The sequence below is a fragment of the Zeus faber genome (genome assembly GCF_960531495.2).
Source record: "Zeus faber genome assembly, chromosome: 6".
Lineage (NCBI taxonomy): Eukaryota > Metazoa > Chordata > Actinopteri > Zeiformes > Zeidae > Zeus > Zeus faber.
In genome coordinates this window covers 10,561,209-10,705,387 of record NC_137201.1, presented here as the reverse complement: position 1 = coordinate 10,705,387, position 144,179 = coordinate 10,561,209, and the positions used below count along the sequence as shown (strand labels likewise).

Genomic DNA, 144,179 nt, shown 5'->3' with positions numbered 1-144,179 from the left:
TCCGTTTGCTAATTCGACCTCTGACCTCGCTCCGGCTGCCGGTTGAGATGTGAGTGGTGTTCCGTGGGTGTGTGATATGGTGAACGTCAGCGGGTGTGTCAAATACTGAGTTGTGTTGGGAATCAAAAGTTCACCCATCAAAGCAAAATGAAGGGGGGGAAAAAAAAAAGGAATTTAAATTCCTTGTCCAAGATGAGCACAACAAACTGACCAAAAATAACTAAAAAAAAAAAAAAAAAAAAAAAGGCTAGATAAACAGAATAATAATTAATATTTTTTTAAATAATGTCACACATTTCTGTATTTGATAATACTAAATTAAAAAGAATCTTTCTTTTCTCCTCCTCCTTCGCTCCTCCCCTCCACTCCGTCTGATGGGACAGTCAAACACACCAATCACATGCATGCTCGCTCCTCCATCGCCGTGACAACCAGCTGCTGGACAGGCCTTCTCTCAGCACTGCTCAACATTAACCTGTGAAGAGATGAGCGGTGGTCTGAGGTGTGTGTGGGTGTGCGCGTGCATGTATGGCTTACAAGGACAACACACCTGAATACACACCAGCATTATTTGGACGTTGGGATCGCGAGGACATTGAAGTCCTCATTATCCGAAACTTCTCAAATATCTCATCACTCGATTTACTCGCGACTCAAAAACCTTTATACGGCTGTTTTAAATGTACATAATCCCAACTAATCTTGCTTTTAAGGGTTTTTCTAGATGTCCCGATAAGAACGCCTGAATGTGTGTGCGTTTCTACTTAGACCATGTAGCATCCTAGAAGGCTTCACCTTGAATTGACCCTTGTTTCATGTCATTTGATCTCACCTGGACTAGGGTTAGTGCAAAAAGTTGTCTACTCTGGCGAAGGAGCAGGACCCGGAGCGGACGCGGGCCATCAGTTGAACACACTCTGTGGCCTGGCCAAGGGCCAGCATCAGGGGTGGCTGCTTGGGGAGATTCTGGGATTCTGGAGAAAAGAAACAAAACAAAAAGTGGGGTAAGGAACAGTGTGTGTATGTACAGAAGCGTGTGATAAGAGTGTAAGGTGTATGTTTCACTATATTATACCGGTTTTCCGAATTGACGATTTATTTCCGTTTAGAAGTGCACCGGGAACATGGGTCCTCAGGTGTATTTACTGTGACCTCACATTTATACCAGTACAAGATGGTGTGTCGTGTGTGTGTGTGTGTGTGTGTGTGTTTTACTATACTTGTGAGGACCAGTCTCGAAATGTACTTTTTATTTGGCTTAAAAGTGCACCAGAAAAATGGGTCCTCACTTACCAGTTGTAATTATTCTGACCTCACTTGGATATCAGTAGAGGAGTGTGTGTGTGTGTGTGTGTGTGTGTGTGTGTGTGTGTGTGTGTGTGTGTGTGTGTGTGTGTGTGTGTGTGTGTGTGTGTGTGTGTGTGTGTGGGGCGCATACCCAGAATAGCACTGTTAAGTGCGGAGCAGAGGGATTCTCTCTGCATGGGGTCTAGCTGCTGGCCCACTGGGCAGTTCCACGGGTCTGAGTAAGCTAGCAGACTGAATGCATCCTAGAAACAACAGAAAGAGATAGATTTTGAAAAGAAAGTTGTTGTTTTTTTAAATTTAATTTTGACAGTAACAAACAAATAAAGTATTCCAGTTCCACGATGTCCCGGTCCAGAGAGCCCCTGGATCTGCTGCTTTCTGTTTGTCGCCTTCCTTGAGCGGCAGGGACAGGGCAGCCAGATGAAACCAGGCGGGCAGGGAGCCCCTCCCCACACACTGCAGCAGGCCGTGCAGGAGGTCCTCCCCCAAACAGCTCCAGGAAACGGTGGAGGAGATCGGCAGGGAGCCCCTTCACACAAGGCGCCTTGTCAGGTGGCAGCTGCCCCACTGCAGTGGTGTCCTCCAGGGTGATGAGCTCCTTCAGGGTGATGGGGGTTCAAGGTGGTGGGCTCCTTCCAGGTGATGGGGGGAGGGGTCCTCTCCCAGCTGAGGCAGCCCCTGAGCAAGCTGTGCAGTGGAAGCCTCCTTACAGCTATCTGCCCTGTAGAGGGTAGTGTGGAAAACCACCGCCAGCTGTGCCAATGTCCCATCCGGCAGATGGAGGCAGGCCTTCAACGTGCTCTAGGCCACTGTCTCTTCAGAATTCATTTAAAAAAAACGTAGTGGGGATGTGCCAAAAAGTAAAACCCAATACAGTCCATGGTTAACATTAAAAGAGCCCGCAATTTAAAAAAAAAAAACGGAAAACAAGTGAAACCGACAGATGGGGAAAAAGACAAAAAAATCACCATCACAACTTTTTGCCCATTTTTTAGGCAGTTTCGCCTACCACACGCAACCCAAGTGGTGTTTTCAGGGACCTCTGGCACAGAGACACAGACAACGGGGTTGTAGACACATCGGTTCACTGTAGAGAGTGGGCTAGGTGGAATAAGCCCAGGAGCAGATGGAGATGTGTAGTGACAAGGGCTCCTCTCCTGAGTGTGTGTGGGCATGGGGGTTTTACCTGTTGCTAGTTAGACCAACCAACGAGCAACAGGTATGCAGCCACTCTCATACTGGGCCCCCAATTACCTCGACCCAGGTCAGGTGTGGCTGCTCAAACCACACCATCCCCACACCACAGCCTAAAACATGAATGGACAACAGAAAAAAGACAGAAAAAAACAGCGAACGGCTTATTGCCTTTCAACAAAACAGAATCCACCTCAAATGAGACCTTAACACGCTTAGGCAAGTTGAAGGTCTGTTAGCGTGCTTTGAAAATCCTGCACCTGTCTGTGTGCTTGTACAGGATGTCACTGTGTGTGTGTGTGTGTGTGTGTGTGTGTGTGTGTGTGTGTTTGTGTGTGTGTGTGTGTGTGTGTGTGTGTGTGTGTGTGCGCGCACCTGCAGCATCTTCTTGTGTGTGGCGTTCTTGCCGTACTCGCGGCACAGCTGTTCGTTGAGCGCCTGCAGCTCTCTGCCGAACTGGATCATTCTCTCTGTCGCCGCCTGGTTCCCCCCGCAGAGCTGGCGGGTGCTGCCGCAGCCGTCGTCTACGAGGGAAAACATTGAGCACACGCACACAAACACAAGCAGTGAAAATTGTTTGAGTGTTGCCAAGGCAACAGCTCGACAGCGGAAAAGCATCTTTGATGGTTGACCTGTGCAAATGATTAACCATAGAGATGTGATTTGAGAAACCATGAAGAAACTTGGGACACCCGTTCCATGAAATGGTATATTCGCAAGTAATTTACGAGTAATAATAATGAAGGAAACAGTAATTCACGTGTGTACCTGTGATTCCGTTGCCCAGGCTACTGTCGTCTGTCTGGAGGATCTCTTGGTGCTTGTACGTGCCATTCATTATGCGTGTTGAAGAGCCCTCCACCACACCGTTGGTGTAGTGCTCAGCCTCGATCTCCATCTCACTGTCACTGTGCGCGCGCACACACACAAACACAAACACACACACACACACACACACACACACACACACACTTATAATCTGTGTATTACCACACTGGCCTCTAGGGTACCAAAGGGCCCCTGGACAACGCAATGAAAAAAAAAAATAATAAATAAAAAGTGCTAGAGGAGTGCTTCTGAACCTTTTCCATATCAAGGATCCTCAATTTGATACCCATTAAAAGCAACAGTATGTAACTGTTGGTATTTGGCGCCCCTACAGTTCTGAGTGCAATCACACTTTTACATCACTGTCGCAGAACTCGGCCCGGTGTCCGAAAAGAATTTATTTCGCCGGACAAATTTGAACCTTATCAGTCACGTTTCACAATAGTCTGTCTGGCAGATCGGCTCGCACATGCGAGTCAGAGTGAGACAAAGCCAGTGTCGCAATGAAAGCGAGGGCTGGCGTGCACCGGCCGAGGTGTGGTTGCCGGGCGCACCACTGGTCCGTCTCGTCTGCGCCATCGGGGAGGTGGAGTGGCTACGTTTTGTATGAGTATTAATAACGGCCTTTTTCGACTGGCAAGTTTATAATTCATATTTATTTTAAAATAAATGCTACCGGTCAAAAAAAAAACCAAAAAAACGGTATTTACCGAAGCCAAACATCAAGGAAGTGACGTAGTTCTGTAAAGTGTAACACCGATTCCTGCAGTTTCGTACCCTAACATCAAAGTTACTTAGTGCAAGAACAGGCATTCAGGGGTAGGAATGAAAGAGATGCCATTCTCCATATTATAAGTCAGTGTAGCATCAAAAGTATTTTGAAGCTTTTTTTAAGATAAAAAAAAACAAAAAACCTAATTTGATAAGATTTTGTCTCTGGGCCCCAATCTGAAAATAATTTTATTGTTGGATATGATTGAGTCCAAATTTCTGTACCTGTCTATAATGTAGTTTGGGAGATAACAGTGAAATTAGGATGAAACCTAATGGTGCTAACCTCTTGTAAATCACATAACTGAAGTTTAGTTTGCTGAGGACACCCTTGAACGACCCCTATGGGTTCCCCAGACCACACCTTGAGAACCACCAATGAATCTAGAACCTCTTTTACTCTTAATCTATCCAGTAGCCAATCATTCACATCCAGTAGATACATCCTTTCCCCCCCAAAATCTGCCAAGGTATGATTGGATCTCTGTCCCCACCTTGTTTCCTGGGTGCTGTTGGCGCTATGGGGCTGGCTTTTTGTGGAGTCGGAGCAGTTGGATTCAGAGTAGTTGACGGAGGAGGGGGAAGAGGAAGAAGAGGAGGAGCCGGAGGAGGGCACCCCGGGGTGCTTGCCCGCACCCTTGGACTTGCTGGGGGGTGTCACTCCGTTACTGCAGGTGGGGCTGTCCGCTCCTGAAGAGCGCACACGCACACACGCACGCACACACACACACTCTTTCATTTTGAGTAGTTTTATTCATTTATGATTTTCATTTATTTGTCAATAAATAAATCCATACATGTATTTGAAAAATTTCTCATTTTATTTTGCATTAATTTCTGAATTAATTTAATGTATCTATCAATGTATTACTTTATTTCATATAATAGTGAATGCCTGGTAAAGATTTGAGACTTAAGAAATTTTAATGGTACAGTTTAAAAAAAATGTCAACGATTCAGTCCTGTGTTCCACAATGGAAGCTGAAACTGCCAGATTAACCGGGTAAGGACACTATTTGTTTCTCAGTTGCAGAGCCCTGAAGCCCCGCCCCCTTTCTGTTAGTTGTTTATTCAAAGTTTATAAATGTTACACGGGTCGTGTGTCCAAATTGCACCAAATTCGACACCGCACAAAAAAAACCGTTTAAGTCTGTGATCAGAATCAGAAAAACAATGATAGAATAAAAAGTGAAGTAAAAATAAAAATAGTCAAATATATATATATATATAAAAAGCAAAGAGATATACAAAATGTGATGCTGTGTACAGAATAAATAATTGTCATGGGTATAAAATATAGATTTCAATTATTGCTATGTATTAGCCAGCTTATTACAGTATGAACAGTCATGGCGACTAGAAGATAAGTAGCAGTGGCTCCAATTTTGATATGCATCCAACAGACAGACAGAGACTGTACCTCCACTGTGCAGACGTGTGTTGGCGGCTCCGTGGCGGGGGCTAAGGCTGGGGGAGCCAGGGTAACTGTCCTGGGACTTGGGGGAGCGAATGCTAAAGCAGCGGACCTCGCTGTCAGTACCGTTCACCATCTCCACAAACTGACGACACCTGGGGGGGTGGGGGGGGGGATAGCGGCAGAGCGGACCATAAAAAGAAAATCAAACAAACAAAACAAAAAAAGCCTCTCCAAGGTGACTGCGACGCCTCAAGCTCAGTTTGCAAGGTCTCACTGAGGTCAGATTTTTATTTTGTTCTCCTCAGCTGAACCACCCAGAGCAAATTCACTCTGCAGCGTCCGCACGATCTCCACACAAAGTGAGATCTGGTGGAGGAGGAGAGGTTTCCTTTCTTCCTTTTTCTTTTTTTTAAGGAATGTGGTAGCAGTGCAGTGGTCCAAATACAGGAAAACAACAATATGACATTAGCCTCAAACGGAACCGTAAAAACGTAATGAATTGTTCCACTCCTCCAATACATCACGCCTGCATAGAATGACACAAAGAGGATATTAGCCTCGGAATGGAGAAATAAAGTCTTTTGATTATGTAATGCAGACCGTAACACAGTTTGACGTGACGTTCCTTTCGTAATCACACTCCCTCTACTTAACATTCTGCAATTTGGGGAAAAACGTCTGCATTCAACTTGGTGATATTTGACGCATTTGGAGACTCACTTCAACATGAATAGCAGGTTGGGGTTGTGTTCTAGTAAGCCGGGGTAGAGCTGCTGAGTGGCCTCTATGGCCTCGCCCACTCGTCCTGCCAGCACCAACTTCTGTATTCCTATTGGGACAAAAAAAACACCACCCATCTTCATTATTACAAGCATATATATTTATTTATCTATTTGTTTGTTTGTTTGTTTGTTTATCGAGAGCGTCCACAATTTAAAAAATTTAAAAGGGAATACTGTGGTGTCATTGTTGTTGCTCACTTTGTCTGTTTTTTATAGAGGTCTGGTCCTCTTGTATCATGGTCTCTGTGGCTCTGGCAAAGGCCGTTGCCGTGGCGCAGTACCCATGATGCACCAGGTAGCTCGACACCATACTGTGGGGGGAAAAAAAAAAAAAAAAAAAAGGTTTGAATGTTTTAATAATACTTATTGGCTTCTGCTGTGTTTTAAGCACGTGTTTACATACTGTATGTGAAAGGTAGATCAATGCAAGTGTAAAAATAAGGTCCCATACGCTTGTGTTAAGAAGCTTGTATGTCTCTGTGTGTGTATATGTGTGTTTTTAAAAAGCCTTTTGTGACACATTCTGCACCGACAATTACACGTGCTATTTCTCTAACTGGCCTGGTAGCACAGTTTGGTCATCCCCTGAGGTTCACCTTGTGTAACATGCTAATTTACCATTACCATTTAAGGAAGGATCACGCAAATAACAGGGGGAGGTTAACAAAGGCCTAGTTTATTATGCAATCTACCGTTTTTTTTTACCAACTCTCATACACATGATCATCAGTTCTGTGCTCTTCTCCACCTTTAGAAGAGCTCATTTTTACGCTGGTTGAGAGCTCCATATTGCACCAATTCCCATCACTTCAGCTTCCTAGGCTCATGACGTACTCGGGACGTTAAGTGTAAAAGCGGACCCCGGGAGGCTTACTTCTGCAGGACGGCTTGCCACTCGCCCAGCCGCTCTCCGATGGGGAAGCGTGCGATCATGCCGTGGATCTTGGCCCGCCACTCGCTCATGTAGTCCTCGATGTCGAACACGAAGGGCTGCTGGCCGAAGTTGGCGTCTACGATCTCCCCGGGGGTCTGGAGCCCCACAGTGGGGTAGAGGTTGGGCTGTGGGGCCAAGAAAATAAAACAGAAAATAGACGTTTATACCTTTTCATCAGCGCTTTTAGGCAAATTAACTGCTGTTTAGACTTAACAGTACAATATCCAAGCAGACAGGAGAGCAGGGAACTTTGCTCAATGTCACCTTTTCTGCCAGTGCCATTGGCAGCCATGAGGCAGTGTTTCCCCTGGAAATGTTCTATTAGAGGATTTTGGTGGCGTACGAAAATAGTTGACCAGACCATTTTCTTTCCAGCCGCACGGAGGCTACCGTTACACTTTCCGCAGCTCACCAAGTAGTCGCTTTCACTGTGGTATTAAAAGAAGCCTGCAGTGTTTAACTAATGGAAGTAAATAGTAAAAGGGAGCACACACCACTCTTCACTCTGATGATTCCGTTTTCGACTGCATAGAACAATGTAGTCATTGTGCTAGAAGGCATCCACTGCGGTCCGATTATTAAGCATAATAGTAATAATTAAAATAACAAATATAGCTGCAGGCAGCAATAGACGAGGTCCAGTTTAGTCGTGTTTGGTGCTCATTACAGTTTTTCCGGGTTCTCTGAAACAAAGCATAATTTTCAGAGTTTACATCGAAGGCCGCATTGGCTCCCCCGGTCTGTCGTCTCCTGGTTGCTCGTCTTGCGGAGCAACTGCTATGCGGTCTACACGGTGCAACCCTCCTGTCTTTAAAACAACGGTCCATGTTTGCCTGTAAACCACAACTTTTCATTGTTATAACTCAGGTGTTGTCTGTGGAAATGGAGCGGCACTCTCAGTGATGAACAGCTGACACTTTGGTGCTGTATCGGGCAATGACGAGGTAGTGACGCAAACGTGACCATTTGAGGCCGTGTGGGGCAACAACGTCGTGATGTAATGACGCGGTGGCGACTTTCTGTGACCATTTATAGTTTCTGGGTCCTGGTTTTCTGATACAATCCAAGTCCATGAAACGCATTATGGAATCCTTCAGTTTGTATGTTACGACTTCCTCGAATCCCGCAAAGTAAGGAGGGACACAACGAACAGCATGCCTATATTAACAAAAAGAGCAAAAGGGATAAAATGTCAAACGAAAATCCCCGCAGACATCAAGCAGGTAAGACGATACACAGGCATGTACACACGCAGAGTTTGTAACCACTACAAAGCGATGGCGTCCACGCCATGTAGCCTCGCACCAAGTGAACGGACTTCATCACGCTTCACCACCCGGCCTGAAGTTTTAAAACCTTGGCGTATCGGCGATGCACAAACATTCTGGTACTTCCGGTAAAATTGTATAGTTCTTTCACAAATTGCTGCTCCAAATGTAGATCGATATGGATGGGACTTGAACCACGAGATGTCTGAGAAGTCCTGGTTCTAACGAGGCCTCATCCATGTCCGTGGGTCCTGTGGGCTGGACCCCTAATAATAATAATAATAATAATAATAATAATAATAATAATAAAGGCAAGCAGAAATACACAGGGTCCATTATCAACACCAATTAAAAATTTTCGAGTTCCCATGGAACATAGCATCAGTTCGTTCTGTCGCTCCTCTTTACATCAGCATTATGTCTAAAACAAGGTACAATTTTCATTGGGTTTTCATTGAAGCAGCATCGGCTGACGTAATGATTTGGTGATGCAAGTTTTCCGAGTCACGGAAACACGCAGAATTACAACTACCAATTGAAACACTTGTGTGTTATGACTTTATCCTAAAAATTAGAAAGCAGCCGTCTGCCTGTAGTCCAGAGTCCTGTCTCACAGTGTCTCTGTGTAGAAAATCACTCCGTGTGGAAGTTCCCAAGTCCAAGGTGATACACAGACGCTGACTAGGGATGTAACGGTATGAAATTTTACAGTACAGTACGGTATCGACCAAAATATCGGAGTAAACAGTCCTACTTCCCACCTTTATTTTCTTTATATTCAATAAATAAATAGTTGATATCAAAAAAGAAAAACCCATGGTAAAGCCTCTGCGGCGCATCACGGGAAGGTGCTTGTCGGGACTTTCAAATTCAAATGAACATTCAGAACCACAACCTGAACATTTATATTGAATTGGATGATGATGTCACAAAGCCTCCTCGGTTTTCGAACGTTGGCGTGTCGATGAAGCACGAACCACGAGATTTTGGTCACATTTAATCTTTTTTTTTACTAAACTCTGCTCTGTATGTGGATCGATTCGGATGAAAATTGAACCATGGCATTTCTGCAATGTCCTGGTTCTAATGACACCTCAGCCGTGTCCGTACCTTTAGAGGTCGTCCTGTTCCAGACACTTTTAGCCGGAAAAATTATTAGAGTATAATAAAAATTCTAACAATAACAATAATAACAATAATAACAATAATAACAATAAAATCAATAAAAATTATTAAGGTAATAATAATAATATTAATAATAATAATAACAACAATAATAATAATAAACATCAGGGAGCTACAGATTATCCTCTTAAAACTGCTATTCTATGCTATAGCAAAGTCAACTTTGGTTACACGCATTGTTAGATAATAGTTGGAATATTGGGTTTTATAAGCAGGCTGCTCACCCTCTAGTGGCTACGGTTGGGACAACACCAAGTAGATGTTATTTACAGATTAATTTCCATCCGAAACAATATATATAACCTCTGGTTTTTCAAACAGGATAATGGACCAAATTACACAAACATTTAACAAACAAGTCAAACATTTGAGCATTTGAGGTTGGGGTGGAAGGTGGAATTGTAACACAAACCTAATGTAGCCCAACCAAGCTTTGGTTACAACAAAAACAATAAAAATAAATAAAAATGATTATATATATATATATATATATATATATATATATATATATATTTTCTTTTTAAACGGGGGAAAAAAAACAAAACAAAAAAAAAACGAATGACCCAGAAACCATTTCTTTTTTTGGTGTATCAAAGAATAATGTATAGTTAATTAAAGCCAATACTCACGGGGAGGTCTGTGAAGGCTACACCTAGAAAAACGGATGATGAAGAAAAGAAAGGGGTTACATCGTCTCATTGAGATAAACAATGACTTTGCATCTAAAATGTCGATATAGTATATATTTTAGATATAACATCATATTTTTACACATCTACGGGACAATGCGACCGACCCAGGCTGATGCCGTTTTTGGTGTAAAAGCAAGTGTTGTTGATGAGGTTGACGCAGCAGCCGATCACGTCGCCGGTGGTGAAGGTGGGGCCGTAGGGCTGACCCGTCCCGGACGAGCAGAAGGAGTGGCCGTCGTCGCCGTGGTAACCATACGAGTGCTTGTCCCATCCTAAAAAAAGAAGTAATAAAACATTAAAAAAAATAATAATAAAATAAAAACAGGGCATGGATTAGGATCAGATTAGCATTTCTTTGTTTTTCCCCACCCTGTCTCGAGCTCACCGAGATGAGAAAACGGGGCACTGCGGATCTGGAGAAAAGCCTGACTTTGGTTTTCTTTTTCGGAGGCGCAAAGGTTATTTTACTGCCTTGTGATTCAGGCCTTGTTGGGGATCATTCACCGACTTGTCCCGACAAGAGAATTGATTTGTTTTAGCGTTTACCCTTCCAGTGTCGGGTTCTCTGCTAAACACCCACATTCTTTCTTCAGCCAGTTTCACCGGGTTGAGTGCCTTGGGAAATTCAAACAGTGGCAGTGAAGGCTATGTAATTCACCAAATTTCAGTGCTGTCCTTATTTTTATTCATTAATTTTTTGCCCACAACTGATTAACACACACACACACACACACACACACACACACACACACACACACACACACACACACACACACACACACACACACACACACACACACACACACACACACACACACACACACACACACACACACACACACACACACACACACGTTTTTGGAAGAGGCAGGGATGCCTGTGAGCACAAGCCGGTGAGTCACGGCCAACCAGAGGGACTCCACCAGGAGGACATGGCAAGTGGGGAGAAGGGGAGTAGACATCATGGGCCACGTGCCGATATATCATAATACAAAAAATGTCACTTGTTACGCCTCTTTTTTCCACTTGTTTTGAATTTGAATGATTCATTTTGAGGCTCTTTATTGTTTCGTTGCATAAATGTGTTATGATGCTGGCGGCTGGCCACTGAAACGACATTGAACTCTGGGCCTTTAATGAATTGCATCGTCTTCATTGGGTGTTTATCGCCTCAAAACTAGACTGGACTAAATTATATATGTCACATTTTAATGTGTAGCACAAGTAGCTACCCACATTTTTATTAAATATTATCATATTTTTTCCATTCTCTTAATAAGGCAAATACTATGAGGTTAATACTGGATTTACCTCACACTATATGAAATATACATTCACTGAGCACTTCATTAGGAAGTAGGAATACCATATTAATACTGGGTTTGCTCTCAGAACAGCCTCAATTCTTCTTGGCATGGATTCCACAAGATGTTGGAAACATTCTGGTCCATGTTGACATGCTTGCATCAAGCAATTCCTGCAGATTTGTCAGCTGTACATTCATGCTGCGAGTCTCCTGTTCCATTCCATCCCAAAGGTGTACTATTGGATTCAGTTCCGGTGACTGGGAAGGCCATCGGAAAAAATTCCCCACACCATAACACCACCGCCACCAGCCTGGAGTGTTGACACAAGGCAGGTTGGGTTCATGGATTCATGCTGTTAGTATCTAATCCTGACCCTACCATTTGTGCACCTCAGCAGAAATTAAGATTCATCAGACCAGGCCATGTATGTTTTTCCATCTTCAACTGTCCTGTTTTGGTGAGCCTGTGCACACTGCAGCCTCAGCTTTCTGTTCTTGGCTGACACAAGTGGAACCCGACATGGTCTTCTGCTATTGTAGCCCATTTCGCCTCAAGGTTTGACGTGTTGTGCATTCTGAGATGTTTTTCTGCTCACCACAATGGTACAGAGTGGTTATCTGAGTTACCGTAGACAACGCACGAGACTCTGGCAGGCTAAATCTTCTGAGACGGACAAGTGACGTACAGCCACACAAGATTGAGCAAGAACAGGTCTGTGATGCCCTTAGATGTGCCGTAGCCTGTCAGCTCCAACCAGTCTGACCATTCTCCAATGACCTCTCTCTCATCAACAGGGCGTTTCCGCCGCAGAACCGCAGCTCACTGAATGTTTTTAGTTTTCTCACCATTCTGAGCAAACTCTAGAGACTGTAGTGCGTGACGGACCAGGGAGATCAGAAGTTACAGAAATACTCAAACCAGCCTGTCTGGCACCCACAATGATGCCACAGTAGAAAACACTGAGATTACATCCCCCCCCCCCCCCCCCCATTTCTGATGATTAATGTGAACATTATCTGAAGCTGCTAACAGTCTGGCCATCTGCATGATTTGGTGCATTGCACTGGTGCCACACGATTGGCTGATTAGATAATTTCATGAATAATTAAATGTACCGGTGTTCCTAATAAAGTGCTCAGTGGATGTTTATGGTGCCAGGTAAATAGCATACATAATATACTAATATATTCTTCACAAAAAGTGGACATCTGTTTTTTTCTTCATACACGGCAGATAGAAGCACTAACATTATGTTCGAGGTGAAGGTTGATATTTTATTATGAGGAACTCCACTGTATTTTTAGCTCTCCAAGTATCTCCCACTCTCAATAAGGCAAATAATACTAACACTAGTAATAATACATTAATAATAATAATTGTCCTGGCACTGCTCCGGGGCACTAACAGCCGACAGCGTGAGTTGTGCCATTGATTTTGAGGTGAGGTGAACCCCCAGCCCTGTCACACAACAATGCCACACATTGAAAGTTCAGGGCCTGGCTAGAGCCTGCTGCAGCTCTGTCGGGGTCGTTCTTCAGTCACAGCTCGGCAGACATAGCCAAAAAAAAGCAAGCGGGGTTAGTGAAAGTAGGTTGCATGTGAACCGAGATTTTAGCCAAGCATCTGTGTGTGTGTCTGTGTATGTTAGTGTGTATGCGTAATGAAGTATTAGCCTAAGCCTACATGTCGGCGTTTGTGTTTATGTTTACGCTGTTGTGTGTGTGTGTGTGTGTGTGTGTGTGTGTGTGTGTGTGTGTGTGTGTGTGTGTGTGTGTGTGTGTGTGTGTGTGTATCTTGGTGTGACCAAAAGTGTATACTCGTGTGTGTGAGTGTGTGCACGCGGAGAGGTATTAGATTAATCTGCTGACAGGGATATTGCCTCTAAAGCCAGGCTCACTGCTCCAACATGCTAATGAAATGGGAAGGCCTCCACAGCAGGATCAGACACAGAGGTCAGCATCAGAGAACAGTGTACTATTAAGGGAAACACGCTCAGTCACACACACGCGCACGTGTCTTCACACTCAAAGTCAGAGGGAAATACACAAAATGTCCCCTTTCCCCTCTAACACACACACACACACACACACACACACACACACACACACACACACACACACACACACACACACACACACACACACACACACACACACACACACACACACACACACACACACACACACACACACAGAGCTGTGGACCATCTGTTGTAAAATCCCAGCAACACAGAAATAGTTTAATAACCCATTTGTGAGCCGACCTTGAAAAAAAAAAGTATAAATAAAAGTGTCATGCAGCCACATTCCACTCCATTCCAACCTTTTGTGTGACATTCAGCACATAGGAATCAAGAAAGGAGTGGGATGAATGGTGTGTATGTGTGTGTGTCTGCGCATGTGTGTCCACAGAGGATCTACAGTGTGTGGAATTGGCTGGATGAGTCCACGGCATTCTACAGACCCTGGCCATCGGATCTATCTTAGCTAGCCAATGGAAGGGTCACAAGCTCCGCCCCCCCCCCCCAGTCCGACAAAAAGCCATTGATTGGTTGGCAGAGAGGACAGATCTGATTGGCCCAGAGCCACAACCCTCATCTCCTTCTCTAAAAATAAGTTATTCATTCAAAACCATCAGCAGAGGAGGTGTTGTGACCTTTATGTCCATATGACAGTCTCTCAAATAATGCTCAACAAAATTCCACTCCAACAGAATCTGTGAAGTGTAAGCCTGGCAGAATTATAACCATCTTACAAATAAGAAAAACCATAACAGTTTAGAATTATTTGTGTGAAATAAGTGGTAAAAAAACAACAACATTCTTTGTGCTTTTTGTACCCTTCCTGAAAGGTTGAGGTCCAGCTATGCACCTTACAGATGTACATTTTGAACAGTGTTTCCTGACAAACATGTTGCATTGTTTATCAAATTATAGGTGTGAAATCACAGGAACACTTTCGACTTTGGATTGGTGACAAGTGATTTAAAAGTGACAGCCCTGGATTTGTTCTTCTTTTGTATATTCTTTTTTTTTTTTTTTTTTTTTCTTTTTTACCAGTTTTACTCACTGTCTGATGTAACCCATCCACAGAGTTTGGTTCACACTGACATGCCTAGACATATCAACCCATGCTTTACATCCTCACGCGGTTCTCTCCACTCCCAACCACACAATCACACACATGTCGTGCACCTCTCGCCATTATTCTCCCCTTCCGAGTAGTGATGAAAAGTTTGGTTCTTTTTGGAGACTTGGATCTTAACGAGTGTAAAGAAATATTTGTTCAATTCTCAGACTCTTCGCTCGTTTGACGCAGTTGGTCAGGAGCCAGAAGCTCTGAGTTGTGACAGGCTGAACTGACTGAGTCCCAGTCAGCCCGTGTGTCTCGCGAACGAACCACTCTTTTTTTCCTGGAGTGACTCCCGAGACACTGACAAGATTTGTTCATTCCTTCCTTCCTTCCTTCAGCTCTTCCCAGAGATAAATCCATTGTATATCCCATCTGTTAACACAACCAAGCTCGTAAGTTTACATTAGCATGCTGTTATATTACAGCCTATTTAAGGGGAGCTTATATTGAGAGCTGTCCTCCAGTTACGCACAGAGCTTAACATGCTCTGAGGTCTGCAAGTATAAGAATAACACAGAGCGGTAGCTATGCCTGCGGCCGACGGCCCTCACAGAGTTTTTCCGAAACCGTCCTCTTTGCGATTACGCAGACCAAAATGAATCGTGAGGTAGTTCCACGGCAGGTTGTTTATCTTCTCACTTCGCTCCAGTTCAGAACAAATTAGGCCAGTCGCTGGCTGAGGGTCTGGATGACAGCCAGCGAGCCAGTTTGTTATTTCTGTACCCTGCTCCGGTGGCTCGGCTCCACACTGTGGAGTAGGTGTGGAATGACTCTGCGGGATTTATTTTTTTTTTCTACCCCCGTCTTGCCCGTGGCTTAATTGCTGACATGTATTCACCAAAGCATCTTTGGACGTTTTTTTTTTTTTTTTTAATCTTTGTCCCTTCTCTCAGGTACCAACCGCCCCCTCCATGTCCTGTATTACTCACCGGGCAGTCTGTTCATGTTGACTCCCTGGGCAGACAGTCCTATGCCCATGTACCTGTATGCAAACAGCATCAACAGCAGAGATTAGGAGAACAAGTTCAAAACAAGAACTTAAAAACTCTAAAACTATCAATGCAAAACATAAAATGACTCAGTATGCAGTACTAAACATGCCTGTTACCATGCATCAGTATCTTAAAGCAGTCATAATCCTAAAAGAGCACTTCAAGGTGACAGATAATTTAATAGAATGACTTAAAAAAGGTCTAAATGTATAGATAACGTTTGTCGTTTCTGTGTGACATTATCTCATTTTGGTCTTTCTGTTTGGATTTAGGCTAGCACTGAATGGCGTTCAAGAGCAAATTGGCATTAACATTTTGAATTGACACCTTTATTTAACCAGGTAGTCTCATTGAGATTCAATTTATTTTGCAAGACAGGCCTAAGAATAGAACATAGGAAAAGGACAAACATATTGCAATTGCACAATCAGTGCAAGGTCAAAAATCAGGAAACATACACACCACATTAGAAACAATTGCAGGCATCATTAAATAGAGAATATGGGAATATTATAACATACAACAGAGGTCAGAGGGTCAGCTGGGTCCAGCCGCTCACTGGAACTGGTGAAAAGTGACTAATTGATCAAGTTTTCGGATCCAGATAAATATTTAGTGCCTTTCTCAAGGGCAGATTTTGAAAAGGAACACCTGCCCATGACCACTTTTCCTGAACATGTAACCGCTACGAATGGGCAAAGACTGCTGTTCATTAACTTAGCTCTCTGCTCTGAAATGACCTCCTCTCCCCGCTACAGACTAGAAACTGGAATCATTACCGGCTACAAAGTTGTTTTGTCTGTTAAATAATGAATGGGATGGCATCCGCTTTCTGAGCCACTACAGCCGCTCAAATCAACAGCTGCAAAGCATAGCAACACTTCTTGCCAGCATGTTCCAGGTGATCAAACCAGCAAACCCCAAATTGCTGAACAACCACTGAAAATTCTGTGATAGAATTGACTGTAAATCAAGGGTATGGCTAGCCTGGTTCCACCAGTGTTTCTCGCCAGGTCTTTATAGTCCCTATCACAAGAGAGACTGGCCTTTCCCAGTGAGAAATTGATTTGAATCCATGCCTTGATTGGTCACACACACACACACACACACACACACACACACACACACACACACACACACACACACACACACACACACACACACACACACACACACACACACACACACACACACACACACACACACACACACACACACACACGTCCCAACATGCTGTCCATCTGCTCCGGGGCTTGTTCCACCTTGTCCCCTCTCTACAATAAACTGGTATGTTCTCAAGGCCATCACCTGTGCTGGAGGGCCCTGAAAAAAATCTACATCAGAAATGATCTAGGCACATCCAGTGAATATAAGAATGAGGGGGGGAAAAAAGGGGATCTCGAGTGTTTTCGACTGTGGCATGATTGTCGGTGCCAGACGGGCTGGTTTGAGCATTTCTGTAACTGCTGATCTCCTGGGATTTTCACACATATCAGTCTCTAAAGTTTACTCAGAATGGTGTGAAAATCAATAAACGTCCAGAGAGTGGCAGGCGCTCTCTGGAGCGCTCTCTGGACGTTGATGAGAGAGGTCAACGGAGAATGGCCAAACTGGTTTGAGCTGACAGAAAGACTACGGTAACTGAGATAACCACTCTGTACAAGAACACTGGAAAATCATAGCCTGGTTGATGAATCTCGATTTCTCCTGAGGCACACAGATGGCCAGAATTTGGCCGCGATAGCATGAGTCCATGGACCCAACCTGACTTGTGTCAACAGTCAGGTGTTGAGGTGTGGGGAACTTTTTCCAGTGGCCGTCCCAGTCACCGGTTGAATCCAATAATACACCTTTGGGGTTTTTGGGATGGGACGGAACGGGAGATTCGCAGCATGAATGTGCAGCTGACAATTGTGCTGGAATTGCATGACGCAATCATGTCAACATGGACCAGAATCTCAAACATCTTGTCAGTGCATGCCAAGAAGAATTTAGGCTGTTTTGAGAGCAAAGAAAGTTCCCTACCAAGTATAAGTATAGTGTCCCTAATAAAGTGCTCAGTGATTGTACGGGTACTCATCACTTAACAACCTACCTGTTTAACGACCCTTTGGACTTAGGACCAGCTCTCCGACCAGCGTACAATACCGCAGCGTCAAGCGTCTCATCACCCACAATGTGTCAGTATTGACTACACTAGCGTTTGTAATGGTCACGCCCCATTACCGTGAAATAACACGGGTCCTCGCTTAATGAACTGGTTATAGGAACGGAACACGGCCGTTAAGTGAGGAGTACCTGTATATCCGCCCAAAATAGGACTCATGTTCGGGTAAATATTCGTCACCAGCGGAGCACGCTGATAAATCAAGCTCTTTCAGAAAGCGCCTTTTCCTTTGGTAAAATCCAACAGTGCACACTTTAGTGTGAGTTTGAGTTGAGTTTTATTTATTATACATCTATTTCTGCTAAAACTGATGCTATGGCTGCATCGGCTTCGGAACCATTGTTGTTCTGAAATGCAGCGCACTCTGTTCTGCGTCATCAACTAAGCCGCCTCCTAGAACAACGGCAGCCTCCGATTGCTCAGTCACATGACTGGAGGGGCTGAGAGTAACCGGCAATGATGAACCCATGATCTCGCACTGTATGCACAATGTATGGCTTTCGTGAAGCTGGGGTATGGCAACACGCAGCAGCAATGTACTGGAATAATTTAATAAATTGGCAAACCCCCATTAATGCAGCAGGGCCATTGATGTTTAACTTTGGTGGGAACTTTAGATGGGTAGGGGAAATGGTGTAATGCTGAATTCACTGGAAGCAGTTTGAAGAGTGCAAGGCACCATAAGGATGAGCCTCCGTACAACACAGCACAAAGTGTTGTCATGCCTAGCATGAGGTCACCTACTTAGACTGCCATCTCGGAGCATACAATGGCTTGAAAGGAATTATACTCAGGGTAGGGTGATGACTAAAAAAAACTGACATCGGAAGCTGGACCGGAGACCTCATTAACTTTTCACCGCGGGTGATGGTACATTGAGAGCATTATGAAAGTAGAGCCGGCTCTCTCCAGGCAGTGCAGGTTTCTGCTTTACTGAGGGTGTTATGGTTATAAAAGAAACAATCACTCGCATATCTGGAACATTTGGACTATTTTGGAGTCCACTGACAAGAACGTTCCAGGGCCTAAGGCTGGTAACCTTAGCTAGGTAATTGGCTGGTCACTGGCCTAGCCAGGCTATCCCTTGTAAAGCCTCTAATTTCTAAGTATTATGTCCCGCCTAACGGATTCAATTTGAATGGGAAAAATCAACTGCACTCACATATATGATGAGGTATCTGATGAAGATTTATACTCACACAATTAATAGATCATAAGGCCCGTTTTGTTTCTACAGAATTGGTTGGGGATCATGAAAATACATAGAGGCACATTTGTTTGCTGACCCTAATGGACACCAGAGGAGCACCTTGAGTGGCAGGCAGATACCACCATTTTCCCCACAAGCGGCCATCAAACTGTTGAACCCCTTCCCGCCACGAGAGAGACCTCAGTGAACCCTCAACTACAATTTCTACCTCTGTTCCTTCTGCATTCTGGACTTGAGTCTTACATTTACAGACAGCTTAGTTTATAGTATGCCTTTAATGAATGCAATAAGAGCATTTATAACTTCTACTTTTTACTATATTATTACTTTTTCATTAGGGATGAACGCATATATCCTTATCTATATCTGTTCAACCAACTAAATTATCTGTACCCGTACTCATAATGGGCGGGGCTTAATCCAGAAGTGGGTGGGCCTAACAGGAAGTTATTTAGATAGTGAAATGGATATGTGTTGATCAGAAGTTGTTATATTTATTGTTTATAAACTATTATAATAATATCATAAACTATATTATAATAAAAATTACAATAAAAATTCTAAGCTATACTATAAAAACTATTTACAAAACAGCCTCAGAATTGAGCTTCAGATCAACGTTTTTGATCACAAGAGTAAGTAACTATTTACAGAACAGAAGGTTTTTTTTATAAACTTGAATGAATCAACTCCAGTGAATCAATGAACAAAAGACATGCAGTATTAAGAGTTATAAAGTAAAATGCATGAACTAGAGTTTTCATACTCAACATCACTTCATTTTTTATTGATTTTTTGTGTGATGTTTGTGTGTGTGAGATCACAGGGCTTTTTTGTTTTTACTACCTAATGTTTTGTTTTTTGGGGGCGGCAGTATTTTTTATTTCTACACAAAGTAAAACGCAATATTAATTATGTGGAGAAGGGGAGAGAGAGAAAGAGAATTTCCTTTCAACAAACCAGAATCAACCTCAAGGCACGATGGCAAGATTGTGTTGTGTCTGTGGCTCTATTCACACCTGGGATTAAGATGCGTTTTGGGTGATCCGATCACAAGTGGACAGCTCTAAGTACGTCTGTTCACACCTGGCATCAGAATGCGCCCTCCACATGACTCAAGTAACCACTTGTGATCAGAGCTCACTTCCCCCCTCTATATGCAAATCAGATTTATTTTGTTTCCTTAGTTCCTTACTGAAAATGAAAAGCGTAAACCTAACTCGGAGAATTGGACAGGAGTTTTTTCTCCTCCAGACAGCCAGTTTTCCTCAGTTTTTATTTTACATCTATTTGTTTTGGTTATTTTCTTCTTGTATGAAACAAAAATTTTAAACCCAACTAAGAGACCTTGGATCAGGACAGTGGATCGCTTAATGGAGAGAGAGCAATCTCCAGTCCACTGCCCGTCCCGGCTGTTCCCGTGTCACTGAACTGTATGGCGCAGCAGGGAACTTGAGCTGCATGTATGGTCTATCACAGAATGATGTGGACAGAGCTACCCAATGAGGATTTTCCTTTGTCACGAGTATGGACACATTTTACTCAGATGATACTCATACTTGTAAAAAGTACATTATCCGTACCAGCTCAACCGTATATTTTATATTAACTTGGATTTCTTTTGCACCTTTTTCAAACTGTGCATATTCTTAAGCAACTGTTGGCAATACCCTTAATAACAAATAAAGTACCAATGTGTTGGACAACTAGAAATCTGGTATCCACTTACCCATCACGCCCTTTGCTGACGATCTTGACCTCAAAGTAGTAGATTCCACAGGCGGCCGGAATGGGGTGTGTGGCACGTACGGACGCTGCGTCCTTGTGGTTCTTGCCATGGCCTGCCAGAGAGAGAACAACATCAACGTCGGTCAGAGTTTGATGATTTCAAGTAGCAGTTAGGTCCTCTGTTGTAATAACCAAGGTTTCTCTAAAAAAAAAAAAAAAAAGAGAAGAAGGGTTTGGGTGCCGGCTATTTAGAGAGTTGTTTTTCTCTGCTTTAGAGACTAATCCGCCGATCTAAAGAGACCGATCTGCTTTAGAGAGCAGACTTTGATGGGTACCTCTCCAGCAACAGCATTTTAAAATTCACCAACAAATGAAATTATTTCAGTGGCTGACTTGCATTAGAATCAAATCGTGGTTTTTTCACTGTCAAGTGGCAGAGAGAGTATCGAATTTTGGCTCTGGAATGAGCTGTGTATCGCAAATTAGTGTTTAAATGTACTTTAAATAGAGGAATGGGGGCAACATTGTGCATTATTTACTTAATTATTATTTTTCAACTTGTTATATAAACTGGCTTTATAAACTGGCCTAAAAAAACGCACCAAAAAACAACCGCAAAGTACCATATAAAACACTAAAGATTCAACTGATTAAGAGTAAAAAAAAAAAACTAAAAAAACAATATTGTGAATAATTAAGAAAAGGAATCGCAAAGGTAAAAATCAACGAGACTGAATTTTGAAATTGAAAAATATAACATCCAATTTGTAATTGCTGTTTTTGATCCAAATAAATAACATTAGCATTTTCCGCCGGTTTATCTGTGCAGATTAAGCTTGAGGATTTTATTTGCTTTTGAAATACATATCCTTGTGCGTTGAGGCAGGTTTCAGAGTTATACATACCATTGGCTAGAGCGATTTTGATTGACAACTTCATGACCGGAACATTTTTTTAATCCTGTTACATGCCCTGTGTCCAAATCGCCCTCTAAGCCCTCGTCCTCATGGAGTGGAGAAGCAGGCAGAATTACAGTGGGGCAAAAAAGTATTTAGTCAGCCACCAATTGTGCAAGTTCTCCCACTTAAAAAGATGAGAGAGGCCTGTAATTTTCATCATAGGTACACTCCGACTATGAGAGACAGAATGGGGGGAAAGAATCCAGGAAATCACATTGTAGGATTTTTTATGAATTAATTGGTAAATTCCTCGGTAAAATAAGTATTTGGTCACCTACAAACAAGCAAGATTTCTGGCTTTCACAGACCTGTAACTTTTTCTTTAAGAGGCTCCTCTGTCCTCCACTCATTACCTGTATTAATGGCACCTGTTTGAACTCGTTATCAGTATAAAAGACACCTGTCCACAACCTCAAACAGTCACACTCCAAACTCCACTATGGCCAAGACCAAAGAGCTGTCAAAGGACACCAGAAACAAAATTGTAGACCTGCACCAGGCTGGGAAGACTGAATCTGCAATAGGTAAGCAGCTTGTTGTAAAGAAATCAACTGTGGGAGCAATTATTAGAAAATGGAAGACATACGAGACCACTGATAATCTCCCTCGATCTGGGGCTCCACGCAAGATCTCACCCCCTGGGGTCAAAATGATCACAAGAACGGTGAGCAAACATCCCAGAACCACACGGGGGGACCTAGTGAATGACCTGCAGAGAGCTGGGACCAAAGTAACAAAGGCTACCATCAGTAACACTACGCCGCCAGGGACTCAAATCCTGCAGTGCCAGACGTGTCCCCCTGCTTAAGCCAGTACATGTCCAGGCCCGTCTGAAGTTTGCTAGAGAGCATTTGGATGATCCAGAAGAGGATTGGGAGAATGTCATATGGTCAGATGAAACCAAAATAGAACTTTTTGGTAAAAACTCAACTTGTCGTGTTTGGAGGAGAAAGAAAGCTGAGTTGCATCCAAAGAACACCATACCTACTGTGAAGCATGGGGGTGGAAACATCATGCTTTGGGGCTGTTTTTCTGCAAAGGGACCAGGACGACTGATCCGTGTAAAGGAAAGAATGAATGGGGCCATGTATCGTGAGATTTTGAGTGAAAACCTCTTTCCATCAGCAAGGGCATTGAAGATGAAACGTGGCTGATTCTTTCAGCATGACAATGATCCCAAACACACCGCCCGGGCAACGAAGGAGTGGCTTCGTAAGAAGCATTTCAAGGTCCTGGAGTGGCCTAGCCAGTCTCCATAGGAACCCCATAGAAAATCTTTGGAGGGAGTTGAAAGTCCGTGTTGCCCAGCGACAGCCCCAAAACATCACTGCTCTAGAGGAGATCTGAATGGAGGAATGGGCCAAAATACCAGCAACAGTGTGTGAAAACCTTGTGAAGACTTACAGAAAACGTTTGACCTCCGTCATTGCAAACAAAGGGTATATAACAAAGTATTGAGTTGAACTTTTGTTATTGACCAAATACTTATTTTCCACCATAATTTCCAAATAAATTATAAAAAAATCAGACAATGTGATTTTCTGGATTTTTTTTTCTCATTTTGTCTCTCATAGTTGAGTTATACCTATGATGAAAATAACAGGCCTCTCTCATCTTTTTAAGTGGGAGAACATGCACAATTGGTGGCTGACTAAATACTTTTATGCCCCACTGTATGTGGGGTTACACAGTTTTCAGAAGTAAAAAGATAGTTACTATTTCTGGACTTTCAAACATTTCTAACACTTGGGAAATAGGGCTGGGAGATTTCCAAAAGAGAAATAACAATTATATCATTATTTATATATATATTATTTACAATATTTAGTGGATCACTTGGATATTATGATCAAGAAGGTTGAGGCATTGATTAGAACAGCTAGAACAAACTATGAAGTTTGGAAAATTGCATTATTTTACTTTAATGCAGCCTTGAACACAACATTTAACTATATTGTGATATTGTGAAATCCCTGGCGATATTCTATAGACACTCACATAGCTTTACAATTAGCGAGAATAAAATCAGGTATGTATCTTAAAAATGCGACCTGCAACCGACCGCTGGGCTGGCCACTTAGTGGGGGGGGGGGGCAACATTCAAATATTATCTTTGCAGTACTTATAGACAAATTTGTTGGCACCCTCACAGCTCATTGAAACAATGCTTCATTCCTCCTGAAATGTGATGACATTAAAAGCAATTTTCCCATGTATACCTGCATGCCTTAGGTATGTCAGAGTAAAGGAAAGAAACTGAAAAGAGATAGGAGTATTGATAAAGAGAGAATTATATTCAAATTTGGCCTGGAGAGATTTGTTGGTACCCCTTAGAAAATATTATAAATAATTGGATTATAGTGATATTTCAAACTAACTGTTTTCTTTAATAGGTATCACACATGTCCTCGATCTTATAATCTTATAATACTTTTCTCCATCTTTAAATGAAGAAAAGTAGTCACTCTGCAGTTTGGTATCATTGTGTGCACCACACTGAACATGGACCAGAAAAAGCAAAGGAGATAGTTGTCTGAGGAGGTCAGAAAGAAAAGAATAGACAAGCATGTTAAAGGTAAAGGCTATAAGACCATCTCCAAGCAGCTTGATGTTCCTGTGACTACAGTTGCAAATATTATGAAGAAGTTTAAGGTCCATGGGACTTTAGCCATCCTCCCTGGACGCAGCCCCATGAGGAAAACAGACCCCAGATTGAACAGAAGGATAACGCGAATGGGGAGGAAAAGAGCCAAGGACAACTTCCAAAGAGGTACAACCTGAACTCCAAGGTCAAGGTACATCAGTGTCTGATCGCGACATCCGTCGCTTTTTGAGTGACAGTGGTCTCCATTGAAGAAGACCCAGGAGCACTCACTTTTGAAAGAAAAACATAGAAAAGCCGGACTGGAATTGGCTGAAATGCATATTGCCAAGCCACAATGCTTCTGGGAGACTGTCCTTTGGACAGATGAGTCAAAACTGGAACTTTTTGGCAAGTCACATCAGCTCTATGTTCAAAAATGAAGCTTTCAAAGAAAAGAACACTATACCTACTGTGAAACATGGCTGAGGCTCTGTTATGATTTGGGGCTGCTTTGCTGCGTCTGGCACGGGGTGCCTTCAATCTGTGCAGGGCACAATGAATTCTACGCTATCAAGGCATTCTGGAGGGAAATGTACTGCCCAGTGTCAGCAAGCTCTATCTCAGGTCATGGGTCCTCCAACAGGATAATGAGCCAAAACACACAGCTAAAAGCCGCACAAATGGATAAGAACAAAACACAAATGGATAGGCACAGACAAACCCACAAATGCATAAGAACAAATGGATAACCCATAAATGGATAAGAACAAAACATTCTGAAGTGGCCTTGTATGAGCCCTGATCTGAATCCTATCGAACATCTATGGAAAGAGCTGAAACATGCAGTCTGGCTATGGCACCCTTTACACCGGAGACAGCTGGAGCAGTTTGCTCAAGAAGAATGGGCTAAACTACCTGTTGACAGGTGCAGAAATGTCATTGAGAGCTAAGGAAATTGCTTGATTACAGTGGTTGCCTCGAAAGGTTGTGCAACAAAATATAAGGTTAAGGGTCCCATCATTTTTGTTCAGGCCATTTTAGAATATAATTGATCTCTTTAGCAATACGTTATCTCTTTTCACAGTTTCTTTGCTTTACTCTGACATACACATCTGATGACATTTTAATGTCATCACTTTTCAGGAGAAATGAAGCATTGTTTCAGTGAGCTGTAAGGGTACCCACAAATTTGTCCACGTCTGTGTACAGTATCTCTACCCACATTCATTACTGTCGGTCATTCTATATTCATACTGGTGCAAGCCCTTAGGACATGCGTGTCAGAGAGAGAAAGAAGATGCCAAGAGAACAGAACTTCTTAAGCAACAAGGCATTTGGAAACAGGGAAAAATCCAACCAACATGTTTTGAGTTTGTATGTGGCGGTGTGGGCATGCGCAAGACCCCCAGGGGCAAACTGTTGACCAGGTCAACAGTTAGCAGACCTCCCATGACCACAATTGGTCCAAATATCACATGATTGGTTGCATCACAGTTGATCAGCCAGGAGACGATAGCTCAAAGTTAATTTCTCCATTTCCTTGCATAGAGTTTATATTGATTTGTATTGGACATGCGGTATTTGGGGTGGTTCTTTTTACTAAAATGTCTTAATTTGTAGTTTACTGTCCATATCAGGGTCAAACAAAAAGAGATTGAAAAAAAGAGTTGCTGGAAAGAAGGGGAGCGCTAGAGAGGTCAACTACATAAAGCGAGCATGTTAGTGCATTGTTCAGTTGTTCAGTGTTCACAGCATCAGCCAACCCATGTGTGTTTTGTAGTCACAGGGTGGAGCTGCCACTAAATTGGCCCGTCGGTATATGAAAGCATTGCTGTGTGCAGGGGCACAACATATAGGTCTACTGTAACACTAAACGATGCAGATGGCTGTCAACATACACCTTGAGGCTGCGGCTGTGCTGTATTACACACACACACGCACGCACGAAAGAGAGAGAGAGAGAGTAGGGGGAAAGAAAGGGAAAGCGACATGATGGATGCCTGACGCCACTAACTAGGCAAATCACACTGGTCGTTGCACTCTGCACTTCATGCTAGTTTGATCTCAATTCATAACAGAATCTGACAATGCTACTGGTGCTAATGGCCGGAGGATAATAATAACAACAACAACAACAACAACATTAACAATCATACTCAATCATTTTCAATCAATTTCACATCGTTTTCCCACATTTATACAATGAAAGATTGGAAAAAGGAGGTTTTTTTTCAGTTTTTACAATGTTGAAAGGAATTGGGTTGCAGAGGAACAAATTCAGGGCAGTCATACATTTGTGACACTCTTACACTCACAACTACAGCGGCTTATATTACCGCTCTCCAATGACTGTAAACCTTCTGCAGACAAAAGGTTAGCAAGCTAGAGTGCATAGGCAGTAGGTGTGCAGTGGATCACTAAAGGACATGGACGGATCACACAAACTGATCACAAAACCCACGGTTTGGATCTTTTCACGGTTTTGAGTCATGGATAGGATCATTTTCCGAATCAGACCAACAAAATAAATAAATAAATAAATAAATAAATAAATAAATGAATGAATAACTTAAGGGACTAAGGAGGCAATATAACTTGAATTGGGGGAGGGGGGGCACCTGTGTCCTTCTCCAATGGTACCGACGATGGGCGTGCCAGTGATGGGGTGGCCACGATCGGGCCCGAGAAGAGTGTGTTTACTTTTTATTTTACATGTCCTTATGGAACGGTAAGGAACAAAACCGTGCGTAATGGGGATTCTTTTCACTGCAACTCTGCATCAAGATTTAGGGAATTATTACTCCGGCAAGTAAGACCCTTCTCTTTGAATGGGAAGTCAATCATTCGAGTCAATAGTTCTCTCAAACATATGACTCCCTTTTTATATGTAGAAGCACAAAACAGATAAGTGTTTAACAGGGCTTAATTCTGATCAAACAGACAATGCTGTCATTGAAAAACATTTTTTTCCACTTTACGATGCTTCTATGCATTACGTAGTCCGTTGGCGTCATCCATTGTGTCATCCAATGTCAACACAAGATTAAAGATTGAAGAGGTTATTTGTCACATACATATAGTACACAAGAGGTTAACAGTATGACATTCAAGACAAGTGTGAACCTGAAAGTATTGTGAATCTATTCTCTGAATGGAGAAACACTCATTCTGCTGTTTTGTGTCACAGCATGGGCCAGACTGAGCATGGAGAAAAGAAGGGAAAGCGGCGAATCCTCTGAGGTGATCAGACAGAAGAGAATAGCTAACTGCAAAACAGTTACAAGCTGATTGACACGAAGCAAAACAGTTTCAACTCCCCCCCAATAACTCAATGATGATCCATGGTAGGACGACCCCAATGCTGAGAGAGAGTCTGGAGTTTACCAAAAGACACACAAACAAGCCAAACTCCTTCTGGAAGAAGTCCTGTGGACAGATGCGAGCAAATTACAGCTTTTAGGCAACAAAAAAAATTCTATGCTTATTGAAAACAAAATGAAGCCTTCAAAGAGAAGAAACCTGTCCAAGCAGTCAAACATTGAAAAAGGTTCAATGATGTTTTTGGGTTACTGGTACTGCTGTGTGCCTTCGATCTGTGCATGGCATCATGAAATCAAAAGATTACCAAAAGGTTTTGGAGAGTTATGTTGAGTCCAGTCTCAGTGTCTTCAGGGACGGTCATGGATCTTCTAGTAAGGACGATGGCCCAAAACACACACGCACGCAGGAACGGTGTGAAACAAAAAAGCTGGACCGTTCTGAAGTTGCTATCAATCGAGTCTAAATCGAAGTCCTATTGAACACCTCTGGAAAGCTCTAGTAATAGCCGTTGTGAGAAGGCACACTTCAATTCTGAGAGAACTGGACCTGTTTGCAGAAGGTGAGCCAAACTACTAATAGAGAGGTATGGGAACTTGGCTATGGGAAGCCCTTGATTGCAGTTATTTACTCCAAAGATTGTACTATCAAATATTTCATATAGGGTGTCAATTTATTTTTGTCTTATTATTTCAAGCATGTGTCAAGTTCTGAATGAAAATCAAAGTGAGTTGTTTATGCCGAATGTCCAATTGTCCAATTTACAGATAAAAGAGTGATAAGTAAAAGGAGGGTCCAGTTAGGGCCTTGTTGTTTACGCACAAGTCACCAAATACGGATTTAATAGAAGGAAGTATAAGCTGTTTATCGTGTTTGAATCTCATTTCAGCTACAGGTACTTCTCGCTTAACCACCTATCTGTTTAACGACCGTTCGGGCTTACGACCGGCTCTCTGACCAGTCTGTATTGTACGCTGTGTACAATACCGCGGTGTCTCAGCGTCATGCATCTCATCACTCATAACCTTTATATACTACATACACTATATACACAATATACATCTCATTTCATCCCTGTTCTCAGTCTCAGTCTTGTTCCCACAGTAAAGTGAGGAGTACCTGCACTCATTTTTGCATCCCAGCTTTTCACCCATCTGCTCCAAACCCTCCTCCATTTTAAGATTTTGAATGAGAATTAACAGAAACCGTGCTCCTCAATGGTCGAAAATATTCTAAATATATTCTACACAATATTTACATATATTGTGTCAAGGCTTGTGAATTGAAGCTCTTTGGTGATTAACATCCCTAATGCGGTTCAATTGGATTTACATTGACAATGGCTCTATGTGTGTGCAGTCCTGTGCATAATCTCCTGTTCGTTTAACATTGTCTCTTTGGGTTGTGTGTCATACCCTTTAACGGTCATTTGAGTCTTTAATATTTGGAGCACTCTTGTTGAAAGTAAAGAAATGTGTGCAATGGTAGGGTGGATTCTGTACCATTGTCATCAAGACAATTTTATTAACACGTCGAGATTTATTACATTACATTGCATTGCATTTAGCAGACGCTTTTATCCAAAGCACTTACAATTATTCAAACACTGTCGGACGCAGCCATCAGGGGCAATTAGGGGTTAAGTGTCTTGCTCAAGGACACTACAGCATGCTAGCAGGAGGAGCCTGGGATTGGACCAGCAACCTTTAGATTACTAGACGACCGACTCTACCTCCTGAGCTACCATCCCCCATTTATGAAATGACCAAGTAAACACTATTGCTGCCTGAGCAGTGGCCCGCCCCGAATGCACAAGAACAAACAACTTAGCCTCCTCTAAGGCCGGACCAATCGTTCTCAAATCCCTTGTGCTCATTATCACCACTAATAAGCCAGTATATGTGAGTGTGGGTGCGTGTCGTCCAGCCTGATGGTTGGAGAAACATTCATGCTCGCTAATTTAAGCTGCTCTTCGTTGTGAAACCAACCCTCAGTGGGCCAACAGGTTCCTCTACAACCACCTAGACAGAGAGCACAAACCCTTTACACACACACACACACACACACACACACACACACACACACACACACACACACACACACACACACACACACACACACACACACACACACACACACACACACACACACACACACACACACACACACCAACTGAACAAAGATAAGTCCCTCCCATATAAATAATTGCCTAGACCTAAGCGTTGTTCACACATCCACAAAAACCGACATACACGCTCTTGGCATACATTAATAACTCAGCACACAGCTACAGGGATTGTGACACAAATGGAAAATATTTCACATCGTCACCCCACACAGAGAGAGAATATCTCCCATCATAATGCGACATGAAGACGTTCACGTTTATCGAAATTTAGGCCACCCACACCCACACACACATCCACACACACCCACGGCTCTAAGTGTCCGGAACAGAGGAACTGCTAGAGCAGCGATTCCCAACCTATGGGCCGTGGCCCATTGGTGGGTATTGCAAGTGGGCCGCCAAATCATGGGCAAAACACATCGATGCAATTGAAAAATGTAATTAAAAATGTAAATAAAAGTAATTTCATGGTATTTTTTCTTTAAAACCTTGAAAAATGCATCATCACTGATAGATAGGAACTTATGTTAGGGCTTACTACATCCAAGCCGGACCACGATCGACGTGCACCTGTAGATTTTTTAACTTGCAGTGATAATCAAAATGGATGGTTGGCTAGCATCAGGCACAGTGAAAAGGAAAGGCCGACAGGCGGGACAGTCCCACACACTGTGTTGAAAATGACAAAAAAAGATAACCCTGAAGACTATCGAGTATATATATATATATAGGTATGAACACACTGACTGACGTGCGGTCTGTATAGTGTGTGTAGCAAGTAAGGTTTTGCTCTCCTACACAGTAGACCCAGGTTCAGTTCCCCTTGTGTCAACAACCCATCCATCAGCGGCAACAGTAAGTAATCTTTTGTTCTGTATAATGTCAGAAAACTGTCTGTGACTTTGACAACCTGCTTGTTTGGTCTGACAGACAGAAAACTCCAAATATATAATTTATGATGATTTAACACAAAGAAGAACAATGGAAAAGCAAAAAAATCCCGATTTGGGCAACTGAATCTATCGATATATACTTAATAAATTACTTATGTCCTATATGATTAAAAGTGTAAATGGTGGTGAAAAAACAGAAACACCTGCTAAAAAACATTGTTATCTGCTTTACTTACCAATTCTCTCTTCCGAATAATCCAGCCACGTAACTATCCATTCATGAAATGCAGTCAATCGAATCCTCCTTATCCCAGTTATATGCACCAACTTTAAAGGTTTGTAAGAGCGCATTTACCACTGTAAGGGAAGCACAACAGGGTTTGCTTTTCTAAGTTGCGAGCGTTTTTTGTTTTTTTTCCCCAAAGTTAGCAATGCTGCATTCAAGGCCTTTCGGGAATGCTACCGCGCTGCCTTCAAGTGTCGTGAATATCAAATTTTGATAGTATTTATAATTTATAGATCAGCAATACCCGAGCACTAGTACAAATATATACAAGCTAGTGCTTTTTTATTTAAATATTATTTTATTGTTTATAGACCAGCAATACCCAAGCCAGGAGTAATGGTCTGTACCTTAGCAGCAGGCCAAAAAATGCACAGTACTTAGTTTTGTTCAATTTTAGATATTATCTGGAGTTTGTTTGTTTATTTAAATATTTATTGTTTAAATACACTTTAGAAGTACAAATGTGTAGAGTCAGTAACTGATGTTTGTAAATATTTATTGTTTATAGACCCGCCCTGAAGAGTATGTCCATCAACTTTCAAGGCGAAAGTGATCAAATTGGCAATGGTATCATCTGACTTACTTCCTGTGTTAAAATAGATTATACAGCCTATTCAAATATAGACATTCATGAAACACTGACTGCCTGAATCTATCATGGTATCCTCACAGTGATGGCCTGCTGGCAACAAACCTTTGCTCTTAAAATATCTCTAGTTTTAGTGTAACAGTAGCCAAGAGTATCCATCCATTATGCTTATAAGTGGTGGTATCGAGGGATGGTGTGTTTATATGTGTGTCCATGTGGCGAGGGTGGTGGAGTAACTGCGAGCTGGTTGTGCGTAAAAAGTCCAGGGCCATTTTTTGATCCCAATCCGTCCCTGACCTTGCACCCACCCACCACTGATGAACTGATGCCGAAACCTCATTTCTATGTTGGTAGTACATTAGTTGTTTATCATTTGTATTATATGTAAGTAATATAAGTATTGGTTAAACGTTAGTCCTTTCGTCATCTCCCTCCTTAATGATATATACCGTTGGTTTCATTTGAGGTTCACAAGCACTAAAACTCACCAGAAAGCAGGAAACAAAGTATTTGTAAATACAATTTTGGGAAACTGAAATACGTACCAAACATGACTAAATGGACCTAGTATATTGCTGCCTGCAGCTATATTTATTATATATTTAGCTGGGTTTTTTTTTTGTTGTTTTGTTTTTTTTATAAAGGGGTGGTACAGCACAACAAAGACACACAAGCTAACCTAGAAAAACACAAAATACATGCCAAAAATGGCTAAAGAGGAAGAATAAAAAAGTAAAATGGGGGCGGGGGGCATATATAGCATAATGATATGCACTTACATCACAAAGCACAAGAATAAAAAGTACCTTAGATAGTGGAACAACATTATACGCTGAATCAGTCCCTCCTGGATCTTCATTCAAATGATGAATAAAAACATAAAACCACTGTCGGAGTTGAAGATACTTGAAGAAATCCTTATTTGAGAGATGAAATTAATCTTTTAATTGTTTAAATGTTTTTAAATTATCCTGGATGTAGAGATGTGTCAAATGAACAATTTCTTAGGGCAGAAATGCGTCACTGGAAACTGAATTTGAATCATTTATATTTAACTTCGTCTAACTTGAATAATTGCATTGAAAAACTGACTTGCATAATTTGAATTTTATTTTTGGGAATTTATTCGTTTGGAACTGAGTTCCAATAACTTAAAACTGAATGTAATATTATGAAATTGAATTTATTTCCTCTGAGACTATTTGATACTCACTGAAAATTCACTCAGTTCTCACAATTCTAATTCAGTTCTTGCAATTCAATTTCAGTTTCAAGATTCAAGAGGTTTATTTACAGACACACGCATCCGTGGTCACTGAGGAAGAGCATTCAAGTGCACACACTTTCAGAACGGCTCTGTTTCCGGAGGTAAGGTTCTCATTCATTCACTCGATTGACGTTTCAGAAAAGCATAGAGTGAAACATGTTTAGGAAGTATTTCCTCACATCGTTCTAAACCATGAGTGTAATATAAGGAAAGTAATAGTCAGAAAGTCCCTGAATATTCTCTATATATTGTGAATAAACAATACGTACTTCATTCTCGGGTGGCACGACAAGGCCTCTGCCCCAACCCACAATGAGTTTTGTATATTCAACACCTGAACTCACCTCTTAATAGCGTGTGAGATTCTCACAGGCACTTAAACCTGCTCATTGTCACAGTGCAGCCAAACGTACCCAGCCACAGGGATCATATGCACCCCGGACACCACTCTGCGACACCTGACCAGCAGTCAAGGGTCAGTTAATGTTTGGGTTTCGTGTGTCCATATAAAGAGCAACCTAGTACAGGTGATTTAACTGATATCTTGACTTGTTAGCCTCCACCAGCCACGAGTAATTCAGAGCGAAACTGCATTTGCAACATGCCTGGAAGCAAAATGCAGATAATTGGCCCAACTGAGTGCAGCACAGGGTGAAAACACCATTCGATTTCAATATCAAAAGGATTTTACTCAACCCTCAACTAATTCCCCTCGTGTTTTTCATGGCATCAATCAAAAATGTACGTAATTAAATTATCATAGAAATGTCAGTAGACCAGCCAACACGAAACCAGGCAGTAAGATTCATTTGTACTTGCTAAACCAGTATCTGTAGAGAGACTCCCACGTGTATCGTTTCTGCACTCTATTTTATCAGCGCCAGTTACCCATGAAAGACTATAGCCGATATGAAATTCACCTCTACAGCAGAATGAAACCAGTGAGATTGTTTTCAAGACTAAGGACTTCCATTTTATCCATCTCTAAAGCCTGTAGACTTCCGTTCATTCAAATCACTTTAAAACAGGGATAGCAAGGCACCATGGCCTTGAACAGAAAATTGGCACACTGGTCAAAATAGCTTCCAAACCACCAGAGTGTGGAGAAATAACAGGAGATTAGAGCAACCAAGTACTATCTATCTATCTTAAAAAAGCATTTTATAAGATAAAATGTAATATCATCCAATTTCTACATATTAAGTTGATTAATTTTCTGTCAAATACCTTTCCATTTATCATAGTAATTATGCAGTGTAATTTCACCTAGATGACCTAAACACAATACCCTTAAGGTGATATGTTGATGAGGCCTTCTTCTCATGTCCAGAAAGAGCGAATAAATATCGTGCCATCTCAAAATGATTTACTTTGGTCTCAATGTTTATGGTGCTTATATACACATAGAAACAACCTCAGAGACACCTTTTTAAGTGACGTCCTTCCCATAAATCCACAGGTAAACAACTGCATCCACGAGTCATAATGCATCCTAAATTAGACAGCACCATTAAAAATCGCTAAAATGCAACAATATTTATTTGATATCTTTTGGGACCTGGAGGTCATCAATGGCATCGAATGTGCAGTCCCACGCCTAAATATAATTACTCCATGCCAATCATTCCCATTAATCTGGGCAATTATTGTGTACGTGACTTTTCAATGATTTTTTACAAAACCCACACCATCTCATCCTCTGAATTAGAAACCATTAAAATGGCCAAAACACCCAAACTGGCCCTGGGGGAGTTTCTCTGGGGAACTTTTTTTTCTCCTGTTCTTGCTATGGAGTGAAATGATCCAATGCGATTAATTTCACTCTAATATTTTAGCAATAGCATGATAATATTTTAGTCCTACCAGTCCATAGTTAGCCTTGCCTGTATATTGATGTATAAAATCTATTCTTCCAGTGCAGAACTAGCTCATCTATATTTATATTCTTATCCAGTCAATTCTAGTAACCACACTACCACTTAGCCCCTCCAGCCATGGCCTTTTACTTGAATGTTTCCTGTTCACTGAATGACATTTTCTATATTCAGTATATTTTTTATATACATAGACTATAGTTTTTAAAGACGGTTAGGTTTTTGTTTTTTTACGTCGATTGCCTGTCCAACAATGCACCAACCCTTACCGAGACCAAGGTCTTGCACATGAAAATCCACTTTGCCCAATAAACAGATTATTATTCTGATTCACATTAAGGAGCAGGCAAATATTCACATTTGCTACTGTGTTTAGAGCAATCCAAGTGAAACAACAGCCACAACAGAAAACGACAATACGCCAAAAAGCAGCCTGAAGTGGACGTCACACATAACGTTATGTCATCTTGTTCTGATTTAGGGGCCAGACACCAAAAATAAATCCAAGCCAAAGCTAGGCCTGGAAGCACGCAGTGACATTTACTGTCGCCATCCAAACAATCTGCCTGTTGTATGTGGGCCCGAGTCATTTAAAAGTTCAGATTAATCACCAGATCAATGTGGATGTATGGATCTATACACACACACACAGACACGTAAATATAGGCCAGAAGGCAGAGGCCTCGTCCCTGTGCAAACAGCTGTTCGGGCTCCACATTAGGCTCTTATGCTGTGAGCCCACACAGATCTCCTTGAAATTGGCAGTTTGGGAAGAAAATTAAAAAACAAATGAAAAAAATCTGGAATAGACTTCGCAGAACAACGAAAACGGGAGAAAACAAACAAAAACAATGTCATTTTCATTGTTTTTTTTTAATGGAAGGGGGGGGTGTCACATTTTTGTAATCCTGGAATCACATTTTGAAACGTTAGAGACATTTCTGTCGTTATAGTGCGGTGGATGGTAGGGATTCCATATTTAGTTTACCTTATCTTAGAGTATTTTTAGAACAATAACAAAGGCAACTGAGCCAGCTAGTTCAGCGAGCTAGGTTAGCTTAGCATGATGCTAACTAGCTAGCGGCTCTCTATTTTTTTGGACATGTCATTAGTTAGCTTCCTGGCAGATCAGCAGCTCTGCGTCGTTATCGCTGGCGCCGCTAACACCTCCCGAGGGGGAAAACAACTTAAAGACGCCAATGTGAAGCACACCGCCATGTAGTAAACAACACACAAAGGCCATGTTTTGAAGGTTAAATTGCGATGGACTAGTTGTAACGCGGCGGTTCCGTCAAGTTGGTTGTCACCCATTTAGGGCGATTCTGGAGCGATCGTGTCGTTCGACAGTGGGACCGGAGGGGAAGTGGAACCAGAGCGACCAGGACAAACATGTAATGATCCATATTGTGACTGTATGCGCGCCCCCCCACCCCCACCGCCCGCAATCCCACCGCAGAACCCTGACGGACCGGATCTGGTCGCAGAGCCGCCGGGGCCTGCTGACGGCGGACCGCCGCTAAAGCCGTGCTAACCTTTGTAATGCACCCGGAGGTTGTTCTGTGACAGCCCGATGTAGCTGTACTTATCCTTGGGGCTCCAGGATCGGGGTAACGGGGTCTCTTCCTCGTTGACGGCCGGGTAGAGCCGTTTCAACCGCTCGTTCAGTTCGTGCTCCTGGTAGTTAAACGCGGGATCCCCCAGCAACAGGCTTCCCGTTCCGAGGAGCTCTGCCATGTTCGCCCGACGCTGCCGAAAATGTCTTGGTTTCTCCGGGTTTATTTCTCTTTAACACCATACGCCCTGCGTCCGTCCGTGGAAGTACTGAAAGAAAACAGCAGCGGTGTGACATCCCCGGATAAACCAGCGCTGCGGCCGCGGTGGATTGTGGGAAATGTAGTGCAATCGCCACCCTGTCCGCGCGTTAGGGTCGGTGGAATAAACTACAAAACCCACACTCCGCCCTTTGTGTTGTCGCTTTTCCCACTGGCTAATGTCGATGGGAAATGAAGTTTCTATTTGTTTTAAGTCATCATTGCCCTGTGTTTATCTTATTAATTTATTATATTTTGTCGCAGTTTTCACTTTTCATCGCTTTTTGTTCTATTGCGTCCCATTTTGAAAAAAAACAAACAAACAAAAAAAACAAAAAACGATCCGATCTGTAAAAAGGGCTCCATTGAAATGCAATAACTACCAAATATGTACATTTCCAGTTTTCGTGGACAAAGCTTCAGATAATAATAAACATCCTGATGCAATTTCCATGCAATTTCAATCCGAACGTCTTTAATATTGCGCGATCCTCATTTAATCCGTTTTTTTATTATTATTATTTTTTTTTAATGTTTATATTTGTACATTTTACTTTATAGTTTGAATGACCAAATATTTATCAACTTATAATACTTAAAATGACATATAACGTTGTGTGTTATGCTAGTGCTGCTGTCTCCTCCTTCCCCGTTACCAGAGGAACCGTATTGCAATGGCCATAAACAAAGGTCTCTTTCTCACCAAATCTGGCAAGACAGAGTCTTGTGGAAACTCTAAAACGCCACAAAGCATAAGCCTGTTATTGGAAAGGGACTTTTGACCTGTAAATAAGTGCGATGCCGCGAAATAAACCCCGAAATCTGCCGCAGTTGTCGTTATCCCCGAGGGTGCAGAGGCAAGTTCTGGCTGGAATCCTTTCTAATTCTACGTTGAATACTTGAACCGAAACTTTTGAGAACGATGCAAAACTAAATCATAGTTCTTTCCAACAGTACACAGAATTACACCGAGGCTGTCCGTATTAATGAAGGACTGAGGGAAGAAAGTCCATCTGCAGCAATCAAGGTAAAGGTTGAGGGAAATTGGTATATTATGTGTGTTTGAAGTTACGTGGTATCATTATTATTACATCATTTTTATGATTTGTCTTTATTATCATTGTTATTATGATAATGATAATAATGACGATAATAATAGTAATAATACAAATAGTATTGTTATAAATGTACATGAATAACAACTATATTAGAATGTATTATACTATATGATATTGTCAATATATTTTGTCATGTCAAGGATTTCTGCTATTTCCCTCTTGCAGTAAATAAATTGTGTGTACTATAGATTATATAACATTATATTAGGGATTATTATTATATTAAATATTATCCCAGAGGAAAATTGCACCTCATCTTGTTATAAAGGGAGGAATGGATTATCATGTCCTTGGATTATCTTGACAACCGTTCACTACTTCACACTTGGCGGGTGTATTGCTGGGGACCCAAGGAGCAGTGTCGAATTTGGTGCAATTTGGACACATGACACGTGTTATATTAATAAACTTTCAGTGAACAGCGAGAGGCGGGGCTTCAGGGCTCCGCGACTGAGTCACAAAGACTGTCTTTCCCTGGTTTATGACTTTAACCGGCAGTTTCGTCTTCCATTGTGGAACACAGGACTGAATCAGAAAGTTTTGAATGGGCATGTACTATTTTTTTTTTTTAAAGAAGAGACATACATTCAAAACATATACAGATATACATATAGTAAGGACAATGAACGTTTTGGGAAATGGCTAATACAAGCACTCACCCAAAGTTGCCAAAATTAGTTGGACAAGTACTATACAAGACAAGGACAGGACTAGTAGTATGATAGGATAGTTGTAGTGATAGGAGTACTTTCAATGTGATTTTTCTACTCCATACAGAACTATGAGTACAAATGCAAATTAAAAGGCAATGCAACAGATATCATTAATATTAATGCAACATAAGCAAGGCAGGTCAAGATAGGTGAGGTTTATTTGTACAGCACATTTCAAACACAGGGGCAATCCAAAGTGCTTTACATAGAGTACACTATATGCATAGAAATAAAAAGCTAATACCAGTTTAAAAGAAAACATCACAAAATTACAAAGATAACGGGTTAAATTGCAACATAGAACTACGTAGAAACCCAGTAGGACTGCTACGAGACACTTAGGAATGAATGTCTTGAACGGACACTTTAAGATAGTAACGTTCACTGGTACTGGCAGGTTTGAACCCAAAAGCACGACAATGTTCAGTTTACTTCAGTCAACCGGGCAAGGTCAAAAACGGGAGATCAGTCACACAGGCCAACAAATCCGACAAGGGTCAGGCAGGGAATCCAGCGTCCAGAAAGCAGACAACCAGGTTCATAACAGGCAGGTCAGGAATAAACAGGACTGGACAATGCTGGAACGCTTGGTCAAACACATGAGACAATCTGGCGGTGAACAAAGGGAAGGGAACTGGTAAATAAGCTAAGCGGCTAACGAAGGAATTAGCTGCAGGTGAGGAGATGGGTGGGAATCAAGGTTAAGGGAATGATGTTACAGGAACGTTACAGAGAGTTACAGGAAACAGGTAGACGTGCATGAAAGCTCAGCATAATGCAAGAGACAATCTGGCAGAGAACAAAGGGAAATGGACTGGTATTTCTACTGAGGGACTAACGAGGTAGGCGAAGGAAACCAGGTGAAGAGAAAAGGGAGTGGGCAGATCTGAAAAGACATGGAGGTTAGTGATATGGCATGAGGAAATGACCAGATGAAAATAAAATATGAAAACAAATAAAATACTGGGAGATCAGGGAGGATTCATGACAGGCAGTGCCAGGGAGAAGGTCAATGGCTCAGTCATACAGGCGATGCTGTGGCAATGAGGTCGTCCGGGTTTTATACACAGTACCCTGGTCTAAATACTCTTTTTAGGTCAGGTAATCATTGGGGACCCCGGAAAAATCTGGAAACTCAGAGGAAACAGGCAGACTGGAGGTAGAAGACTGGGCACATTTGAAATACACAGCATGACAGTGAGCACTCCACTGCAGAATTTTTCCCGAAACCCAGTCAATATGTGGGTTATGTTTCAAAAGCCAGGGGTACCCCAAGATTACAGGCTGCTGTCGTGCATGGATAATGTGAAATTTGAGCATTTCAATGTGGTTACCTGACATGCCCACTTGGAGAATAGTCGACGACCATCGAGTGCAGTGGCGTGGATGGTCTTCACCAGAGCCTCCTGTCCAATCCCAAGCTGAGAGGCAAGAGTAATGTCCAACAGGTTGTTGTCGGCGCCAGAGTCAATGAGGACCCTGACCGTGCGGGTCTCTCCAGAACAGCGAAGTTGAGTATGAAGCAGAGGTGGAGAGGGAATTTCAAAGTTCATGGTTCAGCTTACCAGCGCTCTCTGGGTGACTGGTGAGCCATGTCTTCGCCAAACTCTTAGGACCGACTGACCCATGTTCAACTGCTGTTCACATGGACCCCTTCTCCACTTCGGCCATCAAAGTTCTCGTTTGAATATTTGCGACTACCACCAAGAAGGCAGGAAGAGGCAAAATCGCCGTCCTGGTTGCAGTGCAGACACTTGTTCTCCCATAGGCAGCCCTATCATTTCACTATGGAGAGACAGGTCTGGCTGAGCTGCATGGGCTCTGGGATGTCGCTGGGGACGCCAGAGTCCGGTTCAGAAGAAAACCCAGGAGGATGGGATGACTGGTGAAGTGGAGCCTGCGGAAGAGCTGAGAGGTTTCTCTTTCTCCTACAGTATGTTCCCGAATACGGCACTCAATGCGGATGGCTAGAGCGACAAGCGAATCAAGATCCGCTGGGAGATCTCGGGCCGCTAGTTTGTCCTTGAGGCGGTCGGAGAGTCCATTGTAGAAGGCGTCATAGAGTGTAGGAGCCTTCCAGTTGCTCTATGCTGCCATGGTATAAAACTCGAAGGAATAATCAGACACAGACATTCCACCCTGCACCAGGTTGAACAAACCTTGAGCTGCCTTTCTTCTGGGAGTAATATGATTGAAAACCTTCCGGAGATCAGCAGAGAACAACCTGACCCATGAGAAGATGGAGGATTGCTTCTCCCACTCTGCGGTTCACCAGTACTTGGCCCGGCCCGTAAGCAGCGAGAAAATATAGGCCACCCAGGCTCTCTCTGTGGGAAAATCTGAAGGGTGGAGCACAAAGCCAAGTGAACACTGCACAAGGAAAGGCCGGCAGGAACTAGTACCGCTGGAATAATGTTCTGGCGCAGGTAAGCATGCATCTGACGCTGGAGAAAATAGAACCGAAGAAGTAACCGGTCCATGATCCGAAATGGAGAGTCTCTGGAGATGTTCCTGGATGCCTTCCATCCTGCTCTCATGGCGAGCCGTCATCTCCTACTGTCCCTCCGCCATGGAGGTAAGTTTCTGGTCCTGACGCTGTATGGCACTGGCCTGTGCCAACAGCTCCTCCTGAAGTAAACCAGAGTAGGCTCTGTTCATATTGGCCAGATTATACTGGAAAGTTCACTGGAACTGGCAGGTGTGAACCCAAAAGCACCACAATGAGACCGACCAAGTTGCAAGGAGAGTTCAGCTTACTTAAGTCAATCAGGCGGGGTCAAAACTGGGGCAGGTCAGGAATAAACAGGACTGGACAATGCTGGAACGCTTGGCAAAACACAAGACAAAGTGGTGGCGAACAAAGGGAAGGGAACTGGTAAATAAGTTGAGGGACTAATGAGGATATGAACTGCCGGTGAGGAGATGGGCAGGAGACAAGGTTAAGGTTAATGATGTGACTGCATGGCAAGAGGGAGTGACAGGATCTGCAATGACAGGAGAGTTAGAGACATGGTAAAATACAAAAACCCAGATGCAATAAACTAATAGATAGGGGATTTCGTGACAATGATTGATTGTGTGATTGACCCTATGGTGCTAGGTATGGATGGGGTGCGATCATCTGTACGCAGGCCCCGGGAGGAAGCCTCGCTTCCTGAAGCAGATGGAGGAGTATGTGAAAAGAGAGTTGCAGGCCATCGACACAACGGAACCCAAAATTCAGGAGCTCAAACTCCAGGTGTTGTGGTTCAGGATCACACACACACACAAATAATTGTTATATTACGCCCAGACACACACACACACATCCACCATCCTCTCGATGTAAAACCTTTATTTAATTTGGGCTTTGTGCACAGGTGTACCGAAATGTCTTTGGCTGTTTCGTCAAGGAGTTCAAGACCTACCAACCCCTCCTTAATGACGTCAAGAAAGAATATGAAAACACTTTAGGTTTGTGGTTATTTCCAGTGAGCTTGTCGGAAAGTTTAGGTCCATCACAGTCACAGCCAGATAAACCTTCCATGGGAATAACTAACAGTAGAGTTAGAGATATACTTTTTATTGCATTTTCTAGTAATGGGGTACCATGATCCTCATGAGGAAGTTAAGAAACTATAAACGAAGCAGGTGGGTAACATGAGGGAGGTCGAACAAATGACATTAAGTGTGAAGAAGAATGAAGGAACAGAGCTGCTTAGGCCTGGTTCTCAGTACAAAAACTCTATTAAGGGTCTAGCTATCTTAAAATGTGTCTTTATTTAGTTGACTGTCAATTTATAAACCAGTCTGTGTGCCCGTTTAGCACATTTGCAGGATCAAATCCGGGAACTGGGGCCTCTACGCTCCCGCCTGTGGGCGGTAAGCGAGGAGTGTGAGAGAAAGATGCTGGCACAGAAGGAAGAGGAGCAGGCCCAGATCCGAGCCCTGGACAGGGAGAAGCAGCGGCTGATGGAGGACATGGACGCCATGAGGGAGAAGGAGAAAGACCTCCAGGCGCTGGTATTTCACCTGTACCCAGACTTTATGCTATTTTCTCTGTTCTTTCTGTCAGGTTTTACACCGTAGAATTTCCAATCCCTGATATCCTAAATGCACTTTCATATCAAATTTCATATACACTTTTGTCTACGTGAAAAACCCTCTAAAAGCATTGGGGCCGGTTGCATGAAACATCTGAACTTGTGATTTGGTCAAATTGTGGTGTTTTAAGGTTACAACTGATACACTTAACTTTTGTACGTATCACATATTTTCCTTAAAATCCCTCAGACATTTTTTTCAAGGAATTTTAAAGGAGCAATAGACAACTTTTTTGCATTAACTTATCATTATGAAGTTAATGTTGATTGCTCAGTGTAATGGCTATAGATTAATGACACCATCAGCGTGTCCCTATAAGTCCCTATAAGTCTAGCTTTCTCCGTGGCACCGGGTACGAAAACCCGGGAAAATGATGGATTTAAGGCTGTGCCTCACAGGAAGTGCGTCAACCAATGCACAACAATTAGTGGAAATGGTGCACAGTGGAGCATTTTTCTCAAGGTAAATCATAAACCCTTGAATAGAAAAACGACTCATCGAAATATAAAGATGACTCATCAAAATCGATTGAGAAATGTAAACGTTATGGAGCTTTTTATCCAGAAAACAGCAGCTCCCCGTTTATTTGTATTTGTTCACAGGGCAGTCTTTCCCATTACCATATGGCAGCGATGTTGTTTGAAGCCGAAGCAGTCAATGCGCATCTATGTACATACATCTATGATTGCACAGCTAAAATAAAAAATAAAATAAAAAAAGTAAAATTTTTACAATTTCAATTTACCTCTTCAGTGAACATGCTTATTTCTTCTCTCTTATTTACAAAGTGGTATTGATCATTTACATGGATCTTTGAGCAATCCGGTTGTCTTTCCAACAGTCGCGCAAAAGTTGTCTCGTGCCCCTTTAGCAGCAAAAGCTAAGAAAAACAATACAAAACAACTAAAGGAAACATGAGCGGCAACTGAGTCTAGGTCATGTTTGACCAATTCTGTTTTCTAGTGTAATGACACAACCAACCCTATTGACACATGTTCTGAGGAGTAGGGATTTGACCTTCAGTCAATCTTTGCTTTGACCAATAAGCTATTGTTTTTGGCTCTATAAAATTTTTAGAGCCTTGCAGGACTCACAAAGCTGTGTCATGGAGTCGCTGACAGAGCAACAAAGGTTAGAGCAATTCCCAACCTATGGGCCGGCTTGAGGGGATTGCAAGTGGGCCGCCAAATCATGGGCACAGCACAGATTTTATTGGAAAAAAAAAAAAATTACAAAAATGTTAAATGTAAAAAAAATATAATAATAATTTCATGGTATTTTTTCTTTAAACCTTCAAAAATGCATCATCACTGATAGATAGGAACTTATTGTAAGGCCTACTATGTTCATTGATCGATCGACCAAGCCGGACCACGATCAATGTCGATAGTTGGCGAGCATCAGGCACACTGAAAAGGAAAGAAGCCATTGGTACATCATCCACAAGTGATGTCCCGGCGGGACAGTCCCGCCTGTCAAACACAAAAGAAAGGTTTGGAGAAAGTATAGTGCTGAATATTTAGCATTGGGATTTTTTTGGACAGGCACGGAAGACGAACTGTTTCCACTGTGCATGGTGTGTTCCAAGATTGTTTTTCAAACAAAGCTGTGAAGCCATGTAAACAGTACATGTCCAAGCCCCTTCAATTTTTAGATAATAAACTCAAGGAGTATCAGGGTGAGAAGTCATCGAAATGTCATGTATGGGCACCGAGAACGCAAAGACAGTGGAAGAATCCTATCGAGTCGCCCGACTCATAGCCAAGCCTGGTAAGCCGCATACAATTGGGGAGAATTGAATTCTTCCCCCCACAAAAGAGATAGTGGGGGAGATAAAAGAAGAGCTCCTGTTTTGCAGGTCTTTACGGACGCGTTCAACTGCTGAGGCCATTTTTGACATTCTGAACGTGTTCATGGTTTCAAACAGGATTGATTGTTTCAAATGTGTGCGAGTGAGCACTAATGGGGCCCTTGCGATGCTGGGCTAGCACAGTGGAGTCATCACCCGGGTAAAAGGTGTGGCTCCACTAGTAGCATCTGTCCACTGCAGTATACACAGAGAAGCGCTGGCTATGAAGGAAATGCCTGCAGATCTTAACACTGTTATAGATGAGGCAGTCAGAGCAGTCAACTTCATCAAAAGCCGCCCACTGCAATCGCGTTTATTTCCTGTTTTATGTGACAAGATGGGCAGTGACCACAAGCAGCTTCTGTTACACACCAAAGTCCGGTGGCTCTCAAGGGGAAAGGTACTGATGCGACTTTTTGAATTGCATGATGAGATGAGTGTGTTTTTTCTCGACACAAAGTTTGAACTCGCACATCGCTTCAGGGATTTTGAGTGGCTGGCTCAATTGGGATACCTGGCCGACATTTTCAGCCACTTAAATGGACTCAACCTCAGTACCTAAGGAAAAGCAGTGACCATGTTCAATGTCCAGAATAAAATAGAAGCGGCCATACGAAAAATGGATATGTGGGCCAGGTGAGTTGACCAGTCAAACTTTGACTTGTTTGTGAATCTGTCCGCTTTTTTGACAAAGGAATACATTTGGCTTCCCGTCACTGTTAACAATCATGTCAAAGAGCACTTGCGTGTTTTGAGGAACAAGCTGCGCGAATACTTCCCCATCCCAGATGTGCAGTGCAGCTCGATTGAAGACCCTCGCAGGCCTGAGCGCAAAAGAGAAGGACAATCTTGTGGTATCTCTCCTGCGACAGCGCAATGAAACTGGCTTTCCGGACATCAAGCATTTGGTGTCTGCCATGCAACATCAGCCTTGTCATTAGGTTAGTCAGTAATTATGTGCTCCTATTATTGTTGGTTCTATCAGCGCTGGCGTTAGAAGTTAGGCCACATTCAAAAACACTGCACACTTCACACCTACCACACGCCACCCAAAAGACAGAGACACATTGTAGAGAGGAGGCTAGGAGTGGTGGAATTAGCCAGGAGCAGATCGAACATGTCATGATAAAGCTCCTATCCTGAGTGTGTGTGGATGGCGGTTTTAACCTGCTGCTCCTTAGCCCAACCAATGAGCAACAGGTATGCAGCCACCCTGACCGAATCACCTAGATCCAGGTCAGGTGTGGCTGCTCAAACCATCCCATCTCCACACCAAATACCCTCAACACCAAACTGAGGCCAGGAAGAATTTCTGGTCGAAGCCTACTCCCCGCACCAAGCAGAAAACAAAAATGAATTCAAATATGTTTGAAGCAGAAAAAAAATTACCAGGTCCCCTTCCAGAGGACCTTGGTCACCGGAGTAGCACAGTCGACCGGCCTCCTTCCCTCAGGGCGACAACAGACTGCCCCCTCCTCCCTTCCGGAGCATGGGGCCTCGGACTGCTGTGCTGACTGGTGAAGGCGTGACCGGACTTGGCTGCTGCGAGGGCTGCTTGGAGGGGTGGCTGTATGGTCCCGGAGTGGCTGCTGGGCGGAGGACCTAGCCCCAGATGGTTACCCATCATGGTTGCTGCGGCTGCTTCTCCGCGGACCCTTGAGTGCTGCTGCCAGTCGGGAGAGGGTTGGTGCCGGGGCCACCCGTTGACCCACGGGTGGCTCCAGGGTGTCTTTGGACGGCCCCTCTGTGTCCCTTCCCCGTGCCGGAGTCCCTGTTCAGGTGCCACTGTTGCAGTTCCTCCTACCATACGCCACCAAAGGGGCGTTTTCAGGGCCCTCCAGCACAGACACACAGACGACCATGGGTTGTAGACACATCAGTTTATTGTAGAGAGAAGGGTAGGTGGAATTAGCCAGGAGCAAATGGAACATGTCATGACAGGGCTCCTATCCTGAGTGTGTGTGTGGATGGGGGTTTTACATTTCACTGCATATATGTATGAACATATGTATATGTATGTGACAAATAATCTCTTTAACTTGAACTTGAACTTAACCTGCTGCTCGTTAGCCGAACCAATGAGCAACAGGTATGCAGCCACCCTGACCCCCTCACCTAAATCCCGGTCAGGTGTGGCTGCTCCCATCCACACACCACACCGTTGCTAATGTTACGCAAAAGTTCCATGGATATAAGGTTTTTTTTAACCCACCTCTTTTTTTTTGTTTCACCACTACTGCACCGTATGTATGAGAATGCGTACGATTTTTTTAAAATAAACATCCTCTGAGAACGCACTGTTTGGCTCCCATATTACTTCTGGTAGGTTGCGAACCCTTTTGAGATTTTCAAGTGGGCTGTGAGTCCGAAAAGGTTGGGAACAGCTGGGTTAGAGGGTTGAACTCTGTCACTTTGACAACTATGACAGGTATAATCAAAAAATCATTATTAAATATAATTGTTATGCTTGGAAAAAAAAAAAATATATATATATATATATATATATTTATTATTATTAAGGATGATAATAATAATAATAATAATAATATTAATAATAATAATAATAATAAATAAAGCTGCAGGCAGCAATACTTAGGGTCCATTATTGACACCAATTACAAATTTTTGAGTTCCCTTTGAACGTAGCATCAGTTCGGGCTGTGGCTCATCTTTACATCAGCATTAGGTCTAAAAGGAGTTAAATCTTCCGCATTGAATGGAGCAGGGGGTGATGTAATGACGCACTGAGACCTGGTAACATGCTGAATTCATAAAACAAGGACACACTTGTTGCGTCCTTGTTTTATGAGCGTCTTACTCCACAAACTCATCTCGTTGTACTACCTGACCAGAAGTTTTTGAACGTTGGCGTATCGGCAATGCTTTAAAGTCTGGCTACTTCTGGTCAAATATCATCAGTTTTTCCATTAGTTTCTGCTCCGTATGTAGATCAAGAGGATGAAACTTGAACCACATGATGTCTGTGAGGTCTCGGTTCTAAGGACACCTCAACCGTGTCCACAGCTGCAGCAGTCGTCCTGTTCCGGACACTTTTAGCCCGAAAAAGTGCTAAGGAGAAGGAAAATAAAACAAATCCTAACAGTAACAATAGGGGTCTCATACCTACGGGCTGCACCTCTAATAATACCTTTATTAAAGCTCCTCTCTCTCCCCCTCTATCCCCAGGTTTCCCACCTGAAGTCTGAGCTCTCCATCTGGTACCAGCGGTACCGGGAGGAGCATGACGCCCGCAAGTTGCTGGTTCGCCACCTCAGCGATCTCACCAGCCATGCTGAGAAGGAAGCGCTGCCCACGGACAAAAACACATGTGAGGCGGGCCCGGGACTTAAAGCAATCTTCATGTCAGTGTTCAGATTTTGCCATGTGAATTTCAATTTCCAGTGGAATTCCACGATGAATGATTGAGTCAACATCATGCGTGAGTCTTAATGGCGTGGGTATGATACATCTACATCTCCTGACACATTCTCCCGCTTCCCCCAAAGTAGACTGGGTGGACGAGGACCCTGTGAGGCTGAAGTTGGATCTCAAAATGTGTCGAGAAGATCTACGGAAAGCCCTGGAGCTCAGCTGCACGCAGGCGGCGTGCTTCGATGCACTGGAAGAGACCCACAAGCAGACCATGCTACAGGTAAACACCTCAGTGACCTTGTCTGGATGGAAGCACACGGGCAGGCATGGACATGCACTTTCATGCCTCCATAGTGTCTCAGGTGTGTTGTTGTGTTTCCTGTCTGGGGTCCAGTTGGAGAGGCTGCAAGGTGACTTTGACCAGTTGAAGTGTGAATATGACACCATCTTGGAGATCCAGAGGAGAGATGGTGTGAAGGTTGTCCTGAATACAGCGACTCTAATTGCAAGTTTACCCCAGAAGCCTTATATTTTTTTTCTCATAAAAGCATCTATTAAAACTAATTTCACACATGCACTCTGGACAATATCCGGATAATCAGGTCTGGACATTGTCCAGAGTTACCCTTTCACACATATTGACACACAACTGGAGATTGTCCGTGTCAGACACATTTTCACAACCTGGAAATACTCAGTTTGGTTTAGATGGGGGGCGGAGCCTGAGTAGAGAGTGCAGGAGGCAGGACGTGACACAGTGGAGTTTTACCACACCCAAGATAGCGGATGAGGCTACCAACTTTATCTTTTTTGCCATTGATACTTCATGTATTTGGAAATAATATAAACGAAAGAATAGAAAGGAATATAAAGGAAAACAGAAAGGAGTACGAAGAAGCTAAGATCCGCACAAAGGTAAATAACTGGCACATGATAGAGATGTCATCAACACATGACACGGCCACTCGCTCGCTGTGAATGCTCTGGACGATGACCTGCTCTGTTCACACATACTGCTCAATCGGACACTACACAGACTTTGTACTAGGGTCCTGGCTGGGTAAAAAGTCTAGGTAATGTCCAGTCCAAATGATTCGGACATTTACGTTCACACATACAGTTCCTCCGGGTATTGTCCAGATAATTTCGGGCTTGCAGTGCATGTGTGAAAGCAGCTTAAGACAAGTTTTTTTTAAAGGTATACAAAGTGAAAATAACATGGCAATAATTGTGTTTTCCACCTAAGCAAGTATAGTATACTTTTTTTTAATGACGTTCCATCCCTTGGATTTGTGTAGGCACGATTTATGCATGACATACAGTAGGTATCACATGCATGGTCCTGAGGAAGTGTTATTTAAACATATATTTTTGATCAATGAATTTGTCGTTTAAATCAGTTGGTTCTTGAAAGAGTGCCCGGCAGGGGCAAGGAAGACAAAAAGCCAGTATGGTATCTATTAGTCAGCTAACCTTTTTTGTGAATGATTTCATTCCGTAGAAGGCCAAAAGTAGGGATAAGGAGTCCCTGAATCTAGTGAAGCTATATTCAGAGGATGAGAGACAGCTGTACATCAGTCAGCTCAGAGGACATCTGGGGGGGAAAGGGTAGGTACACACACACACACACACACACACACACACACACACACACACACACACACACACACACACACACACACACACACACACACACACACACACACACACACAATGACATACAAACACCACAGCATGTAGATGGGTGCAATTTTGGGATCGGACGCAAGCAGGAATAGCTCTACCGGGAGCTCTTGTCAAGAGCTCCATGCACATGCAAAACATTTGAAAAAAGAGCTGATTAAAAGAGAGAGAGAGAGAGAGACCTCTGTGCACTTATTAGATATGTCAACATTAGTACACAAGTACCGAAACAACGGCCAAGTGAGGAATCGAAAAAAGGAAAGAAATGCCGCCTGGCTCTGGTTGAGCTCACAGATCAATCGACATGCTCCTGTGTGCAAACCCTACACATTTTGGGATGAGATCATGTTCTAGTCTACTAAGGCCTTTCTTGTGTCAGAAACCTAAACAGACTGAGAACCTTTGTCCCAGCCAACAGCAAGCTCCACAGATCAAACTAGAGTAAGCTCGGGTGAATGGTTACAGATTGTTGTAGTCCTTACATTCACCACTAGATGGCGGCAACTAGCAGCAACGTTATTGGTGGATTATAGGCACTGAAACATTACATTTATTTAAGAGGACCTATTATGCTCCTTTTAGTTAAGTAAGCTAATAGATGGTCTCTGTGGTCCACCAAAACATGTTTTTACAGTGTTTTTGCTGAAAAGACCACTCTGATTATGCATTCGAGTCCAGACCACGCTGTCTGAAAACACGCTGTTTCAGTGGGTGGAGCCACCCTCTCAAGGCCCCTAGTTCTGTGAGGCAATGGGACTTGAGCACAAGTTCAAGTTCAAGAGATTATTTGTCACATACATACACATACGGTCGTACATATATGCAGTGAAATGTCATGACACCCAGTGATTACGCACAAGCTCTATGAGCTCGAAATATACTCAAATGTGTGTAATCGACACAAGTTCGGGGTTCTGTGAGCCAATGCCTTTTGAGCATGACATCCGGGTTGTATTTTGTCAGAAACTTTCACCAATTTCGGCTTATCAGCCCACCAACATCTGTTTCTGAACAAATTTCGGGCGAAAAATAAGCAATCCAATTGGTGAATTTTCATTTCTACAAGTGATCTACAAGCCTCAATTAAAAGTTCAGATGGGTGCGGCTCTTATTCTTATGTGTCTCAATGCTACCTAGTACTGAGACAAAGCTGAACGGCTCATTTTAAGACATGTTTTTTGAAAGAGACAGCTCACAAACTGACTGGGTTGTCTTATTTCTCTTCTTCTTCTATTTCACAGTTTGTGTACTTGAGTACTTTCACAGTACTGTATATGCAGGAGCACTGAAAAGGAGAGTTTTGCGTAATAGGTCCCCTTTAAGTTCCACTACTTCTAATTGAAATGAATCTGTGTTTGGTGTTGTATTGAATCTATAGGGTGGTGTCGATTGCAGATGTACATGCCGCCATGATGCTTGTGGATCCAGCTCTGGACACAGATACTCTGGATTGCAACCTGAGCGTGGCCTTCCAGGTGGATTGTTGGATCAGTTGTCATTAAAATAAAATGTAGATATTCAAAGGGAATCCTGTTCAAAATATATTTACAAAATCTTTTACATTTTAAAATGAGGGGGGGGGGTGCTGTTTTCTATATTTCATGTGATGTTACCACTGCTAAAATGCGGCAAAAAGGATTTAAAAACAAAATTATCCGTCAGTGTCTAAAATAACCCCAAACTAAAAACCTTCCCCTTTATCTTATTCCCAGGTAAACAAAGAACAACTAAGTCAGTCCACCGCACAGCTGGACACCGGGATTGTCCTAGAACGTCTGTCTATGGCAGACCTTGCCAGAGCCGCTCAACTGCCCCTACAAGACTGACACAAAACCCCAATTACCTCCATGCCGTGATACTTTTTAGACTTACATTTTGTTTAACCACTATTAAAAATGAATCTTAACATTTAAAGTAGTACTTTTATTTTTGAGAACTTGTAAACATTATAGATTCCTGATTATTACACATCTTCAGTCACATATTTTAAGTTAAGATACCACTTTATTAGTAGCTGGGGGAAAATTCAGGTGTTACGGCACCAAAGCAGGCTAAGTCAAGAAAGGGATCAAATGAAATAAAATATGTACACATCTATACACATCTATAAACAGAAGCTGGAGTAGCACATGTGCAGCTCAGTGTACTGACGAGTGAGCCCAAAATGGGAAGGTGGCGCTCACACTGAAGTAAGTACTCCTCTGCCCTCACCACGTGCAGACGTACGAGGCTATGCAGCGAGCTTAAACACTCCCAAAAAGTACCCGGAGACAGGAGCTCACTTTTGGTATCTTTAATAGAAACGGTGTGAAACTGTAGAACTGTACAGAAGTATGCAGATTAAGGATCAGTCTCGATGCAGATGTAAATAACCTGTTAATACGTTGTCATAGCTCCTACATTGTATACATACACGAGCATGAATAAACTCACAGATTGTGCTTTCTCAAGGCCAATGACAAGGCTGACGAAAGGAGACGTTAGTCCAAGTCTGAGGCGTGACAGATTGTCTGTTTCTCTCTGGCTATCTTCTGTGTTCCGATGTCGCCGTATCATCCCAAAGCTATGATGTCATGGCACAGACTGGTGGGGGACGAGTACAGATAACATGGCAGCAGTTTAGCAATAATATGTAAGGATTGCACTGGTAATAAGCTGATATAGTAAATATGAGCATAGCCATATTGTATAGGTGTGCGTATATATATCTACAGTCTGGTGAGATGGCAATATCAATGGGTATCATTTAATGTAAGGTAAGGTAATATAGGACAAAACTTTATTAGTCTCTGTGGGGAATTCAGGAAATATCTATTTCATATCTTTATATTTTACATTAGCTATCCATGTGTGGCTCTTTGCAACCAATAGATCACTGGCTGATATTATTATACAGTGCAATCGGCTTTCTTTTAATTTTTTCCCCTCACTATGCGGTCGGAACATTTTTTTCCCCATACTCTTAAATCTAGCTACACATAATTATTTTGTTGATTTAATAATAAAAGTGTGTGACTTGATATAGTTGTTGTAGTCGGTCTGTTATTTAACTACAGCTCCCACAATGCACCGTGCGGATTACGCCGCCGTGCGTACCTCCGTCGCAGCCCAGACAGCGGACTGTATAATCGCTGTAAAGGGGGCGGCCGAGCGGCGTTGGTTTGCGGTAAGTTTTCTCGATCGAACCTTTTAAAGGACTAGTGAATGGGGACGCAGCCGTAGCAGCATACCCTCCATTCCGTGCGACATTGCAGCAAGCGGGGGACGGTAGTACCCCCCGCACTGGCTGCCCCGTTTCGGACCGAGGTCACGCCTATGTAAGGGGCCCGGAGGAGAGACATCAACACTGGGTAGACTGGGTATTTTTAGACCTCACTGGGAGAGGAGCGTGGAGGGGGCTAGGCGGTTAGCTAGCCGCTGGAAATCACCAACTGCCATTGCCACAAAACTTGAGTCGCCGGTTTGGGCTGAATCTGCGCTAGCAAGCTAGCCGGATTCGACTTTTGCCCCCTTTCCCCATTAAAATCGGGCGATTTAGAGAGCGGTGGGACTGGCCGGGCTTGTTTCGAAGATGACCTGTCAGTATTTCTCGTATGTCAACAATGTAAACAATGAGAAAACGACCCGATCCCGCAGTTTTATGTGCGGACTGGACTTCACTGTAGTGCTGCGTTCCATTTACGCCCACACTCGGAAAAACTGGACGTGGGGGGGGGGGACTGCATGGCCACTCAAGTGTGAATTTCGGGCACGAATCGCTCGGAACGGACGTTCCCGAGGTGAGGGACCTGGCGTCCCGGCAGCGTGACGGCACACGCCGTCCACGGTAAACAAACTATGCTGTACAAAGTTATTTTTCCTAAATTGGGAAAACTCACCCAAATAACTTGGTGGTTTTAACTCCTCCCGGTAGAACCCCGAGTTTCCCAACAGACACACATTCACCGAAGGCTTCCATTTGTTTCAGTCGAACAGAGCCCATACGAAATCTGGAGCTTTTCCGCCACTCCGGCGGAATTTCCGAGCTCCCCGGGAACGCAGCACACGCCGCTATTTGGAGGCACGTCGCTCGGTCGGCGGGTGTGACCGGGCCCGGCTCGCACCGACACAACAACAAGACCTCCGCTGGCCTGGATCACATGGCTCCCGCTCGCTGGCCCAAGGGCCGCACACACACACACACACACACACACACACACACACACACAGTGCGTGAGAGGTTTTCCACCATGTTCTTCTCACGCATAGTTTCCACGGCACGCCTCTTTTTTTTTTTTTTTTCTTCCTCTCTTCGAGAGCAGTCTGTCAATCGCTGAAGACGCCGGGACACGTCACAAGCAGTTCGAACTGTTGCTCCTTATTTACGGGCTCCTGGAGGCGCTTTGCTGTCAGTGTGGATCGGACTGGCTCCGAGCGACGCGGGGCTGGGGGGTCCGACTGGAGCTGGTGGTATGAGGTCAACCTCGGGCAACGCATGAGCCCAACTCCCGTTATTTGCTTGCTGAAGGGGAATTTAGAAAGGAGCATGTTCACAGTACTTGGAAAAACGCTCCTACCTACAAGCCACTGACTGCCCCTGCTGTCGAATCTCTTTTGTCGAATTATCGTCGAAACGTTTGTTGTATAACCACCACGCCAGGTCCTCACTGTGATAATTATTTTTGGAATAATAAACCCGATGTTGAGGTGTCAGTTTTCTGACATTTTAGTACAATCAAACACTCCTCGTGTTATATATAAAGTACAGGATCAGGCCTCAATGGCAAAATGACAACGTCTAAGTATGCGGGTAGTAGTGTATCCTTGCTCTCGGTAGATAAGAGTTTTGAAAGCGCTCGACATGTTAACACCACTCTTTCAACCAAAGGGTGAAGGGATGTACTGTATTAATAGTGTCACGTTATTAGGCCCATTTTGGACGTTTGGATATCGCCGTTGTCTGGCAGTATCTACCAGGGGTCTCGAAATGAGTGAGGTCCTGGTCTTTTTCTCTTAATCTAGCTTATTTACTGCATTTCTGGATGAGAAAAATTCATACCATAATGACACCTGCAAACCTACACCCAACCTTAACACTACACACAAACTCATCTGTAATGAAATGCATCACATCGGGACAGTTTCGTTGTTTTCATCTGAACATGGAGGCGGCATTTAAGCAGGGGGTCTGGGGGTCCCCCCCCAGGGTTTGGAGCGTCAAACACTTAGTTTCCTCCATTCTGGTGAATTTTTATGCACCAATTTATTCATTTTCTGCATGAATTTATGGTGTAAATGTCTTTATTTATGTGAAAGAAAACTAAATTCAGGCACCAGGTGACAGTTCAAAATATAATGGAATATAATGCAGTAAGGCTCTCAGGCATTCTGAATGGCTTTAAAATATTTATTCTCCTGTAGATCAACTTATCTTGTTTTATATTATCTCTGCTGAGTCAACACACATACAGGCATGATTCACTCTTCTGTCCTCTTGTTTGGGGAACAAGGCCGCCTGGTCAATGCACAGATAGCTGTCTAAGAGGTGACTCAAAGAAAGGTATGATAAGTTAATCTCATTAATTGAGGGTGGGCAGGCATGCGAACATTGTGTGACGTTATTAAAAGTGTAGTATCCCAAAGATGGAATGCAGGCCTAATTCTGACCTCACCGATTCTGGTGTGGGAGGGATGAATGTCGTAGGGACGAGTCGAACAATATTTCTGTATTGGTGTACCTCCTGTAAAGTTACTTACTTTATAGGTATGCCTGCCATTCTACATTTGTTTAGTATTCATTTTTCACAAAATATTTTAACTCACCCTTGCTAATGAAGTTTAATTTATTTCCATTTAAGATTTGCCCTTTTTTCCAGAAATTTTGAAGATAAATGTTAGAATTGTGTAGCCTAATTTTGCACTCCACGCTATCGACACAAAAGTTTATTACATACTGTTAAATTCTCAACTGTTGTCACATCAAGGACCCTCAATTTGATACACATTTTTAGAGGTGATTTAGTCCAAACCACAAGGTCTGCTGTCTATACCATAGTTAGGGAGAGAACAGTGAAACTGATCAGAATCGGCACTATTGTACATTCACTAATGGGGACAAGTGTTACATCAAATAATATTGAAGTTGAACTATTAATAACTTTGAAGGACTCCTGGTGGTAACGTTGAGAACGTCGAGAACCACACCCTAGAAAAACTTTGACGAGAGAGTGTCAAGTGATACTTCGTTGGCCAATAGGGAAGGCATCTGTTGATGATGTCACACCGGTCCGCAGACCCGGCCCCCCGCATGAGAATAGCGCCGCACGCACAAAGCGCAGGATGCGCGAGCGGCAGTGCAGTGGGAAGAAAAGTTTAGCAGCAGCAGCAGCAGCACACAACCAGTAAACAAAAAAAGGAAGCAGGCTGCTGCAGACGTGACTTGGGGAATTAGATCCAAATCGCCACCGGGATGGTTGTTCCTCTTCTTGGGTTTCACATCATTCAGATGCAGAGAGGCAGACACTTCGAGGACAGACCAGGCGGCCATTTTTAAAAAATCTTTAAAATATATATTTGTAAATATTTTTTTTGGAAACGATTACTGGTGACCTCATAGCTGGCTACGGCCATGGTATCTACCCCGTGTCCCTGTTGTTGTCTCCATGTTCAAAGCGCTCTCTCTCTCTCTCTCAGGAATCTGGCGTGGTAATCTGTTTGTTCAACCAACTTTAAACCAGATACAGTTTTTTCTTCTCCTTCTCTGTTGTTTATTCATGTTGTAGTTGTTTATGTAACGTATGTGTTTTCGTGTAACTTTGAATTCAGTTTGTTTAGTTTTGTTTGTTTGTGTGGGGTTTTTGCCGCTATGGCGTTCCGCCCGACGCTGGTTCTGTCTCTGGCCCACAGAGTGCGGTTGCCAACGGACGTGGGCGTGAGTGTGGAGCGGGTTCTGGAGGCGGTGGCCCAGGAGGTCGGGCCCCCAGAACCTGTCTTTCCCCTCCCGCGTGAGTGGGGCGGTGGTGGTGTTCCTCAATGAGGTGCACTACGTGGCCCGACTGGTGGAGAGCGGCCTCTTGATGGACGGCCTGTTGGTGCAGGTGTCGCTGCTGCCGCAACCCCCACCAGGGTGGTTACTTCTGGTGTCCCCCCGTTTATAGCTAACGAGGTGCTGCAGCTTCCGTAAAGTAGTCAGCCCGTTTGAAAACATCCTCTTCGGGTGTAAAGAAAGAGGAGCTGAGACGTGCAGTCGTTGCAGAGACAGGTGCTCATGTTGCGCAGCTTCCCTGAGCAGCACCTGGACGTCAAGCTCAGGGACACACACACACACACACACACACACACACACACACACACACACACACACACAAAGAAATGTTTTGAGTGTGGAGACGCGGGGACCCTGAAGGGGGACTACCCATTTTTCAGAAACCCTAATACAGTGGTACCTCGAGTTAGAACTGTAATTAGTTCTATAAGAACGGTCGTATGTTAAAACAGTCGTATGTCGAAGCAATTTTTCACATATGAATTATGAAATCATGAAGGGTGAAAATAAACAAAATACACAGCATAAACACAGTAAGTATGAAAAAAATATGGATTAGCCACGAACTACGTGCACACACGATGTAGGTCGCCCGCTGACTGACTGCTGAGTGACTGAGTGGGTGTTGTCCATGTCCAGTGGGACATTTTTCCAGCTATTGGGGTTTCGGAATAATGTGCTGCGCGAACACTGGCACGGCACCATATGAAGTCCGGGTGCCCGCACCATCAGCGCTCTGCCGTGGCTGCTGCTGGCTGGGTGACCATACTGCAGGGCCATAAGGCTCAAGCAGTTGAGTCATGGTGACGTGGTGTTTTGTTGTTTCCAATTGTTTTCCATTTTCAGAATGCTTTTCTTTAATTTGGGGTATATAAATGTTGAAGGTGGGAGGGTTGAAAAGATCGTTTTTGGTGGGACATTTACTACCGATCCTGAGAGGAGGAGGCTGGTGGTGGGTTTCTACACTGGCCCCTTTGGGGTGGAGGACTGTGGGAGGTGTACTGCACAGGCTCCTCAGGAGCTGCTTCAGCTGGGAGAGCAGGAGCGGGTCTCCCTGGACTCCCCCATCCCCCAGGAGGGGCCTCATCACCCTGGAGGACACCACTGCAGTGGGGCAGCTGCCACCAGACAAGGCCCTCGGTGTGGAGGGGCTCCCTGCTGGTTTCCTGGAGCTGTCTGGGGGAGGACCTTCTGAATCGCCTGCTGCAGTGTGTGTGTGGAGGGGCTCCCTGGTGTCATCTGGCAGCCCTTTCCCTGGTGAACAGGAGCCCTGCAGCCTCCTCTGACGGACATACATCAAGCAGCAGATGCAGGGGCTCTCTGGACCTTCATGCTGAATGACGTTGCATTTTGGATTGTTTATTTATTTTATTTTTTAATTATTTTACTACGACTACTACTACTACAACTTCTATTTTACTACTACTTTTTACTACTTCATTGTGTTTGTTTCTGTCAACATGAAATTTTGTTCACTAAAAGATTTTTTTTCATCTTGAAGAGATGCTTATATTTATGAAGTAAAAATAATCTCTCTCTCTCTCTCTCTCTCTCAGGGTGATTCAGGATGGGGGACAAGCCTCTGTGGGAGCAGATAGGATCGAGCTTCGTGCAGCACTACTATCAGCTGTTTGACGCGGACAGAACGCAGCTCGGTTCGATATATGTGAGTGCCAGGCGACCTATTGTTCCACATTGTCCGGATGACATCCCATCGTGCTTTCAGCAACCAGATTATGATTCAGCATTAATTCAGGAGGTTTGCATCTTTGAATGATCTGATCCGATCTTTTTCTGGGGGAACATTTTCAAACACCGAATTTCACAAGTGTTGTCTTGTGTTTTATTAAGGGCGAAAGGCATGAAGGCCCGTGTCTTCCTTTGTGTGCCAATGTAAACAAACATAACAAGACTGTGACAAAAGTGCTCACACTCGGTGGTCTTATAATTGTAGTACATCAAATATGAGGAGATGATCTTATTGCCGATTATCATCCACTTTATTAGAGTGGTGTTGCCCCCTTTCATTTATTTATTGGACTTGGAAATACACTTAAAGATCCACCATCAGCCATCCTCCTATTTTTCTGCATCTGTGCTCAACGCCCTGTATCTACTCAATGCATTGTCTGAGCACGTAGGTAGAGAAGGCCTACGGCGAGAAGTGGGTTAGAAGAATTTAAATGGTTTGTGGGATCGCTTGTTGGCATGCATCAGCATTCCTTTTCTTTGCCTCCTTATGTCTTCCACTCTTGTTCTCTCCAGATCGATGCCTCATGCCTTACGTGGGAGGGACAACAGTTCCAGGGAAAACGAGCAATCGTGGAGAAACTTTCTGTGAGTATTTTGCACTAGTTTGATGTCTCCGGGCTCGAACTGTAACATTGCATACCTGTTTGGCGGGTGTGTTAATCTAATGTGTTGTATATGTTGGATGGAATCAAACCCCCTGTCCTTGAAGACCAACACTAGTTCACAGGGAGTCCAGGGCTCCTCAGTCAGTCATTATTTCTTTGATTAAAGCAACACTATGTAACTTTTTTTGAACGTTAAATTAACAGCTTAAAAAAAAAATTAATAATGGAGATAATATGGAGAATGATTCATTCATTCCCATCCACCCCACAAACGCCTGTTCTTGCACTATGTAACTTTGGTGTTCGGGTCGCAAAACACGGGAAAAGTGAATTATGCTATATGGCTCTACATCACTTCCTTGATGTTTAGCTTAGGGTTTCCGTTAGCCGGCAATTACCATTTTTTTGCTTGGTAAGATTAAAAAAAAAAAAAAAAAGGTAAATTCTAAACTTGCCGATGAAAATGTCCGGTGATAATTCTCATGTAAAACTTAGCCGCTCTACCGCCCCGATGGTGCGGGGGGACGCGCCGCAGGGCCGGGATCCCACCTCCCCTTAGCTGCTGTGTACCGGCCCTCGCTTTCATTGCACCACGGGGTTTCTCACTCGCACGTGTTGCCCTAGTAGACAATCACGCTGGTAGCACAGGGTCCCGTCCCTCCCCGCGGGGAGAGAGGGCGCAGCGAGCACACAGTCCACCGCTCCGGGAAAGCAGCGATGTCAGTGCACGGGATGCTGTAACCTAGATGTACGTTATATTTGGGTTTGTAACATAGACTGTTATTGGAACGTGACCAATAAGGTTCAAATTTGTCAGGTAAAATTAGTTATTTTCGGACACCGAACCGAGTTTTATGACAGTGGTGTAAAAGTTAAATTGCACAGTCGGTAACTGTGGCAGCGCAATTACCAAAAGTTACATAATGCTGCTTTAAACAATGCCACATGAGGGGGCGTCACCATCATTTGTACCTTTTCCGGATTAAAATGTCTAAAAACAACTAGACCTATGTTATATATTTTATTGAGTCGTGTACTAACATTATCTCAAATGTTTCCAACAATTTTCAAACCCAGAGAAATCCTTAATTTTAATATAGGTAACAGTCCGTTTCATGAGGTCGCCCGTCATGGTGTCGTATCCCCTTTATCCCCTTTACCCCCTCTACTTGCTGTAAATTCCGGGGAAACAGGGGGAAGACTGGATGATATGCCAGAGTGTGAGGTGGGGACTCGACCAAGTAGTTAACGTTAGCTATCCACTGTATTGTACTATTACTTGTATTGCTCTACTATTACTCTACTAACTATTGTTTGATGGAGCACGATTATTAATTGTCGCCGAAGCTGTCCCCATAAAGCGCAAACGTACGGGTTAAGACAACTCCCTTGAACCCACATTACTTCACAACGTCATCAAACTCTGTCTTTTGTTATTGTTTTAACCGAGAGACCCCTAGCGGCAGGAATTGCATATTGTGTGTAGGATTTAGTGGCATCATGCGGTGAGGTTGCAGATTGTAACCAAATGAATACCCCTCCCCTCACCCTCCCCTTCCAAGCGTGTAGGAGAACCTACGGTGGCCGCGAAATTCGCAAAAAACACGAAAAGGCCCTCTCTAGAGCCAGTGTTTGGTTTGTCCGTTCTGGGCTACTGTAGAAACATGGCGGTGCAACATGGTGCCCTCCGTGGAAGAGGACCCGCTCCCTATGATGATATAAACGGCTCACTCTCAGGTAACGAAAACACGATTCTTATTTTCATGGGATTTTACACAAATCAAAACCTACTTAAGAATATTATAATCAATTTTCCGCCAAGTCCGTTCCGCTAGATGCCACTAAATCTTACAGACTGGTCTTTGAAAAGAAATTGCACATGTGTGAAAATTGTAACTAATTTACTTTGAGCAGGGTCCTTACCAGTTCCTTGAGGTGCTCAAAGTGCTTGAATTTCATCCTCAGATATTTAAGTCCTGGAATACCATGAATATAGCCCATTTTGTGCTGGACTGATTGAAAGTCCTTGTCCATGTTATTGAAAGCCTGTGATATACCTCCAGTTTTGTTATTTAAATCAGAGAGAGAGAGAGAGAGAGAGAGAGAGAGAGAGAGAGAGAGAGAGAGAGAGAGAGAGAGAGAGAGAGAGAGAGAGAGAGAGAGAGAGAGAGAGAGAGAGAGAGAGAGAGAGAGAGAGAGAGAGAGAGAGAGAGAGAGAGAGAGAGAGAGAGAGAGAGAGAGCACAAAATTGTGTGTGAAGTCCTTGAAAATGAAAAAGTAGTGATTAAAAGTATTTGAAAGTCCTTGAATTTCATTTTGAAATGCCGGTATGAACGCCGAGAGTTTTTCAAGCAAGACTTGACGAAACTAAAGTGTGAACTGCTTGAGCCCCAAGAAACTGTTTGTGTACTACAGTTTACTTACCGTGTACTACTGTAGGTGGAATTGCCGGAAGCACTTCCCTATGTTGTTTGTCGATCTCCTGATTGATGTTTGAATTGTTAGAAAATTAAAATTCAAGCCAAATTATATTTCATAGGATGTTTCTTTCCATTGCCGTTTCAATCACCTCTAATGTTGAACCTTTTTCCTCACTCTTTGCCAGAGCCTTCCCTTCACTAAAATAGCCCACAGTATAACAGCACAGGACCACCAGCCCACCCCAGACAGCTGCATTCTGAGTATGGTCGTAGGACAGCTCAAGGTAATGAGTGCAGCATCACCAAAACCGAAAGCTCTGGCTTTCTAGTCTCTCGATGAGTCATTCCATGAAAGGAGTGCCATTTGGGTCCACAACATTTAATGAAGTCTATTAAACACAATAATCTTCCAACATGTTTGCAAAGATTAAAAAAAAAACAAAAAAACAATTAAGTTTATCATAAATATACTATATGAGAAAATGTTATTAAAAGTGAATAATAATTTTGCTTTCCCCCGTTACATCAACTTATTTTCCCTCCAAAACTATTGAACTGTTGCTTTACGTGACGTAAAGAGGAAGTGACATCATTTAAACCGTCAGAGGAGCACAATTCAAAAGCTGGTAAATTATGATTTTATTTATTACTGATAATTTGATGTTTTATGATGTTTGATGGGGTCTGTCAAGCATAACCTATCCTCTCTGTCACTGACAATAGATAGAACACACATTTTCAAAAAAATATTTGTGATATTTATGAAAAAAACATGTTATCTACTGCTATTTATTAGCTAATGGTGGATGAAATGTTTGACCCCGTCACAAGTAATGCATGTGTAATGGATGATAAAAACAAGGCTTTTGTGCCTGAGAAATGTGTTTTCTTGGAAGTTTAACGTGTATATTAAACGATGAAATGTCAAAAAAACAATTATTTTAGAAATTCTGAAAATACGCCAAATGGCACCCATCTCATGGAATGACTCAATTGTTATCGCAGCATCGATAGTCAAATCTGGTTTCAACTCATAATGAAGTATTTGCACACACAGTTGTATACTTACAGTGTCGGGGAGTCTTTGGGGTTGTATATCATTTGTTTTAAATAATTTTCTTGAGGTTAATGACAACTTTTAGCTGTGATTGTGAGATAAATTTATACCGTTTAAGACAAGTGTGACATTCAACTGTGTGTGTGGTATATTTTTTTTGCAGGCGGACGACGACCCCATCATGGGATTCCACCAGAGTTTCATCCTGAAGAGCATTGACGATGCATGGGTGTGCACCAATGACATGTTTCGGCTGGCACTCCACAACTTTGGCTAAAGAACTTCGCCCATCCCCAGTGGGCGGGGGGGGGTTGGGGGAGGGGTGCGGGGGGCGCCCATCATGGAGGGCGCAATGTGAAAAGGGAAGGAGGGAGGGAGGGAGGAGAGGCGAAGAGAAGTGAGAAGACACTCATCCCTCCTTCCTCTGGTCTTGTTCACTACCGTTTGACCGGATTTACCAGAAACACCGGATTATAGATGTCACAGAACCTCATGCTGATGTTTTTTTTTTTCCTCAAACAACCTCAACCAATATAAAGGCAGCGTCCTTTTTATTTTTAATTTTTTTTCCCCTATTGCTGGGAGCTGGCTGACCAATCAGACGCCCTCGTCCGCCCCTCCCCTCATTTGCATGACGCTGGGAACCCCATTACCATATCTACCGTCAAGCCACAGCAGGAAGTCAAGACCAGCTTACAGAGGCAGTTATCTCCGACTCTTGAACTCTTGTTTTGCTCCCTTCTCTCCTTTAATTTATCCTCATGTGTCTTTTTCTTCTCTGTCCTATTGTGACATGACTCCACTGCTCTTAACTTGGTTCCGTTCGCACTACTGTTTACCGCTGTCGATCCATGTTTTCTTCAGTTCCCATTTTTTAGATAAACCACGTGTTTGTTTTAAGTTAAACCCAAACTTTGACCTCCTTCTCAATGGTGATGGTTCAGTTTGCCATGATCGGGGTTTTCATGTCAGGTTTTACATAAGCAATCCAAAGAATCCTATGACATGATGACATTGCCAAGTGATTGGCAGTTCGCCTGCTTTCACCCTCGCTCTGATTGCTCTGACAAAAAAAACAAAAAAACATGGATACTACAGCCACGATACCACAATAAAACCTTTTTTCTTAATGCTGTGAATTTTATTGTCTTTTCATGATTTGTTTTATTTTTTTTAATTCTTAATTTTGCCTTTAAATGTTTCAGCCAAATGTTAAACTTGTGCAAGGATTTAGGAGTAGGTCTAGTATACTTTGGACTCGAGTCAAGGTTTTTATTGGATATAAACACATTTTTAAATAGATGCACAAATCGTATCATTCTACTGATTCCTCATAATCAGTAATGGAATGTTGTTTTGCATTGTATATGAAAAATAGTATTGGCAGCATTCCATCTGCTGAGCAATTTTGTTGTCACTGTGTTGTGCACTTAGATTAGATCCAACTCATGCTCATTGCACAGAGTACAAGTACTGAAGCAACAACATTTTGCATTTTACCATCCTAGTAACTGACGTATCTGGGAGCAGTAGGCTGCCATACAGCGGCGCCTGGGGAGCAGTTAAGTGTCTTGCTCAAGGACACATCAGCACGCTACCAGGAGGAGGACTTGACGTCAATGTATCGGACAGTGGTGGAAAGTATGCAAGTGCAAGTACTTTGTTTCTATACTTAAGTACACCTTTTCAAGTATTTGTACTTCAATATATCCAGTTTGAGGTTTCCGACTTTTGCTTTTGCCACATTTCACCACTGATAATATATATTTTGTAGATTGTACCGAGAATCTGCATGAGCACTGGTCTGCAGACGAAAGGTACAAGAGCACTCTGTCTCACCATTGGAGGCTCTGTCGTATCAGGACACTGTATATGGCAAGTGCTTTTACTTTTAAGTAGATTTATGAACAGGGACATACACATACTGTATATACGCGCGCACACACACATACATACATACATATACATATATATATATATATATATATATATATATATATATATATACATACACACACACACACACACTTTACGATAAGTACAAATAATTATACTTATCGTAAAAGTGTGTGTGTAGCACTCAGACGTGTTACTGAAGTGAAAGTACTAGAATCTAGTACTTTCACTTCAGTACCACGTCTTAGTACTTCCACCACTGGGATTGTAGTGGATCATCTTTTAGTACTGACCAGGTAGGAACCAATGTCATGCCGTCGCCGCGCGGAGTCGGAGCACTGAGCGCGGGCACAGCGGAAGTTTAGACGGTTGCTCAGGGTGAACGGAGCGAGCACTGACAGCATCGCACCGACAAGAAAAAAAACAACCAAAAAAAAAACAACACCCAAATACTTTTCTCCCCTCAAGCCAACCCAGGTTCCCCCCTTCCCTTCCCTCACCTCACCTATGGCGTCCAACTCCAATATAGACATCGAGGGTGCGACCCAGCACCTCCGGGACATCCTCAAGCTCGACCGCCCGGACAGCAGCGCCGGTAAGGTGGACCCGGAGCGGCAGAAGCGCTGCGCTGGCTAGGCCGCGGCGGCCAAGAATATGCTAACAGGCTAAGCTAACTCGCACCGATTTCAGCGCGTTAGCATTATGCTAACGGCGCGGAGCTACGCAATGCTAACGCTATAGCGGCTGCTCATGTGACGGAGCTTTCACCAAAACGAAACTCATATACTTAACGAGTTGAATCGAGGCCATTGTGGAATCATTGGTCAAGTTCAAGGAAATGCTAATGTTTGTTCAAATTACCACGCCGGTGAAGTTAATGAACACTAATGTGTGATTAGAAACTGCGTCGTCTCTCCTGACTAGACATCGTATACAATTGCGGTCTTACAGCAGCTCCCATCAAAACAATAGATGAAAGTGATACAAACCAATAAAACAGAAAACAAATTAGCGACATGCAATTCACTAAAAATAACAATCAAATAAAGAATTTGGCGATGGACAACACGCCTACAAACTATACAACTATTGACAATTTGGCAATTTACAACAGCCTCGAAAAAATGGCAATATGCAATAAACATACAAATTAAAAGTTTACGACCCCAACCTGACAATTAACGCATACAAAAACATGAAAGTGTGGTCGACCGGACCCCACATTGAGAAGCACTGTTCTATATTTGCGTTATAGACATAATCCCACAGCAGCTGTGGAATAACTTCCCTGAATGCAAACGTTGTGGTCACTCAGTGAGTTAGACCAGCGGAGTTCGACAAATTAATTCACTCGCTAATCCACAGCCTGTTTTAACTAAGCGGCAAGGCCTTGCAAACATATTTTTTACTGTAACAGAAATGGACATATTAGACAAGATCAACTCCACCTATTTCAGGTGTAAAACATGACAGCTTTGACCTTATTATATATGAAAGGTAGCTGCTGCATTGGTGGGTTGAATTGTATGAAATTGGACTGTGTGGCAGGTCGGCCCTGTGTTATGTAAATAGCCATTCACTTCAGGTTACCTCAGAACATTTTTACATTACATTGACTTGACAAAATGACTGCTAACTGCTTTGTATTAGTGTAGTTTATTTATTATTTAATAAAGGGAAGACTTTGCACTTAAAACAAGTTCTGCCACATAAGTGGATAGTTGTCTTTTTATGCAAGTCATCATTATAATCTTGCTTTTGGGTTAAGTTTTTTTTTTTTTTTTTTTTAATTTTCAGATGTGCAGTCAAGTGACAGCCCAAGAAAGCCATCCTTCAATGGTGATCTGAATGGGCTGTTGGGAGCAGTCGGCCTCCTAGGAGCCAGCGCCAGGTCGGCAATGGCTGAAGCTGCTGGAGCCAGTGCAGCAGATGTCAACAATACTCAGGAGAGTCAGATAATGTGAGTGTGTCCTACATGGGAAATGCACAAGCTCTTTGTTGATGCAGGGACTGTGACTTCAGCTCGCAAAAAACACCTCACAGAAATATTTACAGCTGAGCTGTAAAAGCACTAGCTTTTAACTTATGAAAACATCTTAAATTAAATATTAAACAATGAATCAGTCCCAAGTGTAGGAAAATCAAAAAAACAGTAGGCGTGCAATCGGGGTATAATGATATTTGTATTTGTATTAAACCATTCGCTACAAGGCTTTTGGATCGGTATGCATTACTAGCTGAACGATTCCTTGGACTAATCCGTTCACGATAATACGGTAATAATACGATAATTTTTAATATTATAGAAAAATTCATATTGCGATCATGTAAATATTCAGATTTGTTGGCAATGTTATGGACGTTAAACAGCTTAGCTTACTTTGGCCAGTACTTCTGGGTTGGGGGACCCGGGGAGCTGTTCTCTCACGTGCTTGTAGTAAATATTATTTACTTTGTGAATGTTAACTTAATGCTTAAAGGATTGAAGATTTTTTTTGTTATCTAAACATTTTACCAAATTTTTTATTAATTAATTTATGCATTTTTTTATTAATGTTTTAACTTGAACATGGATTCACAGCTCATGCTTCCCGATAGCCTTGTTGTTCATTGCGCTGATGCGCAAAATTCCGTCATTAAAATATTGTTAGAACTTTTTATGACTTTTTTTTAGATTTTCTTCTTGAAAGTTGAATAAAAACACACTGAGTTCCATATAAAAACAGAATTGTTTCTTTTGTTTGTATTTATTTACAACTATTACGTTACTAAAAGATTTTTAGGCACTATTTTTGTTTTATATGCTGCTAAGAAGACACCCCAGAAGAGGGGTCAGTTATAGCTCTGTCATTATTCAAAGTCAAAGAAAGATTCTACTTGATGAAGTTTTAATAAATTAAAAATCAAGGAAATTTCCCTGGCATTTCTACTTTTTTGCTGTATCGAAAATGTACCATACCGTGACACCATTGTGTCGTATCGAACCGAACCGTGAATTTTGTGAACCGTTACATCCCCAGAATGCACAGATAAATCTGGCAGTGATCATTAACACTTAAAATAGGCAGCCGGTGATCAGAGTAGTAACTCTGAAATATCCGGTTTCAAGAGCCAGTTGTGGGAACTGTTATTGTGCGCACTCCCATGTCGTCAGTGTGCACGATTGTGGACAGTGCGTGTCTTTTACGCTTAGCTTCTAATATTCCAAATAGGAAGAGAAATGGGCTGACCTGCAACAAGGCAAAGATTCTCGTCTTTGTCGAGAACTAGCTTATTCTAACATAGTTCTTATTTTCAACAGAGAATGGGCCCACGTTCTTTAAATTTCCTGGCCATTTTTATTGACAGTCTGGTGCGCTGTGCAAAAGACATTCTGTATTGTTCACATTTCACCTTCAAGGATTGGGTTATTATATCCGTTATTATTGTCAACTGTTAGGGTAGTCAAAGTGCGCAGTGCAGATAAAGAATTGGCACAATATCTTGCAAGCACATGTTTTTTTTCAGGCCAGGACCGCCTTTAATATAACAAGATCATTTCTGGCACTTACTGAGTTAAACACTGATGATTTCGGGTGCTTCTCCCTCAGCTGCCTGTCTGGAGATGATGGCTCCACCTGCATCTCCATAGTCTCCAACAACGTGGAGATTGTGGCCAGCAGAGACTCTGGCATCGACAGCAAGGCTCGAGGAAGCAACAAGGTAAGATGATTCCCCCACAGCGGGACAATGATTTGTATGGTTGGAAATCTGCAGAGATCCAAGTACAGCTTCATATTTAGTCACGGCCTTAACCCTTCTCAGGTTTTAATACCAAGTGATTTAATTTCAGTTTAAGGTTCCAATTTGATTTAAACTGCCGATATTTCTTACATGTCAAAGTTTCTCACAATGTGTTATAAACTGAACTGTATATGCTCAATGTTGACCATTGGGATTTGGAAAGCACAGATACCATCACACCAACAACGCTATCTGGTCTGAAAGGATGCTCCTGTCACCTGTACAGGTCGGTCAGTACAAGGGGTGTCACGATTCTCCAAATCTTCAATTTAAACATTTCACACACAGCTCCCGGTAAATTACTGGGATAACCATTCCTGCACTGCTAGCGAATTTCGCCATTCACACGTGCATTCACAGTCAGGAAAATTTCCATTTTGTGCCTTTTCACACATGCCATGATAATGCCGGAATAAATCAGGCAACGGACAGTCTAGCAGAAGTCGGCCGGCGTGGTCCCTGTCCGCACCCCCCGCGCCGTAGCAAGAGGATGTATGTGGACATAGCACGCAAATATTAATAAATATCTATGGAATATATCCCGAAATAAATAAACAAGGCAATAAATAAATAAATCGTAAAAATACGGCCGATGGACCGGGCGGAGGCACCCCCACGCTCGCTGGCCGAGGTGGGGGGATCTTTCATTCTGATTCATGGGATCTTTCATCACTTTCATTGCCCCGCGGGTTTTCTTGAGACCCTTCTTCTGTGAAGTTGCTACTGTCGAGCATCCAAAGTGAGAAAGCAAAACTCTTGAAGCGCACACCGTGGCAGCGGTGCAGATGCGGTGTCATCGCCACAGACACTTGCTCCCTCTCCCATTTGGAAAACACTACCGTTAGTTTTTTTTAATTTTATTTTGAAGGTTTTGAATAGGCTATTTTGGGAAATAGTAAAGTTGTTAGAACGATTTGAGTAGGCCATTACAACGAAACTATTTTAGATTTCACTGTTGACACTGAGAACACAAAGAAAGTTGTTAACCTTAACAACCAATCGTCGATTAATTGATAACATAAAAGCTAATGACGTCACCAGTGGGTGGCGCCTTGGCGCGTGGAAATCTACGGTGCACACCTTCGAGATTTTGTGACTGGCACGAGGAGCGTTTCTCCTCATTTCAAAATGGAGAAGTTTGAGGCAAGACTCGCTGAGCTGGTGAGTGCATACAGGAATATTTACCACCTGTCTTTGCGCAAGTTAAATATTTAAACTTTTTTGCCTCCTCCGCGATGGAATGAGTCGGATGTTACATAGCAGATTAAGTCTGGTGCAGATATGGAAAACGAGAGGCTAATACAATTACTAAACATAACTACACCACGTTCCAGATTATTATGCAAATTGGATTTAAGTGTCAAACATTAAATTTTTTGTTTTTCAATTAAACTCATGGATGGTATTGTGTCTCAGGGCTCTTTGGATCACTGAAATCAATCTGACACCTGTGATAATTAGTTTGCCAGGTGAGCCCAATTAAAGGAAAACTACTTAAGAAGGACGTTCCACATTATAAAGCAGGCCACAGGTTTCAAGCAATATGGGAAAGAAAAAGGATCTCTCTGCTGCCGAAAAGTCTCAAATAGTGCAATGCCTTGGACAAGGTATGAAAACATTAGATATTTTACGAAAACTCAAGCGTGATAATCGTACTGTGAACAGATCTGTGGCTGATTCAGAGCACAGACGGGTTCGTGCAGATAAAGGCATAATGAGGAAGGTTTCTGCCAGACAAATTAATGGGATTGAGAGAGCAGCTGCTAAGATGCCGTTACAAAGCAGCGAACAGGTATTTAAAGCTGCTGGTGCCTCTGGAGTCCCGTGAACCTCAAGGTATAGGATCCTCCAGAGGCTTGCAGTTTAGGCATAAACCTACTATTGGGCCACTACTAACCAATGCTCACAAGCAGAAACGGTTGCAGTGGGCCCAGAAATACATAAAGACTAATTTTCAAACAGTCTTGTTGACTGATGAGTGCCTTGCAACCCTGGATGGTCCAGGTGGATGGCCACCATGTCCCAACAAGGCTGCGACGTCAGCAAGGAGGTGGCGGAGTCATGTTTTGGGCCGGAATCATGGGGAGAGAGCTGGTAGGGCCCTTTAGGGTCCCTGGAGGTGTGAAAATGACCTCAGCAAAGTATACAGAGTTTCTGACTGACCTCTTTCTTCCATGGTGCAAAAAGAAGAACCGTGCCTTACGTAGCAAAATCATCTTCATGCCTGACAATGCACCATCTCATGCTGCAAAGAATACCTCTGTCATTGGCTGCTATGGGCATAAAAGGAGAGAAACTCATGGTGTGGACCCCATCCTACCCTGACCTCAACCCTATTGAGAACCTTTGGAGCATCCTCAAGCAAAAGATCTATGAGGGTGGAGGCAGTTTACATCAAAACAGCAGCTCTGGGAGGCTATTCTGACATCCTGCAAAGAAATTCAAGCAGAAACTCTCCAAAAACTCACAAGTTTAATGGATGCAAGAATTGTGAAGGTGATATCAAAGAAGGGGTCCTATGTGGCACCAGAGATGGACGGTCGTCACCAGGTCCCCGGGCGCGTCCTCGAATGCTGCCCACTGCTCCTGGCTGTGCCCCTGAAGGAAGGACAAGCCAGGATGGGTTAAATGCAGAGGCCTCAATTAAAGATTCTCCTTTTTCTTCTTCTTCTATGTTAACATGTTACTTGGCCTGTTAAGATGTTTTTGATTTAAATAGCTTTTGGTTTCAGTAAATATGACCTCCTAATGCTGCAAATTCAACAAATGACCATTTTCAGTTCTTATACAACCTATAAAATGTTTTGAAACTCTGTTGTACATAATAACTTGGAACAGTTTATTTGGGGTTTTTTATTTTCGGAAAAATACTGTTATCATTGGGAGGTTTGTTCAATAACATTCAAATTATACCCTAACGGTTGATGACTTGAAAATTATACTGACTGTCATATGCATCAATGATTTAGGAAAATCAGAGAAAAATATCATTTTTATAATAATTTGGAATGTGGTGTACAATTCTTATATTTAATAAAACACAATATTTTTGTTTAATATATTTTATTGGAGTCATCACCGCAGCAACATATCACTTGTTTTGCTGTCTGTCTTTTGTCCGTCCGTCCGTCTGTCTATCTACATATCTACCTACCTACCTACCTACCTACTTACCTTATTTTTTGCGAAATGCGGCACAGTGCAACCTCCGCGCAGCCGATCGAAGCGCCAACAAAGATTTCATGAAGATCTGTTCAGAGCCGGTAGAGCTGCAGTTGACTCCGCGGAGGGGCCCACACTGCCCAGCAAAACAACACATTTGTTTACTCGGGGATCTTGACCGCTCCAAAACGGTGACCATGTCGGACAATCGTACCCACAAAAATGTGGGCAGAATCACAAACCTGCTTGTCACGAATGCTCTTTTCAATTGATTTTTGAATCAGAATCGTGACACCCATACTCTGTGTGAGTCCTGACAGACCTGTGTGAGTGTGTACTTCTTGGATTGGGGAAAAAAAAACCTTTTTGTAATCATGCATCTATAATAATGCCAAAATTATAACAGAAATGTTTTTTATGATTTGTGTCTTTATTCAAAAGAATATCCACTAACACTTAATACTACTTTTGGAACTGCCGTGTATTTTATATGAAGCTCATCACTATGACCTGTTACTTCTAACTTTTTTTGTGTTCCCCAATATTAACCTTGAGTTTGCACAGATTTAAAATTTGTTTACCTTTGTTACAATCATTGATGCCCTTGCAATTTTAAAATGTCCAATGCACCTATCTGCCTTGAGACAAGCCACTGGCTTTAGGGGCCGTTGTTGCTGAATGTTATTTGTTCGAAAATATTATAAATAATTGGATTATAGTGATATTTCAAACTAACTGTTTTCTTTAATTGGTTTCACACATGTCTTCAATCTTATAATCAGTCATTCGGCCTATTTAAATGGAGAAATCACTCTGCTGTTTGGTATCATTGTGTGCACCACACTGAACATGGACCAGAAAAAGCAAAGGAGATAGTTGTCTGAGGAGGTCAGAAAGAAAAGTATAGACAAGCATGTTAAAGGTAAAGGCTATAAATCCATCTCCAAGCAGCTTGATGTTCCAGTGACTATAGTTGCAAATATTATGAAGAAGTTTAAGGTCCATGGGACTTTAGCCATCCTCCCTGGACGCAGCCCCATGAGGAAAATAGACCCCAGATTGAACAGAAGGATAACGCGAATGGGAGAAAAAGAGCCAAGGACAACTTCCAAAGCGGTAAAAGCTGAACTCCAAGGTCAAGGTACATCAGTGTCTGATTGTACCATCTGTCGCTTTTTGAGTGACAGTGGGCTCCATGGAAGAAGACCCAGGAGCACTCCACTTTTGCCCACTGTCAGCAAGCTCTGTCTCAGTCGCAGGTCATGGGTCCTCCTTTTTTCATCAAAGAGTAGCAACAAATTTGTCCAGGCCATTTTAGAATATAATTGATCTCTATCTCTTTACACGGTTTCTTTGCTTTACTCTGACATACCAAAGGCATGCAGCTATACATGAGAAAATTGCTTTTAATTTCATCACTTTTCAGGAGGAATGAAGCATTGTTTCAATCAGCTATAAGGGTACCAACAAATTTGTCCACGTCTGTAACTTCGCTTTCCTTTTATTCTGTACCATCTTCCTTTTAACATGGTAGTCAATGTAAAAATATGATTGGATCTGCCATGAGTAACTGAATTTAATTCCAATAATTAACCAGTATCATGTTAAATTTCTCACGTTTACAAACCAAATTTCATGAAAATTGGTTCAGAATTAAGCAGGTTACAGTCGATTTTGTAGAGAAGTCTGCATTTCTCAATACACATTGTATTTGTTTTCTAGCAGAAGAAACATAGCAGAAACATCAATCGGCGCTAGAAAACAAACAATAGCGCAATCCCCACTTGTAGTTGCCATTGTTTGTTTTCTGATTGGATTTGATGTCTAATTAAATAACTTTAATGTAACTTTGTTTGGATTATTATTGAAGTTGAAAACAGTGCATTTCTCTGTGTGTTTGTGATTAACTTTTTCTAAATGTTTCAAAAGATTGCTCGTGTTTCCTCCCTTACATGTGAAAGACTGGTTGCACTTGTGGCAGAGAGCATGGTCGTCATGGACTCTTATTGAAATTTAACCAGACTTTTGGGCCTTAGTTTCTTTCTGCCATTGTCACTCACTCACTCAGGTATCGAGAGCTATTTCTCTGGAGAGAGAGCGATGTCTCTTCTGATAATTAGGAATAGCGAAAATTAATGAATGGAAAAAATAAACTCTATTTCCTTAATTTCTCCAATACCATTAACAGAACAGGTAACGGTAGATAGTATCTATACTAGGCACGAGCGTGTAGACGAATATTTACATTGAACAGCCAAATCCGATTAGACTGACAAAATTCTGAGTCGGGTACAGCTCTTGAATTATTCCTTTAAAAAGTAACAGTGGCAGTAAAACTGCAGTAAACGATGATGGTCAAATTTTGCAATTAATCCGCGGTTCACATGCGTGCCGAACTGGGGGGGGGGGGGGGGCGGTCCGTACGGATCAACTACATTCCGTTACACCACTCGTGTTACCGCATTGACATTTTCATTCTTGACTTCTGCAGGTGAAGATCCAGCCAGTTGCCAAATATGATTGGGAACACAAGTATTACTATGGCAACCTGATCGCTGTGTCCAACTCCTTCCTGGCCTACGCCATCAGAGGTGAGAGTCCTCTTTAATAAAATAACACTTCACTGCTCAAAAAGTTTTAATTTTCTAACTTTTTCTTTCACCTTTTCTTTCTACTTTTTACCTGTGGCTGGCTTGGCATACAACACAGGGTATTTGTATGCCATTCAATCCAAGACAGAGTTATTCTGCAAGAGTTCAAATTCTTAACATGCAATTCCTCTTGATTAATCGTCAACAACTGCTTGCAATAACCGTCATGTGGACGACCTGTGGGATGACAAGAGTGCAGCTTTTTTGTTTTGCAAGACCTCCACCAATCCCCCTCTTTGGAGAAACAACTAATCATCATTATTTCTCCAAGAGGGGGAGAGAGTCTCCATGGGTGAGACGGATAATCATAGAGACAACCAGCAATATGTACTTGACATTTAACAAAACATGATTAATTAAGGTAATGAAAATTGGAACTGAAATTACCACATGTGGCCTTCTTGTGTTAGCTATGCAGTAAAGCAGAGTATGGGAGAAGGATGTAATCAGGAGGCTGTTTGGGGCAGATGCTGGTCGTGTGTGTGTGTGTGTGTGTGTGTGTGTGTGTGTGTGTGTGTGTGTGTGTGTGTGTGTGTGTGTGTGTGTGTGTGTGTGTGTGTGTGTGTGTGTGTGTGTGTGTGTGTGTGTGTGAGAGAGATAGATGTGTCCATCGGTGAATGCACAGGACTTGTCCCAATTAGTTCTGGTGTATTGGATCAAAACTGTGTCGTCGCTAAGGGTGCTCCGATTAGGATTGTTTCCAGCGATCACCAGTCCCTGGAAGCAGTATTGGCCAATATTGATAATCTATCACTAATCACCGGGTCTATATGAAGCCTTCTAATTATTGTGTAGCATTATTTATTTAATTACCCATTCTGTGCAACATTGTATATCAAGTATTACAATTAAGAGATGAGAAACTGTTTATTTATTCGCATTTATTCCTTTTTTAAATATAAGCATCTCCGGATGGAAGTGTTTAGTTAACCTCCCTCCCCTCCTTCCTCAAAGTAGGAGTTGTGAAAGCCTTCTTAGTTTCCCTCGTGCCACTGTTTCAATTCACTGAGAACAAACATATATGGATAATTTCCCAACGACAAATTTAAGTAACAATGCTGTGCCGTATGTCACATTGGCCGTAGGATTTTTATTTGTATTCAGATTACAATCTGATAAAAGTAATGCCTTTCCGCATTGCCCTGGTTCATCTTAAGAATGTGTCTGCAGGAGTTTATCGGTTTCCCTTTTTGTTACATCTTAAAACTGAACCCCTCTCCACCTCAGGAGCAAACAACCAAGCTATGATCCGTGTGCTGAGTCTGGGATCTGCTGAGCGTTCCCTGCTGAAGGGCTTCACAGGGGCTGTGACAGACCTGGCCTTCGCCCACCTGGATTCCTCCCTGCTCGGGTGTGTGGATGAGGCTGGCAACCTGGTGGTGTGGCAGCTTACCTGCACCAGCAGCAAAATACTGTATCCTGTCAGCAAAAATTTACATCTGGTAGTGCAAGTGTGTGTATGTCTTTTTTTAGGGGTTTTGGAACTATTAGAATAAATTTAGTTGCCTCTTTCCATCTTTGGACAAAATGGAGATTAAATTGGATTAAGTAGGAGGTAGATTTTATTTTTTATTTTTTAACTTACTTTGCACACCCGCCTTGTAAATTTGTAGTTAAGATGTGAATTGTAATAACTCAATGTACACCACAAATAGCACCTCCTACTGTTACCTTGGTTGTAAAGGTGAAACTTTTTTTTTTTCTTTTAATTTTTTTTTAATTTTTCTTTTATCAGAATGTAGAGCCAACTTACACTAACCACACTGCTGTAAGACACCCTCCACCCCCCTTTGGCTTTCTTAACCAAAACCCTGCTGTCAGTGACCAGGTCGTGGTACACATTAGGCGGCCGGATGACATACCCCTCAACTCCCACCGCCGCCTCATCTGGTGCCCCTTCATTCAGGACGACAACGAGGACAACCAGGACGATACCAGCCAGACGCTGGCCCTTCTACACGAAGACAGGGTACCCCTCCATGTTCCTTACCGAATGAGTGCTGTTGAGCCAGTTTATCTTTAATTATTAAGGAGCTGATATTTGTTTTGACAGGCCAGCCATTGCAGTCTCCAGGGCTTTGTTAAAAACAAATCCTCTCCTCCATTACAATTCACTGCTGTTGTCAATCTCTGAATCAATTTGAAAATTGAAATGCCTATGCTTAATTTATAAGTTATACAACAATTTTCCATGAAATTCAATACCACCATAGTTACAAATTAAGTTAAATATTTCATTTCTTTATGAGACCAAATTTGTTCTGTCAATTAATTGTATAATACATGTTAGATGGTTTACTGAGAAGTTGGTAGCAATTCTCATTAGAAAAATATCCTATATAAATCATGAATCCTATCATGAGCAATCCAGTATTTTAAAATTAAAAATCTGTAAAATTTTATTTTCATTGTAGAGATTGCGTACAGCGCATTGATTCGCTCACTCAAGATAATAAAAGTTGCTTTCTCGCACAAGCAGCACAAGCATACCTCGGTGAACTACGCACAAGTGTAGATAGTGAGCAACTTTTTAGAACACCAGGGGATATTGTAGATGAGAGGAGTAACAAGCTGTCTGACAAAATGCGAAGATGCTTATATTTATAAAGCAAATATGCCATTGATGCTTAAGTTGTACGCTTTGAGGGAATCTGAGCTCTCATTCTCTGAATCATTTCCACTCTCTCGCTCGCTCTCAATTAAAATTTAAACTAGCTTTATTGGCGTGAAAAGACAGTGCTTATATTGCCAAAGCAAACTAATATTAACAAACATAATATTAGCAACCAACAATGACAATAATTTCAACCACAATAATAAATATAGCTGCAGGGAGCAATACACGGGCTCCAGTTTAGTTGTGTTGGGTGCGTTTTAAAGTTTCCCGGGTTCCCCGGACTGTTGTCTCCTGGTTGCTTGTCTTGTTTCTTCAGTACTTGTTTTTAAAATTATGACCGATCTTGATGACTGGATTTTTGGACAATGGCTTCTTTATTGTGTTAGATTTTCAGTGATATTTCTGTGGGTAATTACCATTGCAAGGCTTCTATTTTTCTGACGCCACCTTGGATTTTGAACTCCTCAGAGTTGCGCATGAGTTTTTTGGGTTGTTGATGAAGGCAACCCGTTCCTAGCCCGCTCCCTTCGCCCCCTCCTGTGTAGCTCACCTCTGCGCAGAGTTAGGAGCTTCTTCCTGAGCATGAGACGACGCTCTGCCAGTGTTGGCCGCGCCTCCTCACTGGCCTCCTAATGTTGTTTCTTCATGGACTTCAGCTCGTTCCTAATGTTGTGGATTTTGACTGCCCCCTACGTTCTTGGCATATGCTTGTCTATCTCCCTTTCCTTCTTCAACACAAAACCTCTCAGTAGCCATGCTCACTATGATGGTTGTCATAGTCCACAGGCTCTTCTCTGCATCCCCCTTTGCCGTTGCTTCCAGCGCTGTGTCTACATCCTCATCAAACTTCGGCCACTATGATGTTTTACAGGCTTGTGGCCACTTGATCCTCCTTTTCTCGGAGTGCCTGCTCAAAGAGAATGTTTGCGTCACATAGAGGCTCTGGGCTCTGTGGGGTGCTTCGGGGCCCCGCTCCTCCTCTGTCTCATCAGGTGCTTGACTGTGCATTGTGGTGCTTGCAGTCGCTCCTTGCATTTCATCCTTGACTGGTGAATCTTTAGCCCTCTCTCATTCTTGCAGATTTTGCCTCTCTGCTCATCGTCATTTGTCCGTCGCCGTTTGTCATTACCCTAGCATCCGTCCGAATGGGGTTCTCACCCGCCCCCCCTTCGGCCTCCCCTGGGGGTATAACTCCTTTGCTCATTTGATCTGTCATAGCTTGCTTTGGGTCCTCCTTCACAGAAGGTGCAGGATAGGGGTGCTTGCCTATGCCGCCCCGGTTGCCGTCTTTCCAAGCTGTCGTCTGTCTCCAGCTGTCACCAAAGGTCCAGCTCTGTTTCACTGAGGAAACAAATCAGTTTGCTTGTTGCCAATTTTAACAGCACATTTGTTATTTGTGTTCATTGACATTTATTTGTTTGTTTGTTTATTTATTTATTTATTTATTATTGTTGGTTTTTTTTACATAATATGCTTTACCACAGACGCCCATTTCAATTAGTTTATAGAAGGGTAAAGATGTGGTCTGATGTGCGGTAATCTTTGAGAAATCCAATTTGGTGGACTCTGGATGTTGTGTTCATCAATGAAGTGCATTAGTCTGATGTTTATAATACTGCAGAATACTTTTCCTAAGTTACTGTTAACACAGATTACTCTATAATTATTTGGGTCAAATTTGTCACCGTTTTTGTAAATTGGTGTGATCAAACCCCAGGCCTTTCTGGGTTTTAGATTGTTTATTTTTTCAAGTAATTATTTTTCTTTAATTTGCGGTGTCACGTGCATTCTGATAGTCTTTAATTACTGATGATTAATTAATGATAATTATGGTGATGATTATTCAAATGATAGTGTTTTCCCATAATGAAGGTGTATCATTTGGTTGTCTGGGTCACAATGTTTCTGATTGGATAGCGTAAGTCTTTCCTTAGATTTTTACCCTTTTTGTCAAACCATTTGTAGTAATTTATTTTTATTTATTTTTTATTTTTTGGTTTGCTCTTTTTCTTTAAATCTGTCAATTCTGCTGATTTATCAAATATGGTATTTATGTTCTCAACTGGCAAATTACATCTTCATTATTAGGAGGAATGATATCCATAACAATTTGTCCAGGAGTGACTGGATTTGTTGGCTGCTAATTGCCTTTTGTTAGTTTTCCATGCTGTCTGTACTCCATCCATAGGATTTAGGAGTAGGGTGTAGCTTATTGGGCTGGTTTACCTCATGATTGGGTTGTGTTTTCCTCAGATAGGCGCTTATTTTACTGTGATCTGAGAAAGTTGTTAAGGGGCTGACTGTGAATGCTCTAAGAGACAAGATTGAGGGCAGAAATAAAATGGTCGAATGTGCTTCTGCCAAGAGATGAGCTGTCGGTATACCTTCCACGAGAGTCCCCTCTTAACCTACCATTGACAATGTACAGACCAGGCATACGACAGAGTTGCAGGAGCTGTGTCCTATTTGTTTTGGTCAGTTTGTCATAGTTGTTTCTGGTGGGGGATGTGGGGAGGGGAAGGTTGTTTGCTGTCTAGTACACGTTTATCCCCATGAGTGTCAATGATGTCTGGTTTGTCTGCTGTTCTAGTATTAAGGTCGCCACAGACCAGGACATTTCCTCAGTTCCACTGGTTAATCTCCCCCTCTAGAATTGAGAAACTTTCATCATTGAAATAGGGGGAATGTATATAGGGCAAAGAAAGCATCTTTATCAGTTGAAGTCAACTGCTGTTTAATTTTTAGCCAGATATCGAATTTTCCCTTTTTTTTTTATTAATTCTATTGAATGGGTTATTGTATATTTGTACAAATTGATCACTCCCCGAGTCCCTGCCCTGTATAACTTATTTCATTTTGGTAGATAATATGATAATTTCTCTATAACCTTGTGAACAACCAGTGGAAACATCACATTTACACCATGTTTTCTGAAGGACAACAATATCTACGTCATGTATCTCCTTCAGGAACTCTGGGTTTCTGCTCTTCAAGCAAAAAGCAAGGGACCGAAGCTCCTGTACGGTCCAACAAGCGGTAGAAAATTATTTCATGATTAATTCTTTCCATTTCAAATGAGAAACTCCCACAAGAAAAGAAACATTGACCAAAACAGGAACTATTATCGTAGCTCACCAGGTGCCCATTAAGTGAGGGGGAGGAGGGGGCTACACCTGGCCTGGGGGAGATCTGAAGCTGGGGTGGTTGTTGTGGGCATTGAGGCTGGCGGTGCTGCGGCTGGTTGTACTGCGGCCGTGGGTGGGGAGTCCAGGGTGTTGATCGAGGGTGGCGTCGCTGCTCTGCTGTTCTTGGGTGGAGGGCTTGGTTGTGGTTCAGAGCGACTTCCTTTAGGGTCTTGGCGAAGGTGGGGACTGTCTGCTTGTAGAAGTGGACATGGTCATACAGGCAGTTCAAGTCCAGGGTTGGATGGTGTACCATGTCAACTGGAGGAGGAGTGGGGGAGGTAGGCTGGACTATAGAAGGGGTGTGGAAGGCAGACCTGCCAACCTGCACGCATTTTGTGTATCAACCACGCAATTCTTGGTCAAAATACGCAGGTACGAAATGCCAACTGAAATTACGTTAAAAAAATAAATAAATAAGGTTGTAGTTTATTGTAGTTTAATAAAGGAAATCAATCAATACAAAATAATACCGTACATTTATTTGGTATTTAAACTACCCCTGGGATTGGGCCAGATACTACGACCTGTGGTTCTGTAAGCCCTCTCCTCTCACTCACTCAACATCCATTGATACGCAGTGCACTGAGTGATGCTGCATTGCTGAGGTAAAATGGGAAGTGGGGGAGTAATAATTACAAAAATGTCACTGTTGACATATAAAAAGCTGATAAGAAATGCACCGATGAATTTCAGCTTAATTGGCTATGACTGGTGACCGGCCGATCAGATATATTTTCAGATTCTGTACCTGTCAATTGTACACACCCGGTACTGTACTCGTAAAAATGCTCCGATACTCAAACCTGATACCAACGTAATGTAACATAACTATGTAGTTGACGCTAAATAAAGACAGCGGAAAAGTGAAAATGTTGACTGTTTGGAGGTACTTAAAGGTAAACTAAGATTGGATGTGCACTCACTGTGCAACAAACTGGATGAACTTATATTGAACCTTTTTGCTCATTACATGTAAATTGTTTTGCTAACATTAGCCAAAACTTTGATAATCAGTTATTTATTTATCAAATAAAACACAATCAAATGGCAATTTCAGCATTCAAATAGTAATATAAATGTTTTTAATATTTGGATTATATCCAAATTTTGTTCCTGCAGCCCTAGTGACTAGCCGTTTAGTATCAGATATATCCGATTCTGTTACGGTCAAACTTACACACCGATACAGTGCTCATGTACTCACGCTCCACTTTTGATGAAAGGTTTGAATCTTTTTTGAGAGTTTTGTTCTTGACGAGTCACTCCGTAAAGCTAGTCGTTTGATTGACACTGCCTGCTCAGCTAACGCCACAAATAGAATCAAATTTTATGGGAAACACTGGTGTCTCATCAATATTTAATTGAATCGTGATTCTTTGTCTCCAAAGAAACAGGAGATTCTGCTCACTACCCAGCCTTAGCTGTCTGTACGTTTTTTTGGACATTTTGTTTCATAGATTTTGTCCTTTACTTTTGGACAATAGATTTATAATGAAGCAATGGCTGTAGGGTTAAACCTCCGACTGACTCATTTACTCTGACAGTATGTACATCGTTATAGAAGAAACCGTGTAGGAATTACAGCCTTTTTCTAAATTTAATCAGCATAGTTGTTCAATAGTTCATTCACAAGATAGCTGAAGAGTCTACAGTTGATTCTTGGTGGGGCATTTGTGAGTTGGTTGCTGCTGTCTCTCAACATGAGGACAAAAAAAGTAACAATCACAGTAAAGCGGATCCTTGTGAAGCTGAAAAGTTTAGATGGGCGGGGCAAATCTGAGACACTGCCAGGGATACGGCATGTCAAAATCTACTATTGTCTAAGTGAAGTGGCAATAAAAATGACGGCGCTGCTTTGATTTGTGTGAGAGAACCCCTTTTTAAATAACCAAACAACCCACGAACACACTCCAGGATGTGGACCTATATTTTTATCAGATCAAAATAAGGAGAAGGTTGTACTTACATTACCTCACATTGTACACTCCTAGTAAGCCTCAACAACAAAATTACCAGATTGTTATTTGACCAAAGGTGCAAGAAAAACTGTAAAGCTTTTACGGTAAGCTTTTAAGGTTTGGTCATGTATCGCTGCCAGAAGGACACAGACAACAAACACACTGCAAGAGCAACAAAATATTTGTTCAGAGCCAGAAATTAGAATGTTCTCGGCTAAATTTATCACCTGACCTGAATCTAATTTAGTATCATTTTCCCCTGCTGAAGACCAGACTGAAGGCAAGAATACCCCTAAAACTCACCAGGGAATACTGGGGTGCAGACTTCAGATAATCATTGGAAACAGTATAATAATGTATTTTCAACCAATATATATGATAACTTAGGTTATTATTAACGCAAGGTTTGTGACCCAGTTTCTACTTATGGACAGGTTGTATTAATGTTGAATACATTGACAGATGTACATTACCCGTAAGAATTGGTCTCCATATTTTTGCTCAATCACCCTACTTGCATTACTCTCTGGCATCTTGTGACTGTTCTTCCACCGTCCAGGTGGAGGTGTGGGACCTGGAGGTCTTGAGGGACAACAGCAGCTGGCCCGTAGATGCCTCTGAGCTGAAGGACGGCCTCATCACAGTCAAGGGACACACTCAGGTGACCCCACTGACCTTGGCCTCCTAGATAGCAACTGCTTCCTGATCTTCTTCTACATGACTTAAGTGAAAATGAATCCCTATAATTTGCTTTGTGTTGTTTATTTATAAGTCTTTATGAGGTTTTTTTGTTGTTTCGCCTCCAGCGAGTCAGTGAAGGTGCACTGTCTCCGGACGGCACAGTCCTTGCCACAGCGAGCCACGATGGATACGTCAAGTTCTGGCAGATTTACATTGAGGGTGGGCAGGACCAGCCCAGGTAATTATTATGGACTATGTACTAAATACATGCTCATGTCTTTTTTGTAATTCTCGAAGACATGAACTAGAAAGCAGAGAGATATGGCATTGATAGAGTAATTTTCCGTATACCATTCTGTTTCTCTTATTTCTTTCTTTCTCCCTCCCATTTTCTTTCCGTTTCCACTTTGTGCAGGTGTCTCCATGAATGGCTGCCACACGGGGGGCGTCCTCTCTCCTGCCTCCTGTTCTGTGACAACCACAAGAAACAGGACCCCGAGTGAGTGCACACATACACGGAGCTCTAGGTGTATAGAATCCAGTTTATGTGACCTGAGGTGACTAATGCTCTTTGATTTCTGTCGCTGTCAACCTCTTCCTCCCCCTGCTCCTCTCTGCTCATAGTGTTCCATTTTGGCGGTTCTTGATAACTGGGGCCGATCACAACCAGGAGCTGAAGATGTGGTGCACAGTCTCCTGGACCTGCTTACAGACCATTAGGTAGCTATAGTGTCCTCTTAACCCAACAGGGCATCCTTTCTCAAATTGGGTGAAATGAATGCGATTCTTTGACCATAGAATGCTCCGTTCCGGGCCTTAAATTCATTGCTTTAATTAAAAAAAAATAATAATAATAATTAAAAAAAAAGTATTTTCCTCTGGTGAATTTTTATCTGGATTCTCATACTTGCTTACTAATGTGATTGTTTTACTTGCATAAACTGAAAGACAATGATCGAAGGCTGAATACACCCTCTTCTGCTTTCTGACAACTCCTAGGTTTTCCCCAGACCCGTTCAACTTGTCTGTTCTGCCCAGCCTGAAAGCCAGTCTGGACCTCTCTGCCGAGTGTCTCATTCTCAGCGACGTTCAGAGGAAGGTTGGTTCAATATCGCATCCATTTGATCTGTTTCATGTGTTGGCTCATTGACCAAGACCAAGAATAAGATAAGATGGTACTTTATGAATGGCCACACCAATACAAGCAAAGCAATTGGATCTCAAAACTGCCATTCACTCTCATTCTTTTGATTGGATTTACATACACCGATCAGCCACAACATTAAAACCACTGACAGGCAAAGTGAATAACATTATTCATCACGTTCCAATAGCACCTATAAATGGGATATATAAGGCAGCAAGTGAACAGTCAGTACTTGAAGTTGATGTGTTGGAAGCAGGAAAAATGAGCAATCGTAAGGATCTAAGCAACGTTGACAATGGGCCAAATTTTGATGGCTAGTCGACTGGGTCAGAGCATCTCCAAAGCGGCAGGTCTTGTTGGGTGTTTCCAGAATGCAGTGGTAGGCACAAGGACAACCTATGAACCGGTTACTGGTTCAAGGGCACCCATAGACTTATTGATGCGTGTGTGTGGATCGAAGTCGAGCCCGTCTGGCTTTATCCCACATAAGAGATACTGTAGCACAAATTGCAGAAATAAAGTTATTGCTGGCTATGATAGAAAGGTGTCAGAACACACAGTGCATCACAGCTTGCTCAGATGGGACTGCGTAGCTGCAGACCAGTCAGAGTGCCCATGTTGACCCCTGTCCACCGCTGAAAGCACCTACAATGGGCACGTGAGAATCAGAACTGGACCATCGAGCAATGGAAGAAGGTGGCCTGGTCTTATGAATCTTATTTTCTTCAACATCATGTGGATGGCCGGGGTTAGGGTCCGATCCAGTTGAGCATCTGTGGGATGTTCAAGAACAACAAGCCCGATCCATGGGGGCCCCAGCTCGCTAACGTCTTGGTGCCAGATACCGCAAGACACCTTCAGAGGTCTTGTGGAGTATATGCCTTGACAGCTCAGAGCTGTTTTGGTAGTAGAAGGGGGAGCTACACAATATTAGGAGTAGTTATTAGTGGTGGTTTTAATATGTATGTTGTATATTATTCCAACTATGGCTCAACTTATGTCATTCCTCTAAAATTTCTTGAAAGTGAAATGTGTTTAACTTTTTCCTCCCAATTTGCTATAAAAATTTAAATCACTTACCCTGTTACCTACCCACAGGTCCTCTACGTGATGGAGCTCCACCAGGACCAGGAGAAAGGCCAGGCCAGCTTCACGGCTGTTTCAGAGTTCCTGCTCACCCATCCAGTGCTCAGCTTCGGGGTGCAGGAAGTTTCCCACAGCCGACAGCGACACACAGAGGTTCTTCCTGCAGAGGAGGAGAGTGAGAGCATGACAACAGGTAGGCACACACACATGTGGGTAACTATAAATAACAATAACTGAGAAATGTTCAATAACAGTCCACACAAAATCCTGACAAAAAGAAAATAAGGTGACCAGGGCTCGACAGGGCTTGTCTTATGGAATTTTGTAGGGCAAGTGGAAGAGAAATTGACTTGGCTCATCTTACAAGTTACAAGTCATAAACAGAAAAAGACTGTGTCCGAATGCATCTCCGATTCTCAAACCCGATACCAACGTGTGTAGTTGAGGGTCAAAAAATGTCGGCTGTTTGGAGGTACTTCAAGGTTAAAAAAAAAATACAACAGAATGCAAGCTCTGCTCAGCCAAGACAATATTCCAAAATTGGGGCAAACTGCGTTGCATATCTATCTCTGTTACTTCAGCAGAGCATTTTCTCTGGTGCAAGAGCTCGCTTATTATGAAAAGTTTGACTCTTTATTTTTAATTTTAATTTTTTTTTTGAGACTTGGTTCTTGACGAGTCATTCAGTAAAAGGAGTCATTCGATTTGATTCAGTTGGTTTAATGCATGTTGAGGGAAGCAGGACTTCCAGTGAACGAGAGTGAAAAGAGTCAGCCATTTATTTGTTTGTTTGTCTCTTTGTTTATATATTTATTTATTTGCAATTATTGAGATTTATTATGCCATGGCAAGTACCATATAAATATAATAGAAAGGTATAGTTTCACTTCAAAGTGAAAGAGACTTTCATTAGATGTTTGAACTGGACATTTCAATGTTAGTTAGTCAAGTGAGTTACAGGTTGAATTATACTGAAACTTGGCTTGATGATGGCGGATCTCCAGTGCATACCTGCATACCTTAATTCAATGAGGATGATGACTTTGATGAAAGAGAAGGCCACAAAAATGATATCCGTGCATTTCCACCATACTCTCACTTAGCCAATTATAGCTACTAATTTAATGAAAAGAACAAAATAATTACCGGTAATCAGAGTTTACTATACCAACATTTCTATTTTTCATATTCAAATCATTTGATTATTTATTTAATGAGCTTAACACGAAACAAAACATCCATATTCCTGAGTGATAAACCATTATTTCAGTGCATTGGTGTCTTAAAAATCGTCATTCAATCATCATTCAATAATGGTACGAAAGTTAACACCATTACTAAGTGGAACAACTTCATGTTTGTTCCACAACTTCATTTTCATGTTTGTTGTGCATTTCTACTCTGCCCTCAAATAAGCGTGCATTTATCGCAAAAGCCGTTGATCCTCACCCACATGTGGGTCAGTATAAACTTCTGTCTTTAACGAGATACTTGTGGCCTCTCCTGCTGGCGTACAATAGACTGAATTTCATTGTTGATGATTGTGGCTCTAATTTGCATGAGCTGGTACAGAGTTTCATCTCTCAGTCTTTCTCTTTTTTGACTTGATTTGCCTTTTTGTTGAGAAGCTGCTCTCGTAGGTGGAAGTGCTCCCAAACATGCTGGCCATTGAGAGTGCAAAATACCTGAGGGGTGGGAAAACGGGGTTGGTCACTGACAGCCGCAGAGAGGGGGTCAGATAATAACGCAATTCCGTATAAATTTTGAAAGCAGTTCTTGATATGCTGCTGCAGTGTTTCTATGTCAGCTCTGTACTTGAGAAATATCTTCTCGCATTCGGGGACATCTTTGCACGTCTCTTCACAGGCGGGAAAGTGTGCCAAATTTGGATGGGCGGATGAAAATCCTTTGAACAGAGCAAGTTTACGCTGAAATGCGTTCATGTGTGCATAGAGATCTGACACAATTTGGCCTCTTCCCTACAACTGCATATTACGCAAGGAATCCGCAAGGAGGGCCATGTCACAGAGAAAATCAAGAAAACCTGAGTTTACCGCGGTAAGCACTTGTATCACATTGAATGATGCCCTCCAAGAACACTGGGATTTCAGTGCGCAGTGCAAAAAACCTCTTCAAGCACTTCCCATGGCTCAACCATTTGATCTCAGTGTGCATCCGTAAATCCTGATAAGAGACACTAATTTTATCCAAAAAGGCTCCAAACTTCCTATGATTGAGGGATCTGTTCCCTCCTGGAATGAGATTGGTAACCTAACCAATAACCTAACCTGTCACTAAATCCATAACATGGCTGAACTTCATTATCTTGGCACAGGTGGCCTCCTGTTAGATCAAGATGAAATAGGATTTAGCCGAAGATAAAAAATTCTCACGAAGAATACCTACGTTCATAACCATATATGTGACCCCCGCGTAGGGTTAACATTTCAAAAATTTCCATTTTGTTCTGTCACATAATATGAAAGTGTAGAATCAGAGCTTCAAAACAAGGTTGCACTTGGAGAAATCAAGCAAATATTTTGGAAGCTATGACTTATTAAAGATTATGATTTTGAAAACCGAAGTTCTGAGAAATCAGCCTTTAAAGTTTTAGAAGCATTTCTAGACTTTTTCAGCTCAAAATAAACATGTAGAAACAATCAGTGCTTTCAATGCTTCCATTTGGATAGTGTTGTACTCGTTGAATGAGATAATGTTGAATGTGTTTTTCTGAAATAATATTTGAACCATTAATTTATAACATAATATTGGAAAATGCATAATTCAAATTAATCCTTTAATTTTAAGTTAATTTTTTTTTCATTCTAAGTTCATGCTCTTTATACTAACATGACCCCGCTATTGTTTTTTAGCTTCTAAACATTCCTGCCTTTATTTTATAACAATGATAGTTTTTAAGAAAGTGGCCCATTTCAGATCCCAGACATGAAAACCACCAGAAAACAAATCAAACTAAAAACAAATTGCCAAAATGCAAATGGCAGTGTCCTCCCAGCCGTCAGCGCAACATCATTTATCATACCAAGAGGATGCGGTGTAGTGTTTGATGAATTGATACACTTTATGACCTTATTCTATCAAAATGGTTTGACATTCTGACATCACACGGAATATTGAAGGATGATCTTAATCTGCATGTTTGCTGTTTGCACCAAAGGGAACTGTAAGATCACTGTTTGTTCAACAACTTGTTGCTGAGTTCTGAACTAATGCTGATGGAGCACTTAGCCTCGACTTTTTAATTTGTTATATTTAGAAATCAAACTCAAAGTGCCTTACATAAAATATATAAAAAGGAAAGAGCATAGAAAATAAAGAAATAAAAAAAATATATAAAACGCATAACAATAAAGTCAGTGTTTTAAGTTATGTTTGCGTGTAAAAGAATACATTCTTTTGGATACTATAAATGATACTATTTGCTTATATTAATTATTATGCCTTTAATAAACAACATATATTAAAACATATTTTTGATATTTGTGTCATTGATAAAGCATTTAAATGGAAAATCCTACATTGAACTTGTCTACTGTATATTTAGCCCTCTTGTGGTGATGTACTGTTATTTGTTTCAAGATAAGTTAGCTCTAAAGATAAAGCAGCTCTTAAGAACTACAAAATGGCTCAAAAAAAAAATTCCAATAGTCACATGGAATTTCGCATTGAGGTCCGTCAAAATAAAAATAAAATAGCGAAGGCAGGTCACCTAGGAGCTCATCTGAACATTAATTGGTATCACAATGCATTGCCTTTTGTTATATAGAATCTAAATTAATATGAAAGTGATCTGTTGAGGTGAAAACATTACATATAGATACGTAAATAAAATTCAGAAATTGAATAATTTGTATGTTGACACTATTTGGATGCTTTCAACTGTTTGTTCGTCTTTCGAATTTTGCTTTCGGAAAACAACATGAAAAAAGTACATTATTGTCATTTTAACCCAGACAAGTGAAAGGTAAATTTACTTGTCCAAAGGACAAGTGCCTCAAAAAGTTAATGTTGAGCCCCGGTGACACATTTGGTCTTAGTGGACAAACCTTTTTTTTTTTACATAAGCTACTTGGTATCAATTAGATAAATTACGCATTGCCTCATGTGTACCTTGTTTGTGTGTTTACTTTCAGAAGGCAACCAAGGAACCCTGGAGTCCAAGTCTGGGATTCAGATCAAACTCTACTGCGTCCACACTAAGTGAGTTCCGAGAATAGGTTCCGTTCATAAAGCTAATAACAGTACAATTTCCTGATAATCCGACGTAAAAAAAAATGAATACATCCTTTGACTTTCTCCTATAACGTGTGTGTGTTTGACCAGGTCTCTGCAGGATGTCCAGATCTGGTTCCAACCCAACCTTGGTTCTAACCCGGCCCTATTTCTACCCCATTCAGATTCCCAGGATGGCTTTGGTAAGTTGTCATAGAGCCTGTTTTTTTACAGGGTTTACAAGTTGGCAAAATTACATTGTTATTTAGCTGATGCTTTTGTCCAAAGCCACTTGAAATAAGTACATTTTGTCATAGTATCAAACCACTATATATCATAGTCATAGCCAGCTAAACCTTCTAGAGGAACAAGCTGCACTAGAAGAGTTAGAGATTATTAAACATTTTAATTTAAATGTTGAACTGAAGTTGTTAACCTATAACTGCTACTCATTCTCCAACTAATTTCTTGCTGCTGACTTCTGGAGTCTGAATCATCAAATGGAAATTGCTCTCACTTGTGCCTCCAGCGGGTTTCTCAGACCACTTGACGGACCAGAGCTCCGACAAGGAGTCAGGGAGCGGATCCCAGACCGACTTGAGGAAGATCCCATCTCTACCCGCTCCCACCGACTTCCTTTCTGCTTCGGGTGCAGGCAGCGGGCCAATGCCCAAGCTCATGACCCCCGACGCCTTTATGACCCCCAGCGCTTCGGTATGGAAACACCATCCTTGTTAAAAAAAAAAAAATGTTGGGCAAAAAAAAGATGTAGCAATAAAGACAATTCTCCCCAGCATGCATAACATTTGCCACTGTGCTTCAAATGGGTTGTTGTCAGTAGCTTGGCAACAGCACTTGCAGCAATTAGTGTTTTCCTCCCACATGCCTGAAGAGCTTGCACATTAGTGCTGACACTCAACATGTTGTGGTATCTGGAGCTCCAAGATATTTCTTAGGGAGGATCTCAATCTGGCTAATATCGTGCTGAAACCATGTGTGGTGAAGCGCTGAGAGAGCACAGCACAAAGAAAGACACTGGTGTCACTAAATGTTTGCGTAGCCCCTGTGGTATAACCCCTTCTGAACAAGCCCCTAAATATGTTCCAATCAAATGATGTTTTCTCGTCCAGGTCCCAGCCTCGCCTGGCAGCAGTGCCAGCAGTCGGACCATTGTGACGGCCATTAGCAGCAACTCCACGGACTCCACAAGCAGGTGGGAGACAATAAACGAAAAAAAATATTTCATCATATTTGCATGCAATCTGAATATGTCGCTCAAACAAAGGTGCTCTGGTTCTTGTGTTTTACTTCAGCGTTGGGATTCTAAACATTTGAGCTGTTTGGATGATGTTGATGTTTTTAAATGGCTGTAGATCAGCAAGCTTTTGGTATGCTTTGTCCTCCCGTTGCATAGACAGAATTTACAGATTTAAAGACATGTCTGTGCATTGTCTAGCTTTTGACATGATTTATGTCTTGACTTTATTAGTTGATTCAGGCCAACAGTGAGGAATAAGCAGTCATATAATAGTTATTATTTTTGTGGATGGCCCCTATCCGGAAGCTGGGTTTGAATATTTCTGTCTGGGTGTGCAGAGCTGTAGAGGATGTGAGTCAGAGCCCCATCAGAGCAGAAAACAACAATAGCAGCAGCAGCAGCAGCAGCCTGGTGCTCTCCACCTCCAGCAGCAGCCCCAGAGCCGCCTCCATCCTGCTGCCTGGGTTGGAGAACCTTCCGGTAGGACCACGCCCCCACACCACTATCTCAAACACTAACCAAGGATCACCGCCTGCAGTGATCATTTGCCATTCAAATAAGTAAAAGAAACATCACAATCTTCATGACATATGATACCCCACCTTTTTTGATTCCCCTTAGATGTCCTTATTCTTGATTTTCCTAAATCCAGTTCTATCTGCTTGCAGGTTCTGGCCCCTGCCAGCGGTCCACTCTTGCTAGACGGTGCTCAGGTGTTGGACGCGCCACTCCTGCCGCCTCAGGCGTCGCCGACCAGGGAGCGCTCCCCCGATGTCATCTCCTCGGCCTCCACGGCCCTGTCGCAGGACATGCCAGAGATCGCCTCCCAGACGCTGCTACTGCAGCGCGGCCTGCTCTCCAACCCCGAGGTCCTGCAGCCCGACAGCATGGCGTCGGCGGCCTCCGCCCTGCACCTCCTGTCATCCCCCCGTGGAGCCAACAACACCAGGTAGGAATGGGGGACACAGTGGATGCTTTATAAATGGATATATTTTCAGAACATCTGCACTGGGTTTATTGTTTTGGTTAATAAGCAGCTTGTCCAATTAATGGAGGGTTGCAGATTAATTAACTTGAATAAACGAAAGTGAGACAGGAATCTGCAGGCGTGGATACTATAAAGATTATTTCATGCTATTGATTAAGTATTGCATTTCTGCAATAGTTGACTATTTCGTGATTCAAGATTATTTCAATTTTCATTTGCCTTAGTGAGCATGAGAATGAAAGAAATTAACTCAAAATTAAAGGATTAATTTGAATTATGCATTTTCCAATATTCTTTTGTAAATTAATGGTTCAGATGTTATTTCAGAAAAACACATTCAGCGTTATCTCATTCAATGAGTACAACTATCCAAATGGAAGCGCTGAAAGCACTTATTGGTTCTACATGTTTATTTTGAGCTGAAAAAGTCTGGAATTGCTTACTAACTAAAACTTTAAAGGCTGATTTCCCAGAACTTCGGTTTTCAAATTCATAATCTTTAATAAGTCATAGCTTCCAAATATTTGCTTGATTCCTTCAAGTGCAACCTTGTTTTGAAGCTCTGATTCTACACTTTCATATTATGTGAAAAAAACAAAGTTGGAAATATGTGGTTATGAATCTGGGTATTCTTTGTGAGAATTTTTATCTTAATCTCTCTATTTTATCTCTAAATCCCATTTCATTTTGATCTAACAGGCTCTTCAGCCATGTTATGGATTGAGTGACCAATGTTTCCAATCTCATTCGAGGGGAGAAATAATATAATTTTTCTTCAAACAGAAAATACAAATTATGACCCATATTTCTATGCACATCAAGACAGTATTGAGTCTAGACAGTATTAAAAAAAAAAAAAGAAAATAGGAAAAAATATATATATAAACCAGTGTTTCTCCAGTGTTGGCCACCAGGCCAACAACAACCCCCACCAGCCCAAAATTAGTATTTCTTTAATGCCAAATATAACGGCACTGGCCCCCGAAAAAAATAATAAAGGTTTTGGTCTTTTTTTTATTGGAATTTACAGTCCATTTATACTATTTAAACACAAACTAGGGATGATAAAATGTGCCGACTAAACGACTGTCTGCATGTTCTCCGTGTCAACAGTACAATCATTTTTTACCTAATTTTTTATTTATTTTGTAATGGCCTATTCAAAATGTCAAAACAAAATGAAAAACTAACTGTACAGTTTTGCAAATGGGACAAGAATCAGTGTACACCTGCACTGCCACAGTGTGCGCTGTGGGAGTTTCACTTTCTCATTTTGCATGCTTGAAAATGGTAACTGCAAGATTCGTAGGGTCTCACGAAACCCTGTGGCACAATGAAAGTGATGAAAGATCTCATGAATCGGAATGAAAGATCCACCTGCAGGCCAAGGTTTTCCAATGACAGTAGCTACCACTAGCTCCAAAAGTTGCTAAAAGTCGCCAGATGAAGTCATGCACTCATTTGCATGTTGATGAAGTCATCACACATTAATTTGCATGAAGCTTAGTTGTTGTGTCATTCACCTTAAGCTATTTAAAAGGTAGATAGATAAATGTTAAGCCAAATAATCACAAATTCACTAAAGGGACATATATTTTAAGTAGAAGTAAAAAAATAAAAAATCTACAAAGTGTTGGAGAAGATCAAAGATCACTATTTAAATATTTATAAGATCAAACAAACTATTTACATATTTACGAGCTATAGGAACACCTTAATCCAGTGATCCGGAGAGAAAAGTTTGAACAAACTATTTACATATCACAAAATATTTCTCTATATTGAGGTTTTTTTTTTAATTTCCTTTATTAGTCAGTTTGCATAACAACAACAGGATAAAACAGAAAGAATCTCACAAAAAATGCACAGGGATAACATTTCAATGAGGAATTATAAATAAGGGGAATCAAATATATTTTGATGTGTGAATCACATGGACACGAACACTGCTCTCCGTGTACCCCGATCGCCTTCACTGCGATGACTTTGAGCAACATTAAAAGGAATGAATTATAATATATTTCCGTGATAATTTTCCATGATGGTCTGAATAAGTCGCTAAATTTGTTGCAAGTTGCTTTTCATAAATAAAGTCGCTACAATGGTCCAGAAACGTGCTAAATTTTGGCGACGATAGCAACACTGTTCCAGAATAAATTTAGTCATTTATATACTTATATTTACATTTATTTATGCATTTATTGCCTTGTTTATTTATTTCAGGATTTATTTCATTTACACATATATATTTTTTGTTGTTGTTTGTTTGTTTTTCTCTCTCTCTTTTTCTCTTACTGTGGTGACAGTAATGAGATCAATAATAGAGCTACTGCAACACAAATTGCTGATAAAGTTAATGCTGACTATACAATTTTTACAATTACATTGCATTTAGCAGACACTTTTATCCAAAGCGACTTACAATTATTCAAACACCGACGGACGCAGCCATCAGGAGCAATTAGGGGTTAAGTGTCTTGCTCAAGGACACTAGCATGCTAGCAGGAGGAGCCTGGGATTGGACCAGCAACGTTTAGATTACTAGAAGACCAGCTCTACCTCCTGAGCTACCATCCCCTATGATCGAAAGGTGTCAGAACACACAGATCGCTGCTTGCTGCATATGAGTCTGTGTAACCATAGAAGCAGAGTGGCCATGCTGACCCCTGTCGACCACTGAAAGCGCCTACAACGGGCACATGAGCATCAGAACTGGACCATGGAGCAATGGAGAAGGTGCCTGGTCTGATGAATCACGTTTTCTTCTACCTCATGTGGATGGCTGGTTGCATGTGTGTCCCTTGCCTGGCGAAGACATGGCACCAGTGGGGCTGCTCAATTATGGCGAAAATCAGAATGGTGGAGGGCGAGTTCAAGATGGTGTTTGAGGGAGACCTGCTGCGTCAGCTCCGGTAGGACTCATCCCTGCTGCGTGCTGCCTGGCCGGTGAGCACCGTGGCCAGGGAGAGCGCGAAGGAAGTCTGGCACACCTGGACCCCAACACCAGTCAGACTTCATGTTTGACAATAACATACAGTATATAATATATGTGCATAACAAATCAGAACCAGCACCCATAAAGAGTCACTTTATGGGATTCAGAAACCCCTGGTGAGGTTTCCTTAAGTTCAACTAAATATGCCACATGGTACAGTCACACCGTCGGTGTACATTCGCACCCTGGCTGAGAGCGGGTTTGGGAAGGGGCGAAAGCGCAGCGCTGTAATGGAAAGGGGTGCGCTGGATTTATAACGCAAGACAGACGAGAGCATCATTGCGAAATGGAATTTCAATTATTGTTTTATCTCTATCCTGTTTTCATATTCATTCCACAATCAAGCCAAAGTCGTAATTCAAAATAAAATTTGATTAACCGCCCAGCCCTCGGCACCAGAATACTTTATTGGAAGAGGGCAAGCTGGCGGCGGCAGTGTGATGCTCTGGGCAATGTTCTGCTGGGAAACCTTGAGTCCTGGCATTCATGTGGATGTTACTTGACACATACCATCTATGTAAAAATTGTTGCAGACCAAGTGCACCTCTACATGGCAACAGTGTTCCCTGATGGCAGTGGCCTCTTTCAGCAGGATAATGTGCCCTGCCACACTGTAAAAGATTGTTCAGGAATGGTTTGAGGGACATGATGTTCAAGAGTTCAAGGTGTTGACTTAGCCTCCAAATTACCCAGATGGCAATCCAATTAGGCATCTGTGGGATGTGCTGGAACAACAAGCCCGATCCATGGGCCCCACCTCACAACTTACAGAACTTAAAGGATCAGCTGCTAACATCTTGGTGCCAGATACCACAGGACACCTTCAGAGGTCTTGTGGAGTCCATGCCTCCACCGGTCAGAGCTGTTTTGGTGGCTTGAGGGGGAGCTACACAATATTAGGCAGGTGGTTTTAATGTTGTGGCTGATCAGTGTAGATTTTCATCAGGGCTGCAATGGTACAGTGGGCCCGCGGTTCGGTATGGATTATGTATTTTGGGGACAGGGTAATGGTATGGTTTTGGTATCTTTATATTGAAGAAAAAACAATACAATTAAGTTAAAAGGTGTAAAAAATGTTTTTATAGTAGTCTACAATAAATATCTAGCAGGGCCGACTCTTCCTATAGGCGAGCGCCTTGTGCGCCATCCCGTATGGGGGCGTGGAGAGGGAGCAATCGGGGCGTAATTTGCGCAACTGTGTCCAACTCTGATGTACCGGCGATGCGCGTGCTAACGATGGGCCAGAACAGTATGTCTTTATTTTATATCCCCTTATGGAACGATACAAGTGCGTATGGAAAGTATGGAATGACAGCATGCGTAATGCGGGCACTTTCTCCCTGACTCTCACTTAGGGACACGGCCATCCAAGGGGGTTATTTTCCAACTGGACAACTTGATTTATTGTACTCTTTACAAAAACATTTCTATGTAGTTTCATCCCGTGTTTCAATGGAAAAGGCTTGCTTAGCCACGCACAGTTGGAAATAATATAGACCTCTCGTGCAAAAACAGAAATGCTGAACAGAAATCCTGCACGGCTGATGTGGCCAGTGGAGCTGCAACAGTGGATTTACTGGGACGCGTGCACTTAAGGCACACCGCGGTGTGCCAGTGCGTCCGGTGAACTTCTATTGTGATACCATAATACCGTGGTTCACGTGTGCGTGTTGAACCGTAGGGTGAGTACCGAATGGTTCGGTAATGTATGTCATTGCTGCCATAACTCTGGAATTTCCCTTTGGGGATTAATAAAGTACCTTTTTCTTATCTTAACATACTGCGTACCGGTGCATCCCTAGTGTCTATCAAGTCAGTGTGGTGGGGGAAAAAAAGGTCAAATCCAATCCTTATGTGAAAGTCATTCTTCCCCTCTCTCATCCTAAATTCATGAATGAATGGATAAATTTAATATAATATCAATATTGTTCAATAACATATCAATAAGGCAGACCATAATTCCCTCACATCCATTACAAGGCACCATGAAATGTGACATGCACTAATCTGTCCAACCTGTCTTTTAGCCTCCTGTCCCTGGAGCTAGGAGGCGGAGCTGTGGGTGTGTCAGTGGAGGCAGAGTCTCGCCTCAGCCACACCCCATCCCTGTTGGAGAACGCCTTGTCGCAGGAGAACTCTGGGGTGGTGGGAGGGGCAACGGACGGCACTGTTGGCCTCACGCCGTGGCCGGCGGCACCCGACATCACCAGGGAAACCAGAAACAGTCTGAGGGACAACGGCTTGGGAGACTGGTGAGTAGAGACATATTTTCTGAAGGGTTCAAATGTATTGAAAAATGCTCGTCTGCTTTTTGCTGTTGTCTAATAGTGGTTCTCGTGTAATAGTTCAAGAGACGAGCTGAAGGAGCGACACGTGGGCTCACCCTACCACAGACGCTCCTACCACCTCACGCAGAACGACAGTCAGGACGCCAGTGCTGAGCAGAGGTAACACACAGTACACCAGATAGCTTATGTAGTGTCTTCACAAAGATTTGTGTTTCAGCCAGAGGCAAAGTCAACTCAAACAGGTATTAAACAAAGTACTTCTTTGTTGCATTCAGACCTAGATGTGGAGTTAAAGATGTGTCCCTGCCTTTACTGGTTAGTTGTCAAGCGGGGACTCATGTTGTTGGGGAAATGTCATATGTACCAGGTGTTACTGCTGTCATGCAGGGGCTCTACGAACAGTTCCACAACATCTATTTGTGTGTGTCCGTCCCAGTGACCATGATGATGAGGTTGCCAGCCTTGCATCATCCTCTGGGAATTGCGGTGCTCGCTCCTCCCACAGGCTCCCAGTGAAGGACTGGAAGACCTCGCCGCGAGGCTCACCCAAACTGAAGAGGAAGAGCAAAAAAGAGGATGGGTGTGTTGTGTAGCACAGTAATTCTCAACCTTTGACCTGAATTTGATATGCATCATCATGCCACAGAGTCATTTTTGTACATTCTCTAATAGTGCTAATGTCTTGTAAATGAAATATTTGAGAAGTTTATTTAGTAATCAATTTGCCGGGCACTCCTGAAACCTCTTCAAGGACCCCTGGACCTCATGTTAAGAAACACTGGTGCTCACCTCAGTGTTGGATTTCCAGCATGATGCCCTGTTTGCTCCCTATCCAGCTTGCATAAGAATGGCTCAAAAACGTATAAAATTCAGTATCATTTTTAAAGCCGGAGCTGTATCTGCCTAATGAATTGAACAGTGTGTTAAATACAGTATTTGAATTTCCCCTCTCCCTCCCTCTTGGCGCATTTTCTCAGAGACTCTTGTCAGTCCAGACAAACAGACCCTGGTCAGGTATGTTGTCCCCAATTGATTGATGATTGTGAAATGCAGATTACTGTATTTTCCAACGAGCTACATGTTTGATCGGTCTCTGTCTGTTGCCACAGATGAGTACTGAGCTGCAGGACGAGCTGCTGATGCTGCTGCGTGGCCAGCAGAGGGAGCTAGCTGAGCTACGGGGACAGATGGATGGCATGCAGAGCTCCGTTGTGGCCCATGTAGAGCACATCATGGCCAGCCACCAAGAACAGGAGCGTATCCTTCACATTGTTGAAACTTGGCTGGCGCCGTGTTTGGTTGTAATTTAACAAAAACTCCAGTCATGCGTCACTTGTCGTCAGACAACGTTTGGTGACAACTTTCACTGACCCTGTTTAACATGGAATGAGGAAACTGGTAGCGGGCTGAACTTGTCATCCACAAGGTAGAGCCCCCTGCTCTCAATTCAATATTGAGAGTTGGAGCAAACAAATAACCTCGGACGACAATTTTAAAAACCAAAATCAATAGCAAAAACTCTTTGTGCACACTGCCTTTGTGAGCTGTTTTTTTTCACTGCTCTCCCCCCGGCAACCCCTCAAGCAGTCATTCATTTCACACCAGTTAGTCTCACTGGCTCTTTTAATGACAGCTGATTTTTTATTTATTTTTTTCCACTTCAACTTAATGCTTTTGAGCTCCCTGGGGTTTTCCTTAAGAAACCATCCTGAGTAATTTCTATGTGCATCTCATTGAGCTTCTTTGCTTTGTGTGATTGTTGTCAGATAGTTTGAGCTTGTCTAACTGTTGGAACAGGGGAATTAACCTTTATTTCAGATTCAATTTAATCAAGATCCAGCATGCTGTATTTTGGTGCAAATAACGGTTATTCTTTACAAAAACTTAGGAAGGAAAAATTACACAATTGTGTTATCCAAAATGAAAACGAGCGAACAAGCTTTGTTAAATTCTGGAATGCAAATATTCCATAATGTAAAGCTGTTTTCCAGGTGAGGGGAAAATATGAAAAAGATAGGTAGAAAAGTTGAATTTTATTTATTTTGTCATTTCAAGGTTTTGAACCGTATTGCTTTCACTGTGACGATCAATCCCACCATGCTCCGTTGTGCTCCTTGACCCCCTCTGCGACCTCAGAGCGCCGACTGGAGCGCGTGCTGGTGGAGAGCCAGGGTCGCCAGCAGCAGCTACAAGAGCAGCTTAGCGCCGCAGTGACCAACAGAATGGACAGAGTGCTGAGGGAGGAGATGAAGAAGACCATCCCGCAAAGTAAGACACGCACGCATTAATAAAAACACGCAAGGTTACTGTTTGAGTGCTTTACTCACTCCCGCTACCGTAATTTTACCAACAGTGTTATATTAGTAATGTATTTTTTGAAGGTGTTTAATGTTTTAATCCTAGAATGCACATGTTGGTTCGAAAATGACATGACTTATAGGTGCAGTGTGTACAATTTAGTGGCATCTAGGGGTCAGGTTGCAGATCGCAACCAACTGAATACTTTTCCCCATGGCGGTGCAACATAGCGGCCTCCATGAAAAAGACAATGGCCGTTAAAACAAACCGGCTGGCTACGGGGTTGGGCAGAACGACGGAGGGAGACACAGGGTTAGCAACAGTTCGCGGGTCGGGAGTTTTATTTACAAGTTCCACATCAATCACGCTCAAGTGCCGAAATAATAATATGTTAATAGAAATAAAGCTCAGGGCGAGATAAACAATAGACGGAGGGTTTCTGGCGCCAGACAGAGTGCTCCACTCTGAGCACTCTCAGGCTCTCTCTCAGGCGCTCTCTGCCTTACTGAAAGACAAAACAGACATTAATAAACCGATCCCCAGCCGCTGTTGGCCAAACAACTTAATTGGCCAAAGTCGGTGCCGAACCCAGGGCGAGCCAGCCTAGCAACCGGCCTTCCCCTCACATCCAGCCACCGGGTCGACGACGCCTCCCTGTCCGCCACAGCCTTTGTCGGTTCTGGGCTACTGTACTCAACATGGCGGTACAACGTGTCCGTCTCCGTGGAACGAGACCGCTCCCTATGTAGATTAAATACGGTTCATTCTAAGGTAACAAAAACACAACGATTCTTATTTTCATTGGATTATACACAAATTAAAACATTCTTATGAATGAATGAAAGTCCATTCCGTAAATTCTACACACTGCACCTTTTAATATTAGTTTGTACATATTATTAAATTAATATTGAATTCAACAATTTCATTCAAATGAGAATCAATGAGTTCATTTAATCCAAAACACCTTAATTAAGGAATTCCTTGAATTTTAGGTGGTTTAAAAAAAACATTACATTTTACAATTATTTTATTTTGTCCAAAACGACTTGTAAATGAATCTTACACCAATTTACCCAGTTATCTGGAGCAGTTAAGTGTCTTGCTCAAGGACACTTCAGCATGCTACCAGGAGGAGCCTGGGATTGAACCCGGCAATCCTTTGATAAGTGGACAGGCCCGCTCTACATCCTGATTCACTGCCCCCCCCCCCCCCCCCCCCCCCCCCAAGTCAGAGTGCTATGTTATTTGCAGTCCTTGACATTAGTAAGACCACCCGGTTTTCGTAAGCAAAAGGTTAAATGAAGCGCGGTGGTGGAGACGCACCAAAAAGTTTCTCTCTCTCTCTCTCTCTGTCTCTCTCTCTGTGTGTGTGTGTGTGTGTGTGTGTGTGTGTGTGTGTGTGTGTGTGTGTGTGTGTGTGTGTGTGTGTGTGTGTGTGTGTGTGTGTGTGTGTGTGTGTGTGTGTGTGTGTGTGTGTGTGTGTGCGCGCGCATACATACACACACCCACACAGGTACTGTATCAAAACAGGTACTCCTCACACGAGTTCTGTTCCGATACCGTTATTTCACGGAAAGGGGGGATAGCAATTGCAAACGCTAGTGTAGTGAATACTGACAGATTGTGGGAGGGAGACTGTGAACGGTGATATATAGTGTGATGCGTGATGAGATGCTTGACACTGACACGCCGTGGTATTGTACACAGCGTACAATACAGACTGGTCAGAGAGCTGGTCGTAAGTCCGAACGGTCGCTAGTGTGTGTGTGTGTGTCCAGTACATTTATTGGGTATTTAACCTACATCCACTGATATGCAGCACTGAGTGGTACTTTATTATCCATCGAGGTGTAACGCTGCATTGCTGAGGTAAAATGAGAAGTGGGAGAGTTGTAATAAAGCACAAAAATGTAACTGTAATGTTAACATATGAAACATGAGATGCACCAATCGGTCGGCTAGTGACCGGAATTGGTCAATTTTCACCTGCCGAGTGTGATCAGATCCCATGATGTATTTGTCATTAGTGTACAGCAGATCGGAAATTGGATTCTGCAGGCTAGACTTAAAAAAACCCACATCAGAAATAGGAATCGGCACAGAATACTGCAATCGGTGCATCTCTAGTTGGTAAACATGTTCAGTAACTTTATGAGGTGATGCATTTCAAGGGGTATATCCTAATGAGATTAATTTGTATACTGTATATAGTTAGCCATAGTAGCTCACATATGATGAGATGAGCCTCGTTATGAGACACTACGGTGTGAATAACTAATGTAGTCATTTAGCTGCAGTAACTCGAATGCCACGGAGACTCCCTGTTACACTACTGTGCTCCTCAAAATATTTCCCCAAGGTTGGCAGGTCTGGAAAAACTGCCAATGCAACAAACCTGTTTCTGCTACCCGGGTGAAAAACAAACACCTGCATCAAACCAAACACTTGCAGAAAAATCTGAGAGTTAGACATGCCTTATAATCAGAAAAGGAAATGGAGAATGGAGCCTGTCGCTTATTACTTGTCCGAAGACTCATCCCCAGATATTCTTTAATGTAGTTGACCTGTTACTGGACTGCCAGTCAGTGGCAAGTATCTTTCTGAAACAATGATACTCACAGTGCCATGATTAAATTGTCATGAACTAATTGAGTTAAATTAGATTCATGTCTGTCTATTGCTATTTGAAACCTTTGCCTCAGTTTATTACACTAGTTGTAGGATAGATTTAATTTTACTTATTATTTTGTAAATACAGGAACAAAATTATTCCAAGTGTCTCCCCAGAATTTGACATTTATTTTGTTTTGCTTGACCCCTGATATTCCTGAATGTGTGTTTTAAGCACTTCAAAATTCATCAATGTCCCATGTCATTTCTTTAAAGGTTAGATGTGGAAAGACACACTAATCAGGTTATACTTTTCTTTAATTTCAATATCACAATGCATATTGTCCAAATGTCATGTCTTCCACATTTCCTACCATAAAGGAAACATGACAATAGGAAACATGGGCCCACATATAAAGATGCACAGATATCCATTGGATAGCCATTGAGAAAAGTTAAGAAAAGTTGCAGTATATTATATAAGTGTATTGTGGCAGTTAATTACGATCCACGGTGGGGTTCTCTTGCTCCTCCGTTGTCTTCTCAGCTGGAGAATGTTGTTTTCTGGTTCGCATTTGAGATGCACAAATCACTCATTGCAGAGAACAAAGATGAATAAGTCACAGCGTGGTTAAATATTTCAAATTCCCCACAAGAAAAGACCTTTTACCGATGTACTTTCATTAGATTACTTTTCTTGTATAGTGTAGACACCAAGTTACCACAAATTATTAATCATCTCTAGTTCTACAGCTATTTCCTTCCCTCCTACCACATTGTTTTGCTTTTCTGTTGTTGCTTGATCTCCAATTCACTTTGTTAGGCCTATACATATGTGTTGTTCTGTTTAGAAGAAGTATAAGCTGATTTTCCACCCTATACTTGCCTTTTGTCATGTCAGCTGTACATTTTTTGGGGTCGCCCCTGATTCATTTTGGGAGTAGTTCAACTCTGAACCACCTCTCTCCCTGCACTCCTCCAGCCATCTCCAAGAGCCTGGAGCCTGTGACCTCCCAGCTCAACAACACGGTCGCAGCCAAGCTGACAGCTGTGGAGATCGCCATGAAGGACAATGTGAGCAAGGTCGTCAAGTCCAAGGTGGGTAGGAAGACCAAAGCCCCTGTTTAGATGAAGGCTTGTTTCTCTTTTCCCCTGCTGTGCAATACCAACGAACACTTTATCACAAGGATAGGTTTTCACCAGGGATGCATCTGATGCTCTCCACTCACCACTGCAAAGATTTGATACAGAGCGCCATAACAAACATGGAACATATTGGAGAAAAGTGACTTGATTTTGATTCCGAGAAGCGTGTTGGATGACTTGTCGAAAAGGTGGATATTTGTTCAGTCAATATGGTCTAATGACCCCAAACTATTCATTACAAGTAGTGTCTCTGAGCAGTGAAGGTTTTTTTTACTTGGACTGAATATCTTAATTATAACACTGTATTGATGCATCCCTAGATTTCATAAGATTCCAAATGGCCAACAATTCTCTTGAACTTGAACTTACAAATATATATATATATTTTAACAAATTGTCCCCCTGCCCCTTTTCTAATTGCAACTACTTCCTGGTTAACAGAACACAACCGACGCCATTGGACGAGCTGTGGCCGAGGCGATGCAGGGCCCCATCCAGGCGGCTTATAAGGACACGTTCCAGAGTGTAGTGCTGCCTGTTTTTGAGAAGGGATGTCAGTCCATGTTCCAGCAGATCAACGACAGCTTCAAACGGGGCACACAAGAATGTAAGATTATGTAGGATTTCTCATCAGAATCTGTTATTATAATGGGTTTTGTACCCAGTTGCACCATGGAATCCGATTATAGGTGGGGTTTTAATAGTCCAGCATTTAAACATCAAATGTTTTTTGTTCTGGTTACTACATGGTTATTAAATCTACTGCAAAGCGTTTTTTAGACAGGGCCCTGGCAGCTCTGTCTCGACAACGGCCCTGCGTCAGAGTGCAAAAGGTTCATGCTGACACATTGTGAGAGCAAGCGCCATTATTTTCAAGTGAGGCATGTTGTGACGTTAGCAGAATGTTCAGTGAATGCTGAATGGTTTTCATATGCCAAAAAACAAATTACATGCTACGGTCATTTCCATCTCCAACATGGTTGAATGTGCAACACTCCACTACCGATTCAGATTATATTTCACACTATTAATTTTCAGTTGTTCATTGAGGTTGTTGGTGTGGCTGACAAAGCTCCAATTCCTTTTGAGAAACTGCAGGGGACTTGCTTTTTTTAGAGGTGCCCTGTTTTCGATCCCCAAGTACCTGAGTTCAGGGTCTGTTAATGAAAGAGTTGAGTGAATTTTTTTCTCTTTCAGAGCCACAGGAGCAGTCTTTATAAAATTGTGTTTTTTTGTAGTGAGGGGTAGGACATTGACACATCGATTAGTCTTCTGTTTATTCAGTTGAGGCTCATTTTTGAGGCACAAATTTGTTCAAACTCCTTCTTACCTTACGGACTGGCCTTGAAACTAATAAATATTTCCTGTTTGCACTATTTATTAACTTCATCAGTGTTTTTTTATATCCTCTTATCTTTTTCTCTAGCCAGCCCTTCATTTGATACATTATTTCCTGAAGCACCTTGCTCTGTATTGCTTTGGCATTGCTCAATGTGTTCCTAATACAATGATTTGTTTGTGGCGCTCCAGACATCCAGCAGCTTGAGGCCCATGCAAAGAGCAGGAAGCAAAGAGAGCAGGAAGCCAGAGATCCTGTGGTTGGCCAGCTCCAGCAGATGGTTGATAGTTTCCAGAGTTCCAATGATCAACTGACTAATAGTGTCACTGCCAGTGTCCGAGCCGAGGTGCAGCACCAGCTCCAGATGATGGTGGCCAAGTACGTAACCAAACTACTGTCAGCAAACTACTGCTTTAGACAAGAATTGTTGGTGAACTTTGATTGGGGATTCTTGTTATCAAGTGTTTTTTTTTTTTGGCACTAGTTTCATAGAATATATTGGTTGATATTGCACATCAATCAGCAAAATTTATATGGTGAACTGTCCTCATGTGCATTTAGTGTCATTGAAATTACTACTCATCAGTATTATTATTAATTTCATTGTATTTTTCCCCATAATGCCCCTTATGAATACATCTTCAATGAATTTTTAATTACTATGAATACCACTCTTGTGGTGTATCTGAAGTAGGGGTGTGACGGTATGAAATTTTCACAGTATGATAATCATACCACTCAATATCACGATTTTCTGTATATCACAATATCAGCAGACCTGCCAACCTGTACACATTTTGTGTACAAACTACATAATTCTTCATCAAAATGCCAGCGGAAACTACGCATAAAAAAATGTTTTTTGATTTTATAGATATAAAATGTAATTACGGTAAACAATCAATACAAAACAATACCGTACATGTATTGGCTATTTGACTACATCCCTTGGATTGGACCAGATGTGGTTCTGTATCCCCTCCCTCTCCTCTCATCAACATCCACTGATAGCAGCACTGAGTGGTACTTTATTGTCCACTGAGGCGTAACACAGCATTGCTGGTAAAATGGGAAGTGGGAGAGTTATAATAAAGCAAAAGAATTTGACAGTAATGTTAACATACAAAACATGAGATGCACCGATCAGTCGGCCGGTTACCGGAATGGGTTGGCTTTCGGCAGCCGATCAGTGTCTTATATATTTTCAGATTCTGTGCCGGTCAAATATACAGCCTGATACAGTTCTCACGTACTGTACTGGTAAAAATTATAATGTAACGTAGTTGCGTAGTTGACGCTCAAAAAAGAGAGCAAAATAAATAAAACGTCAGCTGTTTGGAGGTCCCTAAAGGTAAATTAATAATATTAGATCAATTGTTTATCTATTGCCTGACAATATTCTAACATTGTACAGACTGTGTATCTTTCACTGGCACAGCTAGGATCGTGATGAAAAGTTTGATTCTTTTTTGAGACTCGGTTCTTGAAGAGTCAATCAGTAAAACAAGTTGTTCGATTTGATTCACTTGGTTTCATGCACGGTGGGGGAAGGAGGATTTCCAGTGAAAGACAGTGAGAAGAGTTGATCATTTATTTTATTCGTTTATTTTTTTGTAGTGATTCCAATTTATTTTGGAATACCAAGTACCATATAAATATAATATAAATGTATATTTGCACTTAAAGTGAAAGACTTTAATTTGAAGTTTGAACTGGACATTTCCATGTTAGTTATATGTTGTGTCCTACTAAAAGTCAGTGAGTTAGATTTATACTGAAACTTGGTGACAGTCACATATTCAATTTTATTGGAACTCAGCGACAGTTTCATGTTCTATTATTGTTCCATCGTGAATAATGAACAATAATAAACTCAAAATCAGCAATCTCACTAGTTTGGTAACTGAAAATTGAAGCAGTAGTCTGTATGTGCAGCTGTCCAATCACATGAGCGTGATCAGATCACATGATGTATTTGTCATTAGTGTGCAGCAGATCGGAAATTGGAATCTGCAGGCTATACTTAAAAAAAACCCCATCAAAAATAGGAATCGGCACAGAATGCTGCAATCGGTACATCTCTAGTTGGTAAACATGTTCAGTAACTTTATGAGGTAAAGCATTTCAAGTGGTATATCCTAATGAGATTAATTTGTATACTGTATATAGTTAGCCGTAGTAGCTCACATATGATGTGATGAGCCTCGTTATGAGATGGCTACAGTGTGAATATCTGATGGAGTCATTTAGCTGCAGTAACTCAAACACCACGGAGACTCCCTGTTACACTACTGTGCTACTCAAAATATTTTCCCAAGGTTGGCAGGTCTCTATCAGGTTTTAAACTAAAAATATATAAAATCACACAAAGTTTACAACTCAATCTGTTAAGATATGGCTGCATATTTTTTTAAACCATTTTAATTGAAAAATGTATCTTATACATCAGTATATATTATAAGATATATAATAAAAATGTATAATTATGATTTATATAATATTTATCACAAGACATTTAAATATTATAGTACAGGATTTTTGGCATGGTACTGATTGCACAGTAGGCTTGTTTTGTGTGCAGAACATCACTTCAAATCCGAGTTCCCACATGAACATATTAAATGGCGGACCGTAAGTTTGTTTAGTCTCTGCCTTGCACTATATATATATATATATATATATATATATATATATATAACAATTATTTACATACTTCAATATTAAATTTATTCAGTGTTTGACTGAAGCAAAGCCATGAGAATACACTTAAAACTGTAAATTGAGCATTATTATTATTCAAAATATATCGTGATAATTATCGGCGTCGGTCAATACAAAAAAACATATCGTGATAACATTTTTGGTCATATCATCTAGCCCAAATGGACAAAGACAAGTGGATGACTAAAGCAGTGTGCTGACATTGTTCAGTAGTAATCGGTATGTTTCTGGTCACATGTTTAACTCACTAATTTGATTTGTCGGGTGTTTAAAAAAAATAAAAATAAAAAATTTAATAAAATCCCGCATGAAAAGGTCTTTTGTCACGTGATATATACAATCACGGTATTACGATATGTTGACGATAGAACTATTTCATATTTTAATTTCACGGTATACCGATATACCGTCACATCCATAATCTGAAAGTTGTGTTAACTGAAACATTGTTAGATTGCTTTTTTTAATTTCTTACATGCTCTTGGATTAGGGAGCAACAATCATAATGATCAAAAGTTGTGTTGAAGGGTTGACAAAGTCGATTGATCCCTGTGTAGTATCTTAATTGATAACATTGATTGACATTGTGTGTCGCTCTTGATGCCTGTGTGAACGCTGTGAGCCATGGTCATAATTCAGCAGGTGTGTAATGGATTACAGACGAGAAACAAGCAGAGCTTAATCCTTAAACATAAATTCGATCCAGCCCCTTGTTCCCCCTGCAATTAATTTCACAGCTTCTGGGGTTTATAGATTTGGAGGTGGGTGAGAGAGTGAAAGCAGTCTGTAAACTAGTCGGCTCTCTGCAAAGAGTTTGAAATCTTGGGGAGGAAGTGATGACATCCAGCAAACGGCCTAAACACTTATTTAAACTTACTAACTTTCTTGGCAATATGCCAGTGTTTGTTCCAAGGCATCATGTAAACTAAGTAGTAGAGGCTGTTATGGTGTTGACTATGCTAATATTATATGCTTTCTAGACTATGCTAATATTTCTGGTCCCTCGATTGCGTCCTGCATCCGTCCCTCCTCCGCCTCTGTTGATCGTCTTCCTGTCTATGTCCGCCTCTCCGTGCAGCCTCCAGGAGTCCATCCTGAGCCAGGTGCAGCGCATCGTGAAGGGAGAGGTGAGTCTGGCCATGAAGGAGCAGCAGGCCGCCGTCACATCGAGCATCATGCAGGCCATGAGGTCTGCAGCCGGCACGCCTGTGCCCACCGCGCACCTCGACTACCAGACGCAGCAAGCCAACATCCTGCAGCTGCTGCAGCAGGGGCAGCTCAACCAGGCATTCCAGCAGGTAACCCACACATCAACCCAACCACATTTATTATTTGTTTATTTATTTAAACTTGGCTGTCAGCAGGTGGGGCATACAAAGGGAATAATGTTTATTGTAATACTTCAACCATATTTATTAGCCTCCAAGTTGATTCTACAGCTTACTTTAGTACTTGAGTCAGACTCTACTTCAGGCAGTGTACTTGGTAAACCTACACACACCCTCGCCCGGCCAGCTGCTGTGCTGGATGTGCTGCGGCATCCCACAGTGGGCATTCTCACATAACAGCTGCCGACTTTGTAGACCGGATTCTATGAGTTCTCCCCAGGGACACTGGATACTACACACCTTAAGGTGGCGCACATGGCTGCTGTTTCACTCACAGCGTTCTTTGTTTTTGTTCCCCCTCGCTCACTTGTCATTAACGCTCCCCCCGTGTTGTCTCACTTCGTCCCTGCGTTCCCCCATGTGACAATGTTCTCCTTTCCCCTTCTCCTTCGCTCTTACTCTCCCCACAACAGCAGTTCTCTACTTACACAAAACATTCCCCACCGACACACAGGCTTTGATGCTGATGGTTTTGTTTCCCCGCAGGCACTGTCAGCGACAGACTTGAACCTGGTGCTGTATGTGTGCGAGACCATCGACTCCCAGCAGGTGTTTGGGCAGCACCCATGTCCCCTCAGCCAGCCAGTGCTGCTGTCGCTTATCCAGCAGCTCTCCTCCAACCTCACCACACGCTCCGAGCTCAAGATCCGGTGGGTGGACCTAGCTCCTTATTAGAGATTCTGTTATGAGTCGAGATGCACCGATTGATCGGCCGGTGACTGGAATGGGCCGGTTTTCAGCTTGATCCATGACCAGTGACCGGCCGAACAGTGTCAGATATATCTGATTCTGTGCCGGTCAAATTTACACACATGTGCGCCGCACGATGGTTCACTTCATGCTGGGGCTGGGAGGTATACCGACTTTTTATGATATATCGATATTTTTCCAAGCGAGACAGAATGACAGAGTACCGTTTATATTGATAGTTTAATGTTGCATTCAAATACATAACCTGTTTCCTCGGTAAAGCCGTGCCAGTGTTTGAATCTCCTCTCTCAAACCCTCTGCGCTATCCTGCCCGCACGCAGAGCGAGAGTGGGGACAGAGGTAGAGTCCGCTTGTAATGTGCAACTTTAAGTCACTTTAAATAACTTGTTGCGGGTTGCGGTTTTTTGGCTTCTTTTAAAAAATATGGTAAGACAGCGACGGAGAAAGTGTTCCTTTTACGCACGGTTGCGCAAGGCACTAAAATGGTTTCATTCAATGACAACAAATGCATCTACAATAAAAACACTTTTGTATTTTATTTTTATTTTTTTGTCCGTTGACGTAACATTCATGCAGAAAGGATCCTCCCGTTTACCACGCGAACAGTGACCGGCACCAAGCTAGTGCAAGTGAGGAAATATATATATCTAGAATTAAGTAGTCTCACGGTCAAAGTGTAAGACTCGGCAGTTCTGTATCACAATTATTAAAAAAACTTTTATTTTTTTTATTTATTTATTTTTTTATATAATTTTAGAAATTCAAGTAATAACCTGGAGCCACAACTTTATCACCGGACCTAACCCCCAGTTAATTTTAAATAACAATCAATAACAAGACAAATCATATTAAATAAGAACTTTTAATTAGATAATACATTTGTATAAAGAATGAAGGTACTTTGGTGCCATTTGACTTGACTTTTTGAGTCAGCCTAAATCGGAATTTGCAGTTCAGAGTTCTGACACCTTTCTATCATAGCAGCATAAACTTTTTCAGTACTTTGTGCTACAGTAGCTCTTCTGTGGGAGCAGAGTAGACGTTCTAGCCTTCGCTTCCCACGTGCATCAATGAACCTTTGGCGCGCATGACCCTGTTGCTGGTTCACAGGTTGTCCTTCCTTGGACCACTTTTGGTAGGTACTAACCACTGCATACCGGGAACACCCCACAATACTTGCGATTTTGGAGATGCTCTGACCCAGTCACCTAGCCATCACAATTTTGCACTTGTCAAAGTCGCTCAGATCCTTATACTTTCCCTTTTTTCCTGCTTCCAACACATCAACTGCAACAACTGACTGTTCACTTTCTGCCTAATATATCCCACCCCTTGACAGGTGGAATCGTAGCGAGTTGATCCATGTTATTCACTTCCGCTGTCAGTGGTTTTAATGTCATGGCTGATTGATGTATAGGCTGAATTGTGTGAAGATTTTTTTCCTTTCGGAGTATCCACGAACATCCACATTGGTTTGTGTTCCATTCGAGCTTAACCTGACGATTTTGAAGGACAGCGGTGAGCAGGAGGAAGGCTACTGTTGCCATCTTGGCTGTTTTAATGAGTACAACAGGGGATAACTCACCTGAAGAAATTATAATCATTTGGATTTTACTCTAAAAAGGGGGAACTGCCGGCTAGTGGGGTTTGCAGCGTTGACTATTTACTGGCGTTTCCCAACCTGTTGGTGCTTAACTATGTAGTTTCACTTTAAATATTAATTAACTTGTAATTATCTGCAATTTAAACATTTAATTCATTTTCTGCCTTATATATTTGAATAGTCACACAATTAGTCAAACAAACTGGATGTAAACATAAATATATTATTTTGATGTTGATTACTTTATGTAATTATAGTACTCTAAATGTGTAATGGAGAGGGAGCAATCTCCACTCTGCTGTGTGTCCCCATTTCTCCAAACAAATAAAAACACTGTTTATATTTTAGATGTATTTCTTTTCCTGTTTCGTAATTGAACTAAACAAAAAAAAAAAACGCCTGGTGCATCATGCACGCCTCCCAGTTGCTTTACGTTGCTACGGGAATTAATTTGGTAAAAACTGGATTTATTTTTTTTGTTTTGTGAATACTCTGTACTTTGTATTTTCTCAGTCACTCTCTCATGCTCTGCAGAGCCATCGATTTTCCTGCTTTTTTGTCCTTTGCCAATCGTGTGCCTGGGAAATATTGCGAGGGACCTCGCAAACTTCTTTCTGTATTTCCTCTTTCTGTCAGTTGGAACGCAGGTTTTGACATTTACACGATCATTCTTCACCCTTTTATTATTTTCTCAATTGATAAGTCACACATGTGGCAGCATTGAAATCAAAGTATTGTCCTTGGAATAGTCACAAACTTACAGATACATACAGGTGTTATGTTAAATTTGTTAGATTTCCTGACAAACTAAATAGAGTTAGAAAAAGAAACACTGATTTGCCTGTATAATGATCCCTTCCCCTTGACATGGTTTCATGTAGTCTTGAAATGCAGGTATTCTTATCAGTTCTGTAACAGTTCCTTTACAACAGTGGACTAAGGAATAGAAAGGTAGACAACAATCCCTTTCAGGCTGGTGGGGGTAATGTTGTAAAGCATGAAGCTACTTTCCTACCTGCGGCCCACATACTTGTACTTTTAACTGGTAGGTGAGTTAAGCACAGAGATTCCATCCATCTCTGCAGTAAAGCTATTTCTACCACAATGGTCTTTCCCTGCAGTCTTTTCCTGTGAAGAGAAAGACTTTCCCCATTTCAAACTTGCATAAGTTACTGACAGAAGTCGCAGAATTGGTTGACATTATTGCCGCATGCGCTGATTGCGCTAATGCTAATTTTTTTTTAAGAGAAGAACTAAAACAAATTAAGAGCAGAATTAACACTGCTTTATTTTCTGCGCATTACGGATGGAGAGGGGCCATTAGAGGTGCAATCTGCGCTTGCCGTGCCATTGTCACTCAATCAGAGCAGGGTCTCTTCGTGCATGCGTGAGAGCTAGGCAAAAGGAGCCAGCGCCAACCCCTTCGCCCATATCTCCATGCCGGCGATGGAGCGGGAGAGAGAGGAGTCTCTTCTGATAGAAAAAATGTTCTTAGACGAATATCTTAATCTTATTGCCAGTTAGAAATGGGTTACATAGCCTAAATAGTAAACCAATTTATCAACACTACAGTCTTAAATTATTTGGCCCCGGGGCCCGTTGCAAGCCGGGTGGGTCTGTAGCTAACCCTGCCCCCCCCCGGCGAATAGTCGAATATTCGCATTGAACAGCCAAATCTAATTCGACTGACAGAACTCTGGTACAGGAGTCTGGTACAGCCAAAGGAAAAATTACCATAAAGACAAATTACCATAAAATGAATGCACCTACGCCTTGCCATTAGTCATCCAGGAATTCAGAACGGCCAGGGCTGAACCACTTCTAACTTGCCTTTTAAGCCAAAAAAACATGCAAGGTTCAGGGCAAATGGGGATAATTATGTACAACAGATCGTCTATCTTGTGTTGTGACTATGTTTAATAAAGGAAAGAAAATGTGTTATTGTAGGAATGCAACCTTGACCATGAGGTTGAATTTTTTTTTTTTTTTTCATCAGATTTTCATTTTTGCCTCCACAATCCTTTTAAAATCTGTTAACATAGTTTCCTCAAATGGGGCTGGATCTACACTGTTCGCTCTGCCAACCATGTCATGTGCTAGCAGCATTCATGACTAACAAAGCCAAACATTAATTAAATATTTTGGTGTTTCCCCTATAATTGTACAGAACTGGCAGACCGCCAGGCCAACAAGAACCCCACTGGGCCAACATAATTTTCTATGTGCTTTTAATTTATTTATTTTTAATGCCCAATGGCCTATTCATTCAGATCTCCATCATTTTCGCTTGGGATCCTCTGTGCAATGTTGTACAGTTCCGTGCATAACTGTTTGTCGTTCCAAAAGCTAGTAATTTCCACACATATCATTTCAGTAAGCGGTACAAAAAACTGCAGTGCCCATGATCCATTGCACACACACAACTCCTAAAATGGTCTGTGACAACAGGGGTGGAGACTTGGTACATGGTTGCAAATGCGACACTGAGGCAAAGAAACATGTATGCAAACCAATTTGATGCCAATACCAACTATGTAGCGCCTGAGCAAATATTGTCTTCATGTGTTATATGTGATAGATGACTAGCTAGCTATAATTAACTGAAATAGTTCTAAAGTTTGCTGTGTAGTAGATGGTTTAATAGGACAAATGGCAACACCTCTGTGTAGATAAGTGGCTTCATGCCAAGATCTTGCCTTCCAGGGCTGCAATAGTTGGGTATCAAGGTAGGTACCATATAGTGTTTGGGTTAATTCATGTCAAGATAGGTAGTTAAAGGCCATAAAAATACTAAACAAACACATTTGAAATAGTTGTTTTTAAATTTAAGATAACTAATAGAACCAAAATGAAGCAGAGCTCCAACCACTCACAACTCTAAACACTGACTGCTCAGCACAATCCATGTGAGGTAGGTGGCACCAGTATGCCATCCTGCAAGTGTTCAGGATCTTTGGCTGCATATCAGGACAAACAAGAATTATAGGTGAAACACGGTCCTTGCTCCCAATCCTGCATATCCATTACTCTTGCACTCAGCGGCACTAAACCGCTGACCCCATCGGTCCGCCCTGCTGGAGCCCCGACGGCTCTCTATATTGCACTGTGATGCCGCGAAGGCTCCATCTCTCTCTTTCAATCCGCCCCATCCCTGTGTCTGAATATCCCCCCATCCCAACACGCATGGACTGCCCGCACCTACGTCTTCTATCTGATCTTTCGTTATTTGTATGGCACTAATGTATTCCCTCCATTCCCATTTCCAGGGGAGTTTAGTCTCTTTACAGTGCTACCCCAGTGTCCAGATCATCTATCTGGGTGTGAGTTAACACTGCAGCTGCCCCTCCCCGCTCGCACCGTCCCTGTGGTACAACTCTGGGCCATCTGGACACATAGATAGTGAGCAGAATAAGGATGAGAAGGGCGTGTCACTGTGTTTTTATTGATTTTTATTTTTTTTTTCAATCAAGGAGACAATCCAGAAGGTCAAATAATGACAATGTTTAAATTACATTACATTACATTTAGTCATTTAGCAGGCGCTTTTATCCAAAGCGACTTACAATTATTCAAACACCGACGGACGCAGCCATCAGGAGCAATTAGGGGTTAAGTGTCTTGCTCAAGGACACTACAGCATGCTATCAGGAGGAGCCTGGGATCGAACCAGCGACCTTTGGATTACTAGACGACCAGCTCTACCTCCTGAGCTACCATCCCATTTAAGCAATCCGGAATTAAATGAAAATGAGGTGTGAAACATCTGTCTTAACAAAAACATCAAAATTGGCCAGTAATAACGGGACATAATCAGATGTAGCAGATGATTTATATATACCGCAGTGTTAATTCTTGACAGTCCCTGACAAGTGACAATTGTCCTCGGATGTAATATATATATATACACGCACACACTTTTTTTGATGTTGGTGTCCCCAAAGCTTCCTGACTGAGCAGATTCGTTGAATGGCTCATACAGAATTTTAGGCCGCACACAAAAGCCTGTGAACCGTGGGGACACATTCTGTCTTCCTCTTCCCACTGTGAAGCACATATTATGCACATGTTTAAAATATAGATAACATTTAATAAAGTATTGTTTATTAAGTATGAAACTAACATCAACAGTAGTTTGAAAATGATGGTCTTGTGCCTATATTTTTCAGTTGTGCTAAGTAGTGCTGTAAAGTAAAACTAAAAAGAGCTCTACTTACTCCAGTGCAACCTTTTTTGTTTACCCTGCTTGTCGTCTGTGGGAAATACCAAGGAATCTAGATTTAGTTTAAGTTTTATAATAAAAACGTACCTTTTTTTATTATATTTCTGTTTTCTTCCCTTTGCACCTTAAACTTTTCCTTTAATTTTTATTGCCATTCATTTTGGATTCATGATGGATAATGAAAATAAATTAGTCAGTTACGTTTCACCTCATCTATGTCTGATCTAATCCAAAGGGTAGATCAGGATGCACTTCCCACCTCCGCACCATTGCCCTTCAGGCGACTGGAAGTGTGGATCCTGTGTGATTAGAAAATATTTTTTCCCCCCAGAATTTAATGTATTGTTGAACGGATGTTGCCCTGGGCAACCCCCCTCGACACCCATTTCTAAAGCCATCTATGATGGGACAGATTATGTAACCAGAAGTAGAAGTTTAAAGTGTTTTTGATGCAACAGACTAAGTTGCTTTACCACAGATTACAAATATCTTCCATTAGTGCATGGATTTAAATTTTGCTATGCAGGCCAAAGTACATTTGGAGTGGAGTGGTCATTTTCTGATATGCTCATCTCCTTGCTGAAAGGAAGCGTTCACAGATCAACCTATTGTCATAGTTTCAGCAAATTACAACCATCCAGGGCAATTGATGCTATTGCTGTCAAATGACTTAACCACATTACTTGGGACTACCCATGACTGTCCTTCTGTATTTTGTTGCAGTTGTTGCAATTGATAATGAAAAATTAATAGTAGGTTGGGTTATACTGTTTCTATACTTTGTGGCTGAACGCTAGAGATTTGGATTTGGAGATTTCAGGTTTGAGCATCTTTTGCTTCTTTTTGTTGTTTTAAAGCAAAATTACTGCCAGAAGGAGGAAGTCGTCATTTGTTTGCTGCCAAGCTGTCATCTATGTTTGCATTGGAGGTTGACAAAGTCAATACGTTGTAACTTTCACAGTAGTTGATGCCCGATTTAACCAAGGAAAACAATATATGACCACTATAAGACTGAAGACAATCGGTCTTCATATTTAGTTATTCAGGTACAGTATATTGAGATGGTGTCAGGGAAGAGGTAGCGCTGTAGATTGTCGAGAGTGAGGGGTGCAGATGACGAACTGCAGCTTGACGGAAGTAAAGCATGTTTAAAAGCTGTGTGCTCTCTGAAGAAGTTGTCATTAACACAATTAAACAAGCATAAATTGCTGCTATAAGAGCAACTGTCACATATGTGTTCATATATCTACACCCATTTTATCCCATAACCCAGAAAATGTGAGACAGAATGAGGCATACAATAGACACAGATTATCCAAACCACACTTATATGAACTTACCAGTCAGCTGAAACACCCTTCTCACAAGCTGTCAGTCTGTTACTCGCCCGAAATGGCTGGCAGAGTTGAAAGTATCACTTGAATTTATTTGGCAACCATTTTCATCTGTATTACTCTCATGTTTCGTTCAACGGTCATTATCATAGGATTCTGACAAGTAATACCGTTTTCACACCAAAATTAGCGGTTTGACCGGGGTTTAACCCGCTAAAAATGGGAGATTGGCACCTTTCCCATTACCAGGAGAAATGCTGTTGTTGTTTTTTTTTTTTTTTTTTTTTTTTTTGGGTGCGTCATTCGTCACGGACGTGTCGGGAAAGGGGTGTGTCATGGTGACAGTGTGATTAGGAAGAAGACAGTAGAGGAGACAGCAACTTAAATAAACAACGTAAAACTGTAAAACTTGGGAAAAAAAAAAAAGTATTTTGAGCCATTAAAAAGAATCGTATCGTTCATGAACGACCCAACACCACAGAAGCAGCATGGAGCACCGGCAACATGGGTACTCCAGGTGCGCACCGGATCCTTCGGCGCCAGGGAACGGGGAGCAGCTTGCGGCGATGCTCGAGCTCCTGGCACGGAGCGTGGGGGTTCTCTGCTGTGCTCCCCACGGTGCGATCCCCACACTCAAGAACATTTCATGGTCCCTCATGCAGAAAAAATAACTTTTGATTTTGGATTCTAAATGGGATATAAAATGTTGGAATGACCCACTATTTACGCCAGCGTCTTGAATTTTAGTGAGCGTCGCATCGCGCAGATAAAAGGGCCAAAATGAGTGGATCGACCCATAGTCATAGTCTCCATGCTCCAAGTTTTTTTATTTTATTTTTTTTTATATTTCTCCCCGTGGGAACCTCTCCGTAAAGAAGGCGAATGTGTGAAGCTGCTGCGGGGCTGCAGAACCGTGTGCGTAAACCTCAAACTGGTGAAGGTGAACATGCTCGTCGTCTTGGCATGGAACCTTGAATGAGTCAACTGAAAATCAAACAGGCCAGACATTTTCCTTGTTGTTTTTTTTGTTTGTTTATTTAACAGGGACAAGCAGAATAAACAGGTACTGTCCCAGAAAATCACATTTTGTCCTAATTCCTTCAGGCTCTCTGTAGATCTGTTTGATTTTGTTTTATTTATTTAACACTACCATACGTAAATGTAATATTGTTTCACATTTAATATCTGAGAATGTTAAAGGCTTTTTCATTTTAGCTGACTTAATTTAACTGTCAGAAAGACGCCCAGCGAAACGCCGGCCACTGGCCCAGCCCTACTGTAACGCAAGGAAACTTTTGGAGCCACATCACTCGCAGGCACAAAATCTCTTTCAAGGCACTCTACATAAAGGTCTAGGTGTCTATCAATATCACTCCCAGCCTGGCATGCTAGACAAGGGCATTAAATATCTTTTGAAAGGTCACGTTTGGCAGTGTTATGGGGATGTGATAGGCCTGTGTGATGGGGATGTGGGGACGAATGGCTTGACGCCAGCTGGAGAGAAGTTAATGGCTGTAGTGTTATTGGATAGCGATCAGATATGTTATGTACAGTGAGAGACAAATATTCATTTTAGACTGTAATGGCAACCAGATAGACACAGAGGCAATGAGAGCGGCTCCAGCGATAAAGCTCTACTGGACAGACCAAGCACCAGATGTCTAACTGAAACAATTTGGAGAGTTTGATATTGGCAGGCAGCAAAGAAACACAGCTTTTTAAAGGAGACTCTAAAGACTTTAAAATGAACACTTTGATGCCAGCACAAGCATAAGTCTCCATAGTGACTGATTGCTGGCTAGGCAGGTGGGGGTATCAAGGACTGCAGTCGACGTTCGCACTGCTGCAGAGGTGCAACAGCTAAGCTAAATGTCTTTCTGTACTCTATATGTAGCCATTTTTCAGACATCATGAACCCTCCTCTCGCTCCCTGTGTAGGTACCTGGAAGATGCAGTGATGAACCTTGACCACGGAGACCCTCTGACCAGAGACCACATGGCTGCTGTGCTGGCTCAGGTCCGACCCAAGCTGTTCACCTTCCTGCAGCAGGACCCCCACAGCCCGCTCTGTAAGCGGGCACGGCGCCTACTGATGATGCTGCAGGGCCTGGTCAACCACTAGCTCCTTTTTGTTTTTTTCCATCGACTGCAGAGGAGCCCTTTTTTTTGCATTTTAAGGGTGAAGATCGCAAAGGTTACATTACATAAGTTCTTCAGTTTATCCTTGCGTTCGAAAAGCATAGAGAAAGACACTCTACGTTGGCACCGAGGTCAATTTCCCTTCCCAAACCTCCCTTTATTCAGCGCTTCTCTACCTGTTGTGCAAGGAGAATGACGAGCAGGAGAATGATGGGGACAATGGAATGGTGCACCTTGTGGGTTCTGGAAGGGGAACGAGTATTCTACAAGGATTTTAAGCAATTCTCCAGCCCCCTGCTCCCCTGTACCTCTTGGTCAGCCCTTGCTTCCCCTCTCTGCTCCCCAGTCCTCTGGTCCTTGCCTGCACTATGAACCATCCGGCTACAGCGTAGAAAGTTCATTTTGTTGCGTTTTATTGCTGCATTACTTCTGGATAACCAGCAAATTATGGCAAAAACAGCCTGGACGTAAGAAGAGTTCCTGACTTGTGTTCTGTGGTGGATATACAGTTTTGAAAAGGGGCTCCGGTAGTTGCCCCAGATGTGGGTTACTGTTCACCTTATTCCCCCAAGATACTCTTTGCTTTGCATCATTTTATGCCTGTAGTACAGAGAAACGGGACCTCTGCTAACAGACTGCACCAATAGGCTTAAAACTCTCAGTGGTTTGGTCTGCTCGCCCCTCAGTCAGACACTACCCGGCACCCCTTTGGTGTTCAGTTAATCGCCGTCTAAAAACATTCAAAAGGCGTTCAGCCAAAGTTGGTCAATTTGACCAGGCCTGAACATGTAACTGCACGGTCTCTTTTCGTTTTGATGCCCCCTCGCCGCCATAGAAATGTTGGCCTCGATTATGTTACTGTAAAGGTTTTGGTAACAGAGCATCTTCCCTTGGTTATTGAGGATGAGTATATAATGGTTTTCCCCTTGGTGTGACTGGAAGTGTGCAAATGTGAAAATACCTCCTGTATGTAAAGCATTAAGGACGATGAAGAACAAAATTATGTTTTTAAAGTTCTTTTGTTAATCATCGTCAATACAGTGAAACATCAACAACCTCAAAATGTCATTGTTAATCATGGCCTTAAAAAAAGAACAGCAGACCATCCTCCTCATAGCCAGGCATGTTTTTAAATATCCACTTAATATTCAGTTCGACCAGCATTTCTTCAACATTTTTTAATTTGGATTACTACCTAACCTTGTACTTAAACCACTTTATAGTTATAGAGAAGATGCTACTGGCAACCACAATTGGCATATTCCAAAAAATGTGATGGAGCCAGAGGCAGTTTAGTATGTAAAGCATTTCACTATAATTTGCAATTAACAAACTTCCTCAGCCAAATGTTATTGCATTTGTGAGAATCTACATTTTGAATTGGTAAATAGATAAACTGGATGTGGTCCTACTATGGGATAGTGACACCAAACATCACAAAAGAGATTTAATATTAATAACTTTTCCATTTGAGAAGGCATTTCAACGTGTTTTATTGTTCACGTTAGAAATGCCCATTGAAACTCTTAGATTTAGACTAAAAAGTGTCACTCCCGCTTGAAATTTGAAACGATTGAGCCGTATATCCAAAATGAATGCCGTCCATGTCTGTACTCTGTTACCCAATAACCTTGTTTGTCTTTGTCTCACCTTAACTGTATTTTTATATATCCCTAGTATTTGTAACACTTGTATATTAATACATAGAAATTTACTCACGGTAGCCATTATCCATTACAAGATACTCTCAAAAATTGTCTTTTTTTTTTTTTCCAAAATAATCTGAATTATGTTTGTAAACTTGATGTACAGATACTTCTCTTGGACCCTAGGGGGCAGCGCTTAGCTGAACACTTAATGTCGCTTATCATAGTTTTTCAACACATACAGCATTCCTCATTTTGGTCTATTCTCTCTCAAACAAAACCCCTAAAAGGTTCGAAGTTTGTTTATTGTTAGCCTTTTAAATGTGTTCAAATTGTATTATTTGTGCAGAACACAAGTACAAATATCATTCTTTATTGCAGGTTGGCCATTGTTTTGCCGATTGTCAAATCCTCCACAGTTCCATGAATTTGACCCTCTTGTGTTTAGACTCTGCTAATTTGAATTTGTCCAGTAAGTGCCTTACTACTCGTGGAGATTGTATCCCATTTGAACCTGTAGACACTGTCATTTCAGACCTTGAAAGTGTTGCAGTTGAATGCATCTGTCACAAGTCAGTGGTTATCAAGGAGCAATTTGGATCGCTACCTTGTGGTTTGATCAGCAGTGAACCTTGAAGTACGCCTCACATCGCACCGCAGAGAAGAACGTGCTGTCGTGTTTGCAAACATTATTGGAATCCAGACATAGCTGCCATATTTCAAGTGTCACTTTACAGTATAAAAGTTGAGGAGGAGAGTTGTGTTGCTTGTCTTTGTTGGTTTTTTTTTGTTTTTTTTTCTACAAGCAGTTCTCCTACTTCAGGCTGTTTTGTGAGACACTGCTTCGTTGGCCTCAATTGGTTTTCGGACCCCGATGCCTCTGGCCTATATTCATTGGGAGTTGTTAGAGGAAGTGGTCATTTCGACCTGCGCGCGCGCCGCGCGTTTGTCAGGTCACTGTCCTGTTTTCGTTTTGCCTAGCACTGTCATTCGCAGCGAAGCACACCGTAGTGATTCCAATACCTTTTTTGTTCCACTTGATTTACTTTCAGTCTGTAAAAATGGCAAAGCTTTCATTTTTTTGATTGTTGTCCAAAGCTGCAGTTCTACAGAGAGGCTTTGCGTTAGATATGACTAAATTAGACCCAAATTAGAGCTGTTTGCTAGGATTGAATTCTGGCGTCGTGTCCGAGGTTTATTTGTTGTGCAATAAGCTGCATAGCATAAATCAGACATCCATCCGCAGTTTCTTACCAAGGCTACGATTTGGAAGGACGTTGAGGGGAAAAATATCCATGGTCTAGTACGGCGGTTATGATTCATCTTTTATTGTACCAAATTTGAAAAAGTTTTTATTTTTTCATTTTCTTTCTTTCTCCTTGAGCCGGCACCTCAGGGTTTTTCACCTGCGCTCGGAGCTGGAGTGTGGACACGGCAGAGTACAGTACAGACAGGGTTTGAGTAGTCTCTGCACAGGGACAAGTGGAACTGAGCATTTGTTTAATGATCAAATTAAATCCATACTAAACATCGAAATGGAGGTCAGAATGTCCGCTAGGAAGCTTGCACATAAACGCTACAGTATATAATATATATTTTCCTTGACTAGTTTGTCAGAAATTGAAAATCAGTTGGGGTTTTTTGTGTGTATGACAGATTTCGAATGTGTTCATTTCACTATGCTTGGATGACTATGTTGTACATTTTAGTTTGTTTTACCTTAAACGTTTTTGGAATAAAAAATGACTTGTTCAATTAATTTTGTATACAGATTTATATCTGTTTAAAGTGGAAATTCACGAGATCATTTAAGTTGGGTGGATTACGCCAGAAGTCCCACAATTAAATTTGAAGTGGCATCACTTTAATTTCTAGAAACGATTGCCTTCTTCTGATCTATTTATTTTTCTGTTATTTTCTTGCAGTATAACCACATCGAAATTGACACCACCACGCAAACTATTGTTTAACTAGCATTCAACTAAAACTAGGGTTAAACTAGTGATTAACTACCATTCAACTAAAACTGGTGTTAAACTAGTGATTAACTACAATTCAACTAAAACTGGTGTTCAACTAGTGATTAACTACAATTCAACTAAAACTAGTGATGAACTAGGAGGATTTAGATATTTAATACAACACAGACAATTAATCATATGATATGATTCTAGATCCAGAATCGCGATTGTGGCGCCTCCCCCTGCGGCTGCCTGCGGGAGCACCGCGTGTCGATCACGCACATTTGAGTATTTCTCGTATTTTTCGAGCTTCTAGAGCTTATTGTGCGTAATCACCGGGTGTCATCACATTTCACTGCGTTTATGTACGACATACGACGTATGTGTATGTATGTGACAAATAATCTCTTGAACTTGTTTGGGATATTTTTGCATCTCGGGGGGGGGGGGGGGGGGGGGGGTACTGTTTTTTTAGTTGTTTTTTTTTGTTTGTTTTTATTATGAATGTTCATGAAAACCGGTTTATCAAATTCAGTTCTTGGACACGCCCAATCTTTACATTCTTACCGGGAAAGGCGCCATCAGCAATGTAAACGGCATACAGTGGAGCAGATTCGTAATGTTAAACCATCCAATGACTTAAAAAAAAAAAAAAATCAAATGAGGATTTTTTTTTTTTTTTTTTGTATTTTTATTTTAACAGTATAACGGATAACCACTTTCATTCATTTATGCGGACAGCCATTCATTCATTAGATTACGCCAGTGAGTGTAAAACATGATCTCTGTGTGGTGCATCCACCCAGCTCTCGTGTGTGTGTGTGTGTGTGTGTGTGTGTGTGTGTGTGTGTGTGTGTGTGTGTGTGTGTGTGTGTGTGTGTGGACCGTCCCACTCTTCCCTCACTCCACCGCATCCACTCACCGTGCAGCACCGGGCTTCACCTGCGCCGCTCAGAGCGAGGGTCCAGCCGTCTCGTGGAAGTGGACTCCCCCACCCCCACCCCCCTCGCTCTCCTTTTTTTTTCCAACTGTTTCTTTGTGGCTTTTCTTTTCTTTTCTCTTTTCTTTTCTTTTCTTTTCAACAAACTCAACACTCCTCGCCACCGCGGGACGGACTCGGCTCAGACATGGCATCGCTGACGAGCTGTGCGTGTCTCCTCATCCTGCCTGTTGCTCTCAACCTGAGTAAGTCACACGATCGCGGGACGTCTCGGGGAACTTTTCCAAAGCCCGCGCCGCAGATGTTTATTCCAAGGCTTCCGCGCATGTGGGTGTGAGACGTGGATCCGCAGGAAGAGCCGGTGATGTAAAAGCCACGCATGGTCCCTGCCTGTGTGGAGCCTCCAGCCCGGTGCTGCGGAGCTCCAGCTCATTTTCTTTCCTATATATATATATATTTTGTTTGTTTGTTTGTTTTGCCTTTCTTGTATACATAGATGTATTTCTCACACTTCAACGATTGTATTTCACGTTTTCCGACTTTGGTTTGCGCCGTCGGTGGAGTGTGACCCTTTATCATTCCGCGACTAAATAGAATCATAAAATCGGCCGCGTCCTGGGGGTCGAGCCCTCTTCCCCTCTCGCTGCTCGCATCGAAATGAAAACGCCGTGGGCTTGATTCCCCCCCCCCCCCCCCGGGGTGCGTTGGCACGCGAGGTGTAAATCCCCGTGGCGTCAAACCCGGGGGAGCGGCGGTTCGCGCAACGCGGCGGGATGGTCCTCGAACGGCGGCGGCAAGTCACCGCGCGACGCCGCCCTGGTCACCATGGCGACCACCGCGGCGCCCGAGCCCGCGGTTCACGGTTATGAGTTGGTCTCTCTCTCTCTCACACACACACACACACACACACACACGCCATCAAAGCCGTCATCACACACGCCATCATCTCACACACTGCTCTGTTGCTGAGGGGGGTGACGATGGAAATGAATCATAAATAACGGGCACCCCCCCCCCCCCCCCCCCCTCCCCTCCCCTCCCCCCACAGGACTCCAGCCCAGTGTATGAACTTGACGACAGGGGAACACTTAAAGCTGCCATGGCTACAACTGGATTCTCTCTCTCTCTCTCTCTCTCACGCTCTCCCCTGGCTGTGGCTCCACGCCTCCATCCGTCTTGTTTACCTCATTTATGCTGTGATATTCTGCCGCTAATGGCTCTCGGGGAGAAGAAGGACGAGTGGTCAACTGCCAGGTGTGCCGTTCGTCTCGTCTCGACTCGACTCGACACTTGCACACATTCGTGACGGGGGCCGCGTCGGCATGAACGTCGGGGACGAGTGCGGGGCCGGCCACGGTGCCTTGCTTAAGGGCACTGTGGTAAGGCAGGAGACACTGTGGATCAGGACCTGGTTCCATCTGAGCCCCCCCCCACGTCAGTGAATTTAAAATCGTTCGTCGTTGTCGGATGGCCTCAGTTCTTCATGGTAGAGAGAGCGGGGTTTCTAGGTCGTATGCACTGTATAATACCTTGGAACTTATAGTATAGCGACAGATTTTGTTACAAATTCTATTTGATCTCACTCTCAATGTGGATTTATTTTATTATATATATTTTTTTTGAACTGGTATTTCGCTCCGAGGAAACATTCCTCAAATCATCCATTGCCTCGGGACCTCCGTGCCATATCTGGGGACCCACTACAGGGGGGGAGGCTTGGTTCCCCATGTTTGGAATCGCTGCTGCAGAGGGGAACGGTAGCCGCTCTCCAGATGATCTTTTCAATCATCACTGGTCTCTGGTTGGAGGACGGGCAGTCTGCCTCACATTCCCGTTGTTGTAACATGATCCTCCTGCCGATTAGGGACTTGCTTTTTGTGGTGTTGTTTTTTTTTTTTTTTTTTAAGTGGCGACGCCAACACCCAAACGAGCTGGCGAGTTCTCCCTTGGGTGAATGGCTCCTCTCTCTCTGCGTCGTCAGCCCGACGAGAAGCAGTCCTGAGCTGCAGCACTGGCTGAGGCGCGCTGCACGTTCGCCGGACGCAGATTATATTTGATCTTTAATTGTACTCCTTGGGAAAATCCTAAGCTACTCTTCTCCCTCCCAGTTCTGCTCCAGTGAAGAAACGTTGCAGAGGGGTTTTTTTTTTTTTTTTTTGTGTATTTTTTTGCTTTTGTTTTTGTTTTTTTCCACGACTGCAGCAGAGAAATTTCAAGTCGAAGATTCCTCATTAAATTTGGGTTACAAGCCTCGTTGAAATTGCCTCAGCCAATCTCCCTCTTCCCCCCCTTCTTCCTCTCTCTCCCTCTCTCCTTCCTCTCCATTGCTCTTTTCTCCTCTAATCCACATGGCTCTTCATTACAGATATCTTAATTCGAGCTTGTAAACATGACAATCCCTTTTGCCATTGCTTGCCCCCCACAACACACACACACACACCCTCACCTCTGGTGAGGCTCTCTGGATGAATGGACACGTGTGTTTAAAATGGCATATTGTTTTCCAAACCTGGTTGATACCTACAATTGCCGGCATTGGCCAATCATGCCTCCTAAATCTTTACCCTGAACATAACGTGACACACATGCGCAGTTACACATTGCGCTTCTGCCTCACGGCAAGAAGGTCCTGGGTTCGATTCCCGCCTGGGGCGCTGTTGGCAGCGCACCCCAGTGGGTTATCTCCCGACTAGGGGCCTTTCTGTGTGGAGTTTGCATGTTCCCCCCCGTGCTCACATGGGGTTTCCTCCATATATCATTGTAAGAACTCCCACTAAAAACATGCACAAGAACATCATCCGACCGGCGATGGACGCTGAAGTTGGTCCCCGGGTGCTGCGGGCTGCCCCCCCAGAGGGAGGACAAGCCCCGATGGGGGGGGGGAAAGCGGGAAAAACATTTCACGCCCTGTTCAAATCCTCAACCTGCAAAGCCACTCTTTAATCATCATCATGAATTGATCGTCCTCGTTGATCGATGTTCTCCTCTTTGGGGAACGATCTTACCGTCTTTTGATCTATAAACAACGCATCATCATCACTTCTCCCAGAGGGGGAGGGAGAATCACAAGTGAGACAGATAAACATAGAAACAAACAATATGCCCATGGAAAAACAATATGCCCATGGAAAAACAATATGCCCATGGAAAAACAATATGCCCATGGAAAAACAATATGCCCATGGAAAAACATAGACATCAAATGACATGTATTTGACAAAACATAATGAGTTACGTTGACTGATATGGTACATCTATACGCTATATCTGATACGCTATATCTATACGGTGATAGATATAGCAGTAAAGGAGAGAAAGGGAGAAGGTAGTAACCAGGGTGGTGTGTTCGAAGCAGAAGGTGTGTGTGTGTGTGTGTGTCGGTGTGTGTGTGTGTGTGTGTGTGTGATTTAATTGTTTATTTATTTATTCCCTAAGTGTTGGTTTTCAGCCTATTACCTGAATGAAGATCAGGTACAAATTAATGCACATACAGGGGCAATACAAAATAACAGAAAGCAATACACACCCATCGGCCACAACATTAAAACCACCACTAACCCTCATCTTCTCTCCTCCCGGAGGGGATCTCCATGCGAGTGTGCCTGAGGTCAATATGCCTGGCAAAACAACTAGTGAACACTGAGCGGGGCGGGTCTAATTTGATAGATTTTGTGAATGTGTTTGAGTGTATATAATTGTACTTACTGGTTTAGTATGAGTGTGTCTCACACACACACTCTTCCAAGAAATACCTAATGAAGTATGAGTAGAGTTCGGCCCTCTTCTTCGCTCTTCATCTCCGGACTACACTTCCCATGAATATTTATATACAGACACACACACAGTCAGACAGCGTGTGTGTGTGTGTGTGTGTGTGTGTGTGTGTGTGTGTGTGTGTGTGTGTGTGTGTGTGTGTGTGTGTGTGTGTGCGCACGCACGGATTAATGCATGATAGAGAAAGAGACAGAGAGGTGTGTGTGTTACAGATGTCGTGGATATTATTGATGAGAACATCAATATCCAAGGTCAGTGGAGCTCTTGTCTCCATTGGACACACACACACGCACGCGCACACTCTTCTGATCTCGAAAGATAAGCTTTGAGGAGAGAGGGAGACCACGCGATCTGAACTCAACAAAACGATTTGTACAAAAGAAGTTGGATTTAGGGACTAGAGAGATGGCCAGAGTCGGCCCTCCAGACAGATCAGGCATCCGCAGTAGATGGGAAAAGGGGGGAAAGTCACGGCAACGGGAACATCAAAACCAAGCTTGTGGGATTCTTCAAAGACGTTTGGGTTGAGGGAGACAAATCTATCTGTCATCGCCAATATTTCACGGCTCGGTTGGCTTCTCTCTCTCTCTCTCTCTTAAACACACACACACACACACACACGCTTCTTGCAAACTCGTGATTACAATTATGAACGACTCCAGATTTGACCGCCAGAACTGTAAACGTCATTAAAATGGAACGCTTAGACACAATCGGGTCATCATTACAACTTTATTACGCAGGCATTTCCACTTTGCATGCTAATGAGCCGGAAGTGCAGCGCAACGCCATTTACACAACATTTTGTGTACGAAACCTCAAGGAGGTGACTGGGTCTCCGTACGGCGTCGGGGGCAGGCTACGTTAGTGCTGATTCATAATTAACCTCTGCACTTCCCGTGGCAGGCGGGTGGAGAGTTCAGGGCATCAAGTTCAAAACACCGCCCCCCTTTATCTAAATGCATGTCGGCGATCTGATCAAGAGACCGGTCCCGAACCGACAAAAGACGCCTCGGAAGCCAAACGTAGATTGAATTTTAATCAGCCTGCCAACCGAGCGTTGCGGCCCATAACAATTAATCAGCCCAAGTCTTAACGTTTTAATTTGCGTTGGCGACATCATCTCTTTAACGTGTGTCGGAGGCACGCTGCATCTAAAACTGATGTATGATTATCTCCGAGCCGCGTCCACGTCACAGATTTAAATGAGCGATCCGAAAGGCGAGCTCTGCATGCTAAGCAGCGTTTGTGTTTGTGAACTGGTTACTTTGAAAGGTCTCTTTTTAATGAGTCGGACTGTACATTGTATGTTTTGTTTTGTTTTATTTTGTCTTTATCCGAGTTTCAAAGTGATTCGCCCTCAAAAGAGCTTCAAGCCCAAGGAGGGGATCGGTAATGCGGTGAAGGGAAACGGAAGTAAAATCATGACGACAATCAGGGTGCATCGGTTTCAATGGAAATGCCCGAGACTCTGGGACGACGACGTCAGACGAGGCGACGGGGAAGATGAATCGCCTGTGCAGGGACGGGAGAGTCCGTTTGGTGGAAGTTCCAGGCTGAAGTTCAGGCTGAAATTAAAAAGGCGAGTCGGACTTTGTCCTTCCAGAGACTCGGAGCCCTGACAGCAAAGCCCTTCACCAGAATCCAGGAGCAGTCTGGAAGTTTCCCGCCTGAGAGCCACGCAAAGCCGTAAAAAGTCATCTGGAAAACCTTAAGATCAGTTCTGGACTTCTACACGACACCATAGCGACGTGGTCCCATCTATTAGTTGTAGTTTCGACTAGAACACCACCAACAAAAAACCAACATATTTTGAAACACCACCAAGCTCTTCGGCGATCCACGATGGCCGATTTTTGTACCACGTATCGCAGTCCCCTGAAGCTGCTCTCTCCACTGGATCACTTTAACAGGTTCTGATGCCAATCACCACCATCAATCACTGATTTCCTTTCAGGCTCAAACTGAACCGGACCGGACGTCCGCCAAGTCTGCTCCGAGCCCGTCACAAGGACACCGGGTTTTGTCGGGGACTTTAATTGGGAGGAATAATGACACCTCCTTCTCCGGACGCACGCAGGACCACGTCTGGATCCGGACTAATTCCAGTGATTAGCGAGGTCGCGGTCCTTGACCTTTCTTTACCTTCCTGGTTCGGTTCGTCCGAGGCGCTTGCGCCCAAATCCATCCCGGCGTCATTGGGATCTTACTGCCCTGCTTGGTCCTGAAGACAAAGTCCGGTTGAGTCGGGGTCCCAGGTCATGGCCAGGTTCTTCCCCCGTCGGCTTGACGTGCTTCCATTTTGTGCTTTGTTTGTACCGTTCACAAGTACCAACTTTCTCCTCAAATATCAGAACGTTTCAGATGGTGTGTCTGTGTGTGTGTGTGTGTGTGTGTGTGTGTGTGTGTGTCTGTGTGTGTGTGTGTGTGTGTGTGTGTGTGTGTGTGTGTGTGTGTGTGCGCTTTGCGGCAGAGCAGCGTCAGAGACTAACAGTGATAAGTTACAGCAACCAGCGCAGGCGCTGAAGTCAATAAAAGCTCATTAACTCAACCAGAGGGTCAGTGGCCACATCCACAGCGATACACCCCCCACTTTGTCTCTTTCACTCAGGAACCGTGTGTGTGGGAGGGGTTGGTTGTGTGTGTGTGTGTGTGTGTGTGTGTGTGTGTGTGTGTGTATGTGTGCGCGGTTGTTTCCACGCAGGTGTATGCGCAGGCATATTTACATGTGGTTGTGTGTACCAATCCAACCTGGTTTAGAGGTCCTTATGCATCGAATTTAGGGACGCGGGCGGTTGAAGGAGAGATGAAATTAAATGAATGAGAGGGATGGCTTTCCCCGCACACACGCACGCACGAACCCACACACACACACACACACACACACACACACACACTATAATAAAGACAATTTGAATGTCTAACTAAATTCTAGTGTCTTGTGTATGATGCTCATACAACCAATGAGACGTTCCCCTTGTTGTGTACTCTGTTCTGCTGAAAGTGTGTGTGTGTGTGTGTGTGTGTGTGTGTGTGTGTGTGTGTGGTGTCGGTAGTGGTGTCCTGGGTCTGGAGAGGTCCCTAACGCACCCTGAGGGGTGGCGTTCGCCAGCGCCTCTCCACCTCCATCTCTCTCCGGCTGACTCTCGTCGCCCCCCTCCTGCCTGTCGCTCCGGCTCAGTATAACGTTGCTTGTTCAAACATCTTTCTTTTTGTGCTTTCCTCTCTCTCTCTCTCTCTCTCTCTCGCTGCTCGTTCGCTCATTTGTCTGCCCCCCCATCTATTTCCCCGTCTACCCCCTTCGCGCTACTCTCTCTGCCACTGTCTTATTGTTTTACATAACAGAGGATAACTAGGCTGGGGAGGGAGAGGTATTTCTTCTTTTTTTTTATTTTTTATTTTTTATACACATCAATCTTTCATTACGGCTCCGCTGTGACTTCTCTTTAACAAGCTTTTAGGTTGAATAATGTACCAAGCGGTGTGCTTCTGGTGGGCTCTGCGTACACGCACGCACGCGCACACGCGCACACACACGCGCACACACACATGTTAATTGCCTCCCAGGTCGGATTCGTTTCCACAGCAGAGAGTGGCCACTCCATTGACCCATCTGCTGTTGGCGTTGCAGCGGACAGCGCAGCGCCCTGGGGATCGGGCGGCTCCGGGGGTTAAGTACACACACTTGCTCAAGGGCAGGAGAGGATGGGGGGGGATGCCAGGCCTCTGTTAATTGCGGAGCGCACACACACACACACACATACACACACACACACACACACACACCCACACACGTACCGCACACGCAGCACATTAGCCGACACGGAATCACATGGAGACTATCGCACCTCTCTCTCTCTCTCTCTCTCTCTCTCTCTCTGTGAGTGGGCTACAACAGCGTGAGATAAGATCAAATGTTTCTGGTCCAAAAGCCGGAGAAACGGTCAAAACAAATGTTGTGCTGGCAAAGGTAACTGGGACAGATGGTTTGCAAAAGTGTTGAAATGGCGGAGGATGAAGGGTCTGTGAGGACACCTCAACTGGAGAGGGAAAACCAAATGTGCCCCCGCAAAACTCCCAGGCCGAGAAGGGAGCAGTTGCAGACGGTGGAGCGGGAGGAGTCAGAGTTGGACTCCAGTACGGTGGAGGACTCTGCCTCAGACGGCGATGCCTCCCTGATCCACCTGCCTGGTAACAGGAAAGAAGAAATTGATGGTGGAGATAATTTCTCTGACAAGAGCTGTTGCTCAAGTCTGGCAGGCAGCAGATAGGGTGGAGAAGGGAGAAGGAGTCACAGACCAAGAAATCTACCTGGACTGAAGAAAATTCCACTGAAACTCAGGAAAGAACTGAATCAGACTGGTCCTTTGCAATCTTCAAAAAGTTTTTGAAGATTGCAAGACCGCTTTTTTTAAATTTTATTTTAATTTTTTTAAGCGACGGTCCCTATCATGTGAACGGTCACTTGAGGAAGGAGTGGGAGGGAGAGGCGGTGTGGGCTGGGACTCCTCTTCTCCAGGAGCCTCCCTCACATGTTTATGCTCCAACTGCCGGGCAGGAGAGAGTTGTGTTTTTGAATAACTTAAGCACCGTTTTTAAGCTGCTGCGAGCATGAGGATTTTGTTAATTTTTTGGAGGGGATTTAAATTGCACGGAAGATGTGTTAGACAGGAACCACAGAGAGCCTCACCGCGCCTCCATGCCAACACTGAAACAGATAAGCGGTGCAACACGTTTTAGGAGACACATGGAGGAGACAGGCTGTGAATAATAGTTTACACAGGGACTAATGTTGTCTTGCAAGTTTAGATAGGATTTACTGTTTTAAACATTTTAACGTGTGAAAATTGCCCGCTGGTTTAACGGACCATTCCCTCGTGCTGTGGGATGTTTTTATTCCGAATATTAAACCTAAAAGTGCATATTGGCATTTTAACACCTCCTTACTTCATGACATTAATTTTAAGGAAGCTTTTAATTTTTAATTATGTTTTTTTCCAACACAGAAACAGGATTTTAAATGTTGAGGGCAGTGGTAGGACTAGGGCGAGGTGCGGGTGGAACAGCTCTTCAATGTTCCAAAGGACATCCAGCACCATGCACCATCAGAGACCTGGAGATTGGAAGAGTGGAACTGCAAAACATTTGAGGTTCCACAGGAAATTGAGGATACTGTACATTGAAGTTCTCAGATCCAAAAGGAATGCTCTCGCAGACCTACTGGACTCCCAGGGCTCAGGGGGTGTCGATCAGGTCTAGGTTTATGAATGCAGCGCGGACGGATGCCCCCGTCCACGTCTTTTTCTTTGGCTTGGAGAAGGCGGCAACGGGCAAAGCAACACACAAATGTTGTGTAAAGGGTTAAAATAGGAGTCAGCTCAATGAACGAGTGGACACAGTGTGGAGGCAGGAGCTGAGGGCGGAGGAGGGTAGGAAGCCAGTGTGGAGGGGGTGTCTTATAAAACACCATCCAGAAAAGGAAGGGGTGACCTCCAAAGGAGACCTCTACACGGTGCTGGAGCCGACAATGCTTTAATAACTAAAGTAAATCCATCAGTTGCAGCGAGTGGACGTGTTGCAGAGGAACTGACACTGTGTACCACTGTTCCCTGGAATGCAAAAGACTTGAACCCTTGTTTGGTATTTTACGCATTTTATTTTTACTTTTGTAGGTATCAAAATGGCAGATGATGAACTTCCTGACAGGAGAGGCCAAACTGGCCATCGATAAGAGCAGAAAGAACGTGGTGGAGGGGAAGGCGGGGCAGGAAGTCCCTCCCCATGCTGAAAGCTCTGGTGAGGGGCGGTGAGTCTGGGCGGTCGATTTCACCTGGAGAACGTTCGATTTCACCTGGGGAACGGTCAATTTAACCTGGGGAATGTTCGATTTCACCTGGGGAACGTACGGTTTTACCTGGGGAACGTTCGATTCCACCTGGGGAACGTACAGTTTTACCTGGGGAACGTACGGTTTTACCTGGGGAACATACGATTTCACCTGGGGAACGTACGATTTCACCTGGGGAACGTACGATTTCACCTGGGGAACGTTCGATTCCACCTGGGGAACGTTCGATTTCACCTGGGGAACGGTCAATTTAACCTGGGGAACGTTCGATTTCACCTGGGGAACGTACGGTTTTACCTGGGGAACAGTCAATTTAACCTGGGGAACGTCCAATTTCACCTGGGGAACGTCCAATTTCACCTGGGGAACGTTCAATTTCACCTGGGGAACGTTCAATTTCACCTGGGGAACGTACAGTTTTACCTGGGGAACGTTCGATTTCACCTGGGGAACGTTCGATTTCACCTGGGGATAGTACGATTTCACCTGGGGAACGTTCAATTTCACCTGGGGAACGTTCGATTTAACGTCCATGTTAAGATCTGTAAAATAAAAGTATTTTAAGAAGCTAACAAAAATCTCAAGTCCTGCGTCGGCCCCCGGCAGCCCGAATAAGTCCCCTTCCCTGCTCCCGAATAACCCCACCACTACAGAGTCAGATTCCCAAGTTCCGACTTCCAATGGAATGCAGCATCAAAGTTATTCAAGTAAAATGAACTTTCCCTCCCGTGCAGGCAAGATGAGCGTCCCCAACCCGCTCGCTTTCCCCCCCCCCTTTTTTTTTCCCAACTTTTTGCGGAGAACGCAGTGGATGATTCACATCAGTTCCCTCAATTTATTACAAATGAATGTTTTTGGGGTGATGGAAGGGGCGCTTGGCTGACTCCTGAAAGGGGGGCGGGGTCTGGGTAAGGTCTGAGATGTTGGTTGGAACAGTGAGTGAAGGGAGCCTCAGACCCCACAGCTTCTCTCTTTTGCATAAACATGAGCTTCACATCCTCCACGGAAGCATTTTCAAACTGACCTTGGAGGACCACGTCACGTCCATTTTCGACCCGGGTGGAGTGTTTCATTTGTTCTGTTGTGGAGGCGCGATTCATAAGCCCAAGAACAAGAACTTATATACTCTTAGGTCAGGGTAATGATCCCCGATTTAGAATATTGTTTTGGGATTGGAAAGATAGAGAACCTTTAACAGATAACCGTACTGTCTCCAGGCCCAGAACACAGGCCGACACCACTCTAAAACACACACACACACACACATACACACACATACATACATACATACATACACACACACCACAGTGGTAATAATTGTATTTAGAGCATACATTTGCATACTCTTCAAGATAAATTAGAAACAAACACACACACACACACACACACACACTGATATACATACACCAATTGTACAGTAAACCAAAGCAATTATCTCCGGCTTAGGACTGCGGAGAGAGCCAAAATTAATTCAAGATAAAAGAGCTTCAATGCTATTACGGCGCTGACGGGAACTTCACTGGAATATTTAAATCGGCTCTGTTCCAGAGCGTCCAGGGAGGTGCAGAGTCCAACAGCGGAGGGAGCGTGGTTATGGGAAATAAAGCTTACTGTAAACATCCGCTTTTCGTGCTGGTGTCTAGGTCAGGCCTTTCTACACAAAAAGCAGCTTTTCCACAGAGCTTAAAGTGGTAATCCATACCATTGGCTGTGTTGGGTGGATAACGCGCCAAGCCCCAGTTCCATTCAAAAGTGCAATGTTTTGTTTTTTTTGTTGTTTTTTTTTCCCAACATCTGGTTTTTCCCTCATCTTTACTCAATGTTCCTCCATATCAACAATTTGCTGACCACGACTTGCTACGCTGCTTCATCAAATTCACCGCGGCTGCTTGCGGTGTTGGTGGCAGACCCCACCACCAACAATGGAATCAGCATATTGCAAATGCATTGCATGGCTGCTCCTTATAAAGTGCCAGCTGAAGTATCAGATATGGGACTTTTCAACTAAAACAACCGTATGGATTACCACTTTAAAAACAAGTTCCACAATGACCTTTTGATGCCGTGATCATTTGAAGAGTTGCACTGTTTATTTTTTTGTTTTTTGTTTTTGTTCGTTTTTTTTTTTTTTACCTGGTGCTGGAGTCGAGCTTTCTGTGACTCTCTCGGCTGTTGATCTTGTCTTGCTCTCTCCTCCCCCGACCAGGTGCGTTTGTTTTACGGCCCAAACGCTGGGCTGGTGGCAGCAAGCCGGCTGAATAAAAAAAACAAACCGGCATGGACGTTTAAAGCTTCCTGCCAAAATGATTAGATCCGTTATCTCCTGTGTGTGTGTGTGTGTGTGTGTGTGTGTGTGTGTGTGTGTGTGTGTGTGTGTGTGTGTGTGTGTGTGTCTCCCAGGAGACCATTGGAAGCTAAATACGTCCCTATCCCTCCACACACAGTGCTTTTATAAAGTACAAAGACAATCTTTCATGACCACTGTTAGTTCAAGGGCCTTTTTAATCACCCTGCTACTGTTATGCAGGCAGGGTGGCGTGCGTGCGTGCGTGTGTGTGTGCATGCAACCAGTAGGGAATTGATCCGCACCAATCATCATCGCACATCACTGCTTCCGTGTTTCATAAAAACAGTCTCTCGCTCTCACATGAATCACATGGAGACTATCGCACCTCTCTCTCTCTCTCTCTCTCTCTCTCTCTCTCTCTCTCTCTCTCCGTCTCCGTCCACCTGCCGTCTCTGATCACTCTTCCCCTCCCTCTGTCTGTCTTCCTGTGTGGCTCTGGTTCTCCATCAAGGCCGCTGCGCCTCTGGTGTTTTTGGGAGGACACTTGCGACTGACGGCAGCTTCTCTCTCTCTCTCTCTCTCTCTCTCTCTCTCTCAAGGTGTCCTTTTCTCCCGTCGCCCCCTTCAGCGCTCACTTTCCCTCTCTCCTTCACTTTTCCCTTCCTTCTCCCGAGCATGCCTCCAACTTTTGCTCTCCCAAAGTTTTTTTCTTTGCCCCATCTCTCTCTCTCTCTCTCTCGCGCGCTCGTTCTTTCTTCTTTTTCTTAGATAAGTGCGTCAATCGCTCTTGCTCCCAGAGCTGCCAGTGTTAGATTGGGTTGTGTGAGAGCGGGGGGTTACCTAACACACTGGGTCTCCGGAGGATGAAGTCGCTGTTACACATGTGCCGCCGCAGTCGTCCACGGCCTCATACATATTCATCCCGGCAGCTTCGTAGTATTCCAAAAATATGTGAAAAGTGTTTCCGTCTAACTTTACAAGGGAAAGTTTGAGCGATTTCGGTGGAAGAGGCGCGTCCCCAGACGGGCGACGTGAGCTCCGCCGCCACGCTTTGAGCGGCACAGGCTACATTTTGTTTCCTTAATTAGTACTCAAACTACATTAAAACACTTTTTTTCTTCTTCCCATTACTGTATTAATGTGTGCCACTTGTATTAGTAATGTTGCAATACTTTAACTTATTCTTTTCTTCTTACTGTTGACTAGCTACTACTAGTTAGCATATTGCCACTAATTATCATAGTGCCACTAGTTAGCATAGTGCTACTAGTTATCATAGTGCCACTACTAAGCATATTGCCACTAGTTACCATAGTGCCACTAGTTAGCATATTGCTACTAGTTATCATATTGCCACTAGTTAGCATAGTGCTACTAGTTATCATAGTGCCACTACTAAGCATATTGCCACTAGTTACCATAGTGCCACTAGTTAGCATAGTGCTACTAGTTATCATAGTGCCACTACTAAGCATATTGCCACTAGTTATCATAGTGCCACTACTAAGCATATTGCCACTAGTTATCATAGTGCCACTAGTTAGCATAGTGCTACTAGTTATCGTAGTGCCACTAGTTAGCATAGTACCACTAGTTAGCATATTGCCCCTAGTTGGCATAGTGCCACTAGTTAGCATTGTGCCACTAGTTAGCAAAGTGCTACTAGTCAGCATAGTGCTACTTCATGTTAACTTGTGTAGATAGATGTGTATTATTAATTATCTCATTTTAATTTGTATTTGTTTTTTGACTGCACTGTTTTTTGCTGCTCTAAGGCCTGAATCTCCTGACTTTGGATTAATAAAGTCTTATCTTGCCTTCTCAATTAGTCTGCAGTCCTCCTCTGCCGTCAATCTTGACAGGCCGTTGCAGTAGTACTTCAGTTCTTCTGGAGCTCCCCCATCGCCTGCCTCACGTAGTGATGAAATTTTCAACTATTTTTCTGAAACTCTGCTTGGTTTTTGCAAACATTGGCTCAAAAACGAGTTACAATCCAGAATTGACGTCACATTTTTGATTCATTCAGCTTGAAAAAAAATTTAAAAAATCCAGCTCTTGCGTGAACCTTTAGAAAAACTTCAACCGAATAAATACTGATGAATTAAAGGTCACTGTGGTTTTTTTGTGCAAATGCAAGTGCAAGTGTTTCTTTTAATACTTCATCTGCTGTTTGGTTTCGTGCCAAATAGCCCATCAAATTCAACTTATCAGGCGGATTCCAGAATCTGGCGGGGTTGGCTGAGTGTTCATTTGGAGTCTTACTGGTCCGACTGGTGCCCAGTGCGTATCGTTGGGAACCTGCTGAGTCCGGGGTGCCTGTCTGTCCGAGCCGGCTCACCGCTCTGGCCACACCCCGTCACGTCGAACCGTGCTTATTTTTCAACCGGCTATAGCTGTTTGGCAGTCAGTCGGTGTGATTTGCTATGCGCCGTCAGCTTAAAAAAACAAAGCTGAACCCGTAATACTCCGCTGCTTCTGCTCCGTGAGGTCCTCCTCGGCGGCTCCCGCCGTAAATTGGGATTCAGCTCGACCACGCGGCGCACGGGGGCTTTGCCGGGGTCAGCTAACGAGCCAGCGAGCGAAAGTCCAAATTGTCAAAAGAATGAAATTGAATTTGAAGTTATTTCTGCTTCACCGTGCCACGAGGCTGCTCTTCTATTGGTTCTAAGTTAAATATCAGAAACCTGCGATCGGCAAGACGGTGCCAGCGGGTGCTGCCGGCCGTGGGCCGCTGTCGGTTCCGTTCGTGTTCCCCTTTGTGTTTGCGTCCGTTCCGATCGGGAACACCCGATGGCCGCTGCCGCGCCGCGGTGTTCCGGCCGAACGCGCATCGGCGTCGCCGCTTTATCTGGATCCTGTGTGCGCCGCGCTAGTACCCGGTACCCGGATGAGGAAATCTGGACCCGCGGAGGAGGAGGAGCCTCCCCGAAGCCGGTCACCCAGACCCGGCTCCGAAACCAGGATGGTTGTGGTCAATGCTCCAGATCACCGGCAAATAACACGTTTATCTCGAATGATTTCTCCACTTCCCGTGGATTGGGGTTTTTTTTGTGTGTGTGAGTGAGTATCGGTGAGTCAAGCTCATTTTCTGAAGTTTAAACGGCAGATTGTACAGACTTCAACTCCCCGAGGACTTTGAACTGAATATGTTCGAGTTGGGTCGATCTCACCCGGTGCTGTGCGCTGCGGCACACCCACCACCTTTCATCAATGACTTTTCTCACTTCTTGGCTGGAATTAGGCCTGACTATGACAGCGTTCTCATCGTGTCCTTCCGTTCAGGTGTGCCGTGCACTTTGTGTCCCCGTCACGTGCCCGTTTTTTGGTTTTTGACTTGTCTCCCGTGTATCCTTAACCCTTCCACCGCTGGACAGTTCTCTGCTGCTTTTAAAAAGGCTGTCGAGACCGACTCCCCCTTTGTTTGAATAACCTCACTATTTTATTCCACCCCCCCAAAAACACCCGGTACCCCTCCCCCCCTCAGAAACCTGTAAAAAAATCTCCACTTTTTGGTTGCGAGTGTTACAGCACACATCTCACCCCCTTCTTGTGACCCGTCCTTAGCTGGCACTTGCTCTGCTGTTTTCTAGAGGTTTTGCTCTCTTCTTCTGCTTTCTCTTCGAAAGGAAATTTCCGATCGTATGAAATCTTCAGCTTGCCCCACAGATGTTGCCCCCCCCCCCCCCCCCTCGCCTTTTTAAAGAGATTTGTGAGACGATCGGACCACACCATCCAAATAATTATGAACAGCAGTCTCGCTTCAGGTGCAAATTTTAAACATGCCGTCGTGCAACCGTTGATCAAAAAATCCAATCTCGACACCTCAGGCTTCTCCAATCTAAGACCAATTTCTAAACTTTCTTTCCAAAAGTTTGGAGAAAGTTGTACTCATACAATTGCAATCTTTTCTCTGCATTTTTAAAAGTTTATAATCATCCTTTGTTAGCTACTGATTCCGGGGATTCCGCCATTCTTATGCTTTTAGATCTCACAGTTGCATTTGACACAGTCGACCATAGTTTCCTCATCTCTCGTCTGGAGCATGGTACTGGTATTAAAGGTACTGCTCTGGAGTGCTTCAGCTCTTACTTTTCCAACAGAAGTTTTTCTGTCAGCCCTGGTGACTGTATCCTCCTCAGCGCCTCTCCCTTGTGGAGTCGCTCAGGGTTCTATTCTTGGGCCAATCCCTTTTTCCCTTTATATGCTTCCCTTAGGGTCCATTCTAAGGAAATATGGCATTTTGTTCCATCGTTACTCAGATGGCACTCAAATTGACCTGCCTTTGAAACAGAAAGATGCAAACTCTTCAAAACCATTGTCGGACTGTCTCAACGACGTCAAAGCTTGGGTGGCCTTCCATTTTTTAAACATAAATGACAGTAAAACTAAAGTTATGATATTTGGACCCAGTGGTGCCTGTGATGCCCCTCATATGGACCCGTGTTCACTGGAACCATATGTAAAACCCAGTGTAAAAAATCTGGAGGGGTAATCGACATTGATTTTAAATTGAATAAACCCAGTGATCAAACCTAGCTTTTTCCAGCGGAGGCTCTTATCTAAGGTTGCGTCCTTTTTATCAATCGAGACACATCTCCCCCCTACTGGCCTCCCTTCACTGGGTCCCTGTACATTTTAGGATTGATTTAAATATTTTATTGTTTGCCTATAAATCATTAAATGGGCTCCAAACTATCTCTCTGACCTTTTACAACCCCACATCCATCAAGGTCACTCAGGTCCGCTGACCAGTTGTTCCTGGTTGTCCCAAGACCAAGGTTGAATCACACGGGAGATCGGGCCTTTGCAGTTGTAGACCCCAAACTCTGGAACAAGTTGCCTCTGCATGTTAGGCTGGCCCCTATACCTCCGGTTTTAAAATCCTGTCTTAAAACACACCTTTATTCCCTGGCTTTTAACCCAGTATGAGAGTTGCCTCTGTTATTCTTATGGTCTTATTGCTTTTATCACTTCATTGTCTTCTGTATTCTAACTGGTCTTTGTGTTTCTATTGTATTGTTTTATGGTTTTTGCCATTTCTGATTGTACAGCACTTTGGTCAACTGTTTTTAAATGTGCTTTATAAATACATTTGGATTGGATTGTTCAGAGCCCTGCCCTTCCCAGGCGTATACTGTGGTTTCCAGGAAGTAGACGGAGCCAATCAGGGTGTGGTAGACTTACAGTATGTTACCCCTGTCCACTCACAATGATTTAGAACTCATCATGGCCAAAAGTTGTCCCAAGGTGCTCTTGCTCGGAAAGGTTGTGGACAAGATCTCTGTCCGTCGACACATAAGTCAGAGATTTCCTCGCAGACTCAAAGAAAAAACCCCCAAAAAAACAGTCTGCTACCCAGAGACGAAGGGTCAGAAAAAAAAAAAATCTTGCGGTACTTCAGTTCTTTTCCAGGAGCGAGGCGGTATTAATGATCCTGAGCCCGGCGGTGCTGCATTGGAGAAAGCAGCGGTTTAGCACAGCTCTCTGCATCCAGAGCTCCGATGTCACAGAGATCCGCTGGAAATCCAACCTGCAAAATATCACGTTTGTGGAGCGACAAAGGGTTGGTCGGCTTGGAGTTTCTGCAAGAGCTTAGCCTCGTATTAATGCTCTGTTTACAGTCCTCCTCTCTGACCCCGAGTATCTGGATTGACCTCCTCAAGGTTGCTGCATTGGCACATGTTGAGCCAATGCAGTTTAATCTTCTCCAAACAAAGCCGGGGGGTGGGGAGCGGGGTGGGTGGGAATGGAGAAGAAGAAGAAACCCTCCAGTAATGTGAGAATTCCTCCCTCGAGACTTCCTTGGAGCTGTGGTGTAAGGGGATGGGGTTGTTTTCTGCTTGTGTCGGGCTTTCGCCGCAGAGGCTGGGGGGGTTCTTGTGCGCTGACCGTAGCTTTGCCTCAATTTGCGTCGAGACGACCTGACCACGTGGGCAACGGTGGAATATTCATCAAGTTACGCGTCCTTTCATCGACCGCTCGATCTGTGTGGCTGCCTGTGCGTATTGGGCGGGGGTTGCGATCGGGCGTTCTTGATGCCGAAACACCGAGCATTTTGGCCGTCGCTTTTGTCTTTAATCTTTCCGGATGAAGGAGACCGAAGCCACGGTTCACATTAATTCATCCGCCTCTCCTTCACCTCTATGCGTCTACACTCTTACAACCCTTCCAGTCAAAGTTTTTCCCCCACGCCTGTGAGAGTTTTAGACAGAGATAAAAGGAGAGGAAGAGAGTGAGAAATTGCCTCTGTGGTGATGCGATTAGAGGAGAGCGAGAGAGCGACGCCGGGCCGAGGAGGAGACCCATAAAAAACAGCCTCTCTGCTTGTTTCCCCTTCTAATGTTTCCTCCTGATCACCACCTGCCCCCGCGTAACCCAGGCACTTTACAAAGAGAGCCACATTACGGGAGCCCGCTTAATCGCTACGAGCGCCAATTTGATCAATTTATATCAAACCAGAGAACACACACACACACACACACAAACACACACGTATATATACACTTCCTAGCTCTTTAAAGCCAATTTAATCACCGATCACAGGGCTTAACAAAGATAAAAGCCTCCTATAATCTCGGAGACTTGTTTCATTTCATCTGCGCCGGGGAGGAAGGCTCCAGCAACTCCGCCGTCTCGGTTTAAACACCCCGCTCCCCGCCGGAGTTCTAATAAAAACAGGACGGCGCCAAGATCAGAGCCGAATCTGTCTGGAGGTCCGACGGTTTCTGCGGAGTTGCGCCGAACCCCCCGCTGGCAGTCAGAGGCAAAAGTACCGGGCAGAGCTGGCAGAAAGTGCGGATTGTTCAGGTTAGAAGAACTCCAGACTGATTAAGGTCCTGTTTGGGGAGGGAAGATAAGTTTCGAAGATGAGTTTGGATTTCTGACCTGTCTAAGTATACAGTAAAGCTGTTGACAGAGTGATAATGTTGCTGTGAGTGTCTTCTCGGCCACGTGATGTGGGCTTGACGTGGGGGTTTCCTGCCCCGAGCATCGTCAAGCCTTTACGCGTCTCACAGAATGGGGTTTGATTGAGGCAAAACGCTATAGACAGATAAAAGTAGATATACTGTATATTCGTTTTACGGTTGATTCTTTCTCATGGAGTCACCTTTCGGAGTGTGTGAGGATTTGTAGCCGCCCTGTTTCGGTCCCGCGGAGCTGGCGTGAGTGGCCTGTTGATAGAGTTGAAACCGCTGAGTTGCTGTCCAGTAATGAAACATGTCAGTGGGTTTGCTATGATCAAACCACCAAACAAGACGTTTAATCGACCGCCTGCAAAGTTTATTTTGCCGGCCTTCCAGAAAAGAAATGAACATGACGCATGTGCGTGCGTGCGTGCGTGCGTGCGTGCGTGCGTGCTGCGTGCGTGCGTGCGCTATATTTGTGTTTGTTTCTGTGCTGGCATATGGGCGTAGAATATGCATCTGTGTAATACAAGAGAGCTCTTGAAACCCCCGTCTCATCTGGCTGCAATCAGAGATCCATGCTTAGACAGCTGTGTGTGTGTGTGTGTGTGTGTGTGTGTGTGTGTGTGTGTGTGTGTGTGTGTGTGTGTGTGTGTGTGTGTGTGTGTGTGTGTGTGTGTGTGTGTGTGTGTGTGTGTGTGTGTGTGTGTGTGTGTGTGTGTTGGGATGCAGTGGGCAAATCACTCAACTGTCTGACATTGAGGGTGTCTGTGTGTTTGTGGCTGTTGTGCATCAAGGCTACATTCCACTTCACACAGTGTATTCTATATTTATATACTGTGAATTTGTGCGTGTGTCCATTTCTACATTCATATACATTCTGTATGTTCTTGGATCAAAGCAAGGGGAATGCGATGTGTGTGTGTGTGTGTGTGTGTGTGTGTGTGTGTGTCTGTGTGTCGGTGGGTCTGTGTGTCGGTGTGCGTGTGTGTGCAGAGTGCATCGGGTACATGTGGATTATGGAAAAAGCGCCCGCTACAAAAAGAATACTTAAGTGGCTTCACATTTATCCAACTTGTCACACTAAATCAGTGGCCCTACAGCGCCCAACGTCAAGATGTTTTTCTGTGAAGAGGTTTTTATTCCAAAAACTAAGTGACGTGGCTATGGGAGAGTTTAGTAAAGTAGAGGATTTTAATAAGGACACCCCCACTCCTCGTCCCCAGGATATCATTTGTTCCCTCAAACTATGAATCCATTAATAATATCCTAAAATCACTAGTGGTCCCCATTGACTCAGAAATGTGTTCTTTCATATTATCACTCTGCCGCTATACATAAGACTATGCTTAAGGGAAAGACTGATCTATTTCTGGAGAGTTCTTGACGAGGCAATCAGTGAAAAGATTCTTAAAATTTCCAAACTCTTCATTTGTTTGATTCCATTCGTGTAATGCATGGGTGAGCGAGGGAGGCCTTCCTGAACGACGAAGGAGAGTCAGAAGAGTCGCTTGGCTCTGAGTTGTGAATGGAACTGGCACAGGAATCTTCTGTCGGAGTGGCCCCCGCCTGCCGAGTCGTTTAAAAGATTTGTTCAATACGAAGGAATCGTTCACGAGTCTTAGATCACTACTCCGTGCATGCATTTGTACTGCAGTCTAGACTTGTGCCACTTTACGACTGACTTACTTGATTTAAGCCCTTTGACCCTCTATGCCACTGATGAATATCCACCATCTTGTTTTTTGATGTGACGTGCGCGCGGGTTCGAAATTCGTTTCTACCGGATAAACCCTGGTTACACATGGATACAATCCAGGGAATTCAATTTTGCCGCACATCAAGAGCAGGGGCTTAAACAAAGTGATTATTTATTGGCAGGTACTAAAACCCAGGGGTTAGGGCTGCACGATCAGGGATGTCCCCAAGAGGGGGCCGGGGGGCATGACCACCATGATACAATCGCTGGCCCCACCACTGTCTATTCCATCCCCACCTCCAAAGCCTCCAACGTCAGCTTGACGAGCGAGCCAGCGTTTGAGCAGTTCTACGTCCTCCGGGCTCGCAGGATCCGCGGAGCAGAGGATAGTTTCCCCCGCTCAAACAAATAATAACAGTGTGTTTTTATTGTAGATTCATTTATTTTAGTTTCCTAATTCAATGAAACAAAATTGGTATTCACGTGAATACTGCTTTGGTGCGTCGCCCAAAGATTTTCCCTGGGCCCATCTGGCCACCCCTATGAAAAATGACTGTGGGCGTCGCTGTGCACGATATATGATTTCAGCATCATCATCGCGATGTTCGCGTGCGTCACGTGGCAGGACATGCCATGTCAAGTAAGGCAAATGAACTCACTCACGATTCAAAAGGAAAATGCGTCTGGTTCTCATTTATCCTTATAAGAAAGAGTAATATTTATTCTTTACAAATGAAGGGAAAAGAAACCTTCCTGTCACAGTGACAGTTTACTCATTATACCCTAAATGTGCCAAGAATAAAGATATTATTATTTGTATTAACCACGCAGATGCACTCCCTTTCAAAATCAGCCCAATCATTCCAGAATGATTCATTCTTTCTAAAGAACTATTACTACTATAGAGCTATTCAAGTTATCAGGTGAAAATTCCTTTATTTTTTCATATCGCAATATATTTTGCAGGAAAAAAAACATTGCAATGTCAGTTTTTTTTCCCCAATATCGTGCGGCCTGACCAGGGGTGTAAAGATTTCGATTTTAAATTGAATACTAGTAATTATAATGCATATTCTCTCAAGTCATGGTCACTGCTGCCGTGGTATTATTTTCCTGAGTTGATTCAGTGAAGGGGGGGGGATGTGGAATCGAATGTTAATAGGAGGAGGGTCAAGTGGTTATTTTTTTTATTAAGAAATTAATAGTGAAGTTCACTCCACCCCGCACACCCTGTTAATTATCTGGATTGATGTTACTATGGCGATCCACTGTGGATCCTGTCTTGAGTGTGGAGGCCAGAGGAGGAGGAGGAGGGCTCTTACATGTAGCTTCTCCAATTTGATCCCCATTTTTTCCCATCTAAGTGAATGGGACCGGAGAT

At 43.0% G+C, this 144,179-nt stretch overlaps 4 protein-coding genes across 4 annotated transcripts in view; 3 read left to right on the top strand and 1 right to left on the bottom strand.

Moving 5' to 3' along the window:
• ranbp10 (RAN binding protein 10) overlaps positions 1–36,615 on the bottom strand; it is a 39,889-nt gene extending 3,274 nt beyond the window's left edge. Inside the window, exons 1-15 of the mRNA XM_080001692.1 lie at positions 36,345–36,615; positions 20,916–21,027; positions 15,747–15,799; positions 10,484–10,651; positions 10,317–10,339; positions 7,175–7,359; positions 6,499–6,611; positions 6,239–6,347; positions 5,522–5,670; positions 4,596–4,791; positions 3,271–3,410; positions 2,878–3,026; positions 1,439–1,550; positions 833–974; positions 1–475 (exon numbers count right to left, since the gene is read on the bottom strand). The exon at positions 1–475 is cut by the window's left edge and continues 3,274 nt beyond it. Of these exons, the coding sequence (XP_079857818.1) occupies positions 844–974; positions 1,439–1,550; positions 2,878–3,026; positions 3,271–3,410; positions 4,596–4,791; positions 5,522–5,670; positions 6,239–6,347; positions 6,499–6,611; positions 7,175–7,359; positions 10,317–10,339; positions 10,484–10,651; positions 15,747–15,799; positions 20,916–21,027; positions 36,345–36,546 (1,842 nt within the window). The 5' untranslated portion in view covers positions 36,547–36,615 and the 3' untranslated portion in view covers positions 1–475; positions 833–843. The remainder of the gene's footprint in view (positions 476–832; positions 975–1,438; positions 1,551–2,877; positions 3,027–3,270; positions 3,411–4,595; positions 4,792–5,521; positions 5,671–6,238; positions 6,348–6,498; positions 6,612–7,174; positions 7,360–10,316; positions 10,340–10,483; positions 10,652–15,746; positions 15,800–20,915; positions 21,028–36,344) is intronic.
• A 15,898-nt stretch (positions 36,616–52,513) lies between these two features.
• On the top strand, positions 52,514–62,596 carry nutf2 (nuclear transport factor 2). The gene is made up of 5 exons (XM_080002186.1): positions 52,514–52,607; positions 58,022–58,131; positions 58,731–58,802; positions 61,428–61,526; positions 62,463–62,596. The coding sequence occupies exons 2-5, from the start codon at positions 58,033–58,035 to the stop codon at positions 62,574–62,576; spliced, it is 384 nt and encodes a 127-aa protein (XP_079858312.1). The 5' UTR covers positions 52,514–52,607; positions 58,022–58,032; the 3' UTR covers positions 62,577–62,596.
• A 2,053-nt stretch (positions 62,597–64,649) lies between these two features.
• Positions 64,650–117,721, top strand: edc4 (enhancer of mRNA decapping 4; the record flags this gene model as incomplete). Its single annotated transcript, XM_080001989.1, has 30 exons — positions 64,650–64,790; positions 65,993–66,155; positions 67,786–67,897; positions 73,632–73,731; positions 75,019–75,205; positions 75,613–75,760; positions 82,111–82,212; positions 82,358–82,470; positions 82,648–82,731; positions 82,857–82,952; positions 83,232–83,331; positions 84,478–84,658; positions 88,620–88,686; positions 88,810–88,901; positions 89,228–89,412; positions 89,829–89,911; positions 90,295–90,436; positions 90,625–90,905; positions 95,967–96,191; positions 96,285–96,386; positions 96,664–96,807; positions 97,205–97,241; positions 97,337–97,484; positions 98,364–98,495; positions 102,121–102,236; positions 102,726–102,891; positions 103,815–104,001; positions 107,423–107,642; positions 108,219–108,382; positions 117,538–117,721. The coding sequence occupies exons 1-30, from the start codon at positions 64,703–64,705 to the stop codon at positions 117,719–117,721; spliced, it is 4,149 nt and encodes a 1,382-aa protein (XP_079858115.1). The 5' UTR covers positions 64,650–64,702.
• Positions 117,722–122,472: 4,751 nt separating this feature from the next.
• nrn1la (neuritin 1-like a) overlaps positions 122,473–144,179 on the top strand; it is a gene marked incomplete at both ends in the record, with an annotated part of 47,795 nt that continues 26,088 nt past the window's right edge. The window contains one exon of the mRNA XM_080002783.1: positions 122,473–122,530. Coding sequence (XP_079858909.1) covers positions 122,473–122,530 — 58 coding nt within the window. The remainder of the gene's footprint in view (positions 122,531–144,179) is intronic.

Bases quoted from the DNA above. Each gene is read 5' to 3' on its own strand.
- nutf2 (XM_080002186.1), top strand. From the start codon at position 58,033: ATGGGGGACAAGCCTCTGTGGGAGCAGATAGGATCGAGCTTCGTGCAG. The intron at 58,132-58,730 runs GTGAGTGCCAGG...TGTTCTCTCCAG, and splicing joins CGCAGCTCGGTTCGATATAT to ATCGATGCCTCATGCCTTAC. The intron at 61,527-62,462 runs GTAATGAGTGCA...TTTTTTTTGCAG, and splicing joins TGGTCGTAGGACAGCTCAAG to GCGGACGACGACCCCATCAT.